The 141,026-nt window shown below is 35.7% G+C and overlaps 15 protein-coding genes and 2 pseudogenes across 20 annotated transcripts; 8 read left to right on the top strand and 9 right to left on the bottom strand.

The window, feature by feature from the left end:
- Positions 1–13,082: 13,082 nt before the first annotated feature.
- Positions 13,083–16,272, bottom strand: LOC100247478 (heavy metal-associated isoprenylated plant protein 39). 3 transcript variants are annotated; one of them, XR_009464425.1, is made up of 4 exons: positions 16,130–16,272; positions 15,792–15,867; positions 14,382–15,462; positions 13,430–13,610 (listed from the first exon to the last, which is right to left on the bottom strand). XR_009464425.1 is itself a non-coding variant. In XM_059733622.1 (3 exons), the coding sequence occupies exons 2-3, from the start codon at positions 13,892–13,894 to the stop codon at positions 13,303–13,305; spliced, it is 333 nt and encodes a 110-aa protein (XP_059589605.1). In that variant the 5' UTR covers positions 13,895–13,945; positions 15,792–15,810; the 3' UTR covers positions 13,083–13,302. The 3 variants fall into 3 exon arrangements, 2 of the variants coding, with proteins under 2 accessions (XP_059589605.1, XP_002273341.2); XM_059733622.1 differs by lacking the exons at positions 14,382–15,462; positions 16,130–16,272 and adding an exon at positions 13,870–13,945 and having other exon boundaries at positions 13,083–13,610; positions 15,792–15,810; XM_002273305.5 differs by lacking the exons at positions 15,792–15,867; positions 16,130–16,272 and adding an exon at positions 13,870–13,945 and having other exon boundaries at positions 13,083–13,610; positions 14,382–14,492.
- A 974-nt stretch (positions 16,273–17,246) lies between these two features.
- Positions 17,247–25,500, top strand: LOC100252586 (protein REVEILLE 6). The gene is made up of 9 exons (XM_002273283.5): positions 17,247–17,725; positions 18,855–18,912; positions 18,996–19,119; positions 19,196–19,375; positions 19,480–19,602; positions 22,834–22,943; positions 23,838–23,897; positions 24,734–24,840; positions 24,955–25,500. The coding sequence occupies exons 1-9, from the start codon at positions 17,496–17,498 to the stop codon at positions 24,974–24,976; spliced, it is 1,014 nt and encodes a 337-aa protein (XP_002273319.2). The 5' UTR covers positions 17,247–17,495; the 3' UTR covers positions 24,977–25,500.
- A 1,470-nt stretch (positions 25,501–26,970) lies between these two features.
- Positions 26,971–34,973, bottom strand: LOC104882190 (uncharacterized). The gene is made up of 9 exons (XM_010664376.3): positions 34,501–34,973; positions 34,134–34,232; positions 33,879–33,994; positions 30,841–31,034; positions 30,520–30,625; positions 30,099–30,418; positions 29,487–29,565; positions 28,207–29,385; positions 26,971–27,782 (listed from the first exon to the last, which is right to left on the bottom strand). Exons 1-9 carry the CDS (start codon positions 34,572–34,574, stop codon positions 27,451–27,453), a joined length of 2,499 nt encoding a protein of 832 aa, XP_010662678.1. The 5' UTR covers positions 34,575–34,973; the 3' UTR covers positions 26,971–27,450.
- A 2,367-nt stretch (positions 34,974–37,340) lies between these two features.
- On the top strand, positions 37,341–40,363 carry LOC100257720 (small ribosomal subunit protein eS10z). Its single transcript, XM_010664377.3, has 5 exons — positions 37,341–37,460; positions 37,547–37,595; positions 38,532–38,811; positions 38,910–39,045; positions 40,143–40,363. Exons 1-5 carry the CDS (start codon positions 37,458–37,460, stop codon positions 40,215–40,217), a joined length of 543 nt encoding a protein of 180 aa, XP_010662679.1. The 5' UTR covers positions 37,341–37,457; the 3' UTR covers positions 40,218–40,363.
- Positions 40,364–42,141: 1,778 nt separating this feature from the next.
- Positions 42,142–45,238, bottom strand: LOC100257736 (heat shock protein 83). Its single transcript, XM_002273986.4, has 4 exons — positions 44,905–45,238; positions 44,641–44,782; positions 43,908–44,188; positions 42,142–43,794 (listed from the first exon to the last, which is right to left on the bottom strand). The coding sequence occupies exons 1-4, from the start codon at positions 45,040–45,042 to the stop codon at positions 42,241–42,243; spliced, it is 2,115 nt and encodes a 704-aa protein (XP_002274022.1). The 5' UTR covers positions 45,043–45,238; the 3' UTR covers positions 42,142–42,240.
- A 1,285-nt stretch (positions 45,239–46,523) lies between these two features.
- LOC104877401 (glutaminyl-peptide cyclotransferase) lies at positions 46,524–54,116 on the top strand. The gene is made up of 11 exons (XM_010664378.3): positions 46,524–46,853; positions 47,612–47,668; positions 48,874–48,909; positions 50,014–50,078; positions 50,931–50,994; positions 51,393–51,510; positions 51,808–51,905; positions 52,516–52,586; positions 52,714–52,741; positions 53,045–53,099; positions 53,592–54,116. Exons 1-11 carry the CDS (start codon positions 46,611–46,613, stop codon positions 53,702–53,704), a joined length of 948 nt encoding a protein of 315 aa, XP_010662680.1. The 5' UTR covers positions 46,524–46,610; the 3' UTR covers positions 53,705–54,116.
- A 984-nt stretch (positions 54,117–55,100) lies between these two features.
- Positions 55,101–57,719, top strand: LOC100267993 (probable serine/threonine-protein kinase At1g01540). The gene is made up of 7 exons (XM_010664379.3): positions 55,101–55,727; positions 55,963–56,064; positions 56,160–56,282; positions 56,363–56,533; positions 56,615–56,744; positions 56,838–57,054; positions 57,155–57,719. Coding segments are annotated over exons 1-7 (1,284 nt in total). The 5' UTR covers positions 55,101–55,188; the 3' UTR covers positions 57,157–57,719.
- Positions 57,384–59,447, bottom strand: LOC100245673 (probable polygalacturonase; annotated as a pseudogene).
- Positions 59,448–59,821: 374 nt separating this feature from the next.
- On the bottom strand, positions 59,822–62,926 carry LOC100250814 (probable polygalacturonase). The gene is made up of 6 exons (XM_002273141.5): positions 62,758–62,926; positions 62,336–62,632; positions 62,104–62,221; positions 61,844–62,018; positions 61,662–61,732; positions 59,822–60,638 (listed from the first exon to the last, which is right to left on the bottom strand). Exons 1-6 carry the CDS (start codon positions 62,803–62,805, stop codon positions 59,950–59,952), a joined length of 1,398 nt encoding a protein of 465 aa, XP_002273177.2. The 5' UTR covers positions 62,806–62,926; the 3' UTR covers positions 59,822–59,949.
- Positions 62,927–64,073: 1,147 nt separating this feature from the next.
- LOC100255958 (probable polygalacturonase) lies at positions 64,074–69,040 on the bottom strand. The gene is made up of 6 exons (XM_002273107.4): positions 68,804–69,040; positions 68,210–68,533; positions 66,712–66,829; positions 66,123–66,297; positions 65,945–66,015; positions 64,074–64,943 (listed from the first exon to the last, which is right to left on the bottom strand). Exons 1-6 carry the CDS (start codon positions 68,831–68,833, stop codon positions 64,234–64,236), a joined length of 1,428 nt encoding a protein of 475 aa, XP_002273143.4. The 5' UTR covers positions 68,834–69,040; the 3' UTR covers positions 64,074–64,233.
- Positions 69,041–69,890: 850 nt separating this feature from the next.
- LOC100262858 (probable polygalacturonase) lies at positions 69,891–72,756 on the bottom strand. The gene is made up of 6 exons (XM_002273633.5): positions 72,513–72,756; positions 72,048–72,380; positions 71,234–71,351; positions 70,965–71,139; positions 70,800–70,870; positions 69,891–70,705 (listed from the first exon to the last, which is right to left on the bottom strand). Exons 1-6 carry the CDS (start codon positions 72,543–72,545, stop codon positions 69,999–70,001), a joined length of 1,437 nt encoding a protein of 478 aa, XP_002273669.1. The 5' UTR covers positions 72,546–72,756; the 3' UTR covers positions 69,891–69,998.
- Positions 72,757–77,281: 4,525 nt separating this feature from the next.
- LOC100261044 (transcription factor IIIA-like) lies at positions 77,282–78,957 on the top strand (annotated as a pseudogene).
- Positions 78,958–80,313: 1,356 nt separating this feature from the next.
- Positions 80,314–82,171, top strand: LOC100268009 (beta-carotene hydroxylase 2, chloroplastic). Its single transcript, XM_002273545.4, has 7 exons — positions 80,314–80,799; positions 80,900–80,959; positions 81,071–81,142; positions 81,272–81,406; positions 81,552–81,677; positions 81,802–81,858; positions 81,941–82,171. The coding sequence occupies exons 1-7, from the start codon at positions 80,410–80,412 to the stop codon at positions 82,019–82,021; spliced, it is 921 nt and encodes a 306-aa protein (XP_002273581.1). The 5' UTR covers positions 80,314–80,409; the 3' UTR covers positions 82,022–82,171.
- A 6,241-nt stretch (positions 82,172–88,412) lies between these two features.
- On the top strand, positions 88,413–98,270 carry LOC100855090 (uncharacterized). Of its 3 annotated transcripts, none has more exons than XM_010664380.3 (14): positions 88,413–88,755; positions 91,702–91,907; positions 92,153–92,223; positions 93,024–93,112; positions 93,336–93,386; positions 93,872–93,967; positions 94,083–94,159; positions 94,770–94,974; positions 95,573–95,647; positions 95,965–96,215; positions 96,319–96,388; positions 96,463–96,558; positions 97,496–97,574; positions 97,730–98,270. In XM_010664380.3, exons 1-14 carry the CDS (start codon positions 88,456–88,458, stop codon positions 97,789–97,791), a joined length of 1,728 nt encoding a protein of 575 aa, XP_010662682.1. In that variant the 5' UTR covers positions 88,413–88,455; the 3' UTR covers positions 97,792–98,270. The 3 variants fall into 3 exon arrangements, with proteins under 3 accessions (XP_010662682.1, XP_010662683.1, XP_010662684.1); XM_010664381.3 differs by having other exon boundaries at positions 88,414–88,755; positions 94,779–94,974; XM_010664382.2 differs by lacking the exon at positions 88,413–88,755 and having other exon boundaries at positions 91,846–91,936.
- A 2,418-nt stretch (positions 98,271–100,688) lies between these two features.
- On the bottom strand, positions 100,689–102,131 carry LOC100245692 (septum site-determining protein minD homolog, chloroplastic). Its single transcript, XM_002273491.5, has one exon. The coding sequence runs from the start codon at positions 101,988–101,990 to the stop codon at positions 100,989–100,991; it is 1,002 nt and encodes a 333-aa protein (XP_002273527.1). The 5' UTR covers positions 101,991–102,131; the 3' UTR covers positions 100,689–100,988.
- Positions 102,132–109,372: 7,241 nt separating this feature from the next.
- On the top strand, positions 109,373–113,673 carry LOC100250830 (uncharacterized). 2 transcript variants are annotated; one of them, XM_002273388.4, is made up of 2 exons: positions 109,373–109,668; positions 112,143–113,673. In XM_002273388.4, exon 2 carries the CDS (start codon positions 112,571–112,573, stop codon positions 113,207–113,209), a length of 639 nt encoding a protein of 212 aa, XP_002273424.1. In that variant the 5' UTR covers positions 109,373–109,668; positions 112,143–112,570; the 3' UTR covers positions 113,210–113,673. The 2 variants fall into 2 exon arrangements, with proteins under 2 accessions (XP_002273424.1, XP_019081634.1); XM_019226089.2 differs by having other exon boundaries at positions 109,461–109,618.
- Positions 113,674–114,135: 462 nt separating this feature from the next.
- Positions 114,136–119,577, bottom strand: LOC100255969 (deSI-like protein At4g17486). The gene is made up of 4 exons (XM_002273223.3): positions 119,162–119,577; positions 115,972–116,233; positions 115,565–115,632; positions 114,136–114,800 (listed from the first exon to the last, which is right to left on the bottom strand). The coding sequence occupies exons 1-4, from the start codon at positions 119,303–119,305 to the stop codon at positions 114,531–114,533; spliced, it is 744 nt and encodes a 247-aa protein (XP_002273259.1). The 5' UTR covers positions 119,306–119,577; the 3' UTR covers positions 114,136–114,530.
- Between the last annotated feature and the right edge of the window lie 21,449 nt (positions 119,578–141,026).

Below are 141,026 nucleotides of genomic sequence, written 5' to 3'. Positions count from 1 at the left end.
AACAGAAAGGTTAAGAGAAGAAAATGTGGTACTACGCATCTAGGCTTCAACATCGGGGCCTCCTCGTCGTCAGCATTCAAGAGGCCAGGTAGCAAACTCAAGGCCAGAACCAGAGTCAATATATCCTGGGACATCGGGAGCTATCCCAGGAACATACAACGTGAGGCCCCATGAGCCACACACGCCCATGCCTCAAGCTCCCCGTGAGGAAAGCTCGGACTCCACTCATTTTTCAGCAAAAAGGCAACGCGATAGAAAATCCTAGTTGTCAAATTCAATGCACGCGAGACTAGGCCCACGAGAGCCTGGGAGACCAAGGCCACCAGCAGCCACAGCTTGGGAAGCGCACCCTGACCCTATGGTCACCCCTATGGTACAAAATGTTCTCCCACATCGTGACCCCATGGTCACCCCTATGGTGCAGAACGTTCAACCATACCTAGCGGTACGACAATCTGGGAGAAACCTCCCAAATGGGCCACATATTGGCTCCATCAGCAAAAGGCTGAGCGACATGCTCTCCACGCCTTTCTGCTCTCATATCATTCATTACGAGCCCCCAAGGGGATTCCTTGTACCCAAATTCTCCACATACGATGGGTCCAATGACCCCTTCGATCATATCATGCATTATCGACAACTCATGACTCTTGATATAGGCAACGACGCGCTGCTATGCAAAGTATTTCCCGCCAGCCTACAATGACAGGCCCTCTCATGGTTTCATCGTCTATCTCCCAACTCTGTTGACAATTTCAGGGACTTATCGGAGGCTTTCGTGGGACAATACTTATGCTCTGCTCGACATAAACAAAACATCAGCACTCTGCAAAACATAAACATGCAAGATAACGAATCCCTAAGGGAGTTCGTGAAACGGTTTGGTCAAGCCGTACTTCAGGTAGAGGCTTACAGTATGGATGCTATCCTACAGATCTTCAAGCGAGGCATCTGTCCAGGCACTCCATTTTTCGAATCACTCGCTAAGAAGCCTCCAACAACGATGGACGACTTGTTCAAACGTGCAAACAAATACTTAATGCTCGAAGATGACGTACGAGCAGCCACCCAGCAAGTCTTGGTTGCTGGACAAGCATCTAGAAGTGGCGCGAATAGAAATGCCAAACTTTCGGACCAGCCAAGGCCGTCCGATCGAAGGCAGGAAGGGCCAGGTCTCCCGGAAAGACCGCCCCTCACACCTCTCTTCATATCATACGAGAAACTTCTCCCTATGATCCAAGGCATGTCCGACTTCAGGTGGCCTAGACCCCTTGAAGCAGACCCATCCAAAAGAGATCATAGCAAAAAATGTGTCTTCCACAAGGAGCATGGTCACATAACGGAAGAATGCAGGTGCCTCCATTATTTAGTCGAAAGGCTCATAAGGGCGGGACACTTAAAGCAATACCTCCACTCAGATGCCGAAGGTAAAAACGTTTCTCAAAACCACAACACTGGAGCCCCCAGGGTCCCAGCCGCCCCCAAAACCGTTATAAACCACATTAACGGAGACTCATCTGACGAGGAGTATGACTCCAAACGAAAGAGACAAAAGTTGTTGCGGCCGCATCGGTACGTGAGCGTATCAACTCCATCCGACCTGGGATAACTGGAGGGGGGCCCCGCCCCATAGATGGGACAATCATTTTCCCACCAGTAGACCCCACTCGGATATTGCAATCGCACCGCGACGCCCTCATCATGTCCCTAGAAATAGGAGACTTCGATGTGAGACGCATCCTGGTTGACCCGGGCAGCTCGACCGATCTTGTGCAAGCATCGGTCGTTAGCCACATGGGGCACAAGCTTACAGGCCTCTAAAACCCTGGACAAATCCTATCCGGATTCAACGGGTCGTCAACTACTTCTTTGGGAGACATTATACTGCCGGTCCAAGCTAGCCCAGTCACTATCACGTACAATTTTCGGTGGTACAAGATTTATCACCCTTCAATGTCATCTGCACATGGCTACATTACATGAAAGTCATCTCCTCTACATATCATCAAATGGTAAGTTTCCTTACCAAGGATGGGCAAACTGACCTATATGGCAGCCAGTTAGCCGCTCGCCAATGCTACCAGATAGCACGAGAAGCAGGGACCAGCCAGGAGAATGCATCCCTCCCTGAGTCCAGCCTTACAAGTGACCAATAGCAATTATTGGGTCCGGCGGACAAAGATCCCCCGGCAGCAGATCCCTTGCAAACAATCCAAATTTCAGAAGAAGGTACTCACCTTACGAACATCAGTTCCCTCCTGACACCAGAAGAGACTCAGAATATACAGAACGCCCTCAGACAAAACCACGACGTCTTCGCATGGGCACATTCTGATATGACAGGAATTCATCCCTCCATTACCTCTCATAGACTCAACGTCTTACCAACAGGCAGACCCATCCGGCAAAGGGTTAGGCGTTTTCACCCGAACAGACAAAAAATTATCCGGAATGAGATTAACAAGTTACTAGAAGCCTGATTCGTCAGAGAAGTGGATTACCCGGAGTGGTTAGCAAATGTAGTAATGGTACCCAAAAAAGAAGGCAAATGGCGGGTGTGCGTCGATTACACCAACCTCAATAATGCATGTCCAAAAGACAGTTTTCTTTTGCCACGGATAGATCAAATTGTCGATTCCACTGCTGGGCAAGGGATGCTCTCTTTCTTGGACGCCTTCTCCGGATACCACCAAATCCCCATGTTCCCGGATGATGAAGAAAAAACAGCCTTAATAACGCCACATGGTCTCTATTGCTATAAAGTCATGTCATTCGAACTCAAAAACGCTGGCGCCACTTATCAGAGACTGATGACAAAGATCTTCAAACCTTTTGTCGGCCGCACAGTAGAGGTATATATTGACGATATTGTGGTCAAAAGCAAAACTCGAGAGGAGCATGTCCTCCATTTACAAGAAGTCTTCCGACTCTTAAGGAAGTATGACATGAAACTAAATCTTTCCAAATGCGCCTTTGGCGTCAGTGCTGGCAAATTCCTGGGATTTATGGTCAATCAAAGGGGGATAGAGGTTAGCCCGGATCAAGTGAAAGCGGTCATAGACACCCCCCCCCCCCAAAAAAAAAAACAAAAATGAATTACAACGCCTCACAGGCAAGCTTGTCGCGCTTGGGGGTTTTATAGCCCGATTCACTGATGAGTTGCGACCATTCTTCTTAGCAATACGCAAAGCTGGAGCCAACGAGTGGACAGACAGCTGTCAAAACGCTTTTCAAAGAATTAAACATTGTCTCATGCAACCGCCCATCCTGAGCAGCCCCAACACTGGTGAAAAATTGTACATGTACCTAGCTGTATCAAAGTGGGCGATTAGCGCTGTTCTATTCCGCTGCCCTTCACCCAAGGAGCAGAAACCTATCTACTATGTCAGCAGAGCATTGGCAGACGTAGAAACCAGATGCTCAAATATGGAACTAACGGCCTTAGCTCTTCGAAGTGCTGCCCAAAAGCTCTGCCCCTATTTCCAAGCCCACCCGGTGGTCATTTTAACTGACCAACCCCTTCGCAACATTCTACACAAACCGGACTTAATCGAAAGAATGCTACAATGGGCCATAGAATTGAGCGAATTTGGAATCGAGTTCCAACCCAGATTGTCTATGAAAGGTCAAGTAATGGCTGACTTCGTGTTAGAATACTCCCGAAGGCCCATCCAACACAAGGAGCCAAGATAAGAAGAGTGGTGGACTTTGCGAGTCGATGGAGCCTCCCGATCGTCAGGGTCCGGGGTAGGGCTCCTCCTGCAATCCCCAACAGGAGAACATCTGGAGCAATCCATCCGGCTGAGGTTCCCTGCCTCTAACAATGAAGCGGAATATGAGGTCATCCTATCCGGATTGGCCCTCGCCCTGGCTCTATCCGTCTCCAAACTCCATGTTTATAGCGATTCTCAACTTGTGGTCAAACACGTCCAGAAGGAATATGAAGCTAAGGATGCGCGCATGGCGCGATGTCTAGCTAAAGTAAGGGACACCTTATAATGATTCACCAAGTGGACGATCGAAAAAATCAGACGAACTGAAAATGGGCGCGCCGACGCCTTGGCAGGCATAGCTGCCTCCCTCCCCATCAAAGAAGCCATATTGTTGCCTATACATGTGCAAACCAACCCCTCTGTCACGGAAGCTTCTACTTGCAACACCATTGAGGCAAAACAACCAGACGGCCAAGAGTGGAAGAACGACATTACAGGGTACCTCCGAACAGGCACTCTGCCCGAGGATCCCAAACAGGCACACAAGATCCGGGTGCAAGCCGCCCGTTTCACCCTGATTGGGGGGCACTTGTACAAGCGATCCTTCACAGGTCCCTACCTTCGATGTCTAAACCATTCAGAGGCCCTATACGTATTAGCTGAGTTGCACGAGGGAATATGTGGAAATCATTCTAGAGGACGATCTCTGGCGCATAAGGCCCATTAGCAAGGATATTATTGGCCTACAATGAAGAAGGATGCAGCAGCCTATGTAAAAAAATGTGACAAATGTCAAAGGTACGCCCCCATTCCACATATGCCGTCGGAGACTTTGAAACCAATTTCAGGCCCCTGGCCCTTCGCACAGTGGGGCATGGACATAGTAGGACCTCTCCCAGCTGCATCCGCCCAAAAGAAATTTCTACTAGTCGCCACGAATTACTTCAGTAAATGGGTGGAAGTTGAACCATATGCTAGCATCAAAGATAAGGACGTTACCAAGTTCGTATGGAAAAACATCATCTGTAGCTTCGGAATCCCCCAAACCATTATAGCCGACAATGGTCCACAGTTTGATAGCATTGCCTTCCGGAATTTCTGTTCGGAACTGAACATCCGGAATTCATACTCCACACCGCGTTATCCTCAAAGTAATGGGCAAGCAGAAGCCACGAACAAAACGTTAATCAATGCCTTAAAGAAAATGCTCGAGCAAGCAAAAGGAAAGTGGGTGGAGGAGCTACCCGGCGTCCTATGGGCTTATCGAACCACACCCGAACGCCCGACAGGAAACACTCTTTTGCCCTCGCATACGGTATGAACGCAATCATTCCTACTGAAATAGGGCTACCCACTATCCGGACTGAGGCAGGAATGCAGGATGATGCAAATGAGGAGTTAGGAAGAAATTTAGACTAGGCAGACGAAGTAAGAGAAACTGCATCCATCCGGATGGCAGACTATCAACAAAGGGCATCCGCTCATTACAATCGCAAAGTAAGGCCCAGAAGCTTCAAAAATGGTACGCTGGTCCTTAGAAAAGTTTTCGAAAATACTGCTGAAATAGGTGTAGGAAAATTTCAAACCAACTGGGAAGGACCCTATATAGTATCTAAGTCAAGTGAAAGTGGAGTTTATCATCTACAAAAGCTAGATGGAACTCCATTACTTAAACCATGGAATGTGTCTAATTTGAAACAGTATTACCAATGAAAGAACAAGACAAGAACAAATATGAAAAAGTATATTTTATTGATATTTGTGAAGTTATGTACAAAGAGTCCTCCGGACTACAAAATACAGCGAGAAATATAGCAGTACAAAAATTATTACAAAAATAAAAACTCTCATTGAGCAGGCTTGCCGCGCAGTTTCTCCTCCTCACCCGGGGGAATCGAAGGGACATCCCGTTTGATGCCATGTTTCTTCATACAGCAGCGATAGCCAAAGAAGTACATTTCATCTACTTGCTTCTGGTAGTCCGCTTCAAGTTCCTCCCTTTCCGCAGCAAACTCAACCTCCAGCTCTTCTTTTTGCGCTGATAAACGCAATTGCAAATCTTCTCTCTATTTTTTCTTGATAGATACCTCCGTCCGGAGTTGCCTCACCTCGCCCCTCGGAAGAGCCTTCTCATCCTCCACCTCAAGCAAACGGGCATCCAAAGTTTCCTCCCGGCTCTTTGCCTCAGCTAGTTCCATCCGGAAGCCTTCGTTCTCATTTCGAGCTGCAGATAAACTGGTCTTAGCCTGCTCTAGTCTCAAACGCAGCTCATCTTCACTGTTTCTGCGCTAAGAGACGAAGGCCTTCATATAATCAGTGGTTTGCAGCAGGTTAGAGAAGAGATCATGTTGTTGGACCATGCCGCGAAGACCGCTCACCAGCTGCAGAAAAACACACAAGAAAGAAGAACAAAGCTACAAACCATGTCACAAACACATCAGTATGGCAAGAAAAATCAAGAAGTAAAACTATACCATTTCCACAAAGCTACAAACCATGCCACAAACACATCAGTATGGCAAGAAAAATCAAGAAGTAAAACTATACCGTTTCCACCACTTCAAACATTTTTACTGATGGCATGGCAACGTCTGAGCCGGGTGGAATCCGTTTCAACTTCTCTTCCAACTCCGCGTAGCTGAAAGCGCTAGCAGGGATGCAAGCTGCATCATCAACTGGATTCCCCCCTGATGAAGCATTGGAGAGTGACTCCTCCTCCGGGTCTGGGGTCTCATCAGTTTCGGCCGGCTGGGTTGCTTCGGGTGAATCCCCATCCGGAACCACCACCGAGACAGGTGGGTTCTCTACTGCCATCTCTGCCTCGCTTTCCTCCGGATGATCATCATGGACGGACGAGCAGCTGACTTCGATGGTTTCCAAGAACTGATCCTGAAGCCGCCCGATGAGGCCGAACTTTAGGTCTCGCGCTGGACGCGACCTCCTTCTAGCTGACCCCTTCACCGGTACAAGGGCAGGAGGGTTTGGCCCGCAGGGAGGCAAACCCTGACTTTCTACCCCATTTTCTTCCATTGCGGGTGCCATAGGAGGCAACGCTGCAGCACAAGGGGCCCTGGCTGCGTCCGCATCCGGATGGGGAGAGCCGGGTTGATTTATTGAAGTAGCTTCTTCAGCCACCAGTGTCAGGCGTCCAGCCACTGACAAAGAAGGCCCCGAATGGTTCAGCCCCGCGAAGCGTCCGAAGTCGCTTGAGACAGAAGGCAAGGGGGGAACCTCTGACTCTCTTATTGTTACCTCTTTCATATAAGTTGAAGGGGGAATTACAAACTTCTTCGGGGGAGTTGGAAGTTTCACTGCCTTCCCCTTATTTGAAACCTTCTTCTTCTTCTTCGTTAGGGCGCCAGCGGGAAGAGAGGGTGCAGACCGTTTTTTGCCAGGGGCCTTTCGCAAGGTTCCCTCTTTTCTCCTCCCCTCCCGATCGTCAAGGAGCGCTTGGCGTTTTTTAGCGTCTGCCTTTTGCACCTCCTTGTAGAAAGGGAGGTCTTTCAGAATGTAATGCTCCACAGGCACTACCGTCTTTGGCAGCTTCCTGGGGAGAATATTGATGATATATGCTTGGGGCTCCCGAACAACGGCTAACAGGTTTCGCGCAGTGAGCAGCGTCTCATGGTGCCTCTCGGCGGCAGAAAGCTCAAATAACTTGTTCAGCCGGGCGAAAGACGCTTTTTCTACCCACTCGACTACGCGACCCCTCTTGTCCGGACCTGCATTATCAGCAAACAAAGATGTTAAGCCAAATGATAACCCCCACAAGCAGTACAACAAGATAAATACCGGACAAAACCCGCAAACTGCCTTACCCGGAAGCACCAACGAATGGTTTGGGGAAAATGGCCTCTCCGGATGCCCCAGAAGACCAGCCTAGGCACCCCAGACCAACACATGTCCCTTGGTTCCTCCCTTTGTTGAATCCGGTAACTCAATCACCAGTTGAAGGGAAGGTAGGTGGGCAACCATGCTAAAAATGTCATTATTTCCCTTCTTGAGGGAGTAGACAAACAGAACCTTCAACAGCGAGAGGTCCAAGTTGAAAAGCAGGCTGAGAACGCTGCATCCCATCAGCACCCGGACTATATTGGGGTGAATGAAGGTTGGTGGGTTCTGTGTGAAGTGAAGGAATTCCTTGAACAGTGACGGGAGGGGGAATCGGAGCCCAGCGTTGAATTGCTCCTTTGAAAAAATAATGGCATTGTCTTCAGCTTTCTCAGTAGACACCGCTTCTCCATCCATCAGTTCCACAAGCACGCCATTTGGGATACAGAAACGTTCGCAGAACTCCTTTACACTCAGCTTATCCACAGATTTCTCATGAGCATCGCTGGACGGGCCAGATGAGGTAGCTTCCATGTTTGCAGACATTTTTTAGCCTGAGACTGAAATGAAACCTGCATGAAAGAAGGACAACAGTCAAACACAGCAATCCAAACCCCACAACCTTGAACTCTACCCCAAAGAAGAATCGATGGCCCACAAAAGGCACAAGGGGGGCAACAGAAATCCTAAACCCACCCAAAACACAGTCAATACCCCCTGAAAAAACCCTAGAAACCAAAAATACCAACTTCCAGTCGCAAAGCAACGTGCCCAACAAACCACAAAAAATGAGAAAACAAGAAAAGCGAACGTACCAAGTGTAAACCGGAAAAGTAGGGTTAAAAACCGCAAATGCAGTCACCGTCAAGACGCGAAAATCACCAGCAGAAAACCCTAGGGCTTCACTCGGAAACAAAGGAATGCAGAAGGTAGAAGAAGAAGCACTAACGGAAAAACGCAGTAGGAAAAAATGCAAACAGAAGGCACAGTATGCTATTTATATGGCAACAGCCCCTCAGTATACCAAACGCTCAGCTACGCCATCATTAAAACGACACGCTGCCTGGGAATACACAGAGACGACGGCTCATCATAAATGTTCTTCTCTCTCTTTGCCCCCGCTCACCACGTGGCCTAATCAAGCAAAAAAGTCAACTTTGGTTTCCGAAAAACAATCATTTTTTAACCCGCCCATTTTGCCAAGGCAAAATGAGCAAGTTAAAAGGGGGGCATTGTAAGGACCCCCCCCCCCCCCCCCCCACGTGGCAAACATCTCCTGATGACACGTGGCACACATTCTCATCCGGATCAATCTCATCCGGATTTCCCCAAGAGTACACGTGGCGCGTTTCTCCTATCCGGACTCCCTTAAGGAGAGGCACACAACACTCACAAACATAACATCCGGACGACCGACATATCGCATCCGGACGACCGACATATCACATCCGGACGACCGACATATACTATCCGGATATGTTCGTCCTAATCATTGACTGAAGTAAGCAAGTCTTGCACGTCATCGCAACAGCCTGCCATGACCCACGTTCCGTCACTTGCAGAATGAGATGACAGGAATGAAGTGATGGCAAGTCACTTCCCACGATCTCTGACAGCTGCGGCACCTCCCACGATCGCTGGCAGCCGCCCTATGAGTGATGATGGCCCTGTCACTACCTAGAGGCATCATGACAAGCCAAAATATCTCCCTACCATTAAAGAGGGAAACAAAGCTTCTGGTACTATATATATGAACCTTCACACAAAGAGGAAGGTAAGCTTGCTATACCTAGTAAAAAAGCCAACTGATTTATCTCTCTAAACCATGGCTAACAAAACCATCGGAGGGTGCGTACGGACACCCCGTCCGAACGTTTTTTGCAGGAACGACTGAACCAGGAATCTATATTGGTTGAGATCGTGCGTCCATCCATCTTTGCAGCAACTACGTGGATCACCAAGGACGCGAGACCTCAACATATTCCACATCTCCCCCACTAGAAAAATAGCAAGTGGCAGTCATGTATTGCCTGGAGGAGAAGGCCCTCTCTCCAAATTCCGTGTTTTCTCCACCAGAAAAATCCTTTGGAATTTCCAAAAACCAATCCGTGTCTATCACCCAAAGAAAACCATCTTTTTTAAAAATTTCTTCATCCCTATTTTAACCCTCCAAAGGTGATCTTCAATAACGCCCCAAAAAAGTTTCTTTCTTTCTCCTAGTTTTACAAGAATCAACTATTCTTATCCGTTGGTAGATTTTTCTATAAAAACATCAAATTATTAAATCAAAAATGAATAAAAAATTTAGAGAATGATAAAAAAAATCTAAAAAAATAAATGAATAAATAGCAAGATAATAAATAAGTAAATGAAATCAATAAATAAATAACTAAATAAAAATAAGAGATTGATAATAATAAAAATAAAAATAAAATAAATAAATAAATATAATACATGAATAAATAAAAGTGATTTATAATAATAACAAAAATAAAAATAAGGAAATAAGAAAAATGAGTCATGCAAGCCATGCAACCATGCGAGTCATACAAGCCACACTAATAATGACTAATGGGTCAAGTATGCCTAAGTGACCTAAGTGGGCTTAAGTGACCTAGGTAGGCCTAAGGGGCCAAGTGTACCTAGGTGAGCCTGAGCAAATCTAGATGGGCCTAAGGTGGTGTCTAATGGGTCGGGTATATCTATATGGCCCTATGGTGAGTCTAAGTGGGCCTAACTAAATCTAACCTAAAGTACATCTAAGTGAAGCCTAATCTAAACTCGAAGGGCGGCCAAGGTCATAAGGAGGAGCCGAATCAACCTCTCAACCAAAGTTTCCAAGGTGGCTCGGAAAAAATAAGTTACATGAATAGTAATGGGTCGTCAAGGAATTGTTGTAAAGTACCGAACGAAAACCTAATAGGACATGTGCTAGGAGGGCAAAATGGAGGGTCTACACTCAACATTACCAGGAACAAGGGTGTGATGATTATCAATTGGCGAGAGACAGGTAGAGAAGAGTTATAAGACTGCCTCAGAAGTATGGTTATGAAGACATAGTAGCTTTTGCTCTTACAACTGCTAGTGAGTCTTTAAATCGAGAACCAAAAAGTTGTCAACAAGCAATGAGCTATGATGACAAAGAAAAATGGCAAGAGACCATGGAAGATGAAATTGAATCATTATATAAAAACAAGACTTGGGTTTTGTGGAGAGACCAAAAGATAAGAAGCTTGTCAAGTGTAAGTAGATTTATAATAAGAAAAAGACTATACTAGGAGTAGAGAAAACACGGTACAAAGCCAAGTTGGTTGCTAGAGGTTTTACACAGAAATAAGGAATGGATTACACATAAATATTCTCTTTGGTGGTGAAACATAGTTCAATCCAGATTTTGCTAATTATGGTGGCACATTTTGACATGGAGCTTGAGCAAATGGATGTCAAAACAACATTTTTTCATGGTGAGCTTGAGAAGACTATTTACATGAGGCAACCCGAAGGTTTTGAAATTAAAAGCAAGGGAGATCAGGTTTGTCTATTAAAGAAATCATTGTATAGTTTGAAATAGTCCCCTCGAGAATGGTATAAGTGCTTTGATGATCTCATAATATATAATGGTTTTGAAAGAAGCCAATTTGATAGTTGTGTTTACTTCAAGAAGAAATCAAGTGCTAGTAATGTCTATCTTCTATTGTATGTTGATGACATGTTGTTGGTAAGTTGTGACAAGGCAGCAATTGAAGATTTGAAGAAACAATTGAAAGGAAAATTTAAGATGAAGATTTGGGACCTACCCAAAGAATGTTTGGAATGGAGATATCATGTGATAGGAAAAGGAAGACATTAAAGCTTACTTAAAAAGGGCATGTAATTAGGTTTTGGAGAGGTTTAGCACGAGTCAAGAAAAACCTATTAACACTCCACTGGCACAACACTTTAAAATGACAGCAGAGAATTCACCTAAGATTGAGGAGGAAGTCAAGTACATGGAGGAAATGTCATATGCTAGTGTTGTTGGTAGCATCATGTATGCAATGGTATGTAGTAAGTCAGATTTGGCCTATGTCATCGGCATGATAAGTAGATTTATGTCAAATTTAGGAAGGGAACATTGGAATGCTATGAAATGTCCTAAGGTATTTGAAGGAATCTACTGATGTTGGAATTCTCTATGGAGATGAAGCTATTGGAGAGTTAGGTGTTGTAGAAGGGTATGTAGATTCTGATTATGCAGGAAGTGCGGACACAAGGAAATCCTTGACAGGATATGTTTTCACGTTGTTTGGTGGTACTATAAGCTGGAAGCTAGTCTTCAATCCATGGTGGCTCTATCCTCGACGGAAACTGAATATGTAGCTCTTACGGAAACTGTGAAAGAAGCTTTGTGGGTTAAAGGGATGATTGGTGAGCTAGGGTTGGCATAGAAGACGTTGGCGGTTCAATGTGATAATCAGAGTGCAATTTACTTGATAAGGAATACCATGTTTCATGAAAGAACAAAGCATATAGATGTCAAGTTATATTTCCTGAGAGATGTGGTGTCGAAAGGTGAAGTTGTGATTGAGAAGATTCATACGAATGACAACCCAACTAATATGTTGACGAAGGCATTGACAACTATCAAGTTCAAGCATTGCTTGAGCTTGATAAATATTCTAAGCAACTAAAAGAAGATTGAGTAGCAGCAATTGGATGATAAATGCAAAGCCAAGCAGAGATTTGTGTCAAAATTTGGCTTCTGGACATTTGTCATCATATTAGATTTTACAGTCAAGATGGATGATTTTTTCATTTTGAATTTTCTGTTTCTAAAAAATTAAATAGGGGATTTGGTTTTTTGGGAAACAATATGGAATAGGAAATGAGGTGTAAATCAAACCAGATTTGTGGCCTACTGTTAAGGGTGGCAGAATAGAAAGATAAAATATAAAAAATCAAGGCAAGTAAGCACGTTGTTGTGTGCTTGTAATTTGGGGGTTTATTTAGAGGGAAATTGTTCTGGTATGTTTTGCCTTGAATCATTGACTACAAATAGTAAAAATTATTGCTACAATTCGTGGATGTAGGTCAATTTTTTATCAAACCATGTAAACCTTTGTGTTTTGATTATCGTTTCTTTGGTGTCCATGTGTGTGAGTTCTTTATTGTGTGGGTAGTATTACAGCTCCAAGGAATTTGTGTATTGAATTCAATAAATTGGTTGATTATTTCTTCTTCATATTCGTACGGTCCTTGTATCCATCATCACAAAATATGTAAAATATCTTCTTTAGGAACTCCCACAAAAGTAGAATTGAGAGACATATAGTCACAATAATTTGAAACAAATAGAACAGCAAAATTTTCAGTCTCTAGATCATTATCATTGGATTGTAATTTGTATGGTAGTGAGCCACTCAATAATCAAGTATCCAAGTTCCCTTTTTCTTCTTCTTCCAAAAGCTTAAAAGGGTATGAAATAATTGAAACAAAAGGAGATATTCTTTTCTATGTTGTCATCTCAAATTTCCATCACCAAGGAGACACGATATTCAATTATCATAGCAACTCCAAGTTCTTACTCCATTCATGGAAAAAAACAACCCAAAATATGATACATTCCAAATCAAATCTGGCATACAATACTAATCATCCACTACTGTACATAAGGCTTCTGTTCTTGAATGCACCATCATTATGGAAGACCCATATCTATAATCACCCATTGACAGATACTATTGCTTTTGCCTTTTTGGGTTCTTCTATGATCTGGTGATTAACAAATGACACAAGCATTTGGGTCTTCTTCCACACTTCTAATATAACAGTAGTGTGGGGCATAGCAAGGGCAATAGGCTTGGCATGCTTTAACAAGATCAGGCCATTGATCTTTAGGGTCCTTCTCTTCTTTCTTGGGCTCCTCTTTCTTAGGCTCCTTCTTCTTCTCTGGCTCTTTTGCTGGTCCAACTGATAATATCTCTGTGCGGCAAAACTTCCTCAACTTGCTCACTATGCATACTGGATCCACATCTCCGATTACAGTCAATTTCTTGTCCTTCATATCCACGGAGATTGAAGTAACTCCTGCAAAATTGCAATTTAAAACCATTCAGATTGGAGCAGTTTTTAAGCTTTTAGGAACTGGACTTTCTTCTGTGAGTTCAATAAACCATTTGGTTGATGGGAAAGAGTAAGAAAAAGATGAGAAAGCCAAAGAAAACATTGCGTGACTTTTTTTAGTCTTTGGGATGAAAATAAACTCTTAATTTTGCTCTGTTTTCACATAAACCAAAGGTCTAAACAGGGATTAGAGTAAATTTTGCAATAACTTCAGATTCAATACCTAGAAGGCAAGAGACATTCCTCATGGCCTTCCGCTTGGCTTTGTCATCGAATACCTCCAACTTCAAGATTATTTTCTGTCACGACAAAATAAAGAACAGCTTGAGATACGCTGTGACTCAGAGAAAAAGAAAAAGGGGAACAACCATCAACAATATAAAAATAAAAAAAACATCAGAAGACCTAGAAAATTTTCATCTTTACAAAACCTACTAAAGTGGGAATAGGAGCTCAAGCAAAGCAAAACCCATAGAACTTATTCAAATTCCTTAATGCTCCGTTTGATTTCTGAGAAAAATTAGGAAAAGAAACAACAAGAAAACTCGATTCTTCTAATCGTAGAAGAGAAAGAGTTAGCTTTTCAACAAGGCCCCTATATCTTTTCTTTCCTTTCCATTTCCTCAGTTTCTCAGCAACCAAATAGCCAAAACCCATCACAGCCATGCAAGCTTATTCCTCAAGGAAAACAGAACAAACCCCAAAACAAAAAGCTATATCAGAGATACAACAGACCTTCGTCTCCATTGAGTTATGGAAATGATACCAGACCAGACCAGACACTGAAAAAGAAGAGTAGTGGAGAAAGGGAAGTTGATGTGGAAGAATTTATGAATTTGGAGTTCGTTCCCGGAACACCAAATTAATTTATAGATACAATAAAAACCGTGTCAACCCCAGGTCAAGTCTTGCCAGACGCATAGATGGACAAAATGGCCAAAAAACCCTACGTGGGAGATGACGTCGTTTAGAGAAACTAATAACCTAAGTGTAATCTCAATCCAAATTGAATTCACGCTAAAAAAAAAAAAAAAAATGATATGAACCAATTTAAGTATCGGGTTCGACCTAAGGTTAAATGGAGTGAATCAGAAAGTATTGCTTCCATAAACATGGAATGAATACTTGGATGGTAATACATGCATGTTTTCAAATCTTACTACTCAAGCCCGCATCGTACAACAACTATCCAAATTTTATTATAAATTATTCAATGATGGAGATGGCTACGCAACATAGGTTTTGTGTGGATATCATGGGGGGGGAGTAGCCAGTAGGCTTGTTGACAGAATTTCAAGACTCATGAACCACGCGCAGATTCGTGATCATCAAGGAACTTATTTTTCCACAGCGGTGTCGTCACAAAAGAATCGTAATCATTCATCGTAAGCATTCTGACATGACAGAATTGCAAATAAATATTTGCCCGGAATCAATCAGCCGCCATCCCCTCCACTGGACAAGGCCTTATCAGTAACATTTACAAGACCCAAAACTCAAAACACCATTCTTCAATCATGTGCCACTTAGCATATGACACAAGCATTGGGATATTCTTCTACATGACCTGGATCATAATGATCAAATGTGGCATAGCCAGGATTCCCATAGGAAGCATCTTTACTGTCTTTTTTCTCTTTTGGTTTCTTGGGCTCCTTGGGCCCCTCCTTATTTTCTGCTGCTTCTACTGGTGATCCAACCAAGACTAAATCTGTGTGACAAAGCTTTCTCAATTGTTTCACCATATTTATTATACCAACATGCCCAACTACTGTCAGTTTCTTTTCCTTCATGTCCATGGACACTGATTCAACTCCTGCAAATTCATTAATTACAGTTCAAAGCCACTCAAATTTGTCAGTTTTTGAGGTTTTAAGAAGTGGGTTTTCTTGTTTGAATTCGGTACTTAATGTTTGGTTGATGAGAAAATGTTGGAAATGAAATGAAAGATTTGCAATTCCTTAGTATATGATGTGATGTGATGTGACTGTTCATTTTCTAGGGGCTAATACAACTATTTGACTTGGTTGAACATAAAACGCATGGATTTGACTCAACATTTTGATTTTACTTCTAGAATTTGTCATTTCTTCAGTTTTCTCATCAACCAAACAGAGGGTGCAAACAATTCAAAAAATTCAATACCTAAATGGCTACAGACATTCTTCATGGCCTTCTGCTTGGTTTTGTCATCGTGTAATTCCAACTTCAAAACGATTTTCTGTCATCCAAAAAAGAAACAACCTAAGATCTGCATAATCAAAATAAAAAACAAATGAAGAAAAAACGAAAAGCTCCAAGATAACACCCAAACTTCCATTTTCTTTTCTATTCTATTCTTTTCTTTTCTCAACAACCAAACTAGTATATGTGCAAAACCCATCACACACATGCAATCTTATTCCTTAAAAAAGAAAAAAAAGCAGAACAAACCCAAACAAATAAGCAAAAAAAAAAAAAGCTACATTGGAGAGAGAACCGACCTTCTTTTCCATTGAAGTATGAGAAAATGTAAGAGACGAAAGCCTGAACAGAGGAAGAAGAAGAAGAAGACTGAAGAATGAGAAGTTGAAGGAGATGAAGTTTGATGAATTTGGCGAAGTTCGCAGGAGCCAAGGCGTCGTATTTGTAGTGATTTGAGAGCGAAGAAAACCGAGCGAACCCAGGCCCATGCTGAGCAAAAGTCAGACGCGGAGACTCGTGGCAAGGTGGCAGAAGCCACACTAAACGACGCCGTTCAGATGCTCGGGAGAACTGAAACGGTGTCGTTTCTGTGACATTTCTACAAAAAGTTGACATGTTTGTCCTCCTCTCAGGCGCGTGAAGACTCGAATACATTCACACTTTGGACATTCTTCCATGGGGGCAATACCAAAAATTGATACTTATTAATTCATAATCTTATCCAAATATTATTAAAAGTTGCATTTAAGTATAATTTAGTAAGTATTTAAGAGTTTATTAAATAAAAAAAATACATAATTAAATTAAATTAAAATTAATATGATTTGCATTCCATCTACATTATATAAGTTTAATGTCAAAAAACTATTACCTTTGTTCCCGAAAACTTTTCTATTTATAAGAGACTCTCATACCATGTGTCTTATTCCAAATGAAGGCTAATTTAATAGAAAGATTCCAAAAAAAAACCCATATTAGTAATAACACGGATTCTCATTTATTACACATATAAATTACATGAGTAGGTTGGTGCACCAAACACGTTACTCAAGGGATGAAGTTTGTACACGTCACTTGACATGAAAGTTCATATTCTCATCAATACGAGTGGTCCATGTTACCTCAAATTCAATTATTGTCTAATGGTGAAGTTCATATTCATTTCAATAAATTCACATAAAATTGGATAAGTTCATATTCCTTTACTATTATTTATTATTTTATTTATCATAATTTATTAACAACTGAAAAGTGAGAAAATTGTGGGGTTTGGTAGTTAGAAAGTTCTAGAAATGTTGAGCATGTAGTCTAGAAAGTTCCAAGTAAATTCTAAATGAAAGGAAAATTACAAAACGAGGGAGGGGTAAAAAGAGGGGCGTATTAAATGAGAGAACGTTTATATTATTTCCTTGTGGCAACTCGGTAATTCCGGGCTAAACAATCTCAAAACGCTGCGTTTTGACGTCCAAGAAACGGTAGAAACAAAAAGGAAAAACGATACTTTTGGAAGCTTGTAGGCTTGAACAGTTGGACTTGGCCGATGTTGGGCAAAACGCTGCGTTTCGGAGATTTATCGAGATGGACTTGAATCCAAACTGGAGATGAACGGAACCACAAAAAATTCAGTGAGTGAGCTTCAACCCTAAGCATCGTCTTTCAACCCGCATGGTCTCTGTCATTCCCAGCCCTTCCTCTGAAGCCTTCTACTTCGATCCCGCTTCAATGGCTCTGCCCGGACTCGGACCCTTCGCCACCACCGCCGCCGCTGCCGCTGCTGCAACCACCTCGTCTTTGGAGGATCCGGCTAAGAAGATCCGGAAGCCCTACACTATTACCAAGTGCAGAGAGAAGTGGACCGAGCCCGAGCACGACAAGTTCCTCGAAGCTCTTCAGCTGTAAGACGCTTCAACTCGAATAGGGTTTTGGTTGGGGCATTTTTTTTATGTGTTTGATTGCGTGTTTATTTTTTTGTTTATCTCTTTGTGTTGAGAATTTGAGGTTACGTATGTGTTTTGATGTGGGAATTTAGGGTTTCGAATTGGGTTTGTGATTGTTTTAATTTTCTCGCCCTCTGTTTGGTTATTGGGAAAAATAAGGAAATGAAAATGTTTAAATTGTTTAGCATGTTTGAGTTATATTTTTTCATTCCCGTCATTTTTGGGAGGACCAAAGAGGACCTAAGAATTGTTGTTTTGGGGGGGCTCTTTTGGATGTTCGATTGCAGTTGTGCTGCAGTCAGTGCGAATATGAAAGGGAAAGGGTAGAATTTGTTTGAAATGGAATGCATCTCTCACTGTTACTCCAAATTTTAGATTATTCACAGTATAATGAGACCTCCCGAGCTGTTTCCAGCACAACAATTCCAGTTGAAGTACTAGGATTGACAAGTGAAGAAGAAGGGACATAAAACTCAGCCTGAATCCAATGTGTCAAACCATTCCTCTGAAGCCTTAGGCCTTAGGCCCAATCCTTCCTATATGGTCTCTACCATTCCCAACACTTGCTCTGAAGCTTTCAACTAGGATTGGGTTTGTTACCACCATGACAACTCTGCCCCAACTTTGTTTATATGAATCCTAAGACTCTACTGATAAGGGTGGGTAACCCCATAAGCAGATAAGCTTGAGCCACTGTGATCCCTACGTGGATTTTTTGAAGACAGAGGGAGAGAGGTATACTTGATTAGCTTATCATGGCTTTAAAAAATAGAATCTTGTGCCACCTATTCAAAATTTAGTTTGTCCACAAGTGAGGTTTTGCGTAAAAGTCAAATCCATAAGATTGAGAGGACCAGAAAATTAATCCATATGCATAGGCTCTTTTTGTCTTTAGGAAGGCATTGAAGCTGTATAGGTCAGATTATCATTTGATGGAGCTAGTTAGAGATTGTTTTCGAGAGCATTTTTAATCTTCAAACTAAATTGAATCATCACCAGAATGGGTGTATCTTTTCAGTTTATCTCTTCTTATTCCTAATTAATGGATTAGTTTCCATAAATTGATTTTGTTATTGATTCTACTCAGTTTTGACCGTGATTGGAAAAAGATTGAGGCATTTGTTGGATCAAAGACAGTTATTCAGGTAATCAGGATTGTATAATTATCCTTTTATAGACTATGGCACATACCCCAAGAAGAAAAATAAACTTAATGATGCTTTTGCAGATACGTAGTCATGCACAGAAGTACTTTCTGAAGGTTCAGAAGAATGGAATAAATGAACATCTACCTCCCCCCCGGCCAAAAAGAAAAGCAGCACATCCATATCCTCACAAAGCCTCCAAAAATGGTGAGAATTGTTCATTTTAAGCATTCCTATACACAATTCTCATGTGAAGATATCTTATATATGTCATATCTGGCAGCTCCAGTACTCTCACAAGGGACAGGGTCTTTCCATTCTTCAGCTGCTCTACGTGAAACCGGATATGTTCTTAGGCCTGATTCATCATCAATTCTTAGGAACCCAATCACTAGTGCTGCTGCATCTTCCTGGACTAACAGCAAACCTGCACAAACAGTTGGTTTGTCACATGTGGCAAAAGGTTCATTTATTTATGTGTTCTGACTTCACTAACATTTGTAAATTTATAGTTTCTGGGCTAAAATGGATTTACACATAATTAACATTCTAGTCAATGTTTTTCAGGTGATATGAGATCTGCAGGGCCAACAGTGCCTAATAATTGTTGCAGTAGCGCTGAGAGCACTCCAAGAGGAAGGACAACCGTTGAAGCATCTGAGCAAGGGAATCATGTCCATACATTGAGAGGTGATGAAATTTCCATTTATGCAATATATTTAGTTTAAATAATATTTTAATTCAGTGTGAAGAAAAATAGAATGTGCTCTAGAGTTTCCCATTACATTGATTTGGAGGTTTTCCTGTACAGTAAATTGATTTGAAGGTTTAATTGAACAAAAAAAGTTTAAATTCCTCGAATTATAAAAACCAAATCAGTACACCTGTTAGTCTTGCAGCTTTCAAGTGCCAATTCAAGTCAATGCCCCTTGCTATACTTGTGTTGCTAATTGTCATTCTCATTAAGCATTTGTTACTAAAGAAGTGGAATTAACTTTTGAAGTAGTATGGAAGGAATTTCAAAAACGCCAATTATTGTTAGGACTTAGGAATATATCGTAATGGGAGTTTGAGATCATCGCATCCCACATTAGGATTTGATGGCATGGCCACTACCTCATGATTGAGAAAATAGAATGTAGCTTTTCAGGTCTGACACCCTCACCTTGTATTCAAGCTTGAAAGACCTGCAGTAATTGAACTGAATAGTTGTACTGGCAAGCATAATCTAAAAGCAACTGCTGAAATCTTCTCACTGTTCAGTTATGGGAGCTGCACTCACTTTATCTGATGATGGACTTATGACCGATGATTACATTTTCCTCTTAAAACTTATGGTGGATCCATTGTGAAAAGGTTGAAATGTTGCTTCTTTTTTTACTTTTCTCATTTAATTGTAGTGTTAAGGACTCTCTTACCGTTTGAATTCATGTAATTTATGAAAGTCCTGCAACGTTGGGGGAAGAGAGATGGTTTGCAATGGGGTCCAATTGTGGTCAGAAGTCCCACTTTGGATGGTGCAAATAGATCTGAGGCTTGGTTGTAGTAATGTGAAGGTTAGGGATGAAGTGGGTCGTCCATGTGCTATGGAGAAGGTGGGTAAGGAAGGCATGCATGTGGCAAGTACAGTAAATTATGTGTCGCACGAAGGTGAAGTCTGCTAGGGTTTACTATAGAAGGTAAACTATGCGTCATACTCTATGTATTAGTTGTAGGGGAGATGATAGAAAGGGAAGTTGAGGGGAGTTTTTGCCTTTTTGGAAAGGGGGAATCCTTGGTGATTGTCAGTGTATAGGAGAGAGGCTGGTGAAGATGATTTTACAAGATGGGACATCAATAGAGTTTTTGAAAAATGTTGAGAACGACTTGAATGGGCATGAGGAAAAGGTCCCCCACAGCAAAAATTACGTGAAGGCTCGTGGAGATTGGAACTCCCAATGATCTTTGAACAGGCACTAGAAGGTTCGGTGGGTTTCAAATGCTCTGTTTGTGTTGGGCTCCGGACAGCAACTGAAGGTATCCCAACACCTAAGCAGGCTCAACATGGCTCAGCTCAAGCTTGTTTCTACAAAAGGAAAGCTTGGAGTGAGCCACGATGAGATGGCTCTTTTTTATTCTAGTTGGTTTAACAACAAATTGGTAGCTTTCAATAGATTTGTGGGGATGCTGGCCCAACTCAAGCAGGCTATGTATCTGCAAAAGGAAAGCTCGGAGTGAGCCACGATGACACGGCCCTTTTTATTTTAATAAGTGACATGGCCCTTTTTTATTCTGGATGGTTTAACAACAAATTGGTAGCTTTCAACAGATTTGTGGGGATGTTGGTGACTAGGTTCAAAAGGGAGATCCTAGCCCTAATTAGGAAAAAAGAGGGGGTTTAAAAACAGAACTTATTTTGGGATGAGAAATGGAAGAAGAATGAAATTTTAGAAGGATACTTGGTGTCATGACACAACACTAAGTATCTCTTTCCTATCATTGTTCGTCCTAGCCAACTCAAAGGATGCCTAGGTTGTGGATATTTGGGAGAAAATAGGAGGGGGAGGGCAATGGAATCTATGCTTCTCAAGATGTTTTAATGATTAAGAGTTAGAAAGTATTAAAGCCTTTCAACAAAGCTACTAAAATATTCAATGAGGGACATGGAAGATAGGTTTGTATGGAAGGAATCAAAGGGTGGAAGCATTTCATTCAAAGCTTTCTACTCTTGCTTGGAGCCAAAAAGAGAAGTAATTTTTCTAGTAATAGTGTGGAATCTGGGGATGCTAACAAAAGTAGGGTTCTTTGCTTGGAAAGTAGCTTGGGGAGGATTTTGACTCTAGATCAACTACAAAGAAGAGGATGAACTTTGGAAAATAGATGCAATCTTTGTAAAGTAAATAATGAATCAATTGATCATATTCTTCTTCATTGTGCTAACATGATAATTGTACAACCCTTATTATTTTCATTGTTTAAAGTTGAGTGGGTGATGCCTGCAATGGTAAGAGAACTTTTATTAATTTAGCAAGGGACTCTTGGGGGAAAGAACCATGGAAAGTGGCTCATTTGTGCTTATTTTGGACCTTATGAAAGGAGAGAAGTCAGAGAGCTTTTTATAATTCTGATTTGGTGGACCAAGCTATTTTATCATTCTTTATGTGCATGTTCTTGGAAAGGGTCAGTGCATTTAGGTTTTAACTCGATGTCTTTATTTGATTTTATTGATTAACTGGGTTGTAAGTGAGGCAAGGGTTCTGTTTTTTGTGTATCCCTCTTCTTTTTTGGCCTTAGGTGCCTTTTATAATATACTTTTGTGCGCCTTACTTTAGTTGCTTTTAATACAATTGCTTTTGTCCATCAAACAAGAAGCATATGAAGTTGTGGAGGAGAACTCCTTTATGCTGTTTTGGATTATTTGCAAGGAGAGGAATGGTAGAGATTTTGTCCATGAAGAACAACCGAATCAAGCTCTCAATTTTTATTTTATTATTTTTTATTTTTTATTCTTTTTTAATTTGTTAAGATGATAAGCTCTCAAAATTTTTTACTAATGGTCTCTTTGACTTTGGGCTAGAAAGTCTTTAGACAGTGCCTCTTATGTCTATTTTAGATTTTGTTGATTGGTTGGACTCTTTTTAATGTGGGAGATATGCTTTTTGTTAATCTCTCCATCTATTTTGCCTTTTTGACACCTTTGCATACTACCTATGTACTTTGATACACCTTATTTTGATTAGGTGCTGTTTATAATATTGTGTATTTTAATCTGTTGCTTTTGCCTGGCTTAGTTTTGTTTTCCTTGTGTATCAGAAAGCTTATGCCTTTGATTAAAAATATTTGGACGGCTTATAAATTTCTTAGAAAGTTGCTTACAATTCTTATCTATCCTATTTTGTTCATACTCTTACTAACATATTAATATCCCTTTGCTTGATGCAGTTCTGCCTGACTTTGTTCAGGTATACAGATTCATTGGCAGTGTTTTTGACCCTAATTCTACTGGCCATTTACAGAAGCTAAAAAAGATGGATCCAATAGATGTTGAAACAGTATGTATTCTTTTGAAACCTACACCATTTTGATTCTTGTATGTAATGTAGTAGACTTGTCATGTTGGGTAACTCTTGGCACAGAATAATGCTTAATTTCGAGGCATCTTCAATTCTTTTATGGTATGAGACTATTTACCAGTAACAAATGTACTAAGCACTAAATATTTTTAATGTGTTTTGGAATCTCCTTGATTCATTGAAAGTAGCTTTTTTCTTTTTCATTGTTTTTCATTTATATACCTCGATCTATATTTTACCGTGACACTTGGGAAATAGGGTCCCATTAGTTTTGGGGAAAAAATATCTGTTAGATTGACCTGTTAAACTTCAGAATTGGCATGAGATGATAGTTATGTAATGTTCTTGTAAACCTTAAATTTTCTCAACTAATCTCTGGTTTGGGCAATTTGTTTGTTTAGATAATGAATTTACCCATAGTTTTGAACCTGTAAAATGTGTTGTCTATCATTTTTCTATTTTTCTGCATCATGTGTCATGTGATTTACTTGGATATGGAGTTGGAAATTAGAAGATCAATTTATTCTCACAAGAATAATTCTGTTTATATGCTTTCATATGGATAATGTTAGTGTACATGGAATAAGAATTTCTCATGATACTCATTTAGACCCACTGCTATTGTCATGATGTCACTGAATGTTAGAGATTGATCACTTTGATTATTATTGTTGATTGTTTTAGTCATCATGGACTGGATACTGTAGATTTAGCTGGTTCAACTGTATAATCAATCAGATGATTGTCATAATTGAAGTCACGACAGAATGGATGCTGTAGATATGGCTGGCTCACTGTACAGATCAACTTATGTTTCTCATACTATGAACATAATTATTTATTTATCTATGTATTTATTGGGCTTCTGTCCAGGTGTTGCTGTTGATGAGAAACCTCTCCATCAATTTGACCAGCCCTGATTTTGAGGATCATGTAAGTGCCATTTTCACATGGTTCTTGTATTCAAGTTTCTTGATGCTTAATTATTCATCATATTGTGAAAGATGCAGCACCTCACTGGTAAAATTGCATATTGTGATATTACTTGAATCAGAAGATAAGCCCTTTGCCTTGTGGAAGGTTCTTAGCATCTTATGAGGTCTCAGCATGGCTTGTCTCCCCTAAAACTGTTACATTATTGGCCTAATTGGTCACTTGAGGCCACCATATATTTGCTCTTGACAATTTGGAACAATTCAGGCCAATGTTGTGCTGTTTGATAGGGAGGATGTGATTTTTCTGTATTTATGTCAATGAATTGAAGACAGCTGACAATGCTTGGTACTGACCTCATATAGTGTTCACAACACCTAGCTCTGCCTGCTGGTGTGTCATTCTATTCAGTTTTTGGGGATCCAACATGACTTTATTTTGTTCTTTTAAAGTTCGTGCATGATATGCATGTTGGTACAGCGAAATGACATCAAATCCTCAAAGCACACAGAAAAGAAATACTACTTCCTTGAGCCATTACATTTGTCTGGCCTACAAAATTAGAACCAAGAAAAGACAATTATATTTGGCTCAAGTTGGTGTATTAAGGCCAGAATATAGGGAAACAGGTAGGGGTATGAATAGTGGCATAGTCAAATTACCCATCCAATTCCAGTGATATGATTACTTATTTGGATTTGGACTCAAAAGTTCTCTTCCTGGTTTATGTTATTAAAAAGGCTGCATTCTTCAAAAATCATGTTGAATTTAAGACAGTTTATTTAGTTTATCATTCCTACATGATCATAATACCTTTGTTATATGTGTTGATGCAGAGAAAATTGCTTTCAACCTATGAGATCGACTCAGAGACAACTAGCCATGGTGTTGAGAGTAATAAAATCCCTCAGGATGACCAAACCAAGGACAGAGCTCAACTTGGGTAAGGATAAGAAAAACACTTTGTTCTTTCTTTGTTAGCTGAGATTGGCATGCTTGCTTCCATCCTCCATTCCTGCACTGACGAATACTGATGCTATACACATAAAAATGTCAGGACCAAAGACAAAGATGAATGAGAGCTTCAATTGCAACCAAGCACCGGCAAAGCTTTTTACCTTCCCATTCTGGTGCTATTACTTCCTGTCATAATGCCATCAGCTGCAGAGTTTCTCAGTGCATTTTCACCGTGTTGGTGTCATGTATATATACTGAAAAAGGAAACAAAACAATGTAGCGCGGGAATGTAAAGCTGTTTCAAGTTTTTTAATGAAAGCTTATTCTGTAGAGTTGGCTGAAGCTAATCCTGTAGAGTTGGGCTCCTGTATATTCAAGTTTTGGGTGAAGTGTTTTGGTTCTGGGTTTCTGTAATATAGCTTCCATATATTGTGCTACTGTAGAATCTTGTCTGAAAGCTGATACATATGTATCTTAGGATATTAGCTGACCTTGAGATTGGTTAGGAGGAAGAGGTATACCGCCTATCTCCATGGAAAATGTATTTGTGCTTGGCTTTTGAGTGTTGAGAACGTATTATATTACAATGTTGAATCAATTTATCAGCTTGTGCAGAATAAAAAATTATGAAAATATTGCTTCTCAATTGTGCAGAGCCATTGTGCTTCATATTTTATTATTTTTTTTCAAAAATGAGGATCTCTTATTTCTGGTTTTTTTTTTTTTTTTCCTGAAGATAAAAAATAATAATTTCTTTTATATAAAATATAAGGGTTTGTTTGGTAAATGTTTTTAAAAACAATTTTAAAAGATAATTTTTTAGAATAGGTTTTGAAAATTATTTTCTAATTTTTATGGAATAAAAGTCTATTTGAAAATTTAAAATAGTTTTAATTTGTTTTTAATATTTTTAAATATATTTTAAAAATGATTTTTATATTTAATGTTTTATTTTTAATTATTCTATATGTTTGTATAATTATTTTTTTAAATGATTTTTTAAAAATAAGTGAACAAAATAAAAGTGATTAAAAGATATTTTTTGAAAATGTCATATATTATGTTTTTAAAAATAAAAAATATTTTTGAGTTGTCAAACCGTATTTTTTGTGTTTTTTATTTTAAAGAACAAAAACTATTCTAAAAAATAATTTCAAACACTAAGAATTTTAGAGATTTACATAAAAAAAATAATTATTTTTTAGAATTAGTTTTATAAAAAAACAAATGGGATATTTAACTAAAAAGGGTCAAATATGACCCATTTTATAAAAATGATTCTCATCTTTTTAAAACAAAATTAATAATATTTTTTTAAGAGGGGGGAATATTTTGACCATTTAGCATAGATATTTCTAAAAAAAATTATCTGTGATAGAATGGAAGACCAATTGGGGTCCTTGTTATAGTAGTAGCACATAGTGGGATAACGATTATTGAAATAAATTTCTAATAATAACAATAATGTTATTGTGATAATTTGGTTTGGGTTTTTTTTATTATTTTATTTTTTCAATCTACGTGTGTTTTAGTATATTCTTCAAGCAAATCAATGGGGACTTGTGTCTGAGCGCTAAGTTCCATGAACAAACCACCAACGATTTACCTGACAAATATATTAGCACACTACTACATTGGAAAAACTGATGAGACTTTTGAGATGTTCTGTTCTCCTCTGCCTTTTACAAAATCAAAACCTCCATGGATTCTAAGTGTTCTGTGTAGAGAAGCATTTAAATTACTATTAACCAATACCTAACAACCACCCGAAATTGAAACAGTAGCTGGTAAAAGAAAAAAAAAATGCATTCCTTCTCTGTCACCTGCTTAAAAAGGGCACTTCAATAGTGGCAGGATTGTAGCCATTTGTCATGGCAATAGGGAATAATTCAGTTTTTCCCTTATCATGAACCCTTGTGAGAACAGTTCTTTCATCCTAACAAAACTAAGAGTTCGTTTGACAATGCTTTAAGAAAACACTTCTAACATTAAAAAAAAAACGTTTCAAAGAAGAATGATACGTCTGGCAAAATTTAAAAAGTTAAAAAATCACTTATCATAATTCTTCTAAAAACACTTGAAGGAAAAAACAATTCAAACAAAAACACCTCAAACATACTCTTAAGAATTTAAGTGCTTAAAAGAAATCACCTGTTAATTCACAAAAACTTGGACCCAATTGACCATGTCAATAAGATTCATCATCCCAAGTAGCCTGTACAAGTCCTGAAATGCACACATGATGAAGAAACCCAAGCAAGTTGCCTAGAAGAATTCACGGGTTATGGAAAAGAGTTCCTCTTCTTATTTTTTTCGTTGTGTCTATACCCATAACTACACTAATGGTTATCTGCAAAGGAAACACTAAATGCTTAACTATGTTGCAAACAGTCTTGAAAATTAGGTAATTCAATATAAACACTAGGGCAAGGACTTGTGAGAAAGAGTTCCCTCATTGGTTTCGGTTTATCTATCCACATAACCAACCCAGTTCCAACTATTGTCTTGCAAAGAGTCTTGAAAATTAGCTAGATTAATATAAGCATTGCTGCAAGGAGTTGTGATCAATGCAACCCCATTACCTGCCAATTTCATCCTACTGTCCATTCCAAAATCCCATATCGAACTGCCTGTTATAGGTCCCTCGACCACGGACACGGGGAGTAAGAGGGCGCATCTGCCTCCCTCTCCTTTCCATCTCAATGGGCATGTTGAATGCCGCATCCACAGCGAAAGGGTGCATCTCCTTTGCACTCTTTTCTGTTTCCATGGGCTTATTGAGTGTTGCACCCATGGCAAAGGGGTGCATCTCAATGGGTATATTCAATGTCTCATCCACAGCATAAGGGTACCTCTGCCTTGCTCTTGATACCATCTCAATGGGCCTATGGAATGCACCTGAATTGCTTTTTCCACGAACAGCAGGAGCTACCAACACCACAAGAAATTGTTAGTAACCGTCAGAAGCCATATATTGAATACCCTATTCTGTCATGAATAATGATCCAGAGATAAAAACCACAATAAAAAAGTAAAAATAAAATTCAGCTACTAAGAAAATTAATGGCATTCTAGGTGTATTTTTGTATGGCAAAAAGACAACATCTTCAGTAAATTTCCACCAAATACTTGGCCATCCATATTGTTATCTCTGATTCCAGACTTTTAAGAGGTTGGAGTTGCATGAAGAAGGCAACATGGTACTATTTCCACAAATTCATTGATCCCTTGATTGGGAATGTGTAGTTTATAATTAGATAGAAGAGAGGGTCAATCAAGGCTTTTCACATCCAATCTACCAAGAGAATGAGGTGGTGGAAAAGGATATATCAATAGATTGTGAGTGCTTTACCTGTATTTGCCACTCCAAAGCCCCCATACCTAAGTTGCTGATGATGTTGGGGAAACCTTTGCAAATTCAACTTAGGTTGATTAACAGGAAAACCATCTGGCACGTGTTGTAATGAATTATGAACTGGATAATCAAACCTTGTTGGCGCTGCAGGAGTGTAGGCAAAAGATTGGGGATGAACATTCTCAGGGGTGTAATGGGGGGTTCGAGGACTATGGCGATAGTTTTTCCAACCCATGGACCTGGTTTGAGAACTCAGTTGAGGAGAATCTAACAGAAAATTAGATGGCCTCTGTGGATCCATTCGAGAGTGTTGAAATTGTGGGTAAGATTTCTGTGCATGCAGATCATGATAAGGAGTCTCTGAGCCCATTATGCCACACAAAGAACGAAGGAAAGGTGAACCTTCCAAACTTGGTATGGCAGATCTTTCATCACCGAGGACATGATTTAGATCTGCTAGTTGTACAGCAATATTATCAGCTGGTGTAGTAAAATTTGGTTCAAGTGAATTCCAAGTGGGCTTAAACACGGAGTGTTGAGGGATTATGGGATCATCCACTGTAATCAAACTGTCCTCTTCAGGCAGACATATTTCAATTGTTGAACCATCTTTTCCATCAAAGCCTTCAGAGCCTGTTCGAGTTCCCTCTATCAAATTAAACTCACCCAGCTTAGAAAACTCTGAGGCCACCATGTCTTCAGAACTAATCACAATGGATCTACCACATTTATCAACAGCTGGATGAGAAAACTTATTGGGAGCTGCCGCCAGATCTTTCAGGCTCACCTCGTTTTGTAATAAAGAAAGAAGATACTGAGATGAGCCATTATCATTGGCAGAATTTGGTTGGTCATCCTTTGCATAAAGACTCCAGTTTTGCACAGAATGATTCTGAGTTGAATTATTTTCCTTCATATCAGAGAGAATAGATTGTTCAAGGTCCTCACATGTAAGAACTGCTGGAGTAACAGAAGGTTTATTGCAACTAACTAACTGCCCAGAGATTCCCTCTGTACCAAAAGTCAAGGTAGGTATTATAGGTTTGCAGGTAAGTTGATTTATTTCAGAAAAAAAGTTTGGAAAGTTGCGATCATTGACTTCTGCTGTCTTCACTCCAGACACTTGGGTTCCACCTTTCTCTTTACTAGACAAGATAACTACAGCTGGTTTCTTCTCTGAAATGAGGTGTGAATCCAAGAGATTAAAGGAAGAAAAAACTCATTTAGTTAAAAAAATAAATAAATTCTGAAGTATTGAAGCACCCCTAAAAGCATACCTTCTTCACAGAGCAGATGAGCAAAATTGGAAGAATGAACCATGGAGCTCCCAGGGCATTCAGCTTTAGCATCATCATGCTGATGGAGCAACAAAACTGAAGGATGTCAATTTTTAATAGAAATCACGATTAAGAAATCATACAACTGTTAGTGACTAGAAACATACTTGCAGAAAGATAAGAAACTAATAAGCTGGAAATCTAGAAATGCATCCAGGAAAGCTGGAAATCTATGATACAAAATACTACAGTGATGGACTACCACTTTTTACTACATTCTGTTTGTTATTCATCTTAATGTTTCTACATCAGCCTTACAGCTTGTATCATAGAACAACGAGAACTCTTTCTGCCTTTTCCCTGTTAAAACCATGACCATAAACCTTGCAATATGGAATGTGAAAAACTGCTGGATAAAAATTTATGAGTAGATAAACCAACAAAAGGAGACATCAATACTTACAAGAGGCTATCACAGCATCAGAAGTATCATACCCCATTTAAAAATCAACTCTATATGCATGAGTTGAGAAGTAATTAAGAGGAATAGAAGAGCATCAATTCTATCTGCATGATATTTTCAACAAGCACGTCTAAGTATTAGCTCACTACCTCTGATAAAGGGGAATGGGCTAAGGGTTTTGTTCCAAGATTCTTCTCCAGGATCTTGTTGGAAAAACCTGGGGGTATAACAGGCCTGGATGCAGGAAGCCGTGCAGGAAGAGAAACCTCAGCAGGATCAGTAGTTGAAGCTGGCAGTATCAGACACTCCTCTGATCCATTGATTGTATTCACTATACTATTATCATTTGCAGAATCCTTGAGTAGTGCGCTATTATCTGGGTCAAAATTTTCTTTATGTCCATCATCATTTTGTTTCTTCTGCTCTTGAATTGGTTTTTCCTGTTCCTTCCTCATCAACTCAAATGAAACTGAGCAGAAGTTGTTAATGTTAGCATTAGGAGGCCCATTAATTGAAAGGAAAAATGCATCACTAAAACAAAAGGCAGAAGCAAACAAACAGGAAATTTACCTCTTCTCTTTTCTTCCTCTGCTGTCTCATGATCTAGATACTCAGCAGAGCCAAAGGTTTCATCATTGTACAAGTCTATATTCTGCTTCCCTAAGCCACATACAAACTGAAAGAATAGAAATTATTATAATTATTGACCAGATGTCTGTAACTTAAAGTTCAGTTAGTTTCTTTTTTCTTCTGAACTGAGAAAAGTTGGGGAGGAGGGGGGGTGGAAAGAACATATTTCCCATAACATGCAATCCAGAATTATAGACATTATATGCAGATGCTGATTATTCTAATGCTTTGGCATGGAAGAAAAATATAGTGCCAGCAGACCTCAAAAGGGCGTAAAGGACAGTATGGTTCTTTATGTCTATTGAGTTGATAAAGACCACTTCCTTGAGCTGTTGGAGCTGAAGCCCTAGATGCACCTGCATATACTCTTGGAAAAGCAACATTTCCTAAAACCCCATCATACTGAAATTTTTGCCAAGGACGTCCATACTGTTTAACGTTCTGCTGTCCAGAATCTGCATAATGATGTGAATGGTTCAACAAGCCACAAGAGCCAAATAACTCTGACTTCCATTAGGTAATTATCAACGAGGCAGTCAGGATAAAACCAAGGAAATTTCTATCTTTATTTGAATCATGTAGGATTGAACAATGACAAAAGAATATATAAGCCATTTAATAATGTAAGCACATATAACATATCATTCTATAAAATCTTAATTATCTTGAATGGTAAGTCAGATAATTGAGCACATTACATGGATGTACAGGGCAATTAAGGTGGTTGGGTCCATATCTCAACTGGGACAGACAGCATTTTTAAGCAAACCACAAGTAAAATCTTATTCTTCCAGTTCTTTGTAGAAGCACAAACTTATGTTATCATTGCAAGTCCTCAGAAATTCAAGCCTTTTACCAAGGCCTTCTACAACATAGAACAGATCCTGAGTATGGTACAATGCATAGAGTGGTAATGATCAATGTCATGAAGACAAAATCTAGTCCATTGCCTCAATCGTGTGATTTTATTGTGAACTGCCCCCAGCCTCAGAAGTTCCCGTCATGAACTACTCAAAAATGTTCAAAAGTGGAATGGATCTTTTCCATCATAAGTCCACGACACAGAAGAAGTACTGAAACAATTATGAAATTTCACAAAATGACACTAGGAAGTTCAAATAAGAACCATCCTCAAATCAACACCTAGATCAAGGAGAAATGAGAGAGAAAATAAACCTGGGATAGAACCTTGGAGATCCATCCAGGCGATTGCAGAATCACCTATGGTTGGGTCTGGATTAATATAATTCCTTACTCTGTTTATACTTATAATATCACTCTAAGTAGAGATTCTGCTTTATACACCTTTGATATAAAAGGCTACTAATTAACACTCTTTACAATTTTATAAAAATATAATCTAACACTACAACTAGAAAAAACCTAAAAAATTCACTTAACAACTTAATTAATTACTAAATTTGGAGTCAGTAACCAAAAGAAGCTATAATTCAAATCTTCTAACAATTAAAACAAACTATAAGAGGGCAGGCAGTAAATGCACATGAAAGATGGTATCAAAACCAAGAGTGGTTGGGGGTGGGATTCATGAGAAGGATGGATGTTCAGAGAATCATTTCCGATTATTTCTAATTTTCTTTGATGTTCAAAAACAAGTCAGGCAAAAATGGGTCCCAGATTAAAAGCATCAAATACACATATGTGCTCATAATTTGACAAGAAACCAGAAGGGCCACATTGACATTCAATGGAACTAGGGTCCAAAAATGCTATCTTTTACACCGTTAAGGTCATCGTAAACCATAGCATCAAATATTCTCAAGTACAATCCAACATGCTCAGACAAAAAACCACAAATACAGGACCAATTCCTGCCACTTAGACATTGACAAACATCAACCTAATGCCAATATGGCAACAGTACATGGTAGATGCAGAACAACAAAAGAAGACTAAGACGTCATATTTGGCGTGATTCAACATGCGACAAAGTGCAGATAGAAAAAACCCAAGATACCCAAAATTCCTTCTCCAGGAGCCTGCATAACTTTCAAACGTGGAAAATAAACTTTTGTTCTGTTTATGCAGAATAATGAACCAAATACAAACTAATAGCAACAAGACCATATGACGCTTGTTTACTTATCATCAAATGTAAATATTAACTCTTACGCATATGGTGAGATTTCTGCTATACCCACTGAATAAAAAGAGAGTTTAGAAAAGAAAATATCCTGAGCCAATGAAAGCACTTATCCATCGATCCATCTAAACAAAAGCACTATCCCCATCTTACCATGTAGAGGGCAAGTTGCATATGGAAGCTATATTAACGTAACTAGTAACTACAAAGACCATAATAAATCCAATGTCGGGCTGATCATGTGCATAGAGGTATTGATTGAGTATACTGATGTTGTTGAGTTAACTTTTAAACTTCATGTGCATAATCAGTGATGAACTTGAGAAATGTGAGACCTACAACATGGAACTAACTATTTTATGTTTCTGATCTTAAGAGTGAGAAATGGAGCCACATGTTAACAGTTATAGGCTTCAACACATATTTGTGACCAAGGTCTCACAAATCCAGCACAAGAAAGGTCTGATGAAGCCTAGATTCTTAAACTAAAAGCCATGAAGGTATGCTCATATACTATAAACTTAATTCATTAAAAACTAAACCACATGGAACAGTTTTTGGATATCCTGTTTCACCATCTCACCATACTTAGGATCTTTATTTTTGGTTTACATCATAGGCCAACAAGTTTCTATACCACTTCATCTCATGTTGTTCAGGCTTTGTCCTCATCATTGTAGCTCCTTCCTCCTTACCTGTGTAACTCCTGATACTTGTTGCAGATGACAAAACAAACTTAGCTTTCATTCTGTCACCAGCTCTAATACAAACTCAACTTTTTCCTTTCTTTAACAGATCTAACATCAGCTACAATATCTTAGTAGATTACAAAGCACCCCAGATTTATTTAAGAACCACAGATTAAAAGGAAAAACATTTCCATCTGCATATTCCTCACAACACTACATAGATAACCACATGTCATGATTGATAATTAAGTCTGAATCAACTTGGACCAATCATAATTTTTTTAATAAAGTAACGTACACAACAACAACATATTCCATACTCAAAACTCACCTATGAAAATTATTCTAGGTTAAAAAATAAGTCAAAATACTGTCTTAAACAGAATCATGCTGCAGGAGTATCTGAAAAATGCATAGACGTAAGTGATGAAGAGAAAATGAAAGAAAAAAAAAAACAAATGCATTAAAGAGTTAATGGTAAAATGAGAATAACTCAACCCACACACCTGAATTATGGTTGGACTGTGATGAAGCATATACACTGCTCTTGAAACTATGCAATGACTGATTAGAAGCTACTCTTTGACATTCTGACATGCCACTGTTAGGATCATTAAATTCACTGTTCCATAGCATTTGAATCAGAACTATACAGACCCCGAACCCGTAATAGTAAAATAGTAATCGAAATGCAAACAAATCAATGAATTCAACAGCAGCAGCAACAACAATTGAGCCAACGAAATAATGTGGCTTCTTACCTTAGGAGGGATGAATCAAATCCACTTGGTAAATTTTTGCATTCATCTAGCTCAGCTAAAGATAAAAGAAAATCCCTTGCATATGAAATCCTTGACTGTCTGCATCATTAAAACAAAACCAAACAATAATTTTCCATTTGGTTGCTAAGAAAATGCTGGGAAAAAAAATAAACTAAAATTTGGAGTCTTAAACTTTTTATTCTTTCGCGAACTCAAAAACCAAAATCCTCCACCCCACTGAACCTTAAAATTCTAAATTTCATTTTCTCAACAACCAAACAGCCGATATAGCAGAAGCTGCAAAACAAAACCATCAGCTTAATGCACAAATCACAACAACAAAAAAAATAAGAATAGCTAGAATTACTTTTGAGTTCCTTCAGAAGTCTCATCCGGTTCCGACCTTCCCGGGGAACACCGATCTTGATTTTCTGAGTCCATTTTTCTACGAAAAAAAACGCTACCAAAAGAAAAATCTAATCACAGTGTCTTTGCCTACAATTGCTTACTTCTCTACAAAGCTAAGTTCAATCACCTATCAATGCTATCATCTCTGTATTGAATACAAAGCCCTAGAGAGATTCACATGTACACACTAACATTGAGTTATGGTGTTATGAACACTGTGTATATCAACACTCCATAGAGAACAACAAACACGGATTTTCCAGAATTGAAGTGACAGTATATGTAAGTTTTCTAAAAGGATTCTCTCGGGAAAATTCATAGGGTTTTCTCATGCAATGTGTGTTTGGTAGAATAGAAAATATGAGAAAATCAAAGATGTAAGAGAAGAGGATGTGGAGCCAGGTCCAAGGCCCACATGGATTACATGCCCAGGGAGCGAGAAAGTTGTAGCATATTTATATCTACAGGGAGGAAAACCAAAAAAACAAAAATAAATAATAATAATATTAATAATTAATTAATTAAAATTTTATTTTTAATTTAATGTGCATTATTGAAATTTTGGATATTGCAAAGGCACGTTTGGTAACTATTTTCAAAAAAAATTTGAAAAAATAGTTTTTGAAAACTAATTTATGATATTTTGTATAAAAAAAAGTCTATTTGAAAACCTAAAATATTTTTAATACTTTTAAATATATTTTTAAAATATTTTTTATGTTTAATATTTATTTTCAATCATTCTACAAATTTGTATAATTATTTTATAAAAAAAAATCTTTAAAAAATAAGTATAAACAATTAAAAATTGTTTTTCGAAAATACTCTAAAAATAATTTTTGGTTGTCTATTTTGTTTATCAACTATTCTTAAAAATTGTTACCAAACATGTCCTAACTTGTGTTTATGATAAATTGTCTTATTAACATAAAAGACATAAATCTTATATTAAATTTTATCATAATAATTAAAATAGTATTTATTTTAATTTTCTTAAAATTATTTATTTTCATTTTTCATTCTTATATCCCAATCATCAAAATAGCCCAAATAAGTATAATAATCTTATAATTATCCTTTAAATAATTAATTAATTTATGTTTATTAATTTAAAATTTTAGAATAAAATATAAAATAATATTTTTACAATGAATTTAATTAAAATCTTATTTTTAATATCCCTATAAATTAATAATTATTTATTTTTTATGTTTTATATAAAAATATGAAAAAATAAAAAACATGTTTCTTTTTCTTTCTACCAATGAAAATAAAGAAAATGTATTATTCCTTTTAGTTGGTATTAAATTTTTTTATTTTTGATAAAAACATGAAATATAAAAGAATTGTTAATTTCTCTTACTCGCTAAAAAAAACCAATTAATATAAAAAGGAAAATATTTTTAATTTTCAAAAATTAATTTTTTGTATTAAAAAAACCAAAATGATTATTTATGTCCAAGACTATAAAAATCCATTGACTGTTACAAAATAAAATTTTTAATTAATTTTAATTGAGATTCACCTTATATGTCATTGTTTTGTAAAAATAAATATAAAAATAATTTATTTTATCAAAATATTTCAAAAATACATACCAAGGTATGTCAATAAAGTTTCATTGGAGATGTGTTGATGAAGAGAGATTACAATTTCTAATCGATTGACCAATTAGGTTAGTATTGAAATAATAAGACATTCAATCATCATTAGGAATTACAATTTCTAATAGTCTTTATTGACTCCTTTAGCTAATAAGGGTGTAATTGAAAATTAAACAATCGATAAAACTAATCCAAACTGATTAGAATGATCAAATTGATTTGATTTTCAATAATTATAAAAATTAGTTCAATTTTAAAATTTTGAAAACCAACTTTATTGGTTTAATTTTCATTTTTCTATCTCCTAATAGAAAAAAATCGAACTAAATCAGTATCTTAAGACTTAAATATGTTGTGATTTATAGTTATTAAACTATCATGACTTAAATCTCTCATAACTTATAACTATTAAACTATTGTGGCCTGAGTTTAAATTTTAAACTCAAGTCGCTTTAATTACTTAAAAAAAATGGTATTATATTAAGTAAGTGTTTGGTAAATTAACTTAATAATTAAAACAATTTAATAATTTAATTTAAATTATTTAATAAATTAAATATATTTGGTAAAATAACTTAATGATATGATTTAAAAGTTAAAAATAAATTTAAATAATAAGTAAAAATAATTGACTTATTTTTAAGTTTATATCTTTATTATACATTTGTATTCATATTTTTTCTAATTATCTCTATGATCTCTTTTGTTATTCTACAACCTTCATTATTATTTGACCTCGTTTACTTTAATTATAATTTAAGAAGATAAATATGTTAATTTGATGATTTAAAATAAATTTTAAATTAATTTTATTAAACAACCTTAATATTTAAAGTAAAAATTAAATAATAAGTTTTTAATTAACAACTTAAATATAATTTAACTTAAAATCAACTTTATTCATTAAGTAATAAGTGTTAAGTTTTTGGATTTGCTTCTATACTTTATATTGAAAAAGTGATTCAAGTATAAACCGATCATGTGAATTCCACTACTTTTTTCTAAAACAATCGATCTAACCACATCATGGCATTGATTTACCACTCAGTATCGTGTTTGTGACCCGATACGTTGGGCAATCAATGCATTGGGATGCTTTGGGCCTAAACCCAACAACCCAATCCAACCTTATTGATCCATATTGGGCTAGCCAAACTCAATCTCGAAAGCCCTAGGGCTAGGCCCATAAAGGCCTCCAAAACTCAGATATAAATATCTAATTTTCTAGGGTTTCGGCTTCTCCACTGCAACTGCGAGCGAAGCCCTAGCCCTTGCCCTTGCGTGCCTTCTCTCTCGCAACTTCACCGCAGCCATGGCGAGTCTTCCTCAGCATTTCGCACTTTTTCTCTTTGCAAATCTGTGTTTCTGTGAAGTAACTGTTTTGTTAATTCCATTGTGCAGATTATCCCCGAGAAGAATCGGAGAGAGATCTCCAAGTACCTCTTCCAAGGTTTGTCTCACTCCTCTACTTGCGTTTACTTGATTTGTTTTGTTGTTTTTTCTTGTTTGGGTACCGAGAATCTGTAGAAAAGAGGATTGGAAATTCTGGGATCTTATGTTTTTATATTGATTTGTTTGGAAAAGCTGAGAGATTTGGTTCAATTAGGTCAAACAGTACTTTTAGGCATGCATTAGTGAGGCGTTGTTCCCTGGGGACCCGAAATTTTGAAAAGTTGTGTGGCTGTTTGGATCTACGGACGAAGAGGGAAAGGGAAAGAATTAGAAGAAATATTACGGCTTGTTCGACCGTGGAGATGAGCTGAAAACGGAAACAGAAAATATGTTTATTAGCTCCTTGTCTGAAACTGTTTCGATAAGGATTTCTTGGAAAATGGAGCATTTTGGGAAAACAGTATAATCTTGCTCTTGATATTTGAGCACTTTGACAATTGAAAACATTTTGAACATGGTTTTCCTTTTTAAGTCCTTCAATTGCAGTCTTCATGAGATGTGAAATAGGATTGAAAAGAGAGTAGGACTGAAGTTAAGGGGAGATGGTAGAGAAAGAAACCTTATTTGGCTAAAACTTGTAGTTTTTTTTTTTCAATTCTCTTTTCTGCTCTTACTTTTCATCATTCCCATTTTTCTTGCCACATTTTCCCAAAACAAATTCATCCTAAACAATTTGCTTGTTTTGGATGGATCATTTCGAGGAAAAACAAGATTTCAGTTTTCTGTACTCCCAAGTATGGCAGAGATGTTATATTATTTCCCTAAGCATCAAGAAATGCTGGTTGAGAGATCAAAAGAGAATTTATATTTTCTGTTTCAATATTCTATTGAAACCACCGTTTTCATTAGTTTTCCTCATCTATATTTTATTAGCAACAAAACGTTGGATCATGTTTCATCTATTTCTTATATGTGATATTTTGCATGTGTGCAGAGGGAGTTTGCTATGCAAAGAAGGACTACAATCTTGCAAAACACCCCGAAATTGATGTTCCAAATCTGCAGGTGATTAAGTTGATGCAGAGCTTTAAGTCAAAGGAATATGTACGGGAGACATTTGCTTGGATGCACTACTACTGGTACCTCACTAATGATGGGATTGAGTTTCTTAGGACTTACCTGAATCTCCCATCAGAGATTGTGCCTGCCACCTTGAAGAAGTCTGTGAAACCCCCTGGTCGGCCAATGGGTGGCCCACCTGGTGACCGTCCACGGTAATTCTATATCTCTATCATTTTTTTTCTATGTTGGGTTCTTAGATTTTTTTCACTTGGCATATTGATTAATGTGTTAAATTGTCTTGAGCTTTTAGTGGCCCGCCTCGCTTTGATGGAGACCGTCCCAGGTTTGGTGATCGTGATGGGTATCGTGGAGGCCCTCGTGGCCCTCCAGGCGAGTTTGGTGGTGACAAGGGAGGAGCTCCTGCTGACTTCCAGCCTTCATTTAGGGTAATAATATCTCTCTCATAAGATTAGCATTAAATATCGGAAGGTGTCTATTTCTCTATGCAGTGCTTCATCCTAGTTTTTAGCATCAATTAATTGTTGTTACTGTAGATGCTTAAATGACATCCCTTAGATCATATGTCCATTTCAAGGTTTTATGTGCTTCATATGGTGGTTGTAATCTTATCAGTCTCTAATTTGCACAAGCTTCTAAGTTTGTAAGTTACATGGTTATTTGAGTATGGTTTTTTTGGAACAATGAGAAGATGCATGATACTACTAAGGCCTCCTTTGGGTATTATTGTATGTTTCAAGGGGATGTAACTAAATTTTCATATAGAGGGCCAGCAGCATTCTCGTTGATGGAACCCACCCATTCAACATGATATAGCTATGTGAAGGGGCTTCAAACGCACTTGGTGACTCCCAAGTCCATGCACAGAGTTATTCATCTGCTTGGGGCCAACTGTGCTTGTGTGTGCACTAGGTTATCATCCCTTGGAGTGTGCTGGACCATACCAATGACACATCATGTGCAGGATATTGCATAAAAAATAACCTCTTATGTGGTTTCAAGACTTTTGAAGGATTAGGTTATGGAAAACCACTATTAATCTGGAAGACATCAATATTTTGTTGCTTTAGAATTGTATGAGTTTCATGTGTGTGTGTTTTTATTGTTTTACCCCCAATTTATAGCTCAGTCTCCAATGCCTTTCAAATTGTTTGTGGAGAGGGATTAGCTTCCCCATAATCAGTAAGTGGGAGAATGGAAAAGGGGTCTCAGTTGTCAGGTCAGAAACTAAGTGATGGTAGCCTGTGAGCTTAAACCAATGAGTAGTAAGGTTTGGGGGGGAAGGGGGAAAAAAGAGGGTTGTTTCAGTCTTTAGCACTTGTCCTCTGTCTAGTCAGGATTAAAGAGGTACAGATCAGAATCTCAGGCTTTTATTATCCATTTTTATTTGTACATCTGAAAGGCATTCTGTTTGTTATAACCTCTCTTGTGGTTCTTGTATTGGTTATTCGTGCCTAAAAAATATACTTCTTTGAAGGATTCACACTTGTATCACCATTTTAATTTGCTCATTTTATCTCTGCAGGGGTCGGGTGGAAGGCCTGGCTTTGGACGAGGAGGTGGAGGTTTTGGTGCTGCACCATCAAGCTCAAACTTTTGAAAATTGTTGTTGCCTTAAGTTTCATAATTTTGGAAATTTTAGGAGTTCAAATTTAAGAACTTATTTGATGGACTTGTTGAATTTTTCATGGTGTTAGATCAAAAGTACATTATTGAGCTTACTATGAGATACATAAGTTTTGCTGAGTTTGATTGTTGATGGAAAGAATAACTCCCCTGCACTACACGTCATGATTATTCAAGGCGGATATAAATTTTTTAAGCTAGTCTGCAAGCCAGTAACTAGAGTAAAATATTAGATAACATTAAGTTTATCCTTCTCTGACTTGATCCCAAACCTGGATGTCCCATTTCCAATCACTTTTTTGGGCATGTTTTGTAAACGATTGAGGAATGAGACTGAATATATTGTTTGGCATATGAAGAATAAGAATGAATATTTTGTTTTTATTTCTTATCCTATGGGTTATTCCAATTATGAAAATGAATGGTTATTCTAATTATGAAAATGAATATTTTATTTTTATGTTTATTCTTTTTTAATAGGAATGTATTTGGATATTCCAATTCTTGTGTTTGGATACCAATGGTAATGTAAGGTTAAAATGATAATTTGTTCTCATTTCAATATTAAGTTAAAAATCGAATATAAATGAAAAAAATTAAAAAAAAAATTGTTTTATATCTTAAAAAATTAAAATTTATTTGTTTTTATGTTCATTCAAAATATACTAGTATTAATAATTATTTATTTTGAATATTTATTTTTTATTTTTAAAAAATTAATTAATTATACTCTTATAAGATGTTAATATCCGCAATTTTTATAAAATTTATAAAATTATATATATATGGTATTAGAAATTATTATTTATGAATTATTATTATTTAATATTTTTTTTAAAATCAATTAATATTAATATCTATATTTTTATTATATTATTAGTATTTATATTTTATTAAAAACTATTAATTTTTTAACTTATTTGTTTTTAAAATTTTAATTTAATTTTTAATAAAACGTGAATTAAATTAATTTACAATATGTAAATTGCATTTACCATTTATGCTTTTTAACAAAATCAAAATAAAAAGTTATTTTTCAAAATAAAAAGTAATTTATGGGAACTCGTCTTCAGACGAGTTCTCTTGAGGAATTGCCTTTTTCTTTTTGTTTTTTTAATAATTTGGGAATTTTTTTTTAAAATATATATATTTTTTTTCATGAAACTCGTTTCAAGGATGAGTTCCCTTGAGGAAATTCTTTTTTTTTTTTTTTCCTTAATTTACGAATTTTTTTTAAAAAAATATATATTAAAAAATACATTTTTTTTTTCCATTGGAACTTGTCTCTACTTGGAGGAGTTGTTTTTTTTTTTTCTTAATTTGTGAATTTTTTTTTTAAAAATATATTAAAATATATATATATATTTTTCTATTGGAACTCGTCTCTTTAAAAGACGAGTTCCCTTGAGGAATTGTATTTTTTTTAGGGATTTTTTTTTTTTAATTTAGGAATTTTTTTTTCCATGGGAACCGGTCTCTTCAAGAGATGAGTTCCCTTGAAGAATTTTTAAATATATATATATATATATATATATATTTTTTTTTCATGGAACTCGTCTCTTGAAGAGACGAGTTAAATTGTTATTTTATTTTCTTTTTAATTTGAGAATTTTTTTTATAAAAAAAATATATTTTTTTTTCCATGGAACTCGTCTCTTGAATAGACGAGTTCCCTTAGGAGTTTTTTTAATAAATGGAAATTTTTTTAAAAAAAATATATATATTTTTTTTCATGATAACTTCTTCTACTACAATAATTTAAGCATAATTTTTTTAAATTACCGTACTATTGAGAAAAGTCCCAAAATGAAAAGACCCACGCAACCCTGAAAAATCGAAACAAAACAAAGCAAAAACATTAACAGAAGGGAACCCTACAACACTCGAGACTATTTACCTTTGGACACCACCTCATTTTTGCTTTCTTTTTGTTTTTCGACACTACACGGTACACCAGATACTCACAAGAAAGAGCTAGACTTGCACCCTTTAATCACTCAGTCCACTTCCTCCATCTTGCTCTCCTCATTGCCATCCTCCTCCAAAGGAGGCATGTCAGCATCCTCCTCACCAACCTCTTCCCCCTCATCAATGCTCAGACCCAACTTCAACATCCTGTGGATTCTACCTGCAAATGTGTTTGGATCATCTAGACTGAACCCAGAAGTCAGGAGGGCGGTCTCATATAGGAGCATCACAAGGTCCTTCACTGATTTATCGTTCTTGTCAACCTCAGCCCTCTTCCTCAGCTCCTCCATGATCCCATTGTCTGGGTTGATCTCCATGGTCTTCTTGCTTGACATGTAAGCACCCATGCTACTGTCCCTCAATGCCTGAGCCTTCATGATCCTCTCCATGTTTGCAGTCCATCCATACTCCCCAGTCACTAAGCAACATGGGGAGTCCACAATTCTATCAGAGACCACCACCTTCTCAACCTTGTCTCCCAAAATGTCCTTGATGGTCTTGCAGAGGTTCTCGAAAGACTTCTTCTTCTCCTCTCTCTTCTTCTTCTCTTCCTCACTCTCTTCATCAAGCTTCAAGCCTTCCTTTGTTGCAGAAACCAACTTCTTCCCATCATATTCTTTCAATTGTCCGACGGCATACTCATCAATGGCATCAACCATGAAGAGCACTTCGTATCCTTTCTTCTTTAGCCTCTCCAAGAATGGAGAGTTCTCCACTGCCTTCTTGCTCTCACCAGTGATGTAGTAGATGTCCTTCTGGCCCTCCTTCATCCTGGTGACATAGTCCTTCAAACTTGTCATCTCTTCACCACTTTTGGTCGAGTAATATCGGAGCAGATCAGCCAGTTTAGCTCTGTTCTGGCTGTCTTCATGAATACCCAACTTCAAGTTCTTGGAGAAAGCATCATAGAACTTGCTGTAATCATCCTTGTTCTCCGCAATCTCATTGAACATCTCAATGCATTTCTTCACCAAATTCTTCCTGATCACCTTCAGAATCTTGTTTTGTTGAAGCATCTCACGAGATATGTTGAGTGGCAAGTCATCAGAATCAACAACGCCTTTCACAAATCCGAGGTACTCTGGAATGAGCTCCTCGCAATTGTCCATAATGAACACCCTCCTCACATAAAGCTTGATGTTGTTCATCTTCTTCCGGGTGTCGAACAGATCAAATGGGGCTCTCTTTGGGACAAAGAGGATAGCTTTGAACTCGAGCTGTCCCTCTACCGAGAAGTGCTTAACAGCAAGATAGTCCTCCCAGTCATTGGTCAGGCTCTTGTAGAATGAGGCATACTCCTCCTTGGTGATCTCCTCTGGCTTGCGCAGCCAGATGGGCTTCTGCTTGTTGATGAGCTGCCACTCATGGGAAACCTCCTTGATCTTCTTCTTCTTTGATTTGGTCTCTTTCTCCTCATCAACTTCCTCAACAGCTCCTTCCTCATCCTTCTTGGGCTCATCATCCTCATCATCACTGATCTCTTTCTCAGTTGTCTTCTCAGTCCAGAGATAGATTGGGTAGCTAATGAACTCAGAATGCTTCTTCACAAGGTCTTTGATTCGCCTTTCTTCCAAGTACTCCACCTGCTCATATTATCACAAATTAGAATCAACATCAAATAACCCAAAAACACTGTTTGTTTCCCCCCTTAACTTTTTACGCATCCAAACAGGGTTTAATAGAATCAAAGTCTTACCTGGTCGTCCTTGAGGAAGAGGGTGATCTTGGTTCCTCTCCCAAGCGGCTCTCCAGAAACGTCCCTGGTAACAGTGAATGACCCACCAGCTTGAGACTCCCAGATGTATTGCTCATCGTCATTGTGCTTTGTTGTCACAATGACCTTCTCTGCAACTAGGTAGGCTGAGTAAAACCCTACACCGAATTGGCCTATCATGCTCACATCTGCTCCAGCCTGCAACGCCTCCATGAACTCCTTGGTTCCAGACCTCGCAATTGTTCCCAAATTGTTCACCAGATCTGAATAATAAAAACAATTAATCAATCAAAGCGAGACCAAATGGCTTAAAACATGAGCATGATCCAATGATGCTATAGCCTATATCAGCCCATGATGCTCTGTGTGGTTATAGAGGAAAAAAATTGAGAACAAAACTAAATTATATTCATGAAACCAGATTTCTTTCTTCTGACTTCTTTTTCTTGTTCGTTTCCTCAACTTGCCCAGCAACCAAACATTCCGTTTAGTTGAATGGAAGGCATTGGAGAATATGAATAAAATAAAAATAAATTTGGATTTTAGGTTTCTTTCTCTAAGGTTCATTTTCTGTTAGAATAATCACTAACTCTTAATCTCAGAACCATTCCATGTGAGCAAACTATTATTCAAAAGTACTATCTTTTTAAGCTCAATTTTCTCCGGAGCCAAACAGGGGCGGGACAAACTCAATTTTTTTAGTCAAAATCTCTACCTGCTTTGGTCATTCCGATGCCACTGTCAATAATAGAGAGGGTCTTGTTAACTTTGTCGGGTACAATCCTGATGAACAGCTCGGGCTGCGCATCCAATTTGCTCTTGTCCGTCAGGCTCTCGAATCGAATCTTATCCAAGGCCTACACCCACATCCCACACCATCAGAGTCTAGACTCAACCAAGACCCAATTCAAATACATGCAATTCTATCAATTCAGAGAGTTTTAAAATTGAAAACACAGTTTTAGAGAAAGGAACTCACATCAGAGGCGTTGCTGATGAGCTCACGAAGGAAGATCTCCTTGTTGCTGTAGAAAGTGTTGATGATGAGACTCAGAAGCTGATTGATCTCAGCCTGGAAGGCGAAGGTTTCGGCCTCTCCCATCTGCACATCCGCCATTCAGAACCAACACAAAACACTAGTTTGTGGCGCGCGACAGTGAACGAAAGCTCCGGATATTTTTCTTGCCAAATTGCAAAGCTCTTGATCGGTGGAAAAATGTGAGCATTTCAATATATTTATATCGAAGATACGAGGGTTCTGGTGCCTTCCCTTTCCAGTAATTTCCCGAGAAAAAGGGAGCGAAAATCTTTCGTCTCTTCCCGTTTCTGGATTCTTCTACTTTATTCTGGACATCCTCAAAACGACGTCGTGTGGCTTGAGATAATGCCTTAGGGATTGGAAACGGCGTCGTATGGTCGGTTTCTTAGACAAATTTGCCGCGTTATTCAAGTTTTGAATTCTAGCCGTCTAGAAAATTCAGATTCTTTAAATATAAGAAAATGTTGAATATCTAATTATATTGATATCCCTTCGTGAATGTCAAAAATGTCCAATGAAATCTATTAGGGTACAATAATGTCATTCTTAATATTAGGGATGAGTCATTCAAATGATGGATCTTAAAAGAGGTCTGGTGTGACGTGAAACGTCATAAAAGATTTTGAACACTAATTGATTTTTAGATGAGATGTTGAAAACCCGATCCAATAATTGATATTAAAGTCAAAGATTATGAGTTCGAGTTATGAGAACCTTATGTTTAGGGTGCAATAATGTTACTTTTAAACCTAGGGTAACAATAGGTTAGGTATAATGTTGTGGTCACCATGCTTTGAAAAATATACCATTATTTTTAAAATTATTAATTTATGAATCTTATATTAGAAAGATAACTCTAATTCCTTGGAACTTTTTTGAAATAATTATTAAAAACATAAAATTTGTTACGATCAAATAATAATTGTTTTTTAATATGTTACTCTAATTATGTCATTTGTTGCAAAAAGGGCAAAAAAAATATTTTCCAAAATCCACTTTAAACAATTTTAAAAATGGATATGGTTATGATTTTTATTTTTATGTACCAACATTTTTAAAAAAATAATTAATAATAATAATATGATGCTTAGCTCCCCTCTTGATCTTGCCTTCTTTTTAATGGTTTTGAGAGTTGAACTTCAAGGTGTTACTTCTTTCATATTTTTTTTTTGTTGAACCTTCCAAAAAAATCTAATAGTAATATTAAGTTGTTTATTTATATAATATTTGATTTTTATTAAATATTAAAAAATAAACAAAAATCAACATATTATTTTTTTTTATTTAAAAAAAATTAAATATTTTGATTTTTTTATTATTATAAGAAAGTTAAAAAACAAATGACTTAAAATTTAAAAGCAAATTAATTTTAGTAAAACGTTAAAAAAAAAATAAAAACCCTAAACACTAGCATTCTAAGTGACCAAATTGAGAAATAACAAAAATAAAATACATGAAAAAAAATAATTTTCAGTAATATATTTTAACAAATATTATATAGTTTAATATTTATTTATTTATTTTTTATTTGTAAGAATAAGAACAAAAAACGGAGAGGCACTAAAATTGGTTTTTTTTTTCGGCTCCATCAAACATGTCCTTATAATATTTTCTTCAGTCCGCATGCCATTTGGAATTGGCAGTTGATGGCGGGTAGGTCACTGAAGAAGAAGAAGAAATCCGATCTCAAACCCTACCCTCCCATGGCTTCGAAGTCTTCTCCTCTCAACTGCACTAAAATCTCTATTTTTATTTCTCTTTTCTTGGCCTCAATTGTAATCATCTTTTTGAGCTTACCATCAAAGGCTCTTAACAGCTTCGATTCAACTCAAATCTACTCTGTTGAAGTCGTCAAAGAGTTTCATCACGACCCATATGCGTTTACTCAGGTAAACCCTTTTGTTGATTTCTGTGTCCACTTCTCGGGTTTTTGTGGGTTCTTTGCTGATTTGACTATCTGGGTCTTCTGTAACTGTTGCAATCAAGTACGGATATGATTTGTTCTTTCTCTATTTAATCAAAAAAATTTTGAATTCTGGGTTGTTGAAAACTAATCTTGAAATGATGATATTATGGATTAGAATTTGCAGTTTGTATGTAGCATGAGTAATTTAGGTTATTTTTTGTTTAATTATCTGGGTTTCGTAGGATGGTTATGGGATGTTGAAATTTAATCTTGAAACGTTGATGAGGTGGATTCTGCAATTTGTATATGGTATGAAGGATCTAGCTTATTCCTTGATTTTTTGGTCTGGGGATTGGAATTCAGTCCGGTTAATGGTACAATTCAGTCGAAGTAAGCATGTAGGAGACTGGAATTTATTTGGATTTTTGAATGTTGGAACATGGTTTAGAAGAGAGACGAGAAACTTCTTTATTTTGATTACGGAGAAGGGAAAAACCAATGCAAAATTCTATGTTAAGATGTTTGTGTTTGTGTTTATTTCATCTCAATGATAGTTCAGTAGTAACTGTGCAATGTAGCTTATGACCAAGACCCAGAAAAAAATAAAAAATGTCTGACTAGCATTCTAAATACTGGAAATCACTTAGAATAATTGATCTGGTTTTTTTCCCCTGAATGGAATTCAAATTGCATTACATGCTTTGTTTAGTTGGTGTTCATTCAATGCTTGTTTGCTTTCAGGGGCTTGTTTATGGAGGGAATGAAACCTTGTTCGAATCAACTGGTCTATATCAAAGGGTGAGTTTGTTTTCTGACATGTTTATCACCTTTTACTTTCTCCCTTTTAGTTATGATACACAGTGGGGTTTTGGTTCCCAAATATTGTTGTCTACATTCATTTAGTCTGAAAAACATTTAGAACTTTGCCGTTATTTCTTTGTGGAATATGAAGCCCAGTCATTTGTTTTGAATAACTTGTGATGTAACAATTGCAATATGTCAACTTGCACGACATTTTGACATTTTGTTATAGGCTTAAAGGCTTATGCTTTTTCCACAATGACTGGATATTCTATATGTTGTTAGCTCCATAATAAGTTGTGACACAAGGTTCTAGGTGGTTATTGCTGCATCTTTTTCATTTTCCCTTTTCATAGGCAAGTTATTGCTGCATTTCTTTACTCAGATCTCAAATTATCAGAATTGTTAAAACCACCTATATATACTCCACTAGTATTTTTTTCCCCCCGTTGGATTCCAAATATGTCTAGATCCTCTAAAGCGACAGGTGCTCAAAATTAGGATTATATTTTCATTATGCATATAGGTGTCCTGAATATAAAGAAGAGTTATTTTATTTAATTTGTTTGTCATGTCCTTTTGAACAATAATGTAGCTCTAAAGGCCTGTAGTTAGGAGCCATAAGGAATATCACAAATCATACAAGAACAACAAAATCTAGTCAGGATCTGAAATGGACAATTTTCATTTGTATGTAATGTAATTTACCCAAAAATTTGGGAAGTCAGTTTTCTTCTCTTCACTCTCTCATAAGGCGTCTTCCTTTTCTTAAAATTTTGTATTCTTAATAATCACAAGAAAATTTTACTTTACCTGGAATTTGGTTGTAGAAGCTCTATTCTATAATGAAGTAGACCAAGCCCTAGAAGCTGCAACATGAATTATGAGTGAAAGATGAAGCCTTTATCTTGGTTTAATAGCCTTACTTGAAACTAGAAGTTAATGCTTTTTGTCTTCTCATTTTGTTTATATGTAATTTATAGCATCTATATCTGTAATATCTTCATTTTTCTATGCTGTAGACTTCATGTTTGAAGTTCTGCAGCCTGATTTTGCTGTTGATTTCACAGTTCTGCAATTTTTCTATGCTGTAGACTTCGGGTTATGCGTAGCTGATTTTTCACAGTTCTGCAGCTTGATACCTAAGTATTTGACATTTGATTTGTTTCTTTCCTTACCCCTTCTTATACTTATCATTTCAGTCATCAGTTCGGAAAGTGGCTCTTCATACTGGGAAGGTAGAGATCAACCTCTTTCATGGTTCTTTGCATGTCATAAAAATTTCTTTTATATTGACCTACAGTCCATAAAAATATCTGTATTTGTGAACAAAATTGTTTGTTTGCTTAAATGTATTGATGATGTAATGTTGAAGGAATAAATTTTGTTTCGTTTAGGTTTGATTTGGTAATAAGAATGACAATGAATTTGTTATCATGAATCTTGATTATGTGTATAGTTTAACCCGATTGATTACTTATCAAATTTAGAACAAAAAACACAAAATTATAGAGCAAACTTGTTGTTTGTAGCCTAATAGGATGCTATATTGTACTTGATATGTAGGTTCTCAATGCTCAGTTTGCTGGTGCTTGCTGGAAATATCAATTCCCACAAATTTTGCCTCCACTTTATTTAATCCATATTGTGTATCCTAGGGGTGATTCTTATGCTCTATATTTCATGCCTATCTGTAGCCTTTCTTCCATAAATGCATGGGACAAAAAATTTTCTGAGCTAGTGTATCTGCATTCATCGTAGCATTGTTTTCTTTTGACTTTCCAATTTTATAATGGTGCCTGATTTGTATCTCGCTCAAGTAAACCTCCATTTCTATTTGTTATCTTAGCATGAAAAACTTCCACAAGGTATTTCTGTGGAAATTTGTATCTAAAAAAAATTCAATTTCAAAATGATGCCCATTTCCACTATTAGCACTGAATAACTTGGTATATATGCACTTATTTGATTTGATGCCTGCCATCAGGACCTAAGTTATCTCCTAAGCAATGATTTTTCCTGCATCTAATGCTTCAAGTGTTTAGTTTCAATGGGCAGTTATGCTTTTTAAGTAGACTTGTCAGCAATAGGATTAATAAAATATTTTTATCCTGGAAAGTAAGGTTGTGAGTTACCTTTGATAGCATACATACAAGTCTAAATTATTCAAACTTTTTAAAGGAAATTTCTATTGATTCTATGGTGAAAATATTTTTCCAGCCGAAAGCTTTTCATTGATAATTTTGTGATGTTTTTAGTCACTGTGAGAATTGCTTGAGATGTAATATATTCTGTTATCCAGCTGTTTTAATCTAAAAGTTTCTTTCATTCTGTATGTACAGGTTGAGGCTCTTCAGAAAATGGATGATTCTTATTTTGGAGAGGGTTTAACTCTTCTTGGTGAAAGGTTTGTGAAAAAAAAACTCGGACTAGTTACAGTTGGGTTCTCTTGCTGATTTAGCAAACTGAGAGATAAAACTGTAATTATGAGACAGTTAACTTTGCTTCTTTCGGGATTGGCACTTTGTTAGTTTTTGTTTTTATCTGTCATTTGGTGTGGGGGGTTGTGGTCCGAGCTGCAAAATCTGCAAGATTATCCTGAACAATTTCCATTCTCAAAGAATTAGTTGGTATATAAGTGTTCAGCAATATACTCTTTATTAACTTTTCTTGTATTGTCATGGCAATCATCTGGAGTAGCATCTCTTTAATGTGTTATATATCTAATTTAGTAAATTTTATTTAGGTTATATTGTTGGAACCGTTGGATAAGAAATTTGTGTTTATATTATAGTTTGCTTGTTCCCTATCTTTTGATGTGGTTGATTCGAATTGGTTTGGCACTTGGACAATTTGCTTTTGTAGCCATTCTTAGTTCATGTGATGACAGAAAGTATTATCATGGGAGATGTAAAAGGCAATAATAGCCCCTTGAGCCGTTGGGAATTTGGGACCCCATATTGTTTGAGGCACCTGGTTCAGTGAGACAAGGTGATAATTGCTAGAAATGTGCATATGTAAAACATTAAAAGGTGTTAAATGTGAATCTATTAAATATTTGAAACAGGATAAATTTTTGTATGTGTTAAACTACTAACACTTAATGTTTATGCTTTCCCTCCAGTAAGATTGAGCCAGTTCCTTATTCTTGTGCATGGCATTTTGTTTGTTTGGCTTCATAATGGTGCTAATATGTAGTGGAATGAAAATCCAAATTCACTGTTGATTCCAATGTACTAATCTTGTGTGTCTTTTGTAGGTTGTTCCAAGTAACTTGGTTGAAGAAAACTGGTTTCATTTACGACCGAAATGATTTAAGCAAAGTTTGTGCTTCATCTGATTTACTTGTAAAATCTACTTATTTATTTTTGTTATGGTTGTCACTTCTCAGTGTGTTTCTTTCATGATTTAAATTAAGAGGGACTATGGAACATAAAAAGAGCAACAACTGACTTCTACTTATTCCAATATTGTAGATTTTTTTGTCCAAAAAGAACTCCATTATCATATCTGATGTTTTATTGTCTCAGCATTGATGCTTATTACTCAAAATATCGTGGACATTATGATATGATTGATGTGTTCTTGCCACACTTTTGATAGCTTACATTTTGTTTCTTCTTGGTGTGCTCTTTTGGAATAAGATGCATTCTTTGTGAAGAGTCCAATTAGTTGCTTGCCAAGATCTGTTATGACATTCATGCTTTTATTCTCAGTGCAGTTTGAGACATTTACTAATCATATGCGGGATGGTTGGGGACTGGCAACTAATGGGGAAGTTTTGTTTGGAAGTGATGGAACTTCGACACTGTATCAGATTGATCCTCAATCAATGAAAGGTCTTTTTTATACAAATTCTTTCAGTTCCAGTACTTTTTTCTAACAATTTATTTTTGAGGTAGAGGCTACAATTTTTTCTCTTTCCTTTTGGGATGGAGGGGGCTTTGGTTAGATTTCTTAAATTACTTGTGATGTCTGTTATCACAGACATTGTACATTTGCTACTTCAGGTAAATGGTACAGGGCCTTCAGTGGGTCTTTTTCCCACCATGATATGTTGATTTAGCTTTATTTTTTTCATTTTACATTTTTATTGCATCTAAAATGATTTTTTTTTTTTTTATTTACAAATGCAGTCATAGGAGAACATGTTGTCAAATACAAAGGTCATGAAGTACACAACCTCAATGAACTAGAGTTTGTAGATGGCGAAATTTGGGCAAATGTTTGGCAGGTTTCTCCCAACTTTTGGCAGTATATTTATGGGTTTTGTATTTTTTGGTGTACTCTCAGTAGTGGATGGTGAAGTTGTGATGGACCATAACATATAAAAAATTTCTGCTTTTCTGAAATAGCAACTTCATAAGCTATTTCCCATATTATCAACCTTGGGAAAATATGTATATATTGTTTTGCATCTTGTAATTTTACTTCTGATGACATGAGATTGTGGACCTCGAAAAGTCATTGGCCTTGAAAGGTCATTGGCTCTTCTTTTCTCTTTTCTAAGAAAAGGGCTAAAAAATTACACCAACTTTACTCTGTGAAGACCTTGACATGGTTAACCTTTCTTTTAAAAAAATGGAACCCCTCTCTGTATGCAATATTGACATTTTTAATCCTGTTTGTTTATACTGAATGCGCCTCACTTAATTGATACAGGTGTCCTGTTTATAAAAAAGGGGATTACAAGAGATCTTGTGTTATCTTGTTACCGGTTTAAATATTTTTGTTACTAATGTTTTGACTATTTGAATTTTTGCATTAGATGATACAACTTACATTGACAAACGTTCTTTTGTAGCCTTAGTCACTTCTAAAGTCAATGCATTGTTAATTTGCAGACTGACTGCATTGCCAGAATATCACATGAAGATGGCACTGTGCGTGGATGGATTCTCCTAAACAATTTAAGGTTTTTCTTTATGTTTCAATTTTTCTTTGTAACAAGTTGCTTATAATTAAATTAATTATGAGACAGTTAAGCTATTTTCACTTTTCTTAAATCAGTTAATTCACTTTTCATTTTTCGTCCTCAATAGGGAAGGATTGTTAGCAGCTGGAAGAAGAGTAAGTATTGAAACCTATGAAAAATGCTTTTCCTTTTGTAAATGCAGTTTGTGAAGCAATTAAGACTGATTTTCCTTGCACAATTGTAGCATTGAGACCTAATAGAGAAATGCCTTGGCTTGTGAAGCAATTAAACAGATGATTGGTTCTGTTGGACGAATGAGAGAAAAGAAAGAAATGTAAAAGATGCTGCATTTCACATTTCTCTTTCTCTCTCTCCACAGAATCACTCTGATACTAAAGAATTCATTGTTTCTTTCTCCTTCACTTATTCACTCACACAGGAATTTCACTGTCTTCCAGGACATTGATGTTTTGAATGGCATAGCATGGGATAGTGAGAAAAACCGCCTTTTTGGTAAGCTCCATTCAACTCCTTCTAAACAATAATCACCATTATATCATATGCAGCCTGTTTTATTCTAATGGTGAACATGTGGGACACTTCTAAAAGATCATGCTCTGGAAGAAAAATGGCAATACTCTTTGGAAGGATAATTATTCATCAAACATTTTCTTCATTTTTTATTAGAGTACACTATCAATCTTGCATACTTTCAAACCCTTTTATGCTAGTGGTAACTCCACTCCAAAAGCTTCCTTCAGTATAATTCTAGTACAACCCCTTATGCCATTTCATAATTCCTCTCCCAAATTCCTTTTTCCCCTGTTGCTATTTCATCTTCAAACAACACTGGTTTTTCGTGTTTGAAGTTTCATCATTTAGCACTCTGCCCATAACTCATTTCCCATTTCCCATTTTCCACCTTGTATGTAATGGCATCATTATCCATGTTTCACGGTTTGGTTTTGGTGTTCTTGTTGCAAATTATATAACTGTTGTTTGCAGTGACAGGAAAATTGTGGCCCAAGCTCTATGAAATCAAGGTGCATCCAATGAAGAGACGGTTTCAAGATGGGGTCATTGAGCAGCTTTGCCTTCGGATGCCATTCTTTACATGAAATCCATTCATGTGGAGAAGATCTGGACATGACAAACAACCAGCTGAATTTTTCCTTGTGCAGAGTCCAGAGCCCAGGAAGCATGACACTCAGCCCATTTCTCTGGGCTCTTCACTGCATCGTGTCCTATTTGGCTGCCCATTAGACCCTGTTTGGATATCTGTAGTTCTGTACAATGAGAAGGAAATTGTTGTTGAAATTAATCACAGCCATGATATATTAGACCGGATCCTCTCTTTTTTTTAGCTAAAATCTTAACTAATGTACTCACTATCCTTTAAATAGGCTATTATATAGGGTAGTTTTAACATTATTCACATTTTTTATAATTTAAAAATTAGCTTTAGGACATGTTTGGAAACTTTCAGTTTGAGTTATTAAAAATGAGAATAAAAAGTTTATTCTTATGCAATGTAGCGCTTTTGACTTAAAAGTATATGAAATGCTAATTATTGTTAAATAGATGCTTGAATTTTGTATTTTACAAATTTGAGTTTCTATTATGCGGTTTTTTCATATGAATGTATAAAATCACACTTTTCCCGATTCAAGTTCTTCTTTATAACATGATATTATGATTTATCTCTATTTTTATTTCCTTACTAATTGTTTAAGAGGACTATATCATAGCCTTAGGAGGTCTAAATTTAGATTGCAACATTCAATAACCAAGTGTTCATTTTTGTTTTTTGTTTTTTGTTTTTTTAAATAAAAATTTCTATATAAAAAGTATAAATTCTAATAAAATGTATGGACTTATATTATACCATTAAAAATTATTTTAATTTTTTTAATTTAAAGTACTAGAAAAATTTAATACCTTAATTTTTAATTCATTTAAAAAATCATTGTATTCTCAATCCTCCAAGAGTTTTTGTATTTTAAATACTATTTTTTTTTCTTTTAAAAAAAAAAAATCCAAACAGACACTAAATTTGATATAACAATTTTGTTTGATTTTTAATTTAGTGGCGATATTTAATCATTAATTGGAAAAGAAAATGTCAAGGCATTTTTTTTTAACCTTTTAATAGTACCGGCAACAAAAAAAAAAAAAAAAAACTCACATATATTTATATTTATCCTTAAAATGCTTGTCATTTTAATTGATAATTAAATAAAATCACAAGTAAATCAAAAGATTTGGAACTATTCAAAAGGCTTCTAGAGTGGTGTTTGTTTTTTGGCTGAATAGTTAAAAGTAACTTATTGACATCGTCCAACATAAATAAAGTGAACTTGTTATCAATAAATTTACTTTAGTTATATTAGACAACGTAAATGGATTACTTTTAACAATGTCAACGGATTACTTTTAGTTTAATAGAAAAAATTAAATATTTTAACTTTTTCTATTCTACCAAAAAAACAAACACCACCAAATCTTGTTCTCAATCCCAATCCCAGTCCTGATCAAACTAGTTTTTCCATATTAAATCTGCTAATCATAATCCATCCTCTTTCTCATCAGTCTCCATATCTGCATGAACTTCCATCTTTTTTTTTTTCCTTCAAACATGTCCTTGGATCTCTCATTCCTCTTCCACAAACTCCCCAACCTCTTCAACCTCCAACTATGGATCTTGATTGCCATTTGCCTAGTACTCTCCTTCATTCTTTTCTCCATTCTCTTCTATTCTCTTTGCTTTATTTGCCATAAAAGGAAAAAGTCCCATGCAGCCCATTTCTGCATTGAAAAGCCTGTCCTTTCGAGGTGTAGTGCAACTACAGAAATGGATAGGAGGCTGTTGTCAGGGGTTGAGGTGAATGGTTCCGGCCAATGGTGCAGTCATGCTAGTGGGACGACTGATCTTGAGAGTTATGATTCCGATGTGGGATCCAGAGTGAGGAGTGTGGCGTTGGATCATGGGTGGGGGAAGTGGTATAGTCTCGAGGAAATTGAAGTGATCACCAATGGTTTTTCTGATGAGAATGTGATTGATAGCGGGTACTCCTGGGTGGTTTATAGCGGGATGTTGTTGGATAACAGGCGAGTCGCGGTGAAAGACTTGGTGATTGAGAGGTACCCAGTTGATGATTACATTTAGATTCAGTTTGGTTCTCGGGAAAAAGTAAGGAAAAAGAAAGGGAAGTGATGAAAATAGCCTCAGACCAAAGGATTAGTTCATGTTTCAGCAACTTTTAGCGTCATTTTTTTTTTTTATGGGTTTTGGAATAGAAATCTATAAGATTAAAATTTGATTATCTTCTTAACATTGATTCCAAGTTTATTTATGAAATTTATGGATGATCATCAGTGAAAATCATGAGGAGTTTATGGTGGAAATAGAGACAATTGGGCATGCTACTCACAAGAACCTGGTCAAGTTGATTGGATACTCCATTGAAGGAGATCACAGGTAACAATTCTTATTAACTATACCGAAAACCGGATTCCTTAGCATTAAAAAATCGAGATATTCAAACCCTTAACATTGTTATTTCTGTTTACTAGGATGCTTGTGTATGATTATACAGATAATGGGAATCTGCATCAATGGCTTCATGCTTATGCAGGGTCAGTTAGCCCACTAACATGGAGTATTAGGATGAAAATTATCATGGGAACGGCAAAAGGGTGTGTTACTAGATCCTTAAACCCAAGCCTATTTTTCTATTTTTCCATGGGTTTTATGCTAAGATGTTAAATTTCTGCAGATTGGCATACCTGCATGAAGATATAGAACCAAATGCTATTCATAGAGACTTAAAGTCCAGCAACATTTTGCTTGATCAACAATGGAATCCCAAAATATTCGATTTCGGTTTCCTGAAGCTAATTGGTGATGAGGGGAGTCAGGCTACAACTCATGTTGCAGACACACCAGGGTGATTTTTTGTTCATTTTTCTTGCAAGGATTCTCTCAAATTTTCTGCTGTTTTGGTAACAGAATTCACATTGATTTGTAGTTATTTAGCACCAGAGTATGCTTCAACTGGAATTTTGACGGATAAGAGTGATGTCTATAGCTTTGGAGTTCTTATCATGGAGATAATCTCTGGTAGAACCCCTCTAGATTACGGGCAACCCCAATCAGAGGTCGCTGATCTTAAATTTTTTATACTTAGTGTTGAGCTGCATTCTCATCTGTGTTCCCCTGTTTCATGAAGTAAAATGAATTCTTGGTTTCAGGTATGTTTGGTTGACTGGGTGAAGTCCATGGTTTCAGACCGAAAACTTGACTTTGTGGTGGATCCTAAGTTGCCTGAAATGCCTGATTCAATCGAACTCAAACGGGTTCTTTTGATCGCTCTTTGTTGTGTTGATCCAGATGCCAAAAGCAGGCCTAAAATGGGAGATGTTATCCACATGCTCGAGCCGCGAGACCCGCTGTTCATAGCTCATTGCTGTAAGAACAGTTTGTTTTTCTAAGTAGTATAGCTTCTAAATTTGATCAGGTATCACTACCTTTCAAATTTATCATACTCTTGTTTGTTCATATGACACAGAGACATCAGATAAGAACAGAGACTTCTTGGCTTGATCACCTCCAAGAGAATGAGGAAAACAGCAGCAATCAAAGCCAGATAATGTAGAAAGAGGGCCTTATAAAGGGAATTCATATAGAAGTCAAGTTGGTTTTGTCCATTGTCAATCTATAAGTCATTTTCATTACAAAGGGAATTCATTGTTATGTTTGTCTGTTGATTTTCCTGATTCTCATTCTTTGAGTTAAACTTAAACCAGAACTAGACAGTAGGGAGGTGAATCAGCTTCTGGAATATTAACTGAAGCAGAGATCTGGGTTCTTTGTCTACCTAGACATATGTTTTGAATCTGTTCAATGAAGAGGCAGAGAGACATGCAGGCCATTCAAAAACTTTCATTTTATTCACCTTTTTCTTTGTGAGCCAACATGGTTAATGTATGGTCCTAGCTACCATTCCAGATGTAGTTTCACAGTAGGAACAGATCCTCAACTTAACATCTTCAATGGGCAGCAGATCTTTGGGGAAAGGACAATTCAAGATCTCCTTCGAGGGAGACAGAAGATCACATGGCTGGGGAGTCACTCTGCTTGTTATACCCTGAACTTCATCACAGTCCCATTGCTGTTTCCTTGATTCTTCAGTCAAGCCAATAGTGACATTAGATATGCAAAATCCAGTAAAAGGGCCGCCTGAAATTCCATGAAGTTGTGCAGGGTAGGTGACATTATCAGCCACCATGTCTCTGTAATTGATCCCTTCAATAACAGGACCTTCATGACCAGGAGCTGGAGGTGGCCCGTAATCGCCTATAATCCAGAAGGCAAACCTCATTGTCTTCATAGTCATTCTCCTAACATAGATGTCTTTCACATAACCTCCCCTTTCTAGACCTGTTTTGATCCTGATGCCGAATTGGAATCAATGGCAGTGATGTCTTCAGCTCTGACATTCATGATCCTGCCATCTCTCTGCCTAGAGCTATTACTGCACTGTGAGGGGATATGCAGGTAAGCCTTCTGATGATTAGGCCCTCTGTTGGCATTCCACATTTTACTCCGTTCTCATTTAAAGCACTTTTTACTGCAATGCTGTCGTCTCCTGAGACTATGTAGCAGTCTTCAACTCTGATGTTGGTGCATGAATCTGAAGAACGTGAACATGGAATGATGGAAATAGACTACATTCCGCAATAATCACGATGAAAAAATTATCATTTTTTTCCCAACTCCTTTCCACATGAAAATTTTCTTTCCCACTTTCCCTCATGAATCCTCTAACCATCCATATACTTGTGATTGCAAACAAACCTGGGTTTATTCCATCTGTATTAGGGACAGTCACTGGTGCAATGATTGTCAGCCCCTGAATTATTACATTCCTGCAGTTTTTCCAAGTTCAATCATTGCCACAAAAAATATGAGAAACAGGGCAATGATAATATGCAAAGGTATATTTAGTATTTGGTCTGGGGATTGGAGTAAAGGTTGAACCTACTGTAAATGGGATGGACATTCCATGATGGAGAGTCGATTAACGTAGGGTTATCTGGACCTGATATGAGAACACGATCTCTATCAAGTTGGGTCGGGTAGCATTCAACCTTTTTTCATGGAATTTGTCCCACCAGGGTTTACCCTGACCATTTGTCGTGCCATTACCGCCTGATGAAGAAACCATTGACACTGAACTGGCCAACATGGTGTACAAACTTGTTCCCATGCACACATGTATAATAGCCTTACTGTTATTACCTGTTATTACTACATCAGTTAGGTTTGTTCCAAGAATGAGGCTGCTGAATCTTCCAGCAGTGCCCCCATATGAAGGCAGTGCTTTAACAATGGGGTAGTCTGATTCATCCTGTTGATTAATCCATTCAAATGTTACATTGCAGATAACGAGAAAGATCAATAAACATAGAAGGCGACCAATTTCAAGGGAAAAATTGGCTAAGATCAGCAATGATCTCAATGTGAACTAGGGTTAACGGGAAAATGACCAAATGAACATGGAGTTGCCAGAAGAAAGAGAGGAAAAAGAGAAGAAAAATCAAAACAGAGATCCCAGAATAATGGCATCCTTATGGATATAGAGAGTGAAATGGCTGGTGAGATTGAAGCTCCCAGTCAGCCATTTCCCAGGAGGCACAATAAGGTGAGCTCCACCAACATCTGCAAACTTGCTGAGATGATCAATTGCTGATTTTAAAGGCCTTGGTGTTTGATGTTTTTCCATCCCCAGCTGCTCCAAACTCCATCACCACTGCACTGTGGTTTCGGCAATTTATTGCTGGATACTCCACAGACGCCATAGTTCTTGCAGTTTGGCATTCTCCTACTCTTACACTCAATAAACCCTATTCCAAAATGCCTGAAACCATCTCCAAAACCTGCAGAAACTCACAGAAAACTTTTATGCACAAAACCCAGAAACATGAAAACAAAAATAGAAAAGTCCGAATTCAAGAAATATAGAGACATATGAGTAGGAAGAACAGGACATGAATACAAGAATTACATGAGATTTTCTGGGATTTAGGCAGAACCCCATTGCATCAGAAGTGATGGAGAGATTGAATTTTCTTGCACAAGAGATGTAGCAGTAATTAATATTCATTGATCATTTTATTTTGATGTTTAAACTATAATTTCATCTGGATGATATGCGAATGACAAGAATTTAAAATGACAGGAAATTCGATTCATTTAATAACTCAAAGCAAGGTGTAGGTGATTCACATAAAACTTGCAAAATCTTTCCTTTTATTTATCTTTTTTCTGTGATCCAACATGATTGAAATGTATGTTCCACCATTAGGTTGAACAAATCTTCATCTGAACATCTTCAATGGGAAGCTTATCTTCTGGGAACGGACAATTGAAAACCTTCTTAGAGGGGTGCAGCAGATCACATGAAGGAGGAGTCACTTGGCTTGAAACTCCCTCAACATTAGTGCAGTTCCATTGCAGTTTCTTTGGTTTTTCAGTCAGTCCAATTTTCACATTTGATATGCAAATTCCAGTGAAGGGATCGCCCGAAATTCCGTCAAGTCTTGCAGAATAGGTCACATTCTCAGCCACCATGTCTCTGTAATTGATATTTTCAATCTTAGGAAGTGCTTTAGGATCCCAACCATCGTCTGGATGTTGTCCATAATCGCCTGTCATCCAGAAGACATACTTCATGGTCTTCATGGTCATTCCTCTGGCATAGATATCTTTCACATATCCTCCCCTTCCCACACCTGATTTGATCCTCACACCAGACTCAGAATCTATGGCTGTAATGTTTTCAGCTCGGACATTCTTGATCCCACCTGACATCTCGCTGCCCAGAGCAATGACGGCACTGTCAGGGGATATGCAGGTGAGCCTTCTGATGATTAGATCCTCGGTTGGCATTCCAAACTTAATCCCATACTGGTCCCAGCCACTCTTTACTGCAATGCAGTCATCCCCGGAGACTATGAAGCAGTCTTCAATTAGAACGTTTTTGCTTGAATCTGAAGAACATGAGGCGGAAAATGGACTTACACAATGAGATGGTTTATGATTAAGCTGTGATAAGTATGAAGAAGTAATCAAGACTAATGGTGGACATTAGTGAAACAACACCTTCCCGTAGAAATATGAAAGTTCTTCATATTAGTGTGTATTGATGAGCATTTCCTACACTCAAAAACTTAAATGGATCAAGCAGAAGGTGATGCAAGGTAAAAGAGGTCATCTTGAATGCGAGTATGCATAGAGGACATGATGGTAGGGGTCACAATTCACGTTGGTGGCTTGTGTTTCGTATTGTTTCAAAATTTAGACACTTTAACTAAATAGGTTGTTGATTTAGGTGCAACGATTTATGGTGAAAATTAAAGAAAATGCAAAGAATAAAAACACACAGATTTAACGTGGTTCGGTAGACTACCTATGTCCACGAGAACAGAGAAGAAAACTTTCACTATGTATATAATTAGGGTTACATAAAAGGGTATTTATACTAATCCCAGTTAATGAAATTTCAAAAATACCCATGAACACCCTCCGACCTATCATTCGCCCACAACAATAAAGATACAAGCTTGAATGGTAAATGTTGTCGCTCCGCTCCATTTCACTCTGCTTTCCTCCGGCATTTGCCCCTTTTTTTTTTCTCCATATGTCTTTCACTTAATATGAGCCACATACTATGACATAGGTCAATCTAAATAATACATGGATAATAATCAGGTTAAAATATGGTGTAACCCAAAAACAAACGAACATGTCAGGTTCAAGTCATGTTAGCCAATTGGATCAAACTTTGTCCCCATATAGAAGAAAACTTTAGAAATTTTGTTCTCATGAAACTGGTCACAGCACATTTTGACTACTTTTCACATGACATTTTTGTTTCTCACCAACCAAACAGTAACTACCACAAGATTTTCATCAGAAAAACCCAACACCTAAAACCCCATTACCAATTTTGATAACCATCCAAAGATTTTAATCCAAAAACCAGAGTCCTGTGGGAGGAAGCAAAAGCAAACCTGGGTTTATTCCATCTGTATTAGGAGAACCCACTGGTGCAATGATTGTGAGCCATTGAATTATCACATTGCTGCAAATTGGAGTTCAACAAGTACCAGAAACATAAGAAAAGGGACTATGAATACGACTCTGACAAAATGTAAATTCCAAATGATGAATACAGAGAGAAAAAGGGGGAAACCTGCTGTAAGTGGGATGAACATTCCATGATGGAGAGTCGATCAAAATAAGGTTAGAAATCTGGACCTGATCAGAGTACATGATCTCTATCAAGTAGGGTCTGGTGTCTTTCAATTTATCGGCTCGAAACTTGTCCCACCAGTATTGACCCTGACCATGGATGGTGCCATTCCCACCTGATGGACAGCCCCATTAAAAATGGACCATGGACCATAGAAAATGTGTGTAAAAAAGTGATGGGCTTAAAAGTGTTATTAGTACCTGTGATTACGACATCAGTGAGATTTGTTCCAAAAATGAGACTGGCATGCCTTCCACCTCCATCTCTTCCTGCTCCATATGATGGCAATATTTCAATAAGGGGGTATGCTGCTTCATCCTGTTGGTTTTTTCATTCAACCATATTACATTACATATCATGATGAAAGAGATTATTTTTAGAAAATAAAAATATTTTTCAAAATAATAATAATAATAATAATGATATTCAAACCTGAGCGCCAAGAATAACAGCATCCTTGTGGACAAAAAGAGTGAAATGGCTTGTGAGATTAAAGCTCCCAGTCAGCCACTTCCCAGGAGGCACAATCAGCTGTGCGCCTCCATCACCTGCAACCTGACTGAGATTTGCAATGGCGGATTTGAAGGCCTTGGTGTTCATCGTTTTCCCATCCCCTTTTGCTCCGAAGTCCGTCAGCACCGCACTGTGTTTCCGGCAGTTTATTGCCCGATACTCCTCACTTCCTCCCCCTCTCACACTACTCATCAGTAGTCCCACCACCACCAAAACCTACACACAAAAAAATCACACCAAATCCTCATCAGCAAAACCCATCAACCACAATGCAAAAATAAAAAAACCCATGTCACAAAACCATTAAAAAAAAAAAAAAAAAGAAACAGAAAAGAATGTACATGAAAACGAAAAAGGTGAGATTTTCTGGGATAGAGGCTGAACTCCATTGTGATTTCAGAAGGGAGTTATGGAGTTGGGATTGGATTTTCTTGGCCAAGAGAGAGCTATACATACAGGGAGGGAGAGAGAGAACAACTTCATAAAAGCCAGTCAGTGGGAATCATACGTTATTAGAGGCATCTAATCAATGTGAATTCGAACTAGTAATATTTTCATGTGAAAATGTTATGTGTCCTTTTCCTTGCCCACCTTTTTACCATCAATAGCCTCACACTCCTCTATTAGGAATCTAATATTAATATGTTATTGACTTGGGTAAAGTAATATTAATTGAAATTTGTTGTAAAATAATAAAATGGAAGGAGAGGAAAAGGAAAAAGAGAAATTAGAATATAAGAAGAAAATCGAATGAATTTTTATCAGAGTTCACCCCCTTTTATAGGGGAGTAACAAATAGATATACATCATGGATAATCATCAACAAATTACAATAAATTCTCATATTTTATAATAAAATTTCAATTTTTATTTTGAAATATGTTATTTTTAATTAAAAAAATTTAAAATAAATATAAAGGTTCACTTTTAAGAACCCATAAGATTTTTTTTAAGTCATATCTATTGGTCAATTTTACAAAAAAAAAAAAAAAATTTTAAAATAATTTAATATAAAAATATTAATTTTGATAAGGCTTTTATTTTAATTTAGATAAAAAAAAATTAACTTCGTAATTAATACAAATAAAAGTTTTATTTCAAGTTCTAACTTTTTGTTAGTTAGGACATTGAATATATTTTTAAATTATTTAATATTTACATAAAATGATTAAATAAGTGAAAAATGTTGAGTATGTTAAAACTGTTTATTAATTTTGAATCTTTTTTTTTTCTTTCATTTTTTTTTTTACTATTTTTCCTTCTTTTCCTTCAAAATTTTCTAAAAATTAAATAACCTAAAGAAAATATGGAAAAAAATAAATATAATTAAGATTAATTAAAAATTTATATATTTTAAAATTATTTAATGGAACGATACATATAAAAATAATTTATTAATTTTGGAAGTAATTTCCTACCATTTTTTTTTCCTTTGACTTCTTTTTTTTCTTTTTATTTTCTTTTCTGTGCGTTATCCCTCCAGAAAATACACTGCAAGTGTCTTGGAAGGAATTTCCAAGATGATTTTAGCTTTCAAACCAAGAAAACATTTTGCCAAAAAGGCAAGCAATTTTAAATGATATCATTATTTCGTTGACAAACAGGACTCATGGCTTACACTCTCCCCATTCCTCATATTTTCCCATCAACCAAACAGTTGTACTTTCGTGTAAGCTATATGAAATCTTATTTGAGCAGAACAGGAAACAACAATACACACAGAAACTGAAAGCCACATGGCCTAGTTCATACAAAAATAGTATCGATCAGCTCACATATATCAGAGCTTATTTCATTCTCAAAAAACTCTCTATTTATTACATCATCTTCTTTGATGCAGTGTATGAACAGGTCTTCAATTTAACAGCTTCAATGGGAAGCTGATTTTCCGGGAAAGTACACTGCAAGGGCCCCTTTGAGGGCGGCAACAGATCACAAGATTGGGGAGTCACTTGGCTTGTGACTCCCTCAACATTAGTGCAGTTCCATTGCAGTTGCTTTGGCTTTTGAGTCAGCCGAATTGTCACATCAGATATGCAAATTCCGGTGAACTTATCGCCTGCAATTCCATCAAGTCTTGCAGAATAGGTCACATTCTCCGCGACCACTTCCCTGTAGTTGATATTTTCAATCTTGGGAATCGCTTTACGATCCCATTCATCGTCTGGGTGCGACCCGTAATCGCTTGTCATCCAGAAGACATACTTCATGGTCTTCATGGTCATTTTTCTAGCGTAGATGTCTTGCACATAGCCTCCCCTTCCCACGCCTGTTTTGATCCTCACGCCAGACTGGGAATTTATGGCTGTGATGTCTTCAGCTCGGACGTTCTTGATCCCGCCCGACATCTCGCTGCCCAGAGCGATGACGGCGCTGTCGGGGGATATGCAGGTGAGCCTCCTGATGACTATGTCCCTGGTTGGGACTCCATATTTGATCCCGTACTGGTCCCAGCCACTCTTTACTGCAATGCAGTCATCGCCTGAGACTATGTAACAGTCCTCGATTTTCACGTTTGCGCATGAATCTGAAGAACATAAGATGAAAAAGTAGATATGATTACTACAAAACATGGAATAAATGCAGGGATAATTGGTTGGATTCATCAACTCAAGAGTGTAAGGATGAAGATGAAGGAAATTCAAGGACAAGGGAAGGGCTCAGATGAAAATCCCATCATCTTGAAGTTTTTATTGCCTCCGTTTGCCAAGAAATTTTCCTTTCCTACTCGCCAAACGGGCGAGATCTTCAAAATCACTTGAAACTAACACCTAAAACCCTACTTTGCAATTTTGATATCAGTTCGTAGTTTCAACTTTCACCTACTAAACAAAGGGTATTGCCTACTATTGTTTAGGTCTAGGCAGAGCTGCAATTAGGGTGGATTAGTCAGGTTGATGACTAATCTAATCATAACCCAAATTAAGAAACAATCAACTTGAACCTAACTTATCCCGATATCTAATACAAAAGACTCAACTCAAGCCTAGTCCGAACTCATTTTTCTAAACTCAAGTTATTCATATTAGACTTGAGTTGTGTGATTTAAAATCCTTGTACGATATCTTTTGAAAAACTTTCTATATATTTATATCAAAATTTAAATAGTAAATAAGATAAAATTTTAAGACAGTAACAAAAAAATATATATATATCTTTCTAAGTATGAAAAAACATATGATATAATTATAGTTTGATATTTTTTTTCTTAAAAATCTAAAAAGAAACTAATTATATATTAGTATATAAAAGAATATACATTATAAATATTATAAAAATATTAAATCAATTGGAGTTATGCTCGGATTCCTTAAACAACCTTGACTCGAGTCTATCCCAAATTAAGGTTCAATTGAAAAAACTTAACTCAAACTCAATTCAAGTATTAAAAAAGATTATCTAAGCTGATCCAAACTTTAGATTGAGTTCGGATTGACCTACCCAATTCTGTCCCGATTGCATCCCTATTAGTATGCGTTAGATCATCTAACCATAACCATATATTAAGCCGAGTGATAGCACAAGTACCTGGGTTTATTCCATCTGTATTAGGAACATCTACTGGTGCAAGAATCGTCATCCCTTGAATTATTACATCACTGCAATTTCAATTTCAATCAGTACCATACAAATATGAGAAAAAGGGGCTGAAGTTTGGAAATCAAGGTATATTCAAAGTGAGAATTGGTCTAAAAGCCCATCAAACCTGCAGTAGACGGGGTGGACATTCCATGATGGGGAGTCGATCAATGTAAGGTTCGATATCTGGACCTGATCAGAGAACATTATCTCTATCAAGTAAGGCCGGGTATCTACCAATTTTTTCTGTTTAAATTTGTCCCACCACACTCTGCCCTGGCCATTTATCGTGCCATTACCACCTGTTGAAGGTCCCCATTAACAACTAACCAGCCAAATGGTGTATAAATAAGAGTGTCTGTTGATGGTATTTCTCATTGAAGTATTTTTATGGGAAGTATTCTCTATAAAAGCGTATTTAAGAGAATAACTTATCAGAGATTTCTATAAGAAGTTATATAAGCGATCCGTAAAAGTATTTTTTAAAATTTTGTCAAATACTTGACTTTTTTTTAAAAAAACATTTCTTAGGTTAAATATATTATATTTAAAAAAAAAAAGAATATATTTGATAATAATTTTAAAAAACGTTTTTAATATTCTTAATATTTGAAGGACAAAAATTTTCAAATATTACAAAAGATAAAACACTTGCTAAAATCACTGTTAAATGCACTCTAAATTGTCTTACAATGATAGGCCTAGAGTGTCGTTACCTATAATTACAACGTCGGTGAGATTTGTTCCAAAAATGAGACTAGAAAACCTTCCACCACCATCTCTTCCTTTTCCATATGATGGCAATGGTGGAATGTGGGGATAGTCCGATTCCTCCTGTTCGAATCATTCAAGCATATCACAAACAATCGTATGAGAATTTCATGCAGATCGTTTTTTGTTGTAGAAGGGTTCTACATATTTGGCTTGGTAATGTTTGAAGCTTTATTACAAACAATTGAAACACAATTTGAATAGTTGATGGGAAAAATTGTTCTACAATTGAGTAATGCTAATTCTTAAGAACTCTTGGTTTCTCTTAAACAAATACAAGTTGTCGATTGCAATAATACGACTCATAAATCGGGATAGATAACCCAAATGATGGTAATGTCGAATGTTATAAAAATTCTTAGTATCCGAGTCACTTTAAAATAAGATCTTCAATCATCTAGGGCGTCATGAGAATGAAATTCCTTTTTGCATTGTTTTCATTCTAACATTTCATAACTATAAAAATAATAATTTATTATAATTTTTAAATGGCTGATTTAACTTAAAAACTCAATCATTAAGTAACCAAAAATGTATATCCCCTTGGATAAATAAAGATAAACAAATATGTAGATTACATGTAAAACAAACTATTTAATGTTAAAATTATAAACCAACAAACTATATACTTAAACTTAATATTGTTAGGAAATATCTCAAATTCCTAATTAGTAAAAATTCTTTTTTACAAAGAATATTATGTAGAATATTTCCTTAATTGATATGTTATTGTAATATTAAATTTTCTTATAGAACAAAAAAAGTTGTTAAAAATATCTCTATAAATATTCTAGGTCATAAGATGGAGATGCGTGTGTAAAAACTATACGAGGTGGATAAAGATGTGAAGAAGAATGAGAGAGTCTACCTTTTGTAATATTCTTATGGTATAGTAAAAAAATTCTCTCTCATCAGTCGATGTAAATATGGTTGGTCGAACCACGTTAAAACTTTATACGTGTGTAATTGTTTTATCTTTGTATTATTGAATTAACAATGTTTGTATGAAAGTTTCGGTTGACACAACCAATATGCATGAAGTCATGAGTTAATAAAATTTTCTCAAAATGCTTCCCACGCTAGTCCTGATACCAAACACTACTTATCAAAAAGTAGGTTTAATGCCAATGATAAAACATATCATATATATGATTTGGTCTCATTACTTCATATATTATTTTGTCTCATTTGTTTGTTACCTAAATTTCACTTTTTCATACTTTGGTCTCATTTGTTTATACAGACATATTTTTGTGTTTATCCCATAATTTAACCTAAATTGCATTGTACACTTTAAACTACAACACCAACTACCTAAAGTTTTCCATTTTGGTTTTGGTTTTTGAAAGCAGAAAACAAATTTTATTGTATGTGCCAACTCAATCATCCTCCATATCATTCAGTTTGCCAAAGAAGAAAAGAAAAAAGGGTGGAAAATCAGACCTGAGAACCAAGAATAACAGCATCCTTATGGATATAAAGAGTGAAATGGCTGGTGAGATTGAAGCTCCCAGTGAGCCATTTTCCAGGAGGCACAATGAGCTCTGCTCCTCCATCTGTGGCAAACTGCTTGAGATGGTCGATTGCAGTTTTAAAGGCCTTGGTGTTGGAGGTTTTTCCATCACCAATTCCTCCAAACTCTGTCAGCAGCGCGCTGTGCTTCCTGCAGTTTATTGCAGGGTAATCAAAAGGCTTCAAAATTCTTTCTCCTCCGCATTCTGCCACTGAACTCAGCAATACTAAAACGCCTGAAACTACCCCCAAAACCTGCAGAAAGTCATACCAAATTCTCCATCAACAAAAATTCAAAAGACAAAAGAGAACAAACCCAGATAGCCAAACACAAACATCAAAAAACCCATTTCAGAAAACCATGGAAATGCTTTTGAAAATCAGAAAGAATTCAGTGGGAAAAAGAGCAGAAAATCAGCAAACCAAGACTATATCAATTTTCGCAAATAATTTTCAGTTTATTTCATTTTTACAAAGCAAATAAAGAACTAAGGCTGGTTTTGATTTTTGTGTTCTGTTTCTTACTTGGGATTTTGTGGAAAGATGGAACCCCATTGTGGGAATGAGAACGGGACTGGATTTCTTGCAAGAAAAAGAAAATATATATTAGAATGGTTTGGAACAAGTCCGAAGCTTCAAGGAACCAAATTGATCCATTCTAAACTTGTGGTTCAACTGAATAAGGCAGAGGAGAGGTTCCGAGAAAATATAGATTAACTTAACACTCTTTTTATTGCTTTCTAAATATGGAGAAATGTTTAGAGTTGATTATGATAAATCATAATAATAATAATAATAATAATAAGCATAAAATAGAAGAGATAAATATTAATAGGTTTAATGTTAATATTAGGTCACAAAATTTTTTAATTTAAGCAAAAAAAACTATATCAATAGGTTAAATATTGTGCAGTTAGAATCAAAGTTTTATGCATTTCTCGTAGTATTCTTATCTTAGTCATTTTTTTTGTTGTATGGTCATACTATTTTTACTTGGTGATATGTTGTTTACTATCTAATCATCCTTTTGGTACCTTGTTATATTCTTTGTAGTTGAAGTCATATTTTTCATGCTTCCATTCATATTTTTTATATTTTAATGATTTTTAGAGTGCATTTGACATTGGTTTTAAAAAACGTTTTTATTTTTTTTGTTATATTTGAATTATAAAAATTTTCAAGTATCATAAAAGTTAAAAACATTTTTTTTTAAATCATTATCAAACGGACTCTTACATAATAGTAAAATTATATCTAAAAGTAAATAAAAATAAAATAAAAAATCATTACCAAACGGACTCTTATATAATAATAAAATTACATCTAAAAGTAAATAAAAATAAAATAAAATTGTTCATAACCCTAAAAGAACCCAGATCTTTACAAGCATATTAATTTTAAGCTTTATGGTTTTTCTATCATTTAAAACAATAAATGTATTTTAATATAAATGAAATAAATATTAAGAAAATAATATATGTCTATGTATGATTGGTTTAGGTTGATTCAAGTTGCCCAAGCCCCTAAATAAAGTTAATGAAATGGTTTTTCCTTTTTCAAATATTGCTTGATTGAAAAGAAAAAAATGTTTCCAAAACTAACAAACAATGGCTTAAAGAAGATTGATGTAATGATTTCCAATCGATGTGAAGTACTCTCCAATTGTAGATTAGAAGAGCAACACTATTCAAGCGTAAATAAAGCTTGTGAAAACAAGTCTTTACAACTCTATTTTCTTAGAACCGATGTGGGAACAAGTCTTCAACTTAACATCCCAATGAGGATGATCAGGGAAAGGACAATTGAAGACCTTATCTGAAGGAGGCAACAGGTCACATGACCTAGGAGTCACTTGGCTGGTAACTCCTGCAACATTAGTGCAGTTCCATTGCAGTTCTTTTGGTTTCTCAGTCAACCCAATAGTCACATTAGATATGCAGATTCCTGTGAAAGGATCGCCGGAAATTCCATCAAGTCTGGCAGAATATGTCACATTCTCAGCCACCATATCTCTGTAATTGATATTTTTAATGACAGGCAGAGCTTTAGGATCCCAACCATCATCTGGATGTGATCCATAATCGCCTGTAATCCAGAAGACATACTTCATGGTCTTCACTGTCATTCTTCTAACATATATGTCTTTCACATAGCCTCCCCTTCCTATCCCAGTTTTGATCCTGATTCCCGACTGGGTGTCTATGGCTGTTATGTCTTCAGCCCAGACATTCTTGATCCCACCCGACATTTCGCTGCCTAAAGCTATGGTGGCACTGTCAGGGGATATGCAGGTCAGCCGTCTGATGAGTAGGTCCTTTGTAGGCATCCCAAATTTATATCCATACTGATCCCATCCACTCTTAACTGCAATGCAGTCATCTCCTGAGACTATAAAGCAGTCTTCAATCCTGACTTTTTTGCATGAATCTGAAGAAGATGAGACAAACATTATGAGATTAGTATGATTCAAGATCAAGAACTGCCACATAGCCAAAGTTAACACAGAAGAATCCTGTGATACCTGGGTTGATTCCATCTGTATTAGGAGAATCGATGGGTGCTAAGATCGTCAGATCTTTAACAAGTACATTTCTGCAGTTTCACATAGAAGTATGAGAAAACAAGCTATTGATAATTGAATGTTTCAAGATAAAGCCAAAGTAAAAAAATTGAAGAGAAGATCAACCTGCTATAAACAGGATGAACATTCCATGATGGAGAATCGATCAATGTAAGGTTTGATATCTGAACATGATTTGAATACATGATTTCAATCAAGTAGGGCCGTGTGTCATTGTACTTTTTGGCACGGAACTTGTCCCACCAGTATTTACCCTGACCATTGAGGGTTCCATTGCCACCTGGTGAAGGGTCCCATTAACAAAATGTTCTTAGCCAATGGTGCATATATAACTTATCCTCAAGCATACAACAGTCCCAAAGTGTTATTATTACCTGTAATTACAACATCAGTGAGGTTCGTTCCAAAAATAAGGCTACTATGCCTTCCACCTCCATCTCTTCCCACTCCATATGATGGCAAAACTTCAATAAGGGGGTATGCCGATTCATCCTGTTATTGGATCAAGTAAGCACAGTACACAAGCAATAGCGACAAAAATATATAAACAATAAGACGACAGTACGATTATGACTGGTGAATAAACAAAATTGGTCATAAGGTCAGCAGGAATATTTTGAATTATGTGGTCAGACCCCCATATGGTGCCACACTTGCCGGCTTCTGAATCAGTCAAAAACTTTTGGAGTAGTTCAAAGAGGAGTTGGTGGTGTGTTTCATTGTTTTTAAATGAAAACCCTGCTGGGATTTTAGACTTCAATGCAGATTTTTAGTTGACCAATAGAGTAGATGGTTTTATTACAAACACATGACTCCATGTGAAGAAGACAGTATGGTTCAAAATACCTCTTTAGTTCACCTAACTTAACAGATTAACAAGAGGAAATTGATCATAGAATAAATAGACAGAGATATATATGGTTTTGCTTCAAAGCAATATTTGCTTGTCAAGAACAGCAAGAAAAAGAAAGAAGAGTGTGGGAAAATCAAGTTTGACCACAAAAGTTTCTCTTCCTCCTGCCAATTTTTAAAACCAATTGGGATCTGGAAAATACTGCCCAATTGACCAATTTTTAATTTAGAAGAAAAAACTTGCGGAATTGGCAAGATTGTGAAGGCAAAATCATTGAAAAAAATGTTCACAAATTCTATCCAAAGAAACCCAATAATCAGAAGAAAGAACCAGACCTGGGCTCCAAGAATAACAGCATCCTTATCGATATAAAGAGTGAAATGGCTGGTGAGATTGAAGCTCCCAGTCAGCCACTTTCCAGGAGGCACAATGAGTTCTGCTCCACCATCATCTGCAAACTGACTGAGATGGTCAATGGCGGATTTGAAGGCCTTGGTGTTTATCGTTTTCCCATCCCCTGTTGCTCCGAAGTCCGTCAGCACCGCACTGTGTTTCCGGCACCTCAATGCCTTATACTTAATCGGCTCCATAAAACTGGATGTTTGGCATTCTGCCACTCGGAAACTCAAAAGCCCCAATATTAGAACCGCTAAAACAATCCCCAGAGCCTGTGCAAAAAAAAAAAAAAAAACCAAAAAAGATTCAAATAAAACCCAGAAACCAGAATGGAAAAATAAGAAAACCCAATTCAGAAAACAACCAAAAACAGTAAAATCGAAGAAAATCAATGGAAGATTTACATGGGGTTTTCTCGAATTCAGGCAGAACTCCATCCTCTTGAGAAGAAGTGGGAGATTGAATTTTCGTGTGTGGAACAAAGTTCCGTATCAGTATATATATTCTTGGAATACGACCTCCTTACAAGGAAAGAAAATCTCCGAGAAAGGCTCAAGATAATTTAGGAATGAATCAACGTGGGTTTCGAAAGTCTTAAATTGTTAGGTTTCATGTAACGGCTAATCAAAGGAAAAAAGTTTACGTGTATGCAAAGGATACGTTACAGGTTTGGGTTTGAGTCCCTATTCCTTTCCGGATTCAACGACTCACGTTCCTTTCGAAAATCAAATTGTCGGTGATTTCGCCCAACTCTTTTAGAAATTTTGAGTTTCTATTAGATGATGTCGTAGTCTTGTAATTTTATACTAAAATGTTATTTTTATACCTTAATGTCGTATATTTCTATCTTTGTTTAACGACTTAAATTTCATTTCATCACACATATTCAAGATCCGAGATTGAGAGTTAGGTAGATACGGATGATATCTCTTACTAGTTTTTATAAATCATTTATATTTATATTTTATTTTTATTGAATGGTTTAGATTTAATCATAAATATTAAACATCGGTCCAATAATTAAGTTTATTAAAATTAACTTTCATTTAGCATGTTATCTAAGGAGAAATTTAATGGGTATTTGGTAAACATCTCAATAACTTAAAGTAACTTAATATTTTATTAAGTCATTAAGTAAATTAAATATGTTTGATAAAATAACTCAATGATATGATTTAAAGTCGAAAATAACTTTAAGTAATAAATAAAAATAATTTATTTATTCTTAAATGTACATTTTCATTTAACTTTTTTTACTTCTATCTCTCCTAGTTACCTTCATAATCTTCTTTCCTACTCTATGACCTTCACTATTACTCAACCTCTTTTATCTTAATTATAATTTATAAGGATGAATATGTCAATTTGATGATTTATAATAAGTTTTAAGTTAATTTTATTAAATAATTTTAATACTTAAAAGAAGAATTAAGTAATAAGTTTAAAATTAACAACTTAGGAATGTTTAATAAAACTTAATACTTATTACTCAATAACTTAAATTGACTTTAAATTAAACTATATTTAAATTATTAATTTAAAACTTATTACTTAATTCTTTGATAAAATTAACTTAAAATTTATTTTAAATCATCAAATTGACATATTTATTCTTATAAATTGTAATTAAGGTAAGAGAGATCAAGTAATAATGGAAGTCGTAAGATAATTAGGGCAAATGAGGATAAAAAGGTAAAATAAAGATGTAAATTTAAGAATAAACAGATTATTTTCACTTATTACTTAAAGTTGTTTTTGGTTTTAAGTTATACTATTAAGTTATTTTATCAAACATACTTAATTTACTTAATTATTTAAATTAAATTATTAAATCACGTTAAATTACAATGTTGGTTTACCAAACACCCACTTAATTAAATTTTTCTATATTTTTCAAAACTTTTAAATTTCTTTTTCACCACTCTAACATCATTTGTGAAATTTTATAAGACTTGGTCTATTTTATTTTTTTTTAATTTCTTTCACTTTATAGTGTCATAATGTGTGCTAATTTTATGATTAATGGTCAAATGATATGAAATATATTGAAATAATCGTGTTTTTAATTTTCCATGAGTAATAATTTTATTATGTCTTATAGTGAGAAATATTGGATGTTGTGTGATCATTAAAATAGCCTCTTTTTTTTTCTTTTTTTTTGTTCTTATTCGAGTTAGAGAGCACATGGAATAATTGTGTTTTTAATTTTCCATGAGTAATTATTTTATTATGTCTTATAGTGAGAAATATTGGATGTTGTGTGATCATTAAAATAGCTTCTTCTTTTTTTCTTTTGTTCTTATTTGAGTTAGAGGACACATGGATTGTTAATTTAGTATAAATATTATGAAAAAAAGTATATTTTCACGCAATCATATAAAAATAATTATAAAATATAAATATTTTAAAAATAATTCCAATTTCACACACTAACCAATCAAATATAGTACCTCAAATGGTTAAAGGTAATATTCATATCATTAAAAAATAGTACCTCAATGATCAAAGGTAATACTTTTGACAAAAAAGTGCATTTTACCTTAATGGTAAAAAAAAAAAAAAATGTAAATACTAATTATTTTTAAATAACGGAAATTTGTATCTTACAAACTTGGATTTCTATTTATGGTTTTTTCATATGAATAAATGCAACGCATTTTATTATATCTACTCATCTTGGCTTTTTGATAGTAGAACTAAGCTTATATTATCCATGGATAATAAATGATGAAAAAAGATTAATATGGTAATTAGACAAATAATTTATATAATTAATTTGCCATCTTTTTTATATGTGGATTGGATTAAGGGTATAGTTAAAATGAGGGTGAGGGCACAATCTTTGATTACTAATTACAAAACCAAAATTGGAAAAAAAAAAAGGAAAATTATAATGAAGAAATATTTTTGTTGATATATTTTTTATACACCTTCTATCTTGTTAAACATACTCTAAAGTTTGAGAAAAAAAAAAATTATGGGCAGGATTGCTTAGGTAGTTGAAATTTCGTATCCTAAAATAAACCTACGTTATAAAAATGAAAACTATAAGTTCATATAGTAATGTGAAAAATTATAATTTATTTAAAAAAAATGATGGAAATTGAGGTTAACTATCAATATATAAATATGCCCTTATTATAAAGATAATGATATACTCAACTTATAGATCCTAATTCTAAGGGTCTCCAACGGGCGGGCCGGGCCTTAAATAGGAGGCCCGCGGCCCAGCTCGGGCCGGGCCGAGCTAAAATGCTAGGCCCGCGGCCCGGCCTATGAGCTCGCGGGCTAGCGGGCCGGGCCGCGGGCTTTTTTAAATAAGCCAAAATGGCTTTTAAATAAAGGAAGGAAGAGGGGGGGATTCGAACCCCTCCCCTCAAGCTTAAATTTCAAGGCTCTAACCAACTGAGCTACATTTCTTTTGTGCTTATTAAATGAGTTAGTTATATATATATATAAAAATATAGTATATTATTTTTTTAAAAAAAATTAAAGGCGGGCCTACGGGTCGGGCCTAAATTTAGGACCGCGGCTCGGCCCGCCCATAAACGGGCTCGGGCCGGGCCGCGGGCCGCAGGCTTTTTGGAGACCCCTACCTAATTCCCTCTCTGCATCCCAATTTATTAGTATGGGTGGCTTTAACAGGGACCACTAAGAAATGCCTTGTACTGGGCTGGGCTTCAAAATGTTGATGGGCCTGAATGACATACAGGCCCAATAAAATCTTGCAAAACCCTGGCTCATTACATTCCTACCATTTTTTTTTTTGGAGAATTACCCTTAAGAGTAGGCTGGGAAAAAAAATTACCGAGAAGGGTGGGTAGATTTGATAATTCTTATGAAAACCTAACATTTTTATTAGACCAATTTACCTGAATTTCCCATGTCCATTTACCAATTGAGAAATACGTCTTCTTTCACCCACAATCAAATCAATCTATTTCATAGTATTACGTATTATTATAGACATAAAAAAAATTAATGGATTAAATTATTACTAATTTAGTCTTCAAAATCAATAAATTGAAAAAAAAAAAAACCATGAATCTCTAGCTATAAAAGGGATAATAATAATAATAAGAAAATTATTATTATTATCTTGTTGGTAAAACTTTTTGGATAATAAAATTTGCTAAATTTAATAAACTAAATCCCTTAAATTAAGCAACTAAAATTCGGGAATTTGAATCAAATTCCTATCTTCACCTATAAATAAGGTGTCTGCCATCAAGAAGTGGGAGGAGATTTAGAAATCAGAAAAATTCAAAAAAGAAAATCCTAAGGAGAAAATCTAAAGGTAAAATCCAAAAAGGAAAATCCTAAGGAGAAAATCCTAAAGTAACTTCAAAATCAATAAAACTTTATCTTCGTCTTCCAAAGTGTGATCAAGGCAAAATAATCATAAGGAAAATATTCTGTTGGAAGGAATATTATTTTTTTTAGATTGTACCCACTATTTTTAATTTCAATAAATATTTTTTTTCTCATTATTTTCCTATTTTGTTTTGCTAATTTTACAACAAATACAAAATAAATAAATAAAAATTATAATTAATTGAGACATATTTATATAATAAAGAACAATATTTGTTGTATATTAGACATGTTAGGGATATGTCAAAAAACCCACAACTGCCTAATTTCATAAGAAATTTGAAAATTTTTCAAAATTTTACTGTAATGTATCCTAACATTATTGTATTTATATTGTAATTATAGTGTATTTTTATTATATCCCTATATTTTTATATAAAAAAATTAATTTTATAGATTTTTTTTATTTATCATTAGATTACAATTAACAACTTCATATATTGAAATTACAATAGTGTATTTTTGTTGTCTTTTTATAATTTTGGCTTGCAAGGATGCTTTATAATAGAAATACAATATGATAGTCTAGAAATGCAAATCAATTTACATTTTTCATGACGAAACCGAACATAAAAAAATCATTTTCCTCAATATTTTTTTTGCTTTGCTTAGTACTTTCCAGAAACTAAACATAGCCCTACTGATTTCCTATATTGTAAAATCAGTAATGAATAAAATTTTGGTCTGTGGCTAAAATCTGCCCCCAGAAGTTGATCTGCAAGAACCCTGGCCTCATCAATGATTTCTTAATATTATTTAGGAAGGGATGAAAAGGCAAAGAGTTCATAAGAATGAGTAAATGGAGGGAGAAAAGTCCAATACCTGTGAAGAATGTGGTGCAAGTTTCAAAAAGCCAGCTTACTTGAAGCAGCACATGCAAAATCATTCGCTTGAGGCATTTGCTCACTATTATCAATGCAATTTTTACATTCAATAATTGTGGCACTTTACTTGTTTCCTTTCAGTAGTTGGATCAAACTGAAATAAAATAATCTTGCAGGCTCTAAAAATTTTTGGGTGATGAGATACCCATGGATGATATAGTGTGAAGCATTGGATCCCACAAAATGAACTCCAAAATGCTTGAGGCTGCATTAATTCTATGTTGAATGGACTAGTATCAGGTGGGGAACTTCCTGAGAAGCTCCATCAAGTGGCCTCATCACACACCACTTGTTTTGAGGTTTGCAAACCCTGTTCAGTTAAGTATCAAATTTAAGATTAGGTTTCTTTTAAATTCGAACTTCAAAAAGATTTGCTATTTTGTTGCAGAGGCCATTTACTTGTCCAGTAGGTGACTGCCATTCCAGCTATAGAAGAAAAGTTCACTTGACCCGCCTCCTTCTTAAGCACCAAGGGAAACTCTTCACATGCCCTGTTCAGAATTGCAACAGTAGATTTGCTTTTCAAAGCAGCATCAAAAGGCATGTTAAGGAATTTCATGATGAGTCTCCCCCTAACAATGTTGGTTCCAAACAACAAACAATACGTATGCTCAGAAATTGGGTGTGGAAAGGTGTTCAAATTTGCTTCAAAGTTGCAGACGCATGAGGATTCTCATGGCAAGTTTCTTTTAACTATCGATTTCTTTTTATTTATGCATTGAAAAACCTCATTCACTTATCTTTATAGTGGATAATGTAAATTAACATAATCTAGTTGCACATGTTTCCCTCTTGGAATTTTACCGTTTTCTCTTTGCAAACTCTTATAAATGCTTTAACCATTGCAATTAAACTGGACTTCGAGGCAGTCTGTTCCGAACCAGGATGTTTTAAACATTTCACTAATGAACAGTGCCTCAAGGCTCATCTCGAGTCCTGCCACCAACACATATTATCTGTGAGACATGTGGCACCAATCAGCTGAGGAAGAACATCAAGAGGCACCTCAAGACACATAAATCAGGATGTTCCTCAGAGAGAATCAGATGCCACTTCAAGGGTTTTCTCCACACATTTTCAACCGTAAGAGCAATAGTTTTGTTTGTGACTTCATTTTCTTAAACTTTTAATGACATCAATTTTTCATTTGAATTTATATCCTCAGAAATCAAATCCTTCATCAGCATGTGAAGGCTGTGCATCTTCAACTCAGACCATTTGTCTGTGGCATTCCGGGTTGTTGCATGAGATAGAGATAACCATGAGAAAACCAGATGCCATGTTTATACCCATGTGAGTTTTGTTTCACCATATTTCATTGATGAATTTGTGCTGCTATGTGGTAATGCTCTTTAACCACTTTGTGGGAAAAACAAGTAACACTGTAACTACAATGTTTCAGGGGGATTTTGAGGAGTTGGATGAACAATTCAGGCAGAGGCCAAGGGGTGGCCGGAAGAGGACGTCCCCACCTGTAGAAGCAGTGCTGCGGAAGAGGGTGACTCCACCAAGTCAGTCAGATTCCATCTCGAGTCAAGGATCCGAGTTCCTTTCTTGGCTGCTCTCAGCAGGTGCTGAGGATCAGCAGTGAGATACTCAGCACTATTACCTTTCCCAGTTTAATTAGCATGTTAGGTTATAGAAACGAAGCCAAAGAGTGGTATATAATCCTTTCTGCATTGAAGCTCATGGTACTCTAATAAACACCGATGTTAACATTCTTTAGGTTATATTTAGTTCTAGAAAGTATTAAGAAAAGAAAAAAAAATATTAAAAAAATAATTTTATTATAAAAAAATAAAATAAAAATTAAATATAATTAAAATTAATTAAGAAATTTATATATTTTAAAATTAGTTGATCCCAAGGCCTAGTTAAATATTAAATAATCACTACTTAACAACTCAATTATTTAATTTAAGAAGGATTATAAAAGTGTCTGATGGAGGTTTTAATTTGATTCCAAAGGTCTTTTTATAACTAACTGTAACGTTCTCCCTTATCGGGGGATATTACACTTTTGACCTCCAACAAATATTAAAACATTAGACGACATGAAACCCGTGACATAAGAAGCCTATAAAAGTCCACTTCCCTCTGTATTGAAATAGCTGGTGCTAGCCAGCGAAGAGGATCTTAGCATCTTCACCCATGGTTTAAGAAATTTCTCAAATTCTTGGGATCCGAATATTGCATAGAAGCGTTTACAACTGTGGATGGTAAAGACTAAAGAGTAACTGAGCAGCATTAGAGAAGAAACATGCGTCTATTGGTCCAAGTGGAAGTGGGTGCGTGAAAGAATGGGGTCGTGGAGTGAGTGGTGGTGGGGGGACCGTGGCAAAATACGAAATGTGGAGAGACGAGGTGGACACAAAAACAGAAGACACAAGATTCCAAAAGAAACAGCAAGTTCGATAGGTGATTGGGTGGCTTCTCCTCCGCAATCTGGCGGTGGACCATGGTCCACTCATTCTCTATGCGATCCTGACATCTCTCATTTCTACACCCCCACTCCCCCACCTCACGTCACACCTCCTCTTATCTTTCTCTTTCCCCTTCCTTTTCTCTTTTTATTACCGTCTTACCACCTGCTCCCGTCCCCCGTCCAACGTTCGAAGTTTTGAACGTATCTTTTATACCCCAATGCATATATATAATTTTATTTTGATATTTTTAGTATTTTTTAAGAACATATTTTCATTTTTAAATTTTTTTATTTTTTATTTAAAAAATAATTATACAAATATAAAAAATGTTGAAAATAAAGCAATATAAATAAAAATATTTATTACAGTTAATTATATAATTTCCAATTCAGAAAATTCAGAAATGAGAAAGCAGAGAGCAAAATGGCAAATTTGTAAAATGATAGAAAAAGGAATGGCATTTGTGGAAAAACGCAGTTCCAGTACATTCAAGGGAGCGATATATAAAATACGGAAGAGGCCAGAAACGAAAGTTGTGGTCTTCGTGCGTTGAGCTGCCGTCTCCACGTCCAAGTCTCAGGACTCCACCCCAACACCACTCACGCGCCACCATTTCCATGGCGGTCGAAATCTCGGTTGCCACCTCCTCCCGCTCTCCCCGCTTGGGCCGGAACCCCTTTCTCGGCCCCAAACCCACCTCCCCCTTCACCCCCACTTCTCTCTTCATCCCTTCCATTCGGCGGCACGAAAACATTTTCCGGTGTCGGAAGAAGACAAGACTGACGGTTTGTTTCGTGGTGGAGGAGGAGAAGCTGAGCACAGAGGTGGTGGAGAATCGGAGCGAGGAGACTCTGGCGAGTCAGATCTCCGCCGCCCGGGTGGCGGAGAAGCTCGCCAGGAAGAGATCAGAGCGGCTAACGTACCTTGTTGCGGCTGTGATGTCGAGCTTTGGGATCACTTCCATGGCTGTTATGGCAGTTTACTACCGGTTTTCATGGCAAATGGAGGTGAAGCAGAGCTCCGGTCTTCTCTGTTTTCTCCGGTTTTATATTTTTTTCTCCTTTTTTTCTTTGCTTGAAATTTGAAATTGGGTTCCCTGTGTGATAGGGCGGGGAGGTTCCCTTGTCCGAGATGTTCGGGACATTTGCTCTGTCGGTTGGAGCCGCTGTAAGTGCCTTTTTCCCTTCATTTTCCTTCGGTTTCTAGTTCCAAATCATGTTTGCGAAGCTGGGTTTGAGGCGATTGCGTTGAATCGAAATAGGTATTTTTTATTCTCAGGTAGGCATGGAGTTCTGGGCGAGATGGGCTCACAAAGCTCTCTGGCACGCCTCCTTATGGCACATGCACGAGGTTTTCCTCCTACTCCTTTCCTCATTCTTCTTAAACACCTCTGGTCGCTGAGAAATCTTCCTGGACATTTTCTCGGTAACCAAACAGTGGATTTTCTGTTTGATCATTCTAAAACCTTTTGGATTGCAGTCCCACCATAAACCAAGAGAAGGTCCATTCGAGCTCAACGATGTTTTCGCGATCACAAATGCAGTTCCAGCCATAGCCCTCCTCTCCTATGGCTTCTTCCACAAAGGCCTCGTCCCTGGTCTATGTTTTGGTGCAGTAAGTTCCATAGTCTCACTGTACCTATTGATTGATGACTCTGTGATTAGTGATTACTGATTACAGTTCCCAATAATTATTTTCTATTTTTGAAAAACAAAAACAGTTTACCTTCAGCTTACAAAATCAGTGTTTGGTTACACAGGGCCTTGGAATTACCGTGTTTGGAATGGCCTACATGTTTGTCCACGATGGTCTCGTCCACAGGAGATTTCCAGTGGGGCCCATTGCGAACGTGCCCTATTTCAGACGCGTAGCTGCAGCACACCAAGTAAGCATGCACCACCACACACACGATCCTTCATTTTTCTTTTTCTTTTCCTTTTCCTTTTTTTGTTTTTTTTTTTAATTTTCAACTGAATCCAACGGCCTGATCTTCTGATGCATGGTCTCAGCTCCACCACTCAGACAAATTCAATGGGGTCCCATATGGGCTGTTCTTGGGCCCTAAGGTAAGCCCATCACCATTTTATTTTTTCCCCAATTAATTTTCAAAATTTGAAGGGGGATTGAATACTATGTGGTGTGGTGCAGGAAGTGGAAGAGGTGGGAGGCAAGGATGAGTTGGAGAAAGAGATCAATCGCAGAGCCAGATTATCCAACGGTCCAAGATGAATAGGATGTTTTAGATACGTTGGGTGAGCGTGTAGGTGAATGAAATGAGTACTGACTATGGTCTATTAGTCACTTTTTCTCAAAAATGGAGGAATAGGAAAAGGTGTATGGATGATGAATGAATGCAAATTTTCTCATCTTTGTGTACCATATCACACTCAATACATATACATAATAAAGGAAATAACACAATAGTTTCAAAATCTTGTTTGTGCAACTTTTTCTTCAAACTTGTGTGTTTTCAAATTTTTTCTATTCGATCGAAAGTTTGATGTGTGATGGTTGTTGCGGATACGATCATTGCTTCGAGATCGGGTTCTATAAGAAGTTCTAACGGCTTGACCATGGAAAGTTCTTGAGTATAAAAAAAAATATATCAAAAGTTTGATGTGTTCGCTCTAAGGGCTTGGCCATGGAAGATTCTTGATTATAAAAAAATATCAAAAGTTTGATGTATTCGTCCTAAAAACTTGGCAGTGGAAAGTTCTCGATTATAAAAAAAATCAAAAGTTTGATGTGTTTTATATTGTCTTTGAGTGGAATGATAGAGAAAGATACAATATTAGGATGGATGCATTTCTTCCTTGGACTAGGAAGAAGAATGAAAGCGAAATAACAAAATAGGATGTAAGATTTAATTTTATCCACACAAATACTTGATATTTGGTATAAATACAGTAAGTGGTTGAGTGCTTGGAAAATCAACTTAATAATTCAATTTAAATTATTTAATAAATTAAATATGATTAATAAAATAACTTAATATCATAATTTAAAATTAAATATTATTTTAAGTATTAAGTTGAAATGATTAATTTATTTTCTTAATTTCAATTTTTTTGTACTTTATTTATTCTTATTTAGTGAAAATATATTAAATAATTACCATTTTATATTTACAATTTATCTTTTGTAATAAATATTTTTATAGTGATGCATTTTGAATATGAAGGCTTAAGAAATAACTTTATTACTTTGAAATATAAAAATTAGTTAAAATTAATAAGAATAAATATATCAATATTTGATGATTTAGAATAAAATTTAAGTTAACTTTATCATATAATCTTAACACTTAAAGTATAAAATAAATAATAAGTTTTAAATCAATAATTTAACTTAAAGTCAAATTAAGTTATTAAGTTATTAAATTATAAATATTAAGTTTTATTAAACACCTACTTAGTCTGATTTTGGTTTTAAGCATTGCTAATTAACATCCTTATTAAATTTTTTAGAGATATTTTAAGGAGCTATGCTTAATAATTCTTTAAAATTTTGATTTTATAGTCAAAATATATTTATATGGACCTTATACCTGAGGGAAGTAAGTGAAATTAACCTATCTAACCACCGAGAAAAGTCAAATTTTTGACCAAAAATTTTGGTTGATTATTCCACTCATGTTACTAGTGAATAATTCAAATGCAATAATGAATTAAAAATAATTCTATTTTTTTCTATGATTTAATTTGAGTATTGGAAGGTCTTCTCCATTGCTAAGTTCTGTGATTTAACGTGGGACCCATAAAGCCCCTTTTCATGAACTAATTCTCACTTAAATTATTAGAAATCTTCCATGTCATACTTTATCTTGGAAAATAAAATATTCAGTCATCGAAAAAGTCCGGCAGCTTTTATATATATATATATTTTAATTCTAATTTAAAGTTTGAATAGATTTAAATTTATTTAATATCAAAATAGGAAGTTGTTACACGTACCATTATTTTTATTATTTGATTATGTGATCGTGATAATGGGATAAAATAAATATAGTGGCTATCTATTAAGATTTTGAACTTCTGAAAAATTAAAAACTTTTTTTTAAACTTAATAAGAGTTTCTATCTTTATTTAAATAATTTTATTTATTAAAAAAATAATTTAATATAAAAATGAAATAAAAACATTGCTTTTAGTTAAGATGAGTGAAATTATAAAATATTATATTTAACCAAACCCCGAGTGAAATTATCTCATATTTAATTAATACTAAATATTACTCAAAAACGGATAAATGTGTTTAGTAGAAGGGAGTTGCATGATGACTCTCAATAAATGAACTTAAAATTTTTATAATTTTTTATTTTTTATTTTTTATCATGTAAAATAAAGAGTTTTATTATTACATAATTTATACTCGAAGTGTCTTCTTTTAAATCAATTTTTTTCATGTCTTACAAATTATATTAAATCATACTCTATTTGTAATTGATTTATGTCAAAATTTAATTTCTTTAAAAATAAATATTTTGTTTTTAGTTACTTAATGTAATAAAATTATAATTTAATTGAAAAAAAAAAGTTTTATTTTTTTACTTAAAATTTTGTAAAATAAACTATTGAAAGAAGGTTTAGATATCAATATTTTCCCTAACCATCACAGTTTTTTTTAAAAAAAAATATTTATTTTTACTTTTGAAATAAATAAAGGTTAAAAAATGGTCATTACATTTATGTAAATATAAAAAATGACAATATTTTTTGTTGTTTTAACTCTAACATAATGTTAAATGAAAATTTTATGGCTTTATTCCAACAATATATTTTTATTTTCATGAGAAATTGTGTATTACTTAATTTTTCAAATAGATTATATAATAAATATAAAATTAAATTTATAAAAATTAATCATTTTCAACCTTCGTCTATGAAAATTGTAAAACAATTAAATTATATTCAAGACTAATCCTAAGATATTATTGTTAACTCAACTTTACAAATTTTACGTCAAAATAATTATTTTGGAAAATCAATTTTGAATACATAAAACCTAATAAATATAAATACTAAAATAATGATTGTATTTATACGTTGATCCATGATATCGATAACAATTATGAGCTTAAGTCACCTCGTGAATTGTTTTGATCAAGATTTTCAACTCACTACTTACATATAGTGGATGAGTTACTTGTATGATATATACTGTTATAAGTAAAACAATAAAAGACATAAGAAATGAGAGTGTGCTCAGACTTTTAACTTTATATATGAGAGTTATACTCATTATTTACTATTATTATGTACAAATTAATGGGTTATGGTGGGTTATCAACTTGAATGCATTTATTTAATTGTGGAGGTTATACTTTTCCATTTTCCTCCATTACTCATAAATATTATGTACAAATAAAATTTCATAATGATATGGTTGCAAAAGTCGTAACATCATATTCATATCAATAAAATTTGTTAAATCCTCATTTATAATTTTAGTCTTCTACTACTTTGTCCAATCAATTGATATTGTTAAATAATATTTACACAAATATAATTAAATATAATCACACATTATAGGAAAAACCTAACAATTATGAGACATTTTTCGTTTCTAATAATTCAATACTTAGGCCATGTTTGATAGCAAAAAATTTGAGAAAAAAATACAAGAGAATGAAAATAGAGAGGAAAAATATAAGGAAAGAAAAAGTGATGGAAAATAGAAAATAGATTTAAAGTCGATAAATTACTTTTATATGTTAATTCAAAATCATTTCACTTATTTTTCCACCTGTACATGAATATAATTTTTTTTTATTTCATATTTTTCATAGTGAAACTAAATATAAGAAAATTATTTTTCTATCATTTTTTCTTTTTATTTTTCAAGAATCAAACATAACTTTATAATCCAGTATTAAAGTTCTTTCATATATAATTTTTAGTTTTATCAAACACCTTCTAAGTCCTAACTAGGAAAAAAATGAAATAAATCAATAATTAACAAAAATAAGATTCAAAATGCAAAAGACAAAAATCATTGAAAATAATTGATGTTAAGAGTCCATTTGACAATATTTTTTTAAGAAAAATAAAGTGTTTGATAAAATTTTAAAAAATCACCTATAATATTTTTTTTGGAGAAGATAAAATATTTCTTCTGAAAACATTTTCACTATGCTTAGTTATCAGAAAATTTGAGAAAAAGAAAATAATAAGAAAAAGAAGGAAAGAAAAAATGAAGAAAAATAAAAAATAGATTCAAAGTTGATAAATTATTTTTACATGTTTTTTCAAATTCATTTCACTTATTTTGTTTTGTTACATTAAAAGATTAAATAAATTTAAAATATATGATTTTTTAACTAAGACCCCTCTTTTGGGCCATTATTTTCTCATGTACCAAACACTTTGTTTTCTCATGGGAAATGTGTGAATTGCATGGCACCCCCATGTGGGTGACTCATCTTTCCTCTCATATTTGAAACCTGACCCTAGTGGGCATGATCTCTGTCTTCAATAAATTGGATGGACTAAAAAACTTCTACATCATAAGAAATAAGATATTAGGGTGATAATTGTTTTCGAAATCAGTATTAAAAAATAATTTTTGAGAATAATTTTAAAAAATTATTCTTAAATGTTTTATAAAATAAAGGTTTGTTTGAAAGTTTAAAATATTTTTAAATATGTTTTAAAAGTATTTTTTATATTGAGTGTTTTATTTTTAATAATTTTATATGTTTGTATAATTATTATTTTAAACAATTCTAAAAAACAAATGAAAACAATAGAAAATAACTAAAATATATTCTATAAAAATATCATGTTTTTTATTTTTAAAAACAAAAAATAGAAAAGGTTTCTAATTACCAAACATATATATTTTTTTTTTCGAAAACAGTTTTCTGTTCTAAAAAATAGTCACCAAACAGGTCTAAGGCTATATTATTCTAAAAAAATTGAGAAAAATTAACCAAAAAGAAAGAAAAATTAAAGCCAATACACAAACAAATTAAATAATTTTAAAATAAATAAAATTTTAATTAATTTTAATTATATTTGATTTTTTTTTTTATATTTTCTATTCCTGATTAGTTTTTTTAATTATAAATAAATATTAATTTGTTTTATTAGGTTTCTATCCCACATAGAGATTTCACATCCATTAATCTCTTATTTTAAAGATTATAATTAATTAATCTTTGTATTAAAAGATGATGATGTGAAAGTGGGTTGTGACAGTTAAATTATTGCTCACATTGATGTTGACCAAAACCAGAAAAGAAAGTGTATTAAAATAGTGGTGACACTGTGAGACCTAATTGATTGGTGAAATGTGACATTGTATAAGGAGGATAATGTTCAACACTATCCTGGTACTTGCTTTAGGTGGCATCATGGGATTGGGCCTAGCCCAATATGAGGTTTCTATTTTTATGCCCTTTTTGCATGTAGGCCCACTGGTTGCTAGCCGTGTGACGGATGCCCACCCACAGCAGGCGCTTGGGCCCACAATGGTCTATTGGTCTCCCGTTTTTTAATTTTGTTTCAAAAAGGTTGCTTCGCTGCCAGCATTCCCTCCCTCCATTACTCTTTATGTTTCAATAAAATAAAATAGAAAATGGATAAGAAGAAGATGGGGAAGATGGGGTCACGGAATGGGAAGGAGAAGGTAGGTTTTGGGGTATTCTTGGGTGGGTGGGGATGGGTGGAAGTAGGAGTGGTAAAGTTGGATATATCATATAAATATAATACCTTTTTTTTATTAAGACTTGGATAAAGTATAAACAAGTTTTGCTCCCATTTGTGTTGACGTATTAAAAGGATAACGTATTGACCTTACTATCTTTCAATCTATTTTTCATTTTCTTTCACTTAATCCCGATTATAATTATAGACATATAACTCACCTATATCTTTTGTATACAACTCATACATATTTCTTATAACCTGTATATAATAGAGTGAATGACAGAAGATAGCAGACTCGTTTTTCGTCTTTTTTGCAAACCTAATACATATCACTCATTTAATAAATAACTAATTTAGTAATTTTTGGATCAACTTACATAATACAAATTTAACTCAAATTAACTTATCTAATAATCGCGTTATTTACTTAGTTATATCTTTAAACTAGGCATATTTTTGTTTAATCTTAAAAAAGAAAATATAATATTTTTTAAAAATATTTTTGTTGTTTTTTGAAGACAGTTTTAAGAAACAGTTATGAAACATGTAAAATGATTAAAAATAAAATAATAAAATATAAAAAATATTTTTAAAACATATTAAAAAATATGTTAAAAATATTATAGGTTTTCAAATCTATTTTTATTTTGTAAAACATTATAAAACAGTTTTCAAAAACGGTTTTCAATAATTATTTTTCAGAACTATTTTAAAAATAATTACGAAATATGCTGTTAATCATTCTGCGTTTATAATGAAAGTGATAGTAATGAAAATGTTATAGACTAAAAGTGATTTGACCAAACGGACGTATGGAGATCAACTCAGTGATTAGATAAAAAGTCTCAGACATTTTGAAGCAGGTTGAAACTGGGCCTACCTCAGTTTTAAAAGCCCATAAACCTACCTGCACTATTGGGCCCAATAAATATTCATACCCAGCCCAGGGACCATCATGACCCAACTTTGAACTTGCTAATTTCCCGGGAAAGTTCCACATTTCCATCTTTCAGAATGGAGTTCTCTGCAATTTCCCCGTCCAATTCACTTCATTTTCCCACGAATTTTCTCGGGAAAATTATGACCCATTTTATGGTACGTCCCAGAAATGCTACTTTCTCCTGCAGGACCCTCCAAATTCAAACACTCGCCTCGAACTTGGAAGAGAGCAGTAGAGTATCATTTTCAACGAGATCGCGTGCGGACATAAAAAATGAAGAATCTTTCGTGTTGGGCAATCGAAAAGGTTGGATTCACTTTGTGGGTATTGGAGGTAGTGGGTTGTCAGCTCTCGCTATGCTCGCTCTTAAACAAGTAAGCTTTTGCTAAACCCTAACACTTGGTTGGTTGCTGAGAAAAGGAAAGAAAAGAGTTTTTGGGTCTGATATTCGACGTTGTTTTTTTTTTTTAAATATGAGGGCTCAACGGGAACAGACCAGAATTGTTGTATTAAGTTAAGTTAAATTGAGTTTTGGGTTTACTTAGGGTCCTAATTAACATGAAATTGACCCTATGTTTGGTTTCCGAGAAAATGGAGGAAAATTAAGGAGTCCAAATTTTTTTGTAGAAATATGAGGAATTCAAGGAGGAGCTAAATAGTAGTATCAAGCTCACTGTGTACTTTTTAACATGCTTGATCCCTGAAAATGGGGGAAAATCAACACCCCACTTAGATCATGAGAATATGGAGGAAAATCAAGGAAAGCTCTGTTCCCCAAGTCTCGGACGTGATGGTCATTTCACACCTCAATCCTGAAGCTTGACTTGACCCAAACAATCACCTTATAACTCATCAAATTCTTGTTGAGTAGTAATGCAAAATTCTATAATCCTCGAATCTCAATTTTAAAACTAAAACATTAACCAAATTGTTGTTGTCAAAACAACTTTAAACTTAACAATTCAAATAGTAATAATATTCTAACTTTTAAACAACGTCCAAAAATAAAGTTTAAACCAAAATCCTAATGACGACAAAATCTCATCCTAACTGTCACTCCTATTGTCAACAAAGGTGAATGAACTCAAAGCATAATAAGAAATATTAATACAGTTTCATGAATCAAACATTTTTAGTTATGATTATAGATATGGGATATAATATATAATCATTTTTATAAATCCTTTTGAGTTCAAACATGCTAAAGCATCTAAAACTTTTCAACAAAACATTTTTATATCTATGTCAAAACAATTTCATATCAAATCCAAATCAAATGCATCCAAAATATTATTACTTTGGTTATTGAATAACAAATGGTGCCCAATAAGGTGAGACTTTACAAATGGGTGACTAACCTCAAATTTGTTCCTTCTAAGGTGGACGGAACCAAACACTACTAGTACTATTAACCTTTAACCAAACCTCTATAGGTTAGGGTTCAAAACAATTATGTTTCCTACCAAGAAATGTAAAGGTCAACAATTATAACCTGTTAACTAGGGCCGAAAATGTCAACAATTATAACCTAGTGACTCAGGCCAAATATGTCAACAATTATAACTCATTAACTAGAGTACACTTTGTTTCATTAATTCAAACTTACAAAATAAAAACATAATATCTCCACAATTTTTCTATTATAAACAAAGGAAAAGGCTCTAACATATTTTTCATGCAAAATATATATTTGATCCATATATAAAACTAAAAATAACATTTTATTTATCTATTAAAAAAATATAAAAATAAGATTTTTTATAATTCAAAATAACATATAAAAAGAAATGTTTTCTTTTATAAAATCTATATTAATTTCTCTTACATCAAAGAAGCATTGAAAAACCTTGGAAAAATTAATCCTAAAGAATCTACTTCTCATCTAACATAACAAAAAAATAAAATAAAATAAAATATATTACTATTGACTATTTATCTAAAATTTATAAATTAGACAATCATAATAATTTCCTATATCCATATTATTACCACTAATATTATTTTCAACTTCCTAACCAATAATAATTTAATTAAAGAGTTTCCAAATTTTTATAAAAATAGTATCCAAGAATTTATCAATATATTATTATTATTTTTAACTAAATCTCTCAAAAATATGTTCTTTCTATTTATTGCATTAAACTTTTATTGCTATTATTTCATTTGTTAACTTAAAACTAAATATTATTATTTTTATTAATTTTCAAGTCCAATACCGAACCAACCCATTACCCTCTTATTTTCAATTCACACAAAAACCTAAAAATGAAAACAATCAACCTCATGTGAGGTTTCGTCCCATTATGATTATTATATTAATGCGCATTATTTTCTTCCTTGTCTACACGTATCCTTTTTTTTTTCCTTAACCCCACAACACTGCTACACAACCACCTACATGCCTTTCATGTCATTTAACTATTTGATGGTTCCATTCGAAGCACATACTCTAGCCCTTTTCTTTTCTTTTCTTTTCTTTTTCCACATAGTACACGCACATCTACATGTGTTTTTTTCCATGAAACTATAATTTTTTTCTTCTATTTATTTATTTATTTGTCTAGATCTATTCATTTGAATAATAAAAGATTTTCAATATCCATTAATAAATCAAATTATATTCATAAATTTTCAATATTTTTTTATCTAAAAATTAAATTAACAAACCCTAATCTAGATTGAGATTTCCAAAGAATATCTAAAGTGTTCAAAACTAATTAACGAATATAAAATACTAATCTAAGTGTTAAAATCTTACCTAAAAAAATTGATTTTCAAACCCTACGCTCTCAAATCTTCAACCTTACATTGCCCTACATTCTGTGATCTCTTTGATCTCCGTGTAAAAGGGTTTTATATAAGAAAGTCAAAAAAATCTAATTTATTTCTAGGGCTTTTTAAATGTGAAAAGACCTCTTTACCCTTATTAAATTAATTTAATTTATTTATTTACTTCTAATTACATTTTTTTCCGTAACAATAAATTTGGGGTGTTACAAGCACAATTTCGAGTCTCATTTTTCTCCCAAGAACAAATTAAACTCAACTTAACTGAGCCAAGTAGTTGTACTGGGATCAGTTTAAGTCCAGGCTTTCTTGCTTTTCTTGGGTGATTTTGATTTCTTTATTTTCCAACATTTTCTAACTTAATTGATTTTTCTCCTCATGAACAATGTTGGATTTGCAAAACGCAGATTACATTATCATAAACCTTGAGATTTGTTGAGCATCATGTTTGGGTCTAATTGTATTGCTTGTAAGCTAATCTTGATTTTTATTTTATTTTATAATTTGGACGCTTATATTTTAATTGGTTATAGGGGTTTGAGGTTAGTGGCTCGGATATTGTGTGGAGCAGCTTCTTGGATGGACTGAAAGAGACTGGGGCACAATTGCATTTAGGTCATTCAGAGTCAAACATACAGAGGAACAACGGGTCCAGCTTACCTGATGCAATTGTTGTTTCAAGTGCTATTCCCCAAGATAATCTAGAGATTTTACATGCCAAGTCTGTTGGAATACCAGTGTGCGTATATTGATGCTACAAATTTCAAAGTACTTTTCTTGTTTCTTAAAAGAAAAATTTGCTTCAGATTTTGCTTTTAGAAACTGGATAAGGTTCACAAAATGTTAACCAAACTATATCTACATCAAACTTTTCTTGTACTGAATTGTGGAACAATTTATTTCCATATCCAAGTGACAAGTATTACTATGTTAAATATAATTGGTAATCACATTTCATCTGTTCTTAATGTCTTGTTATTATAGATATAAGAGAGGTAATTGGTTGGGAAAGCTCACAGAGCACTACAATCTCATTGCTGTTAGCGGTACTCATGGTAAGAAAATTCTATTCAGGCTTAAGTATGACTGTTACATTCTTTATTTCTATATTTGCTTCATAGAAGTCTGTGAAAAAGACAAGAAAGGAAAAGGAACTCTCCGAATCCTATGTTTTATGTTGCTTTTGTTGCTAAAAAATATGAAAAGTTTATCTTAACTAGACCCAGTTGAGTGGATAATTTTTCTTTTATTAGGTTTTAAGTTATAATGCTTGTGTGGTTATATCTTTTCTCCATAACCTAATGAGACTTTATAGAAGTGCTTTGATAAGAAAAAAGAAAAAAAGAAAAAAGTGTTATCAGTTCTAGTCTTAGAATGCATTGGTTCTAGGTATGTTGTTCTGAATTTATCCACTGCCTGATTTTATGAGTCCTTACCCAATCTCATGTGAATGGACCTGTTACAGTGGATCTCAGGTTTTTGAGCTTCAAGTTCAAAATCAACTTCTGTCCTAGTTGAAAGAGAAAACAAAACCAAAATTATGAGGTTTCGTCCAAACATTATTTTAGTGTTGGATACATTTGTGAGAATTATAGTTTTAACCAACCAAGTTGTTTGTATCATCTTCACTGTAGTTAATTTTTAGTGCTATCTTGCTTAAATGTTTGATAAACCATATTTGTCACTGTGAATAAGTTGAGATTCATTTGCCCTCTTGCTTGAAGAGAGTGAAAGTACGATGGTTTGATATTAGTCACTGTATTTCATATTTTATTCTTTTCTGCTAAAATAATTGCAATGCTATTCATTTTAAACCATCATGCTTACCTTCAATTAATTATAATGATTAATGCAGGGAAGAGTACAACAGCAAGTATGCTTGCTTATGTTTTAAAATCAATGGGAGATGATCTTACAGCCGTAGTTGGGGCACAAGTGCCACAGGTATCATTTTATCTCCTGCATTTTGGGAGAAAAATCTGAATCTTTTCGGACTGTAAAATGCATTTCTTAGTTACTACTTTTAGTGTCCAAACATTTTATGTTTCTATTGTAAAGGACCTCTTTATTTGTACATACATACATTCATTGTTCAATTAGCAATAGTTGAAGTATCATTTTGAATTTATCAACAGAAATTGGAAATTATCAAAATGCATTTTTGCAGTTTGGAGGAGGAAATATTATGTCAGGAAGTGGTCGCAATTTTGTTTTGGAGGTACTTCTCTCAGTCGTTTTTTCATGATAGAATTGATTTTGTAATTTGTATGATAAGCTGCGTGAAAATTTATAGTATATATGAGGATATTCATTTATACTTAAACAAATTATTAGTATGTCTTTGCTTCTTATAAACTATTGAATGACTATTTCCTCTAGAAGTTTGTTTTGCACCTAAAAATATTAATGCAGTTTTGCCAGTCAGCACAGATGAAACAAAGGTATCAAAAGTTGTATTTTTCTTTGGTTGAAGGGTTGACTGTCCCTTTTAAGGTTCGATGGTTATTGAAGTATATACTCCTCCTCAGTGGAATGATGAAATATAAGCAGCAACATTTTTTAAATGGCTATGAACTTCTTTTCATACCCTTTTTTCTGCTTGGAGACTGATTAGTGACTAGGATTGTACTTTTTCCCATTTTTGCATGTTCTGTTTCTGGGGAATTTCACCTTTGCCCTCATGTGAATTTACATTCGAGACAGGCTGATGAATATGACTGTTGCTTCCTGGGATTACTGCCTTACATAGCTGTGGTTACAAATGTTGATTGGGAGCATGTTGATATCTTTCCAGATGAGGTTTGAAAATTGATTAGCTCTTCATGAATGGAAACCAGTGATAATTGATTAAGCCTTTGCGCTGATTATCTGACCGCATGGTGTATACTTACTAAATATTTTCCCTGTGAATTAGGAAGCAGTCAAAGCTATTTTTAGGAGGTTCCTGAAACAAATCAGGGTTGGTGGACATCTCATTTTATGTGGGGATAGGTATACTTTGGTCAACTATTTCCCACTTTTGCTTATGTATCTTGTGATGCATTGAACAGGTTTGAGTACAGTACTTATTATCTACACAAACTAACTGATACTGTCTTTCTGGTTTACTCATAATGAATCTCTCCCATAGGATAAGAAAGATTGTGTGTGGACTTGTGTATCTCACCTTGGTAAATAACATAAGTTTGCATAATTGCATCTAGTTTTACTAAGTCTATAGATGAGTTAGATTTCTGAATGCAATAGAATTAGTACATTTGCCCCCCTTAATTAACATAATTTGTGTTAGATATAGCATCTGCTAGGGTTCAAATAATAAAAGAGAAGAATTTCTGAAAGGAAACTTAACTTTGTTCTCAAAGTGAATGATCAGGAACTAGTAGATCAAGGGATTTAAGCCATGTAGCAGATTATGAACCATGTGGTCAACCCCACTGTTTTCTTCTTCAAGGCAAAGGATTTTAGGCTAGAATTTTTTAACTCTGGTTGCTCATTCATAAATCCTATGTGTTTGTATGTTGCAATTGATTCAGTCTAAGAAAATTATTGCATTCAGGTTTATCTTTAGCAGATTCTAATTCAATAATTTGCTTTTCAAGAGGCAATGCAGTGCAGGTGCATGCTCATTGCTGGATGACACAGAAGAATCAACTGTAGCAGACCATTCAAGTGGGAAGTTGTCAACTCTGAATTCAGATAAATGCAGTGATGGCTACAGAATAACAACTTTTGGAATTTCAAGAACTAATGAATGGCATGCATTATCGATTCGTCCTAACTCACAAGGTGGTAGTGATTTTGTACTGGTAAGTGTATTGTTGTTTGTATTACCTTTCTTCTTCCTTGTAGACCAATCCAATTATTGAAGACTAGAAGAATATCAAATGATTTTATGCCCTATATTGGAAATAGAGTTGGAAGGTTGTAAACTAATTCTGAAATCCATTTCCAATATTTTTATACATAAAAAATTGATTGAAATTCTGAAAAGGCTCACATGGCTTAGCTTGGCATGAAAAGGAATTTGGTTTTATACGATTCTATTTATTTATTTATTTATTTTTTATTTTGTCAAAGTAAGCATTACAGGGATTGGAAAAAAATTGCATAATCTCAAACATCATCCTCCTATCTACTTATGAATGGAAGATATCTGAGGAATTGTCTTTCTTAAAAAGTTAATTATATATTTATGTGTAAACAATATAATTTTCGTATTTTCATATATATATATATATATATGTATAAATTGATATATTTATATGCAATGCCCTATGTGGGATTTCATAATGAAATCATGTATGGTTTGATCCAGTTCTTTTGCATTCCTTATGCACTTGTAAACATCCATGCAACATTGATAACTTCACAAAAAGTTAAAAATAAACTGTTACTTTCCTGCAGTGTCACAGGGGTTATCCAGTGGCAAACATCACCCTACAGATACCCGGAGTTCATAATGTTCTCAATTCATTAGCAGTGAGTTAAAAAAACCTTGTCAAATTTTACTTTTCTTCATGACAGGTTTTGCAGGTTCTCTGGTTTATGGGTCATTCCATGTAGGCTTGATTCATTATGAGTTTCTCCAATTTTTCAGCCACTCCATCATATGGACTTTTGGCCACAGATTGATTTACATTTCTTTTTTATTTTTACTTATATTAAAATCAGAAATATTTAAAGCTTTGCATATTTTTATGTGGTTCATTCCTTGTATGTACTTCTCACTGGTAGAATCGTTATGCACTTCTTGTTGTTGCTCTCTTAATTTTATTCTTTTATATCTCAACATGCAGGTTATTGCCACAGTGATGGCACTGGTTAGTGATGGAAGACAAAGTTATGAATCAATCAATTGTGTGAAGATACACTTGAACAATTTTGTTGGTGTTTCTAGACGTTTTGAGCTGATAGGTACTGTATGTGGATGCCTCATATATGACGACTATGCTCACCATCCAACGGAGGTTCGGGCAGTTCTCCAAGCAGCTCGCCAAAGGTTCCCATTGAAGGCTCTTTTGGTGGTATTTCAGCCTCATACTTACAGGTCATAGCTCAAGTAAAATGGGAATAATGTCCTGTGAGCACAGTTTATTCCACAATATTAGTATTACCTTGTGCCAGTTTATGATATTTGGTCATTTTTGCAGTCGTCTGGCAGCACTGAAGAGTGACTTTGCCACTGCATTCAGTGATGCAGACCAAGTTTTGGTTACAGAGGTATGAATGTCTTGGTCCACCATTTTCTCAGTTTCCAGTGGCAAAGGGCTACTAATGATTTGATTTGATTTCAGATTTATGCCGCCAGAGAAACTAATGTTTGGAATGTCAGCGGAAAGGATCTGGCTACTTCTATCATTGGGCCACCATCTGAGTACATCCCTTCCCTGGTACACCCAAATTCAGTTTTCGAATTTCTGGAAATTGATTGATATTTGAAGATGTTAACTTTAATATGCATGAGGAACCCTTGAAATGTTTGTTTAGGGAATTCCTGATCTGTTAAGATTTTATCAATTTGGAAAACAAAAACGGAATACAATGTCTGAATAAATGTAGGATACATGATGCTGGAACACAAGTTGGGATCAAATAATAAAACCTCTGTTGTGTTTGATTTCCTAGAAAATGGAGAAAAAAAAAGGAAAACTAATTAAATTGTGTATATAGATGTATACAAATCATTCTGGATGGATGTTATGCAAAATAAATAAATAAAAATGAGTATTTGGAATTCTGAAGAATTGAGAATTGTTTTTAAGAATTATTCTCAAAAATTGTTTTTGAAACCGTTACTAAACATGCTCTTACTATCTTTTTTACTAACCAAAAGTGGAAAGTATTAAGCTTTCAGTAAAGATACAAATCCCTTGTGTTATTTTTCTCTCCAACGTATTGTTCTTCCTTTTATTTTAGGGAATGTAAAAATAAAAAGAAACTTTGGAATTCCACTATAGCCACACCATCCCAACATTACAAGATTAGAAATTTTCCCCCTTTTGTCAATTTTACTATAGCCACGCTATATCATAAGAATTTATCAGAAACCTGGATGTTAAAAGCTACACAATTGGAAGATTGTTTTTAAGACAAAATCAGAAATGCTTCCTAGTGGGAAATGAAACTGTCGTTCTTGAGCTATTGGAGACATTCTGGAATGGTTTTCCTACAGGATGCTGAAGATGATCTTTATCCATTTCTTGTGCTTTAGTACCAATTTGGAAAGCAGATTTATCAACAACTCACTTCCAAGATAATGTGTTTTACTCAAGTTGCCCCCTGATTATAGTTTATGCTCCATTTATTGTTACTATCTTGGCTTTCTAGGGGGATGTGGTAGACAAGTTAGCGCATCAGATTTCCTTGGAACCTGATCGAGAAACAGTTGTGTTTACACTTGGAGCAGGTACTCAATTCACTCGATAAGCTGTGCAAAGTTGGATTTCTTTCATCCAATTTGGTCTAGATATTGAAAACAGATAGCTTTATATAGCATTCTTCTATTTTGTTAAAGGAAATTGTAATGCTGATAGCTTCCCCATCTGGGTTTTCATTGACCAGGTGATATTACTACCGTGGGGCCAAAGTTGCTCCATGAATTGCAGGGAAGGCTACAAAAGTGAAAGCCAGAGTTGGTCATTGAAGCTCTGCTGCTATTTGTGCTTCACTGACGAATGGCATGGTGGTGATTGACACGAACAGGGCATGTGAGTAGCTTTATGAAGGCTCTTTCAAGGAGAAGGCACATGCCAGAGGCCAGCTTTGTTCAGTTTTTTGGCTTTGCCTGAATTCATTTGTTGCCGTTAAATTAAAGTTCTGAAAATTGCCATCTCAAACTTGTTATTACAAAGTTCCCAGGAAACATGCAAACTGCCCAGGCGATGGATCGTATTAGGGATCTCATTTGTTCTGGATCTGTAATGGCATTCTTGCATGACAATGCCGTTGCGGTTCTCATTCATTGGAAATGTAATGTCATCCGATAGTGATTCGTATTTAAAATATGTAAAAGATTGAAAGACATGGATTGGCATATATTGTTGCATTCTGTAAATCATGTCCTGCAGATATAGTAAAGTTTCTGATCATATTTCCCACCTAACATTTTTATCCAATATAAGATTGCTCAACCGGGCATAGATACCAATGCAAGATATTCTTTTTCTTTGCCATTTCACAAAAAGGGACAATCCTGGTGCAAAACATGTACAAAATGCATGCAGAGAACCACCCTAAAAGGGTGACAAGGGAAAAGAAAATGAGACCGGAAATGGAAGGCAAATCCAGGAAACAGCATCCCCACAGAACATTTAACCTAAGAAATCATTAATAACAAGATCTAAGGAACATATCTTTGCCTGAAAGGATTGAAAAGAATGTGATTCATCAATAATTCTCTTGACGTACAGAGGCACCAACTCATAAGAGAGACACCCCTATATCTCAGTTAAGGCAATATGAGAATCTTTTCCCACATCACTTCTCACACCATAAATAAACACACAAAGAGCTGAACCTTGAGGAAGGTCTAGGCCAGAGTGCCAAACAGAATGAGAATACCATAATGCCCTTCTGTTCAACATGGAAAGGATGCATGATATTTTGACTTTTTAAGTATCTTTAAACAATATAGCAAAGAAAAATAGGAAGACTAAGACATCTATAGACCAGCTAACCTGAGTTCCCAATATGGTAACTTTTGGAATTGTAAAAGAGATGCTTCAAGTCCTAGTTATTATAACAACATATGTTATGTAACTAAGCCAATAAAGCAATATCGAAACCTAATACAGAATCTTGTTTCTTTTATTTCACTTCACTTTCATTTTTGCTCCTCTGAAGGCAATTTAGCTGGTTACTAGTTTGTCTTTAATTAGCTTTGTCTTTCAAGCAAATGATGGTTTTAGGTATCTAGTGATAACATACCGATATTATGCGCATCCTTCTAGATGAAATGAAATCTCATAACAAAACTTGTTGAACTACCAATTTTCCTAAAAGGTTAAGTTTATAAGATTTTGACCCACAATGTATATCATGCCCTCCAAAACCCTCCTGCATGTGCGAGCCCGTACCTATACATGGAGAGACACAAAAGCACACACAAGCCCACATATAAACAAACTACAAGCAACCCATTTTGGATTTAATAAAGTGGAGAAATAAACATGTGATAAAGTTTGAACACATGACCTCCAGCCAAACGAAGTTCTAGTACTTTTTTTTTATATATATATAGGCAAATAAGAATTGTATTAAAAGAAAGAAAGTGTACACATCGTATACGAAGAAAGAAGGACAAAAAAGGCGCAAAGACACAAAAACCCACTACCGTGCCCTACCGAGGGCCTTCCCAATCCACAAAGTCTAACAACAATAAAGAACCACTCTCAATATACAATCTAATCCAATCTCAAAATAGATACATGAAAGAATTTTTAATTGTTTGATCCGTGCTTTCATAGTTGTCAAAAACCCTCCTATTCCTCTCCCGCCATAAAGCCTAAAACAGACACAATGGAGCAACCTTCCAAGCCTTCTTCTTCCTCTAGTACTATGTTAAATAATCAATTTTACTAAAAACTTAAACCTGTAGGATTTGAGTTCATAATATATATCATACTCTTTCACATGCTCCTTCGTGTGCATGTCTATACCATATGAAGAGGTACATATGCTTGTAAGCAAACAATCACAATTAGCCTCCTTTAGGCTTAATGAATTGGGGAAATAAATATACAATGAGGCTCGAACACATGACCTCCCGCTAAACGAAAATCCGATCTACTAATTTTCCTAAAAGCTTAAGCTTATAGGATTTGAACCCACAACGTATATATCATGCACTCCAACAAAGCCTACATCAATCATTGTGTCAAACAAGATTCATCCTAATTGTCTTTGTATAACAAAGTTTTTCGTATGATAATAACTCTAGAGACTCCACTTAAGAACCATTTCTGGGTCTTCTTTCCATCAAATAATTTAAACATGGATGTTCTATTTGTGAATTAGTAGTATATGGAAGGTAGTTATGGCCAATGGAATCCAAGGTCCATCAGAGAATTTAATGATAAGAAAGAATGTGATTCCCCATGTTGACAAGGATGATTTATTTTGAAAACATGTTGAAGATGAAAAAGATTTTCTCTGAAATCTCTCTATAAGATTTAGACTTTTGAGTATTAGATTGTAGTATCTCTATCTCACATAAGGTGTTTGGAGTTCACCTGCCCCCCAAGAAAGTTTCTATTTTTAAAGATAGCACAAAGGTCATGGTCTTGGGTGGTGCTTAAGACAATTAAGGATGCATTAAGTGGTTAACTCCGCGGCAGATGAGGAGGCATTCATCACATAAGATTTCACTTATTATAAAAAAACATTTGCAACCTCTATTACAAAAATGTAATCTGATTTCATAAAGTTGCTAAACTATCGCAAAGTACATATATAGCAATCATTCAAATTCTAAGCAGCCATTTGAATTCAAAATTCACTCCTCAAGGTTTCATATATCACATATCAAACAAGTTCTGAGTTCAATTAATTTTGATCTTCAAGAATTCAGAGCCTTCCATATCATTGGATTCAATACATTTGATTGCTACAAACAAGAATTTTTCAGTACAGAAACTTGGTCTGCAAACAATTGATCAATTAAAGCACCAAACAAAACTGCTAGCAAAGCACAAAGACACATTAAAAAAAAAAAAAATCCAAATGTGGAGAGACAAACTCTACTTACAACTGTACACAGCTTCGAAATTTAGTCCTTGTCTCCTACTTCAAACTCCAAAAACCATCATTAACCAGCTTGATTTTATCCTCCAAAAAATGAGAAAAACCCTCTCTTCTTTGGCTCCTCCTCTACCACAACAGCCTGCATACTATCCTGCTCAACAAGCCTCCATGCTGCTTGCTCAAATGCCAATCCTGCCAATGTGGGAGGCTTATTCAACACAAGTGGGTACCCCCTATTTGTGCTCCGAATCACCTCGGAATCCTCTGGAATCACTCCCAACAATGCCAATCCTAGCATTTCTTGAACATCAAGAACGGACATCATGTCTTCGCCTTTTATCATATCCGTCCGAACCCGGTTCACAATCATTTTTATATCCTTGATTCCATCGCACTCGAGCAGTCCAGTAACTCTATCAGCATCTCTCAAGCTTGTAATATCCGGAGTGGTCACCAAAACCGCCTCATTCGCCGGAGCGATCGCCGTAATGAATCCGGCGTCAATGCCGGCTGGGCAATCAATCAGAATGAAGTCCGGCGATCCTTCTTCACGAGCTTTAAGGGCATCCACAAGCCAAGTTAGGGCTTTTCCTCCGAATCCAATCGGGAGTTTCGATCTGGGTTTTGAAATACACAGCAACTCGAAATTCGACCACCGCTTGTCGCGAACCAAAGCTTGGTCGAGTCTGCAATCGCCGTTGAGGACTTCAACGACGGTGTAGTTCACACGGTTTTCGAGGCCGAGGAGGAGGTCGAGGTTGCGAAGGCCGACGTCGGCGTCAATGGCGACGACAGAGAAGCCTAGGCGGGCTAAGGAGAGGCCGACATTGGCGGTGGTGGTAGTCTTGCCGACGCCGCCTTTGCCGGAAGTGATGACGACGACGCGGGGGGTGTCCCCGGCGAGCTGGGGTTTGCGGTTCCACTGAAGAACCGATTGAATGGTAGTGGGGTTGTGAGGTTTGGGCTTGAAGTTTGGCTTGGAGGGTTTGAGGGTTTTGGGGTTTAAGGATTTAAAAGGGTTTGGCGTGTAGATAGAAGATAATGGATTAGGGGTTTTGGGGAGGAGTTGGGGAGACAACATTTTCTGGAGAGGGAGAAAAGGGGGATCTAGAGAGAGATTCCAGGGTTTATGGGAGGGGCTTCATTTCTTTTTGGATGAGCATGTAAGAGAGGAGGCGCTGAAAACTCGACTTTGCTCTCCGCCTACACTTCTGTGACTCATGTCTTAAGTAATTTTACTCAAATTTTGGGATAATTTTATTTCATAATTTTACCCATATCACTTATTTTTATTTTCGGTTATTCTTTTTAATTAGTTACGAATTTTACCCAAATCATTTATTTTGATTTTCGATTATTCTTTTTATACTCATATTTGATATTTTTATAGTGTTAGTGTTCAACTTTTCTCGATGTGTTGATCCACTGATGATTCGAGTGACTTGCCAACTTCTAAATGTCATTTCCTCTATTGGTGGGTACTTTGGCTATTAAGAAATATGATCTACCTTCTCTCTTGTTCTTCATCCTCTTTTATAGGCTTTCCAAGCTATATGAGTCAGCTTTCTTATAGGAAAGTGGCATGTTACGAGTCAAATGTTAGAAGTCGCATTGTGCTTATGATCGGTTGGGCAGATTTGCATCAGGTGGCGCATGGTTAACCCTCTTCACTAACGCCTTCTATTGATGTGATAGGACAAGGTTGTCTTTTGGGGTTTGTTCCTCGTTCACGTCTTGTCGCAACCCTTAATATCTACACCATATGAGCATTTTGAGGGCAACCTGATAATTTCTTCCTAGTGCACCATTTTATGTTCTTTTAAGCTTGGTCAGGGCAAACTATCGGGCAACTTAAGGCTTAAACAAGTCGAGGAACATTTCTCAACCAAGAAACACTATTCGATCGATGTAATTCTGGGTACTCATTCCCGGCAAACTCTTGAACCCCATTAGGAGGTATCAATCGTAGCAAAATTCACCACTCGACCAAAAAAGTGGGTAGACCCGCAAGTTGGTTGTCTTCTATGTTTGGTACCTCGAAATAGTACAATATCATCATATATATAACATATATAATTACAAAGCCCTTTACTTTAATTTAATTTTAATGCTTTTTTATTTTTAACATTTTGGGTGATTTGGGTCCTTGAAGATTTGCTTCCAAATACTATTAATTGGAATTATAGGTTGGACATACAATGTAGTCCAACTTATAGTAACTTTTGGAGTGATTTTGATAAATATCAAGTGGGGTTCTAGGAATCATTAATATTTTGTCTTTTTGAAGTAATTTTAAAAAATTATTAAGTGGTATTTGTCTTTTGGACTTAATTTTAAATAAAACTTAAAATTAAATACTGTTTAATAATGTTAAAAATTAAATGGTTTTTTTTTAAATATTTTATTTTTATTAAGTATTAAGAAGTAAAAAAAAAAACTAACATGTTCAACATTAAAAAAAATCAAATATTTTGATTTTTTACATTTCTTAAAAAAAATTAATAAATAAATAATAAATTAACAAAAAAAAAACAATTTAAAATCTAAAAACAAGTTATTTTCAATAAAAAGTTAAAAGAAAAAAAAACAAATACCACCTTAATTTTTACAAAGAAATGTTCCCGTAAATACTTCTAACTCTCTTGGAACAACTCTCAAATGAACTCTTAATTTTATAAGGATTGAATAGTTTAAATTGCTATTTATATTGAGTTTTAAAAATAAATGTCAAATCAAAATTTTATTTGTGTCAAGCCTTCACAAAAGAAAAGTATTAATCAGAAACCTTGGGTTGGGGGTTTAGGTTGCTTGGGTTGGGGGTTCAACATTGGATTTAACATTGGAATGGGCTGGGCTTTTGGCCCAATGAGTTTCATTTCGAGTTGAGATTTAGTTTATTGTCAAGGCCTGCTAAAGTTGCGCTCGAAGTTATATTGATTAAGCCCACGAATGTTTAAAATTTATATATTAATTTGTAAAATACTTTAAATAGATGGATATTTATATTAAATTGTCTAATATTTAATATATTAACCATTTTTTTTAGTTAAAAATTCAACCCAATTGGGTATGTCCCTTAATTATATTTTAAATTGTCTAATATTCTTAAATAATGGTACAAGTTTAACAGGTCATCATAATGAAATTTTACTTGGAACTCTTGGATGAGTAATATTTTTTCTAGATATATATTTTTTATTATTCTTAAAATAAAATAAATATTGCTATTATAAAAATTTTACTTTAATTAATTTAATAAAAAAATGAAAATGCGTCTTCACACAAAATGAAAAATTAAAATGGTAAGGATTAGTTTTAAGTAATATAATGACTTATTTAACTACAAGTTAATTTGAACTCAAAATAAAACAAAAACTAATAGGTAGCAAGTCTACCTTAATTGTCATAGATGATTTAGTACAACTCATTCCAATTGTATACAACTCAAGTCTAAGTGTTACAAATGGTATCAGAGACGAGAGTGAGGGCTTCTCAAGCCTAAAACGAATAATATCTATGCGGTTGGGAGCATATCATTACAAGTGGTATTCGAGCACTAGGTTATGATCTTATTAGGACTTGATTTAGTTTAAATTGGGAATAGATAGTTTAATTTTTAATTTCATCTAATATAAATGTCAAATTCTTCATTTTACTCTAAATTGTCAATTGGTTTTTCATTGACTAATTTGACTCAATGCATTCTTTTGTTTCAACATCTTTTTGTTGGGTATGTTTATTGCTAGCATGAACTATGATTTGATTGTTGCTACTTCTATGGGAGATTTTATTATAACCAATAGAATGCTTAAAGGTTGTCTTGTGATGATTGAATATAAAGGGATATTAGTTGACTCGGTACTTCTTAACCTTTAGGATTTTGATGTGATTTTAGGATGTATTGATTAGCTTCCTACAATGTCTACATTGATTTGCTTTGGAAAAGGGGTGACTTTCTACATTCTTAGTCAACTTTGGTTTAGGTTTAAGGGAAAGTAAGTGGATAGACCAATGCACATGATCTTAGTCTTGCAAGCTAGTTCCTTACTTTAAAAGGGTTGTGAAGGCCTTATAGCCTATATGGTGAATAGTGAAAATAAACTAAAGTTGGAGGATATAACCATTGTATAGGATTCTCTTGATGTCTTTCAAGAAGATTTGCTTGGCTTACCACCAGAAATTGAAGTAAAGTTTACCATTGATTTGGTACTAGAGATAACTCCAATCTCTAAGGTCCCATACAGGATGACACCTATGGCGTTTAAGAAATTGAAGGTTTAGCATTAGGAATTGTTAGATAAAGGTTTTATCAAGCCTAGTGTTTCACCTTAGGGAGCTTCTGTTCTATTTGTAAAAAAGAATGATGAATCAATGTGACTTTGCATTGATTATCAATAATTGAATAAGGTCATAGTAAGGAACAAATATCGTCTTCCTTAAATTAATGATTTATTTGATTAGCTTCAAGGTGCATATGTATTCTCTAATATTAATCTTCGTTATTGATATCATCAGTTAAGGGTTAGAGGTGAGGATGTACCTAAGACTACTGTTCAAACTAGATATGAATATTATGAGTTTTTGGTATTGCCTTTTAGATTGAAAAATTCACTTAATGCCTTTGTGGACTTAATGAATAGGGTATTCAAACCTTATCTAGATTAGTTTGTAGTGGTTTTTATAGATGTTATTTTATTTTATTCAAAGAGTGGAGAGGAACATAAGTAGCATACAACAAGTCTTTAAAGGATAAATAGTTGTATGCTAAATTTAAAAAGCGAGTTTTGGGTAGACAAAGCCTTTTCCCCTGGATATGTGCCAACCAAGGGTGACATTTTAGTTGACCCTAGAAAGGTAGATGTAGTAGCAAATTGGAGGAGACCTTGTACTATGACTTCGATTCAAAGTTTTTTTTAGACTTGTTGGTTATTATAGGCGGTTTATTGAGGGGTTTTTTAAGATTGCCCTACCTTTGACCAAATTGACACAAAAGAGGATTAAGTTTGAGTGGTCTAATGATTGTGAGCATAACTTTTTGGAGTTGAAGAGCATATTCATAACAACCCCAATTTGACTATTTATTCAGGTTCAGGAGGATATGTATTGTATAGTGATGCTGCCTATCATTGTTTGGGTTGTATTTTCATGTAGCATGGGAAAGTCGTGAGTTATGTTTCTAGGTAGTTGAAACCTTATGAGTGAAACTACCCTACCCATGATCTAAAGTTAGCTACATTGATTTTTGCTCTTAAGGTTTAGAGACATTTCATTTTTAATGGAACTTTTGAGATATTTATAGATCATAAGAGTTTGAAGTATTATTAAATATGAGACAAAGAATATGAATATGATTACTTAAGGATTATGACTGCATTATTTGATATCAATTATTAAATATGAGACATTTCATTCATGAAAAGTGAATGTTGTGGCTAATGCCTTGAGAAGGAAATCAATTAGTTCCTTAGCAACTATTAATATTGGTCAAAGGTGGTTATTGGAGGATTTGAGGTGTTTACAAGTCCTTATTGGAGTTTTAAACTCAGGAGCTTACTTGGAAAATTTCATAATACATCCAGACTAAGTTGAAAAAATTAAAACCTTACAAAAGAATGATCCTTAATCATGTAACTTATGGAGTAAGTTAAAAAGGGTAGTGAGTCTTATAGTCCAAATATGCTAATACATCTAAAAATTTTCAACTAAACTTTTTCATATTTATGTTAATAATAATTTCATATCAAATCAAATAAAATGATTTTAATTTTCTTTTGATCTAATAATTCGAAACCTTAGAATTTCCTATCTTCAAGAATAAATCAATCTATTTTCATATATTTACATAATGATTTAATTTATTTTTTTGAATGAAGGCCTAACATTAATTTTTGAAAGAACATTTGTTGTTCAAAACTATATGACAAATCACAAATTCTAATTAAAAGTTAGAATTTTACTTGCAAAAATGATCTTCAACCTCCAATATCTTAAATCTTCAATCATACTTATCTAATCTCTATGCAAAAGTGAAGAAAACTTATTATTTATTCCCAGGGTTTTATTGTGAAAAGACCTTTCTACCCATTTTTTTTTAAATTAACATTTTATTCATAAAATCAAGTTTGGGGCATTATAGTAATAATGTACAAAAAAGTTTTAGAGGATTACATTAAAAGATAATGATTTTAATAACTATTTAAAAATTTGAGATATCAAGTAAAAAAAAACATCAATTCCATGTTTGCAATTCAAAATTGTTTTCTAAAAAGTTAAAAGCCCAATAAAGTATAAAATAGTATAAAAGACGTCATGGACCTACAATATCAAAAGAATATTAATATTAGATATGGGAAAGAAATATTAATATTAATGTAAATAAAATATTACCTTATATATATTTGACATCAATTATTATATTTATGGTATAAGTATTTTGTTCATTTATTAAATTATGGATTATTAAAAGTAGATATATTTTTATCTTTAAATAATTTAATAGATTAATTATAAATATATTAAAAATTTTACTAAACCATTTTAAAATAAAATTTTAATAAACAAAATAAAAAAAATAATAAAAAATGTAATATACAACATATATAATAGTAATAATATTTTTTTCACTATAATAATATATCTCATGACATCATATATGTATTATATAAAATTTTAATAACATTTTTTATTATTTTTTTAATTAGTGAATACTTAAAAACAAACAAGATTTTTAAAATTAATTTTCTAAAAATAGTTTTCATTTTTTTAACCATACATATTTTCAATAAAAGAAAAAAAATAACACTATTTTTAGAAAATAAAAGTAAAAATGAAAATTAAAAAAATATTTTCCAAACAATACAAGGGAAGTTTATCTTTCTTGTATGAGAGATTTTATTTTATTTTATATAGAAGTTATTATTAGTATTACTTCCTACTTTTTCAAAAGATAAATAAGAGATTTTGGTAATATAATTTATTTAACATGTGGAAGTGTTTCTAATCAAAATGTTTTTAGTCAAAATGTTTTTTTCGAAAGTGTTTTTAGGATAATTGTTCATCAAACATTTCTCCACAAAATACTATAAATGATTTTTCAACACTACAAATGAGTTTTCACATTTTTAAAAGTGTTTTATAAATTTTATCAAACACCTAATTTTTTTAAGAGCACTTTTTAGGCTAAAATCATTTCTTAAAATCATTGTCGTGTGGACAAAATGGAAGTAAAATCCAATGCCCTGAAAACCTAAGGATTTCTCTGCAAGGTTTCTCCACGGAGATGAGTCAGGGTCTAAGATCAGGCCGAAAAATGTAGTTCATAGGCAATAGGTGAATATTCCTTATTCAAAATTTCCTTGTCAAGCTACATGAAACCAAATTTCCAAAAGTCTATAGAAAAGTGATTGCTAATTGCCCCAAATGAGAAGCAAAAATATTCTATAAAGGAAGTTCCTTGATAATATCATCATAACTTTCGAAGTCACGCGTGGTACCACACAATGCCAAATCAAATACGACAAGTAAACGAACTCTAAATCTTACTTTTAAATTACATATTTTTAAAGAGATTTCACTTTTTTCCATAACATAGACCCTTTTTTTATATATAAATATTAGAATTTTGAAAAATAAGAAACTATATTTCAAAAAGTCCAAAACAAGAAAAAGTGTACTCTTACCCAAAGATTTTAAAATAAAATAAAATAAGAACCTTTTAATAATTCAAATTAGAAAAATAAATTAAATTTGATTTTTTTTTAAATATGCTTAACAAAACACATTTTTCCCAAAATGTTTCTTAGGAGGAAACAAGAATTACTTAAGTTAGGTCATCAAAATCAAGAAATACCATAATCAACAAAATCATTGAATTGTGACCAAATACCCCACGTTCCTTCTTGGTCATTTCCACATTTTTTGACTTGTTTGGTAGTCTCAAATCTTGGGTTTCATTTTTTCTAACATACGACCAAAATAATAATATTCATTATTCTTACCAAACAAAATTAGGTAGAAAATAGAACCCATTATTCCTCTATATGTTTTTTTTTTTTTCCTTTAATAATATAAAGTTGTTCGTACTTATTTTATTAATAATCCCAAAAAGAAACCTTTGTTAGGAAGCTCCCTCAATAGTCATTGCCCAAACAATCTAAAATTCCATTATTTAATATTTAACGTTAACTACTTACCTCAAGGTTTTTGCCTTTACTATTAGTGTTGACCACTTGATTGAACGTTTCAAGCTCTGCCCTCTAGATCTGAAATCTCAGCCGTGCGATTCGTTCTTCCTTTCAAAAGTAAGCAGATCGGAGGGTGCATGTCCTGCCGAAGATCATGATCTTAATTTTATCTTTCAAAAGGGGCCCACTTTAAGGTCTATCAGTCACAAAAAGTTGCCAAGTGTCCTCTTGCCACTAGAGTCAATCATACACATTGTCCCAATCCACACCAAGAAAATTCAGAGATTCTAGATTTACTTTACGCGTACGACCAACCGAATGAAGCCGCGTGTCCACCAGGACTGTTAAATGACCAAAGTGCCACCCCTTCCCTATCCCCCTTCCTTCCCTCAGCGTTCTCATGTGATCAGTTATATTCTCTCCTTCTCTCTAGAAAATTAGGTTTTCTTCGGATCCAAGCAATAGATAGCTAAACCCTAATTTTCTTATTACCTTTCTTTCTACTTTCCAAGGCCACTGAGAAAGTGTAAGACCATTCTTCATATTTCCCCCCTCTGCCATTTCAGTTTCAGTCAGGTTTGGTTCTCTTTTTTGGTTATTTCTGTGTGAATTATTTTTGGGGTTGCGAACTCCATTTGGTTAATGGATTTGGTCGTATTTTTGTCTGTTTAGTGAATTGGGCGTTCGGATCTGATTTTTATTTTTGCAGAAATGTGAATTGTTTTATTGGATTTTGATTATTCTGTACCTGGGTATAGTAGATCACATCGTTGAATTTATGGGTTTGAAGGGGTTTGTGTTGAATTTGGGTTTGTGGTGTAGTTTTTTTGGATGGATCTAGTGGTGGGACTTCTGATTTTATGGAATTTAGCCTTTTCTTTGGTTGCTGAGAAAACTAGACGAAAGGAAAGAAAATAGTAGCTTGAATATGGCCTTGTGCTATTTTGGGGTCGGGAGAATGAGACACTTGCCTGTTCTAAGCCAATTAGTGACTTTACACTCAGTTTAGGGGACGACTGCGGACTGCCCCAAACCTTAAGCTTTGAATTTCTAAGTCTATTTGTTTACCTGCAATTGTTCAACCAAACAGAGCATTAGGGATTTGGTTTTAGCTTGGTTTTTATCATTCGATGCTGTGTTCAGGGATCATAAATCAGGGGGTCAGTAACGAAATGGATTTCCTGGTTCGAGGATTAGATTTGTTTTGCATTTGTGATTTCTGGATTATGGGCTTTTTCAATTTCTGGAATTTTCTGTTTTGAGCCATTAAATCTCAGTTCATACTGTTCTGTTTCTACATTGGGGAAATGCCCTTATTGATTTGCAATAATCTCTTTGAGATTTTGGATCAAGCATGTAATTAGGTTGTGTGGGATTGTGTTGAGCTCAGGGATAAAGCAAGGAGTTTCCCTTGGTGTGGCAGCTCTTCACTCCTTTAAAAGTTAAAATGTGAAGATAAAGCGCAAGATGAAGAATCATATTCTCAACATTATGCCATGAAAAGGATCATATTTTCAATATTACGCCTTGCAAACCACTGATTAGGAAGAAAGTGTCTTAGAAACAACTGACACAAATTGGTCATGGTTACTTATGTCTCTAGAAGCAAAAATAGTGAATGGTTGGATATTTTATAAAAAGAGAATAATTCTGTGATAAGTTTTCTTCAACAGGTGGGTAGGGGTTTTTCCCCCCTTTTTCCATTTTTCAAACAAGTTTTGATAACTGGCAAAAACCACCAACATCCATGTCAAGTCTGTTGGTTTCATTAATTCAAAAACAAGCTTGAAAATCAAAATGGAACATTTTTGCCTCTTAATTCCTCTTTTTTTTCAGTTTTACTTTTCATCAAGATTTGATTCCATTATAATATTCCTATTTTAAAGGGATATTTGAAGAAAAGTCTCTTGAAGCTGATAGCTCCATTAGCAAAAAGGATTAGGGATGGCCCCGCCAATTGAAAGACACCTAAACATCAGAAAAACAAGAAGCTTGTAGAAATGGATATTTCTAAGAAATTTTGTATTGGGCATAAAAATGGAATAGTTTTTTGAAATTTCTGGCATTTATAAAAACATATTTAGCAACAAGGGTTGCCAAAACAAATTGTATCTCACTTTCCTGCATGGGATGTATCGGCATTCTCAATCTCCCTCCATCTCTGGTTGATTCCTGAGTGCTACCTTCTTTTGTGAAATTTCTGTTTGATTTCTACTTTCCAGGGATCGAGGATTCCACTTTTAGAGAATAAATCTGTGATACATTAGCATTTCGGACGTTGATGCTTTCTGAATTTTGGACTGTCTGCTTGAAACATCAGCTGTCACTCCTCAATGTTCTAATTCCACTTTGGGAAAATCAAATTAATGAATTTCAATTCGCTTTCTGATATTTAGATCAAATACGTGAGTGGATTTAGAATGATTTATTTATATTAGGGCTAGAGCCAGGAATTTTTTTTTTCTTCAAGGTGCGTGAATTCAAGCTGTTCATTATATTTGTTTATTGCTGGAACTGGGGATAGAGTAGAATTTTTTTTTTTTTTTTTGGATGAATAAACAGCAATATATTAATAATAAAAGGCACTTCAAAGAAGCACCTCAAAGTATACAGGAGGTATACAAAAGAGGCTAAAGTATACAGGGGATAGAGTAGAAATTACATCCGTGTTTCTGTTTTTCCTATGTAAAGCCTGCTTATATCCATTTTTGTATAGGTTCTTCTGTTAATTTTGGGCTTGCATGTGTTTATATATTTCTGTGGACAATACTGTGTTTCAAATTTCCATTAGACAAATGTTGAATTTTCATTTTTGACTTCAGCTGCATTGTGCAAGGCCATGTGAATTGTTTGAACAGGACTTTGATCTTTGGTGCATGCATTTATGCATGGGCTTCTATCGGTTTCTATGTTTTCTGATTTAAATCACCAAACTATGTTGTATTTCCATGTGAGCCTATGGGCATATGCTTTTTCATGTGTTCAGGTGAAAATTTTCCGTGTCATAAAAATGTTCATGACTTGAACACTGTTTCTTTAATTCATTGCAGTAGGGAGGGCCATGTGAGCTGTTTGAACTGAACTGAAAGCTTGGCTGCAGCAAATCAGCTTTTTGGTTTTACTGGTCTTCATAAGATGGGTAAATGCAAGGGCTGTGGGAAATTAGGAAGAATGGTGTCAAAGGATGGATTTGTGAGTGCTTATCATTCTGCTCTTCTGCTATGCCCTATAGTTTCTGTTTGGGATTGTGCCGTCCGTAAGATGAGGTATTCTTTCAGACCTGAGTGGGTGTAGGTGTCAGGATTTTACTATATATTACCAGTTCCTGAGTTGGAAAAATTAATTAGAGTTTAAGTTAGTGTGAAAAGAAAAAAGAGAAAAAAAACAGTTATAGAGAAAATGTACATGTTTTAGAGTTCTCCCGAGTAAAAGAAATTAAGCAAACAAGACTGGGTAGTTAGAGAAGTTGGTAGTGGTCATGGATAACACAGCATGTACTAAAGTTCCTTCTGCTGTTAGAAAAGTGAAGAAGAAGCAAGTGAAAGATGAGTTGGATCGTCAAAAACAGGCTGAGAAAAAAAAGAGACGCTTGGAGAAAGCCCTAGCTACTTCTGCTGCAATTATATCTGAACTGGAAAAGAAGAAACAGAAAAAGAAAGAGGAACAGCAGAGGCTTGATGAAGAGGGAGCTGCAATTGCTGAGGCAGTTGCTCTGCATGTCCTACTTGGTGAAGACTCGGATGATTCGCGTAAGATGGCGCTGAAGAAAGATGAGGGGTTCAACCCATGGGATTGTGCTACCAGTATTGACCTCTTGATGGGTGGAAGATCTGGCATTCCTTGTCAGGGCCCAACAAAATGCTCACTCAACGAAATTGAGTGGGTCTCTAATGTTTACGAATCAGGGTGCGAATGGAATTATTTGGGCAATGGTGACTGGTCAGTCTCATCTGGGCCTTTTAGAAGAGATCTCCATCCTCCATATTTTGAGGAGGGAAGTTGGGAGACAACAGAAATCTCAGCCGGGCTTTTGGCAGCACAGGCTGTTTCATCACTCCAAATTGCAGAAGATGCACCAGTGGACACCATTGTTTTCAATGGAATGTTAAGAGGGTAAGATGATGAACAGGCGTCAGTTAATATATATATATATATATATGGTCCAGTAACTCTGAATGAATCATCTTAGTTTCATGGTCATGTCATAGTTTTGAATAATGGTTTGTATATATTTCTGGAGATTGTGACCTTCCTGCTCATCAGATACACGCATCGCTCTAGTGCTTCCGTTCAGCATTAAACATTGTTGCAGTTTAATGTTCTCACACTTTACTCTCTTCTCCTCTTCCTTGAAACTGCTTGATTCCCCTGGTGGAGTGGTTTCCATACCCTGAGACATCTACAGAGTCAGTCTTTTTCCTTTTTCTTGTTTTTTTGTTTTTTGCCCTTTTTCTTTTGTTCCTTCCTTTTTGTGGGTTGTTTTTCGAACTCTCAATATATTAATAGATCCATTAATGCTGTATTAAGCTACCACAAGGGCATCATGAATGGAATGAAAGAGCCTTTTAGTGATTTTGTAAATTCATAATCAGTGAGTTCATCTCTTTGTCAGATTTTGCATGCTTCTTTAATGAAGAATTGGGTGCCTATTAGTTATCAATGGTTGTATCCATCTAAACTTAGAATGGAGACCTGTTTTGAGGCAAGGAAGGAAAAACAAATTTCTGAGCTGTTTAATATACCAACTGTTCTAGCTGCAGTAAGAGTGCGGTGGGCAAGTGTAGCTTTCACGTTGGAGTTGCCTGAGCAAGGTTAAGCATATATGCTCACACCATTACCATGTTTAATTGCACACTGAGTTCATCAGCGGCTACAGCTTTTGACAATGTTCTCCAGTAGAATCCATGAATGGTCAGTCATCATGCCTGGCTATCATTTTTCATTGTTTCATTCCGGCCTGTTCTGCCCACGGCACAAAAACGTGGCAGCTCCATGTTTACAAAACCCCATATAAACCAATAAGTCAAATAGAAAAAGAAACCATGATCCTACAAAAGCTGTCAGTAAGGCATTAAACCACTTCTTGTTGCGGTTCTTTACAAAGAGACTGCATAGAAAAGAATACAGAACAGGAACCCCAAAATTAACATGGCTCACAGTAACACGCTAAGAAAATATGCTTGGGTTTGCTGCCCATATAAAAGCTTCCAGAGAGAACTTGAATTTCAATCACGTCTTGTGGGGAGTAGGTAAGGAAAAACACAGTAGGATGTGTTCTAGCCCTGTTTTGGCAAATCTAGACAAATTTCAAATGAACAGGAGGAACATTTTACAATGATACACAATGAATAATTTGTCAATCGCTTTCAACAATTTAAACTCGAGCGCATAGTAATGAGAAAAAAAGGAAAAAAAAATCTTCCTCAAACATTGTACTGTTAAGTCTGTCGCAGCGGTGCCTCTGCCTCATGTAGGGGTTGTTGCCGTACAACATCCTCCTGATTTTCAATTTCTGAACTACTGGATGGTCTGGCACCGGTGGCACCGGAAGGAACAAGGCTTTTAAACCAAGCACCTTGGAATCTTGGAGTAGCCCTGTTCGAATTGCTTGGGGATTCTGGAGTGACTGCTGAGTTGGAAGTAACACCCAAAAGGAATCGGTATGCCACTTTGCTGGCTGTTACGATCTCTGTCTTGGCTTGTCTAAACTGTGAGAACCCATAATAAGGACAATCAGGGCAATGTTTAATGCACCAACAAGCACCAAATAAAGATCACTGATTCAAACAAGGCGAAGATCAGAATGGAATACATCTGACATATTTTCAATCTAGTCAGTTCGAAAAAAAATAAAATCCATATTGAAAGTTGGAGAAATAAAGTGAGGGCTGAAGGAATTGCCATTCGATCTTCAGCACTTGCTTCCTTCTTACTAATGCTTACATATGTTAAGTGCCTGTGTTCTTCCAACAACAACAACACATAAATAACTCAGGTTTTATTGGTGCCTTGCTAGCACATTTCCAGGTCAATCCCAGAACACTCAATGCATGCTAGATACAAGTTCAATACAACAGAAACTTGACTGCACTAATAGTGAGTGAAATCAATGAGTGGGTAGTCTACTTCAGTTATGTTAGGAGGAGAGAATCTACCACATTCTACAAAGAATTCCCAGGTGGGGGTGAGTTTTGGTGGAAGAAGAGAGAGGCCTAGGGGCACAAAATGTGGAAATCAACAGTCGAAAGGTTAATCAAATACTTCAACTGCAGCTAGTAAAATATTAATTACATGCAATGATAGGTTCACAGAAAACCAGAGTTAACTTGTGGTAAAAAATTATATGTTGTGTCTAATAGAAGTGGAAGTCATACTCAGTGTTTCTACAAGACCTATAGCAATTAGAAATGAACTAGTTTGTAAATATAATTCCAGTTGAATATGACAAATGAAAATGCAGGAGATATCTCACCCGCAATGCTGTATTTCCTGCTACTTCCATGGCAGCATCACCAGCATTGGCGAACCGGTTTACCCAACCTGTAACAGAAGGAAGAATTTTAAAATTAACAATTATTTTCCCTTTAAAAGTCAACTATTTAATTCTAAAGGTATAACAGATAAGGCCTACCACTTTTGTTTGTTCTTGTTATGATTTGGATCTAAAAACTGATGGTAGTGCATGCATGGATAAATTAAGCAAGGAACAAATTCGTTTTTTTAGCTTGTAGAATGAACTCTGTTATATCAAGTGATGTAGTGACAGGTGATGGACTTCAAATGGATCTAAAGGCAATCATTCTTAACAAGAACGTTTTACAGAATCATGCATCCAAGCTTGCACAAACACAATAGTACAGAAATGAAAATGAATAATACCAGGAAGCTTCGGCACACCAAGTTTTTCACATAACTCATCACAGAAGTGATTGCAATTTTTTGCTAACAAGTCGTATGAGCTTCCAGGCCACTCTCTACTAAGTTCTCTCAGGATTTGATTGACCTTGAAGATTGAAAAGTTTGTTCTTCCAAGTACAATGCATTCACGATATGTGTACATTGGATTCTTGCTAGCAGGGCAACTAAAAACTCCAGTTCCTTGTTCACAGAATCCAAATGACCATTCATCATCTCCATAAACCTGTCCAATATGGCATAAACCATCTAATTACAGAATGAGAGAACCTCTCCAAGCACTACCATGCAACAAAGTTAATAAAACAAGTTCTGTACTAAGGAGATAGAACACAAACACAAGAAAAAATTGCCATAAACTTGAAAAATGAATTAAAAAATACAACACAAACAAATGATTAGAGGATATGAAATGAAGAGGAATAATTTGTTATAAAAATGAATCAATGGTAGAGGCCCGTTATTTGACACACAATAATTTGCAATACAAAGGAAGAAATGGTACATGAAATCAAAGATCGCTTTTCAACAAATAATATGTTTCTTACATGTAACACAGCAGCAATATCCATGAAGAAAATTATTGTGATTCACATCTTCAACCATATATAATTGTGTGGATATAAATGCATCACACAGATGCCTTTATGTGCTTCAGGACTCATAGCACATAACTGTCAGTCTTGGGTAGTTAAAAATTAATGCATTTAATCTTGTGTAAGTATAATATAAGTAAGAATATGCAGCATCACATGAACATCTGTTCCACTCCAAACAATTTCATAATCCAGGAAGTCCTTGCCTTTTAAACTGATAAGCAACCTACAAAATGCTTTAGCTACTGGGCAAGAAAAGAACAGATGATCAATGGTTTCCATAAGGTAATTATAATTATACATAAAGCTGATAAAAAAAGGACTAAGCATTCCATGAACATCCGTTCCTTCTATCATACTCAATCTGGACAACCCCTGCATTTAACATATATTATGTAGTTGGGTGGTCAACAGATATTTCATATTCTTTCATGGCCCCTCCTTTCCTGATGTTGGAGGTAAAGTGAGGAAAGCACACATGATTCAGCAAATTTTTTTTAGTAGGAAAGAAATTCTGAAAGTTTGGGCATCCTTCCCTAAATTTGCCGTGGGATAAGAGGATTCCTGTTCTATTCACATCATACTTGATAAATCCAGGGTCTTGGCTCCTGTTTTAGTCTCAATTATAGGTTATTTCCAATGCATTTCCATTCCAAAATTACTAGGTAGCAGGGGGCAGTTGCATCTTCTCCATTCACATAATTCTTTATAAAATCAAGGTTTTGACTCCCACATATGTCTCCATTACATATTGTTCCAAGGTACTTCCATTTCAGAAACCTAGGGAGTGTAGGGCAGTTGCATCTTCTCATTGGGGAGTGCATGGAAACATTAAAAGGCTGTAGGAAATAGCAATGAGCTCTCTTTCCTCCATTGTGCACTCTAGTGATTTAAGCATTCAGCTAAACTAGAACTTCTCCAGCCAAACGATGCAATACTTCTTTAGAGCCTTGCGTGGGTGATTTCAAATTCCTCTTAACATTTCCTTTGTGAATTTGAATAGCTCTCTGGTTTTGCATCATCTACTTCTTTTACCATTCACTGTCTTCCCATTTTCTTTTTCTTTGGAGGCTCTCTCCCTTTCCCTCAACAAGGCAACTTCTTCAAAACAAAGGGAAAACAGCATTTTAATGGAAACCATAGGTCTATAACAGAAGCTGTTTCAAACACAAACTACAGAGTTCACCTCATTTTACAGATTCCTAAATATACAGCCCCACTTTAAGTAAATAAGAAGCATACAGTTTCATCATCACCAATTTCAGTAGTCCATCACTTGTAACCACCACCTGTCTTGAATAAACAAAAAATAAATAAATCTAAAAGGAGAGTGAGGAGTAGGGCGGGCTGGGTTTCAAGGCAAATGTTTTTGGAGATCAATCCTAATCAGAAAGGTAAACTTAGACAAACAGGGAGTTTGACCATCATGTCCAGTATGGAGGCTTGAGAGTTGAACATGATTAAATATTCAACATTCAACAAAGGAGAATATATCACAAATATGTGCAAGATGGATAAATTTCTTTGCACAGGACCAGATATGAATATCATCATTGCATATTTGGGCAGTTAAAGCCCAAGAAGGTCTATCATGGGAAAAGAAAGAAAATATTACTCTATGTATGTGTGTTATTTTAACATAAGTAAGAAAACTCCCCAAGTAATTTGTTCGGCATGCAATCTAAGTGAAGAAGTGGATTTTAAAGCCAAGGAAAATAATGAAAACTAAAAGATTTAGTTGAAACCTACATATAAACAGGAAAGTATGGGAGGCCTTATGATTATCTTCAGATCTTGATATGTAATAGAACTAATCCCTACCTAGAAATTCATTAATATTAGAATCACATCGACTCTAACAGGACCATGTGAAGAGAAATTAAAATTTGGGGAAATTACAAGATACAGCATCATGGCCATTAGAGTAGATATCCACAAAAGGAAATAAAATAAATGAAAGGAGAAAACACTATGGGTCTGTTCAACTGCACTCTCTTAAAGAGTAACACGCTTTGCTACGCATACAGAAGCACTTCTCCATCAGATCCCTCTGCCCATCCATACAAAAACAGCTTTACTAATATCAAAACCCAAAATACAAAGTATACCCGATTCAGTGAAAACATCTTCTTGCAACATCAAACATTATAAACTTACACTTCCAAAAACAACCCCCAAAACAACCCGTATTAAAATAGTCAACTATAGCCACACACTCACATTACTCCATAAACACCAAAACCCTAAGGCGGTGTAAAATGGGATCAATTTCGAGCACCAATTAATTTGAAACTCTTTCTCTCACTGTGCAAGCACTTTTCCGCATTTGTAGTCCACGGAGTGTAACTCAACCAAATAAAGAACTCCGTTTCGAATCACAAAGACGGCTGAAGTGTTCAATCAAAGTCAAAATGTACATTTCCAGATCTCATTCGCAACGACAGAACAAACAAAAAACCAAAAAAAAATGAAAATAAAAATAAAAACCCTAACAATTCAAAACAATTGACAACCACGCATATAGATAAAAACAGACGGATTTATAAAGAGAGAAAGACCTGCACAGCGCTGTGGAAAATGCCACCGAGGCCAATACCGTCCTTGAAGATCTTGTTGATCTGAACAATGGTGTTGTTCGTCTTCTCTGAGCCACTATTAGTGACGTCATAGATGTGGAGTACCACCTCCATCGTCGTCGTCATCCTCCTCCTCCCCCTCTTCTTCTTCTTCTTCTTCTACAAACCCTAACCCTAGCTCTGTGACTCCTACTCTCCCTGAATCTCTCTCCAAAATGAAAGGATTTCAGTCGAAGATCACGCAACGGTTGCTTTCCTTCTCAGTTTATCGGCGTCTCTGCGATTTGATTTGATTTGATTTTGGTCATCACTGCTGTGGAGATGTGCTCCCATTTGGATTCTTCTTTCATGTTCCTTTGCTCTCTGAATTGGGAGGCTAAAATGATTTCACTTCTTGTTTTGTGCCACTCCTTTTCCCTAAAATTACCAAAATGCCTTCCTGTTACAATATCAACTCAAATTTTCCAAAATATAGCCTAGAAAATAATTGTTAATTTACTATCTTTTCCAAAAACAATTCTAAAAAATAATTTTTAAAATTTATTCTATAATTTTTATAGAATAAAAATCTACTTTGAACTTAAAATATTTTTAACATGTTTTTAGTATTTTTAAATATATTTTAAAGTTTTTTTTTATATCTAATATTATATTTTTAATCATTTTATTTGTTTATATAATTATTTCTTAAAATAGTTTTAAAAAATAAATAAAAAATAATTAAAACATGTTGTTTGAAAATATTTTATTTTCTAATAGAAAATAAAAAATAAGTTTTTATTATCAAATATGTTTTTTGTATTTTTGTTTTGGAGAACAGAAAATTATTTTAAAAAAAATAGTTCCTAACCCTTAGTAGCTTTAGGCTTTATCACAAAATCTATTTTTTTTTTTTTTCATAAAATTTTTTTACATGGTATATTATCATTTTTTTTATATATTTTTATGAATTTTAATTAATTTTTATTTGAATTTCAATCTAATATTCTTTATATTTTCATAAAATTTAAATATTAATATTTTCATATTTTGATTTAATCTATTTCTTTTTATTTTTTAAAATGGAATAATTCTTTATAATACAAGCAATAATTATTATTCATACTATTTTCCTAAAAATTTATTTTATATTACATAAATTTTCGTCATATTTAATAAATTTTTATAATATCCATATTTTTCTTTAAAAATTATTTGAATTTTTTTCTTTTAACTAAAATTAAAAATTAAAAAAAAAACTCAAATCGATCTAAATGTGATTCGGAATTTATGTATGTGATTTGAAATAACAAAATCAATCAAATGATGATATTTTGGATATATTCTTATTTTATTTATTTACTATATTATATAATATTTAAAATAAATTATTATATATATTAAAAAAAAAAAAGTTGGCATAATTAGTTGGGAGAAGGAAAACGTGAATAATTACAGGCGAATGCCACTGAAGGCATGAATGATTTGTACAAGCTGGAGGCGTGGCCCACCCAGTCACACACCCATCATTATTAAAGTCAGGACGCTCACAATTAACTACATCAACATTTGCTAAATTCCAATCATGCCCCTCTCCCTCTCTAGAACGTTCAAATTACAAACTTAAATCTAAATCTAATGAAAGTCAACATTTCCCTTTCCCCCTAACGGTAACATTTTCATCGCATTCGTATCATGATGACCACGTACACCTCCCTCGGCAATGAAAATTACACTGTGCGCTCTTGATTTTGATAGACATACCATCAATGTTGTGGTTAATGAGATGGTAAGAATGGATGATGGATATATTAGTAATTTTATATTGAATAATTTTGTTTAAAGAATTTAAGAAAGTTTAGTAAAAGAGATGATGAGATGTAGAGATATGACATGTGACTCATTTTTAAGGGACTTTTCTCTTTCATTTTGGGGGAAAACTTTGTCTAATTGTTGGGAAAAAGGAAAGAAAAGAGAAGTTTTCGATGTTTTGAAGAAAATTACTCAGAGAGCAAATCTTAGTGTGTTAGAAGCCAAGTGTTTTACTCGAGAGAAGATTGTTAAGTAAGTTCATTTTCGTTTTGTTTTCTTGTGATTATTTTTATGTTTTTCATCTATTTATCGATTCTTGATATGAAAGGTCACATGTTTGTTTTTTTGGTACTTGTTCTTCGTCTTTTAAATACTCATCTTTGGATTTTTTTTTTTTTTTTCATTTTGATTTACTTTGGATGCTTGATGAAACGTTTATTCTCTTATTTGATTTATTGTTTAGTTGTTTTTCAAGACTTGTTTGATTTAATTTTATTCATTTATTAGATTACTTCCCTTTTCCTGAAGACCAATAATCAGATCATGATATAGGGCTTATTTAGATTTGAGATCCTTGATTTTTCTTTTCGTTATTCTTTTGGAGATTTCATTTTCTTCTTTTTGATTTGATGTTTTTTTTAAGCATTTATGACTTATTTTAAATAAAAATTGAGGGTCACATGTTTGATATTTTGCCATAATGATTTTCCTCTTAAAAAAATTGCTCTTTTTGTCTTTTTTTTTTTTTTACGTGCTCTTGAAAATTGGTTGTAAAACCTTATTTTTGAACCCTTTTCTTTTTTACTAAAATTCAACTCCCTTTTTATGGCTAATTTGGTAGTCAAAGGCCAAGTCCCTTACCATAGACTTTGGTTTTACCATTATACTTGAAAATATGGATAGTTACTCTCACATTTTTTTTTTTTCGTAATTTTTAAAAGCTTTTTCAAATTAATTTTTGAGAACCGTTTTCATTCCTTGTGAACCTTTTCATGGTCGTAAGAGGCTTGAGATTATGGTCATTTTATGGTTAATAATAATTATCACCGGTTCTTGACATACACGACTTAGTTTTACACGAGAACATACCTCTTCATGTGTATTCTAAGATTTTTTTTTCAAATTTGAGTGTAATCTTGGTTTTGCTTGCCTCTTATGAATTTAAATTCATGTTCATTCGAGGGTTGTGAATGAATGAAAGCCCTATAGTTAAACCATGATTCATTTCTTTAACCTACATCATTCATTTTTCTCTACTAGTAATTTGCAATTTTTCTTGATTTTTGGAACATGGATCATCCTTGCAAATCTTAAATTAAAGGAATCATTTTCAGCTCATATGAACCTTTTCTCATATTCATTAGAGGTTGAGATGGGAATTTACCCATGAAAAATAATATGGACTTATGGTAAAACCCACGTATCTTGTTTATCAAGTTTTGCATATTTGTTACCTTGTTTTTAACCTTCAAGTTGTTTTTGCAAATTCTGACTTTTTTATTTATTCAAAAATATTTTCAAGACTTGGGTTGTACTTCATACATCTTCAATATATTAAAGAATTAAATATTTTTTTGTTTTTAATTAATTTTGAGATTTTTTTATATATTCCGAACTCCTTAAATAAGCTTGGGAGCTTTAGCCCCGCTAAAAAAATCATTTGTTAAGCTTATGAATTAATTTAATCTTTGTATGTTGATTGTGTAGTTGTATATTTGAGCTATGAAATGTTTAGTAGACAATTTAGGCTTTTGAAACGTGATCGAGACATCTTACTTATATTGTATAATTGTTTATTTGATTTTTATTTCACCTATATGCTTGTGAAATAATTTAATCTTTGCATGCTTGTTGTGTAGTCCTGTTTTTTATTTATGAAATGTTGTTTGAGATCTATATTTGGGTGCTTTGAGTTTTTGAAATATGTTCTACACATCTTATATATCGTAGATTTTTTTGCTTTGAATTTTATCACATCTCTAACCATTTTAAAGAAATTGATTTTTTTAAATGTATGTTTGTAGTCTTGTTTTTTTACTATTTGTATAACTTGTTGAATAACTCCTTTTAGTATGTTTTTAGCTTTCTTTGGCTCTTGGTTTGTATCCGAAACACCTTGTATATATTGGACAAACCCTACCTTGTAGTGTAGATCCCCTTTTAACTATTTTGTTTAAATTTATTTTTTAATATATAAATAAGTTAAGTTTTTTTTATTACATGCACATATTTAGTATTTAGGTATAGAGAATATTTTTGAAATAATTTTGATTTATTGTGCAGTTAATTTTAAATTTTATTAAAAAATATAAAACATTAAATTTTGTTTGATTTGGTCTTACTTGATAATAATCTATTTGCCTAGTAAGAAAATTCAAAAAATAATACAATTGTGTATAGAGATGAAAGAGCTCGATATGACCAATTTTGATCTATTATTTTTTGGTATAAATTGTGTTTATTTCTTTAAATCTAGAATATTTTTAAAAATTGTTAAACTTGTCAATAAAATTCCAATTAATGTCTTGCTTGATTTATAGTCTTTTTGACTAGTGAGAAAATTTATAAAAATGTAGTCATATATATTAAATCGATTTTAGTATGTGAATTTTAAGTTATATTTTAGTTTCAAGTTATTTTTAAAAATTAATATACTTGTGAACGAATCTAATAATTTTAAGTCTTATTTGATTTATAGTATTGTTTAGTGATAAAATTTGAAAAATTATATATATTAAATTGATTTTTAGTATGTGAATTTTAAGTTATATTTTAGTTTCAAGTTATTTTTAAAAATTAATATATTTGTGAACGAATCTAATAATTTTAAGTCTTATTTGATTTACAATATTGTTTAGTGATAAAATTTGAAAAATTATAGTTATGCTAAAAAAGAAACAACATCGTCATTCTAAATTAAATTTATTCTAATGTTAATTGAATCACTATTTGAGTTTTAAATTATTTTTAAAAATTACTAAACTTGTTAAAAACAATAGCAAAGTCATTGAAGATAAGTTTCAGTTCACAATTTTTAAATGTTAGTGTAGACCCCCATTTTGGGGCTCGGTTTCTCACTTTTATGCAGCTTGTGTTGCCAAGTGTCGCAACCCTAAGAGACCACATGGCATCTCTTAGTTGGCTACTATGGAATCAGACAATGCTTTTTGGAGGAACAATCAAGGGTGGACACCTGTAAAGGTTGTCTGGCCGTTAGGAGAGTGCTTTTGGCTGCCAGCTGCATGGTAGTGGGGACGATACCTGGAGCTGCAGGAGGGTGGTCTGAGAGCAAGCCGTTGGAGATATTTTTAGGGGGAGAAAGGGAGGTTGCAGAGTTTTTTTTGGTGAGGCAGGAGTTTTTTGTTTGGTTACTTTTGGGTAGAGAGAGGGACCACAGAGAGAGGGACCACAGAGAGAGGGGGGACCACAGAGAGACGGGAGTAAGCTAAAGTGGAATTTTAGGAGGGTGGTCTGGAGGGCTGCAGGGGGAGAGATTTTCAGGGAAAAGGTGCTTTGCTGCTGGAGTGGGAGAAAGGAGAGTGAAAGAGAGTTTTTGCTGAGGGAGAAAGAGGGAGTTTCCATTAAAGAGAGAGAGGTTTCTAACTTGGGCATCAAGCCAGAGGGGGGTCTCCAGAAGGTGGTTTTTCGGGAGAAGGAGGAGATAACAGAAGACGAAGAGGGGTTGCAGGTGAGATTGGGGTAAGCTTCACATTCACTTTGTTCCATGTTGTTTTTTTTGGGTTGTTCTACGTTGTTCTTCTTGTTGATTTTCTGGTTTGTTTTGAAAGGGTCTTAATGTGTTCATTCTCTTTTGTTTGGTTTCCATTGAGGTTTGCTCGGTCTTGACCTTTTGACATTTGCAGTTATGTTTCTTGTTTGCATTTGCAACTTCTTTCATTCACCCCACCTGTTTCTTCCAACTCATTGGTTGTCATGAGATGAAGACTGAATCATTTTTTTTATTATTATTAAATTGGTTTTTTTTTTTAGTCTTTTTTTATCTCAGTCTATCCCTCCCTTTTATCTTCCCCTGTTCCTGGCTTATAGCGGGAGATGAACTTTCTCTTCTTCTGGAAAGGATTTTTGTGTTGTTCCAGGGTGTTGTTGATTATGACATCGGATGGTCAAATTTGTTCCTATTTATATCATGTCTCTGGGCTCTTTAAGGTGTGAGAATTGATGAAGGAAAGTCACAGTTCCTGCTTGTTTGAAGACGATTTTCCCATTGTTATCCTTGGGCCATCAGATCATCCCCTCATATTCAAAATCGGACTTTGGAACAAGTCAAGTCATAGAGGCTCCGTCAGCAGATTTCAGCCAATATTGGAAGGAGGAGTCCTGATTCACGCTATTTTCCTCAATATTTCTCCTCTGTTCCTAGTACTCAGCCATGAGAAGGATGCACCTTATGCATGGGGAGATAATATTGACTCGATGGATCTGGGTTCTCAATTTCCTCAGCGCAGTAGAGGGCGTGCTCTGGGAGTCATGTTTCAAGGCTCTGATGTGTTCTTGTTGTTGGTGGAGTAATGATCCTCTAAGGGCAGTGGATTTGTGCTGAAGGTATCAGGATCCGAAGAAGAAATCTGGTCATTGCAGCTTGATTCATTATAAGATGATAAATGGATGCTTAATCTGGACGTTGTGAAGCTGGAACAGATCGAATAATCTGATAGAATGGGTGTAGATTCGAAAAATGAAGCTCGCAAAGAATTTCAATCAGTACATGTGAATCCATTGATCTCAGTCTCTTGAATAAAAAAAAATAATCAGAATTGTCATCTCCTTCAAAAGAGAAAGGAACATGAACCGGGGTAGAGCTCGAAGAAATTGAAAGACATGAATCAGGGATGGGGAGTTAGAGATGTTAAACCTATTGGCTGCCATACCTCACGTCCATCCAACCCGTATACCATGTATCCAAAACCCACCATTTCTTGCCCATTATTCCCTCACCACTTTTTCTCTCTCTATTCTGCCTTTCATACCCATGTCCCGTACTAACCACATGCATGCTTTCCTATTCATCCTATCACCACTTCGTTTGTTCATACCCATTTGACCACACCACTAAAACACCTTCTCTCCATTATCTGCCATACCCACGTCACATATCTCCCCTGCATATACTCATTGGACTACAACTTCAAAACCTATTTCTCTCTCTAGATTTCCACATTGTTCTCACCACCATCACTCAAGGGATCATTCTTTCAATACTTGAAAATCACAAAAACCGGTTCATGGAAAGAGCAAGCAAAGCTGTCCAAGCCGCCGGCGGCGAAGCGCCTCCACCTCACCACAAACCTATTTCTCTCACTGCCCTGATTACCATTCCTTAGCTATTCCCTGGCCATCTCGTCCACACTCACGTGGCATTTGCATGCATGGGAGAGTGAGAAGGAGAGGTGGTGTTTGGGCGCTGCTGGATTTTACAGAGGTATCTTTAGAGAGGATCCCTTGGCTTAAAAGGGGTTTTCCTTGCAGGAGACAAAGGATGAATGCGATTTTGAGCAAATTTCGGCATTGGCGACATGAATGGGCCTATATAGCTGTCAATATTCAAGAGTTCTTGACGTTGGTGGGGTTTTTGAGGTCAAGCTACAGATCTGATTTGAATGATAAACGCAAATGAGAGTTTGTTCCATTGAGACTTGGTATTCATGCTGTCTAAACATTGAATCAGAAATGGGCAGAGAGATTATTTTGAAAGAAATAGATTAAGGAGAAGGATTCTAGTGAGGGTCCCCATACCATGTCTTGATACCGGTTCATGCATATCATTATTTATCATACCAGTGGCAAATGTCAATATCCCAGAGGAAGAAGAGAGTACACTGATTGAAGAAATGTTGGTTCTTAAGGGAATGAAAGACCCACTCTCGCTCTTGTAATCTTTTGGCTAGACGAATCCACTAGTAAACTGGTGGATGTTGAAGACAGATTGATGGTTGAGAACCATACCTCCAGTGTGGGCGCATGCGAATCTTGCCCGCTGCTCTTAGTGCGTTCCAGATCCGGAAAGTCTTCATAAAGGCCCCGCATGGATTTTATGAGTTTATAGATGTACCCTTGCAGCTACAGCATGTGCTTGCCCTACATCTAAAGGAGCATCCAGGGTCGATTTCAGATGGATCCTTAGAGCACAATCTAGAAGTAACTATCGCAAAGGATACATGCACACATCCTGGCGTTTTTAGAGAATTGTATATACGTTGTGGGCAGCCAAATGGTGCAAGGGCCCCATCCTCTCAAGTGGTCAAAAACTGAAGATGCCACGTGTTCCCGGATCATCAGAAGCTCCTAAGGCGAACTGAATGATCTAGAGGAGGCTATTCAACCTGATTTAACTGGAAATAAATCATCAAAGGAGTCAACTCGAGATAGTCATGCGTAGAATGCAAAGAATAGACAGATCAGATCCTCAAGGCGACCGTGGTCATTCGTGGTGGCGTTCTAGCACAGAATAGGAATACCAGATTGCATTATTTTGGGAGATAGTAAATGGTACAAAGGCTGTTCATCCCATCTGGAGGCGAAAGTATTAAAAAAAGGCATGCAAATTATTCAAAGGTTGAGAAAGCGGCAGGTTCAATAGCAGAGGATATGATCGTCACCTACATAAGGAAGTCAAATGGGCCAAAGGGAAATTTGAGGCAACTGGTCATTCAAACAGCGCATTCATAAAAATCACACCTGTGAGGGACCTCAGTTGCGAGCATGTTTAGAATCCTTTCCAGAAACTGTGTGATCATTTAATGTGATTTATACCCAAGATTTGCCTCTGGACTTTCATGACGGAGATATCATAGCGCCACGGGTTTTAGATTAGCTGCCAATTGCTAGTTGGAGGAGTATAGGATTACTTTTAAAGTCCTTAGGGGACTTGAAGAATTTCCGAGATTCGCATGCAACCGTGGCTGTTGACTCACCTGAAATCACAGCTGTTCAGTCTTCTCAATGGATCTCCAAGCTACGAGTTCAAGGTTAGGAGACAAATAAAGTCATCGTTTTCACTGAAGTTGGTGTTCATTTGGCATCCGAGGACATAGCTTAAACAATTGGGAAATCCATCGTCAGCAACTGTTTTGGGAATGGAGACTGAGACCTCACCCAGATCCCTAGGGGATGTGACTATACTGACTCATTTGCACTCCAGACCCGTTCCCTCTCTCTAGCATGGCATGCATGGCCACCTTTGGGCCACGTGTTCTCTCTTCTTATTTCCTTATTCTTTGATTTTTGAAATTAACTACCCCAAATCTCATGTGATAAATTCTTTTACGTTTTGGTTTTCAAATAGTCTCAATTATCCCATCCTTCTTCCTTAGCATTTTTCTTTAAGTTTCAAAACCCCATTTTCAATAAAACGTTGCTGCCATTTTTCTTCGGCATGCAATTTTGACAACTTCCATGATTTTAAAACGTTTTGAAATAAACATGAATTCAATTTTGTAATTCCAATTAATGGAACTTATGAAATTAATTCATGCAAAATAAACGGGCTTTGGTGGGGGGCCCGACATATGTGACTTCATGATTGATTGACTGATTGATTGATTTGACTGCCATGCATAATTGATTTATTTTGATCCGTGACATGCATGAGATTATTTCTTAACTGTGCTCTAACCCTATTTCTTGATAGCGCATGGCGGCTCGTCACCTAGGTACGTGTCCACTCCCATTCTTGTAATTCTCTATGCATGTACTGATTCTCATATGTGCGATCATGCTGAGTATTCATTGATTTCCTCATCATTGCCACGTCAGCTTCATCTTATTAGTAGAGACCCGACTTTAGGGACTTAGAGGGGTGCTACGGTCTTTACCGTACCTTCCCGATAAGTAACCTGACCCCCGAACCCGATCCGGTTTTTCACAGACCACCTTTTCCAAAATAAGGAGTCACACTTAGGGTTTTTCTTTCTTATTTTGTTTACCCTTTAAAAATAAAACAAAAATAAGTGGCGACTCCAAGTCATTTTCTTAATCAGTAAATAAAATCATTTTTGAAATAAAAAAAAATCGAGTTCGCCATCGAGTGGGAAACGCATGAGCCGAAATGCGGGGTCCACAAAATGGCGACTCCGCTGGGGATTTTAGAGGGTCAAACTTGAACTTAGGATGAAGCAAATGTGGCTTTTGATGAGTCGATTAGTGGATACTCACTTCTTGATTGCACATTGAGGGTTCCCGAGTTTTCACTTGGGACATTGACATGATTGATTGTATTGGTCGATTATCTTGATTGGAGATTCTGACACAGTGATTTTCTTTGTGCTTCATTGATATATTTGTTTGAGATATTTGACATGATGATTATGATGATTGATTCGTATTGATAGAGGATTCCGAGATAGCTATTTTCTCTGTGCTTCATTGATATCTTCATTTGAGATTTTGACATGCTGCTTATATTGATTGATCATTTCGTATTGCTTAGCGCATTGATCTTGATTTTGCCATGATTATTCTGATCACTTCACATGCATACACTCACCACTGTATATCCCTCAGTTTGACATGTTGTTTCTCTGGCTTGCATATTATCTTGATCGTCTTTTGAGCATGATGTTCATATCGCTATTCATCTTGATAGTTGTAGCTTTTTGTGTGGACATGAGTGATATATTCTGCTCTGCCTGATTGTATGATGCATGACTGCCCTCCCTCTGCATGATTGCATGTCGCTTGTCTATGTGGGTCTCACTTCTATCCCCTTACTTCCAAATCTCTTGGTCTCGGTCATTCTTTTCATCTCGGTTCTCACTATTGCAAGTGTGAGACCTTCTGTGTGCTTGCTCTCTGACCGAGCCAGAGATTAGGAGTAGGGTCTAGCGACGGGCTATATCGATGCACGGGAGCATTCTGGAGGAGAGCGACACTTTGATGTCGATTGGAGTCCGATCATTGAAGACCTGTATAGCCCGGAGCTAGGTTTCATGGATATTTGTGCGGCCAGTGTGTTTCCTTTCCCGTTTTAGCTTCCTAGGATTTTCGGATGCATCCACACCGTTCACTGTGCACTTTAGTCGACTATTGAGTGTTGAGAGATGTGAGAGCTTTCACTATAGGAGCCCCCTGGGATGCGAGGTAGTGCATGTGTGGAGGTGATGACCACCTTGCATGGAAGCGCCCCGTCTCTTCGGAGGCGTGCAGAGGGTTGTATACCGCCGGAGGGTATGATCGCTTCTGCTAGGGATCTTTAAAATCCACCCATATCCATTTAGAGCCACCATGACCTTGTAGGTTGAGCCGTAGATCCTTCGATTAGGACTCCTTTCTTACACGTGGGTGCGTCTGAGGGCTTCCAGAGCCTCTGTGGTTACAGTTCGGATCCAGTATTCCCTCTTTTTAGTCTCCAGTTGAGAGTGCTCGGAGATCGGTATGAGTTTGAGTATCGGTTGGATCACTTTTTGTCTTGTCGCCTTAGTTTATGCTTTTCACTCGACGAGTTTAGCATGTTTTCTCCCTAGGGATTTCGTTCTCATTTCTTGGCTCGACACACCTCTTCACTTTGTTGTCACTCACTAGATATTTTGGGATATGTTCATTGATCATCTTTTTACACTGTACACCTATCACGGGCTTAGTACCTTATCATTTGTTTGATCCTTGGTTCGATTTTCAACTTGATGCTCATATTTTCATTACAGAAAGGTGAAAGATACATTTTCATATTCACACATTTTTCGAGAGATTCGCCTTGATCACCTTATCATTTTTTTTTTCTTATGGAGCTCGAGTTGAGGGTTGAATCAAGGATATTTTGGTCTATATTGAGTATCGATCTCGTGATAGTGTTCTTCACACCCCATTTACTTTCTTCACACCTCGATCATTTTTTTGGATCATCGATAGAAATTCTTTAGTCATATTTGTAGTTGTCTCACACTGGACACTCATGTGACTCTAGAGATTCTATCGTATATCCAAATTTTGATTGTCACCATATGATTGTGTATCGCACCCTATCATGTGTTGAGTTGTGTTGTATCATGCATTGGTCATTGTTCGTTACATCTCGTGTCGTTGCATGGGTCGTGTTTGAGTCGTTTTGTTCGATTCTTTTGTAGGAGTCTATTTGTAGTCCCAGTCTTGGTTCAGTGCCTTGGGTTGAGTGGGAGGTTGATTCGTATTGCTGAGACGCTATAGATGGATTCACAGTCAGTTTCGATTGGTTAGCTTATTGCTTCTGTGGTTTCAATTCGGGGGGCATTGGCCAGTTTGAGTTAGAGGATGGATACTCAGCAGAGTAGGCATGTAGTGCTCGAGGACACACCATCTGATTTAGTGACACCACCTGTTCTACCTGTTCAGATGCCAGCTACACAGACGTTGCCTACTGTTTCACATGATCATGCTGCTGTCATTCCACCTATGGTCACACCAGTTACCGTTATTGAGGATCCTCATTCTCGTATGGACAGACTCGAGCGGAGGATTGGACAGATGAGAGATCCTGATGAGATGATTCCGTGGGATGACCTTGGCGATGTGCCAGTAGCCACTTTGCCAGTCGGTTTCAGGATGCCGGATATAGAGAGATATACAGGTGTTGGATGTCCTCGTATTCATCTCAGACTTTATAGCACAGTTATGAGAGCTTTTGGTCTAGATGAGGCACAGTTGCTCACTTTGTTCCCATTGTCATTGAGCGGCGCGACACAGAGATGGTACGCTTCATTAGAGTCATCTTGTAGGAGAACTTGGGAGGACTTAGCACAGGAGTTTCTGAGACAGTATTCCTTCAGTGGTGATACGAGCGTTACACGTAGAGAGCTTGAGTTTCTTCGACAGGGATCGGATGAGCCTATTTCTTCTTTTATTTCCCGCTGGAGGGAGAAGGCTGCGGAGATGATTGAGCGACCTACCGAGAGAGATCAGATGAGCATGTTTTTGAGGAGTTTGCATCCTAGGTTTGCTCGACATCTGACAGGAGTCCCATTCCAGGATTTCAGATCATTGATTCAGGCTTTGTTCGATGTAGATGATGGCCTCTCTAGAGGATTATGGTCAGATATTACTCATTCCCTAGATACTGAGGGGAAGGGAGTTGGTGGATCATCTGAGAGCTATGGAGGCGTATGTTCTGTAGACTTTCAGCATCGACGACCTGGTTATCATTCTTATGCGAGATCATTGCAGATACCCAGGAGTGATTTCCCACATTTACAGCATCGTCATCCTCATTCAGTTCAGCAGTACCCTTCTGTGCATCCTCATACTGTCACGGTGCGACCTCCATTTCAGTTTCAGCGTCCACAGACTAGTATCCCACGGCATGAGCAGTCTCGTCCCCATCGGCGACATCAGAGGACTTATTCTGATTTGGGGATGCCTTTGGATAGAGCTTTTGAGCGACTCAGATCTACTGGTTTTTTAGTACCATTGGCCCCTAGGCTACTCCCGAGTACCCTACCTCCGCGTTTTCGTGCTCATGAGTTCTGTGCATATCACCAGATGGCAGGCCATCGTACTGATTATTGTGTTTCTCTACGTCACACCATACAGGATCTTATTGACAGTGGTGCAGTTAGCTTTCCCATATCGACCACAGACACTGATCTTGGTCCAGATATGACTGCGGATTCCTTTCCAGCTTAGTCCACACATGCAGTTCCTCCTCCTTCGGGTTTATACCACCATGTTTGAGACACCCAGGGCACTGATATTCACCAGACACCTTGATATTGCATACTTTGTTGGTGTATTTTGGGATTACATTGTTAGTTGGTCGTTTGAGTTTTTGTTCTCTTTTATTTTGTATTTGAGTCTTGTTTTATAGTTAGTGTTTTGAGTTCGCACCTTGTGCTTCGAGAGTAGACCTTTGTTGTCCTATTATTTTGCATGATGTACTCTCATTTCACTTAGTGATATTGTTGTTTTCTTGGGTATATGTTTTTGTCTTTTTTTTTTTTTTTTTATTATTATTATCATTGTTTCGTATCATGCATTTTATGTGTTGTTATCTTGTGTTAGCATCTTGTGTTGCTTTGTTTTGTCTTTTGCATGTGTTTGTTTTAGAGTCTTGGACAGTTTTAGTGTCGTGACTGGTCCCCGAGCAGATATTGATGGTATGATGGTTATGATACAAAGCACATTGAGATTAGACTTCTTCAGTTGAGGTTCACCATGTCGGACGAGATCACACCCATTACTCTTACTGCTCTTTATGAGATGATGGTGGATTTGACGCGGAGGGTTGAGAGGATTGAGCTCATTTTGTCAGGGCATCCATCGTCATCGAGAGGAGCTCCAGGAGTAGCGATGCCTTCATTGCCACACTTGACTTCATCGACACCTACTACTTTGGGTGCCTCACATCCACGGTCTCGCCCACATTCAGTGTTCCAGCAGCATTCCTCATCCATTTCACTGGCTACGCCGACACGACCTCCGCCCCAGTTTCGGGGCCCTCCGGTCGTTACAGTTCCTCAGGATCGATTTCCTCCCCATCGACGATATCGGAGACACTTTTCAGATTTGAGCGCACCCCTGAGCAGAGTTTTTGAGATGTTCCAGGCCATGGGATTTTTGGCTCCTCTGGCTCCTAGGGCACTTCCAGATCCTGTGCCCCCACAGTTTCGTCTTGATTTATATTGTGCGTACCACCAATCAGTAGGACATCACACTGATCGTTGCATTGCTCTACGACATGCCATACAGGACATTGTTGATTCTGGGACGTTTGAGCATCCTCAGTCTGATATGTCTCTTATTTCTACCTCAGCTCAGGTCATGCATGCAGACGCCCATTCACCAGCAGTCCCTGATCTTATTGATTTGGGCGATTGACTCATGATTGGCTTACCTTGGTGTGGTGGCACTCAGATTTTGTTCCTTCTGTGGCCAGGGACGTGATGACAGGACCAGTCACTGTTTTTGTTTTTGTTTGTTTAGTCTTGTTTTGCTTTTGACTTTTAGAGACTATAACTCGATTCTTGAGTATTGTCTTTGTTGTCCTTCTTTTACATGATGTACTCATCGGATTATCCCATTGGATGCATTTTCCTTTATGGACATGTGTTTGTGTTTTGTGATATGATGTGTTGTACTTTTGACTTGGGGCATCTCTTCGCTTGCATATTGTGGTCTTGAGGCTTGACCTATCATGGATGATATTGAGCCTATTAGCCTAGGATCAGAGATTTGACCTAGAGAGTTCGAGATTGTGATCCATCTTCTTATGATCAGAGCAGTACCTTGCTCACTTCCCGCACTTTGACTTTGTTTTGACCTACATCCATCCATTGTGAGCTTTGCACAGCATCACCCTTTGAGACCATTATATGACCTTTCCATCCTCGGCTTTTCTACTTTTGCACATCCCCTCTCTGATCCGACCAGGTAGAGTGTGAGGAGTTGGAGCCCAGGGTTGATCTTGCATGGCGAGGGATATCTTATGATCTTTGGATGGTTTACGATATGTGGATTGGTCGATTGCTTGATGGGACTGTTACTTATTTTGCCATGAGTATAGAGATTGATATTGTATGATGAGAGTTGGCTTGTGATGGGCACTCGTGCCTGATGAGATCACCGTTCACTTTGCTTTGAGAGGATCATCTTTGAGATTATCATAGAGCATTTGGAGTACGGTTGGTGCATGATTCTAGAGGGTTGACGTGGTTATATCAGATGGACATTGATCTTTAGTATTGATCATTTGAGGGCTTGATAGCACGATGTTTGAGACCGTGGTCGCAGGATGGGTGGCTTTCATTTCGGTTAGCTCACACCCTATTACCTCTATTGACATCTAGACCATTGCTAGCCCTTTGAGCCTCGCATGAGCATCATAGCCTTTTATTTCTTATAGCCTTGCTCACCTTCTACACCGGGATAGGGGCCCTTCAGTGTATACATGCATTGTTTAGGAGTTTCATGAGCCTTGGACCGAGGGGCACATCTTTCTCATTATCTTTTCCTATCATTGCGTCATTGCATTTCGTCACATCTCGTTGGTTCTTCATCCTCTTCTTTATTATATCTATCGTTTGTTCCGCTTCATCTTCTCCCACCCCGAGTGGTGATCATCCTCAGTTCATTACATGGAGGATAGTCATGTCATTTTCCACTATCTATCCTACGGACGTTGATCCAGGGATCCTTGGCTTGAGAGGGTCACATCATTAGAGAGAGTTTGTGATATATTGATATTTGAGGGCATGTTTATTCATTTTTTATCCCATCTTTGGGTCTTTCTTGGTTTGCTTTAGAGCATGTACATTTGTATATATGTAAAAAAAAAAAAATAAAAAATAAAAAAAAAAAATTGAAAAAATAAAAATAAAAATGAAAAGAACAAAAAAAAAAAAAAAAAAAAAAAAAGAAAAGAAAAGAGGCACATGTGTGTATTATTCTCTATCATTGAGTATGTGTATATTAGTGTTCGAGGGGTCGCTTTGTTGGATATGTCTATCCATGGGAGTTCGTATGTGAGCTCCTCGGGACCTTTCATTCTTCGTATTCATTTTGTTGTATGTTTTGAGAGCGAGATGAGTGGTCTTCTCTTAGGAGCTCTGGGTCATTGTCCTTTCCATCATTGTGTTCGTTATTGACGTGACTTCCTTTCATATTTGATTTGAGCAGATCATCACTTGTTCTCGTATTCTATGCTTCATCATCATCCTCGTTTTCACTTCTGTTTCATCATTTTCATTCCACCCCTTATTCCATTCTTACAGTGACCTCATTTTCGGGTTTGGTGCTCTCTTCGCATCATCATTATACATCTCATCATCAGTTCGGTTTTTCTTCATTACATCGTCATTTTTACCATGTTCACAGTAGGCATCTTCGGGTCCATGGCTCACGATATTTTCTATACATGTTGCATTTTATACATGAGGGCATGGGTTTTGATCATTGGGTATTTGGGCCTAGTTTCCCTTCATTTCTATCACCCTATCACCCTAGCTTTCATTACGTCCTGAGTCTTAAGACCACCCTGAGGCCATGACATCACACATTGTGTTTGATAGCTCTTATGTGAGCGATACTTGGGGTTGATTCGGGAGCATTCTGTTTGTGATAGACCGGGAGTTATGGTATGACCTTACACTGGGGCATAGCCATCTCAGAGAGTTTTATTATCGGATGACCATTATGTCGAGGCATACTCTTCTCAGTCGATGACGGATTTTTGAGCCATGTCCTTTTTCACATTGGAGCATGAGACATGATTGGCGCATTTCATCTGGTGTACTTTACACAGGGGCATACCCCTTTCGATTGATGATGGTTTTTTTGGCATAGTTGTTCCTTGGAGGCGATTAGATTCATTTTACATTGGAGTACGAGATATGATTGGGTGATTTCTTTGATGTGATCACAGAAGCATAGCCTTCTCATCATTGTTGACATATTTTTGAGATGATTGGATCAGGACACGGACACTTATGAGAGCATACAGCCGAGTTTAGTCATTTCAGGGTTTGCCCTATACTGGGGCATAACCCTTTCATCGGAGGTTGATCTCAGAGACACCAGTTCACATCGAGACATGCTATTTCTTTAGAGGAGATCAGATACTGTCTTCACATTACCACGATGACTTTGTGGAGCAGAGGTTCATTTTGATCAGATGATGTATATTGGTTGCACTCCTCTCATCGACGTTTGATTTGGAGATGCTTACACTGGGGCATAGCCCACTCATCGATGATGATTTTGTGAGATGACAGTTTATGCCGGATGCTTACTTTCCAGAGATTATCTTGTACTGAGGGTTTGCCCATTCTGAGATGATGCATTCACACTGGGGCATAGCCACCTTGCCGATTTTGACATTGAGACTCCATTTCGTGTTTATGATCGCTGCTTTTGATGGATCATAGAGTCATTGACACCCTAGGCTCAGTCTCCTCAGCATACCTAGTTTGATTTGGGTACCCACTTTCCTTTGTTACACACTTATACATCCTACATTGGACACTGTTATACCTGCACCCATCTTATCAGAGCCTTACATCTTTTGAGCCCACATATTTCATCGTCTTACATGACCTTATCCTTTTCTCTTGATCAGGGGAAGATATGGGCTAGTCTTGAGCTTTCTGGTTGAGTTTTCACATGCCTTTGGACATTAGGTTCAACATCTCCCATGATGGTAGGACCTATTAGATTGTTGATGCACTTGTGATGATGTACTCATATTGATAGTTGACATGCCATGTCTTGACTTGCTTACATTTCAGACCTAGAGTTTTGGTCAGCGTTTGTGTGATCCATTATTTTAGTTTTGCTTTGTCAGCATAGTTTCAGTGATGTTTGGACTTGTTTTAGCGTTTGTTCATTGAGGCTATGTATATCTTTTGCATTGCATCATCATTGAGCATATCCCAGAGTGTCTTGTATGGTGAGATTCCGTGTCTTATGTGAGTTACTATCCTACATTGGGGCATACCCCCATCCTTGAGTCCACTAGATCTTTTGCGGTTTTTCTCACCACTCGATCTATTTCTTGATCTTTATGGGTCGTCACACTGGGGCATACCCCCATCCTTGAGTTCATCAGACCTTTTGAGGACTTTCTCACTACTCAGTCTATTTCTTGATCTTTGCAAGTCGTCATACTGGGGCATACCCCTTTAGCGCTTTTCTACTAGGGCATACCCCTTCTCTTTGGGTTTACCGCGTCTCGTGTTGATTTCATGATTGTCAGACGCATATGTCGATCTTTGCGAGTTATCACCTAGGGCATCCCCCTACTGTCATCTTGTCTAGGGCATCCCCCTATTGTCATCTTGTTTAGGGCATCCCCCTTCATTCAGTTATCACCACCATGGATTTTCATCCTTGGGCTTTTGAGATTATATCACCACCATGGATTTTCATCCTTGGGCATTTCGGGGTTTTCACCACCATAGATTTTTCATCTATGGGCATTTCAGATTCACCACCAGGGATTTTCATCCTTGGGCTTTGATCAGTTTTCACCACCATGGATTTTCATCTATGGGCTTTTCAGTTATTGTCACCACCATGGATTTTCATCTATGGGCATTTCAGATTCACCACCAGGGATTTTCATCCTTGGGCTTTGATCAGTTTTCACCACCATAGATCAGACATCTATGGGCATTTCAGATTCACCATCATGGATTTTCATCCATGAGCCTTTGTTTCAGTTATCACCACCATAGATTTTCATCTATGGGCATTTCAGATTCACCACCATGGGTTTTCATCCTTGGGCTTTCGAGATTTTCACCACCATAGATTGACATCTATGGGCATTTTTATTGTGTCACCACCGTAGGTCTTCACCTATGGGCCTTCTAGTTTAGTGTTTAGGGTTAGTTTTTTTTTTTTTTTTTTTTTGGTTTGGCTTGCAGAGCTTTATTTTCTTATTCTCTAGTTTAGTGTTTAGAGTTAGCTTTTTGGTTTGGCTTGCAGAGCTTTATTTTCTTATTTTCTAGTTTAGCGTTTAGAGTCAGTCTTGTCATGCAGAGTCACAGCTCCTAGCGTTCATATTCTCTGGCATTGCATGTCTCACCTTCATGGATTTGCACTTATTCTCACTCTCCTCACCTTGTTAGCCTGTGCTTATCGCCTATTCATCTTGTAGTCCACATAGGGCAGTCTCCTTTAGACGCATTCTTGTCCGTACCCCAGGGTGGTTCGACCGTTACTCACCTCTGGCATTTGGTTTTTCGAGTCACTTTCGGGAGACATCTTAGAGGGAGCTTGGATCCTTAGTGTGACTTCGGAGGCGTTTTGATACATCATTTTGTTTTAGGATTAGAGCCTTTGTGTTAGTCTGTCAGCCTAAGCGAATTCGTGTTTTGCTGGTGTCCCTATGGGGGTCTCCTTGGTTCTTCGGTAGAGTTCACTTCATTCCACTCACTATTCACACTTACCTTTCACTTCAGTGTTCATATTCCTTACACTCGTGAACTCTACCGAAGAGGGGCATATTTGTAGACCCCCATTTTGGGGCTCGGTTTCTCACTTTTATGCAGCTTGTGTTGCCAAGTGTCGCAACCCTAAGAGACCACATGGCATCTCTTAGTTGGCTACTATGGAATCAGACAATGCTTTTTGGAGGAACAATCAAGGGTGGACACCTGTAAAGGTTGTCTGGCCGTTAGGAGGCTTTTGGCTGCCAGCTGCATGGTAGTGGGGACGGTACCTGGAGCTGCAGGAGGGTGGTCTGAGAGCAAGCCTTTGGAGATATTTTAGGGGGAGAAAGGGAGGTTGCAGAGTTTTTTTTGGTGAGGCAAGAGTTTTTTGTTTGGTTACTTTTGGGTAGAGAGAGGGACCACAGAGAGAGGGACCACAGAGAGAGGGGGGACCACAGAGAGACGGGAGTAAGCTAAAGTGGAATTTTAGGAGGGTGGTCTGGAGGGCTGCAGGGGGAGAGATTTTCAGGGAAAAGGTGCTTTGCTGCTGGAGTGGGAGAAAGGAGAGTGAAAGAGAGTTTTTGCTGAGGGAGAAAGAGAGAGTTTCCATTAAAGAGAGAGAGGTTTCTAACTTGGGCATCAAGCCAGAGGGGGGTCTCCAGAAGGTGGTTTTTCGGGAGAAGGAGGAGATAACAGAAGACGAAGAGGGGTTGCAGGTGAGATTGGGGTAAGCTTCACATTCACTTTGTTCCATGTTGTTTTTTTTGGGTTGTTCTACGTTGTTCTTCTTGTTGATTTTCTGGTTTGTTTTGAAAGGGTCTTAATGTGTTCATTCTCTTTTGTTTGGTTTCCATTGAGGTTTGCTCGGTCTTGACCTTTTGACATTTGCAGTTATGTTTCTTGTTTGCATTTGCAACTTCTTTCATTCACCCCACCTGTTTCTTCCAACTCATTGGTTGTCATGAGATGAAGACTGAATCATTTTTTTTATTATTATTAAATTGGTTTTTTTTTTTAGTCTTTTTTTATCTCAGTCTATCCCTCCCTTTTATCTTCCCCTGTTCCTGGCTTATAGCGGGAGATGAACTTTCTCTTCTTCTGGAAAGGATTTTTGTGTTGTTCCAGGGTGTTGTTGATTATGACATCGGATGGTCAAATTTGTTCCTATTTATATCATGTCTCTGGGCTCTTTAAGGTGTGAGAATTGATGAAGGAAAGTCACAGTTCCTGCTTGTTTGAAGACGATTTTCCCATTGTTATCCTTGGGCCATCAGATCATCCCCTCATATTCAAAATCGGACTTTGGAACAAGTCAAGTCATAGAGGCTCCGTCAGCAGATTTCAGCCAATATTGGAAGGAGGAGTCCTGATTCACGCTATTTTCCTCAATATTTCTCCTCTGTTCCTAGTACTCAGCCATGAGAAGGATGCACCTTATGCATGGGGAGATAATATTGACTCGATGGATCTGGGTTCTCAATTTCCTCAGCGCAGTAGAGGGCGTGCTCTGGGAGTCATGTTTCAAGGCTCTGATGTGTTCTTGTTGTTGGTGGAGTAATGATCCTCTAAGGGCAGTGGATTTGTGCTGAAGGTATCAGGATCCGAAGAAGAAATCTGGTCATTGCAGCTTGATTCATTATAAGATGATAAATGGATGCTTAATCTGGACGTTGTGAAGCTGGAACAGATCGAATAATCTGATAGAATGGGTGTAGATTCGAAAAATGAAGCTCGCAAAGAATTTCAATCAGTACATGTGAATCCATTGATCTCAGTCTCTTGAATAAAAAAAAATAATCAGAATTGTCATCTCCTTCAAAAGAGAAAGGAACATGAACCGGGGTAGAGCTCGAAGAAATTGAAAGACATGAATCAGGGATGGGGAGTTAGAGATGTTAAACCTATTGGCTGCCATACCTCACGTCCATCCAACCCGTATACCATGTATCCAAAACCCACCATTTCTTGCCCATTATTCCCTCACCACTTTTTCTCTCTCTATTCTGCCTTTCATACCCATGTCCCGTACTAACCACATGCATGCTTTCCTATTCATCCTATCACCACTTCGTTTGTTCATACCCATTTGACCACACCACTAAAACACCTTCTCTCCATTATCTGCCATACCCACGTCACATATCTCCCCTGCATATACTCATTGGACTACAACTTCAAAACCTATTTCTCTCTCTAGATTTCCA

This window comes from Vitis vinifera, chromosome 16 (genome assembly GCF_030704535.1).
Source record: "Vitis vinifera cultivar Pinot Noir 40024 chromosome 16, ASM3070453v1".
In the NCBI taxonomy this organism is placed as follows: Eukaryota; Viridiplantae; Streptophyta; class Magnoliopsida; order Vitales; family Vitaceae; genus Vitis; species Vitis vinifera.
The sequence above is the reverse complement of the archived record's forward strand: the minus strand, read 5'-3'. Positions and strand labels throughout refer to the sequence as shown.

Coding starts and splice junctions, on each gene's coding strand:
- LOC100268009 (XM_002273545.4), top strand. CDS start 80,410: ATGGCGGTCGAAATCTCGGTTGCCACCTCCTCCCGCTCTCCCCGCTTG. Junction 81,143..81,271: donor CCTTATGGCACATGCACGAG/GTTTTCCTCCTA, acceptor TTTGGATTGCAG/TCCCACCATAAACCAAGAGA. Junction 81,678..81,801: donor GCGTAGCTGCAGCACACCAA/GTAAGCATGCAC, acceptor GCATGGTCTCAG/CTCCACCACTCAGACAAATT.
- LOC100262858 (XM_002273633.5), bottom strand. CDS start 72,545: ATGGAGTTCTGCCTGAATTCGAGAAAACCCCAT. Junction 71,352..72,047: donor CTGTTATTCTTGGAGCCCAG/GTCTGGTTCTTT, acceptor ATCCAATAACAG/GATGAATCGGCATACCCCCT. Junction 71,140..71,233: donor CACTGATGTTGTAATTACAG/GTAATAATAACA, acceptor ACCCTTCACCAG/GTGGCAATGGAACCCTCAAT.
- LOC100255969 (XM_002273223.3), bottom strand. CDS start 119,305: ATGACGACGACGATGGAGGTGGTACTCCACATCTATGACGTCACTAAT. Junction 116,234..119,161: donor TTTTCCACAGCGCTGTGCAG/GTCTTTCTCTCT, acceptor CATATTGGACAG/GTTTATGGAGATGATGAATG. Junction 115,633..115,971: donor TGGTGTGCCGAAGCTTCCTG/GTATTATTCATT, acceptor CTTCTGTTACAG/GTTGGGTAAACCGGTTCGCC.
- LOC100245692 (XM_002273491.5), bottom strand. CDS start 101,990: ATGTTGTCTCCCCAACTCCTCCCCAAAACCCCTAATCCATTATCTTCT.
- LOC100247478 (XM_002273305.5), bottom strand. Junction 13,611..13,869: donor GAATGTCTCTTGCCTTCTAG/GTATTGAATCTG, acceptor GCAATTTTGCAG/GAGTTACTTCAATCTCCGTG.
- LOC100257720 (XM_010664377.3), top strand. Junction 37,596..38,531: donor CTCCAAGTACCTCTTCCAAG/GTTTGTCTCACT, acceptor GCATGTGTGCAG/AGGGAGTTTGCTATGCAAAG. Junction 38,812..38,909: donor CCACCTGGTGACCGTCCACG/GTAATTCTATAT, acceptor TTGAGCTTTTAG/TGGCCCGCCTCGCTTTGATG.
- LOC100252586 (XM_002273283.5), top strand. CDS start 17,496: ATGGTCTCTGTCATTCCCAGCCCTTCCTCTGAAGCCTTCTACTTCGAT. Junction 17,726..18,854: donor TTCCTCGAAGCTCTTCAGCT/GTAAGACGCTTC, acceptor GATTCTACTCAG/TTTTGACCGTGATTGGAAAA. Junction 19,603..22,833: donor TCATGTCCATACATTGAGAG/GTGATGAAATTT, acceptor TGCTTGATGCAG/TTCTGCCTGACTTTGTTCAG.
- LOC100250814 (XM_002273141.5), bottom strand. CDS start 62,805: ATGGAGTTCAGCCTCTATCCCAGAAAATCTCACCTTTTTCGTTTTCAT. Junction 62,019..62,103: donor CACTGATGTCGTAATCACAG/GTACTAATAACA, acceptor GCTGTCCATCAG/GTGGGAATGGCACCATCCAT. Junction 61,733..61,843: donor GTTCATCCCACTTACAGCAG/GTTTCCCCCTTT, acceptor TCCAATTTGCAG/CAATGTGATAATTCAATGGC.
- LOC100250830 (XM_002273388.4), top strand. CDS start 112,571: ATGGATAACACAGCATGTACTAAAGTTCCTTCTGCTGTTAGAAAAGTG.
- LOC104882190 (XM_010664376.3), bottom strand. CDS start 34,574: ATGGACTCAGAAAATCAAGATCGGTGTTCCCCGGGAAGGTCGGAACCG. Junction 30,626..30,840: donor GTCCTTTACGCCCTTTTGAG/GTCTGCTGGCAC, acceptor CTATTCTTTCAG/TTTGTATGTGGCTTAGGGAA. Junction 30,419..30,519: donor AGAGGAAGAAAAGAGAAGAG/GTAAATTTCCTG, acceptor ACTTCTGCTCAG/TTTCATTTGAGTTGATGAGG.
- LOC100855090 (XM_010664380.3), top strand. CDS start 88,456: ATGGAGTTCTCTGCAATTTCCCCGTCCAATTCACTTCATTTTCCCACG. Junction 93,968..94,082: donor TTGATATCTTTCCAGATGAG/GTTTGAAAATTG, acceptor CCTGTGAATTAG/GAAGCAGTCAAAGCTATTTT. Junction 94,975..95,572: donor GTGGTAGTGATTTTGTACTG/GTAAGTGTATTG, acceptor ACTTTCCTGCAG/TGTCACAGGGGTTATCCAGT.
- LOC100255958 (XM_002273107.4), bottom strand. CDS start 68,833: ATGGGGTTCCATCTTTCCACAAAATCCCAA. Junction 68,534..68,803: donor ATCTTTCCACAAAATCCCAA/GTAAGAAACAGA, acceptor GACTTTCTGCAG/GTTTTGGGGGTAGTTTCAGG. Junction 66,016..66,122: donor GTCCACCCCGTCTACTGCAG/GTTTGATGGGCT, acceptor TTGAAATTGCAG/TGATGTAATAATTCAAGGGA.
- LOC100257736 (XM_002273986.4), bottom strand. CDS start 45,042: ATGGCGGATGTGCAGATGGGAGAGGCCGAAACCTTCGCCTTCCAGGCT. Junction 44,189..44,640: donor CATCGGAATGACCAAAGCAG/GTAGAGATTTTG, acceptor TTTATTATTCAG/ATCTGGTGAACAATTTGGGA. Junction 43,795..43,907: donor TCTTCCTCAAGGACGACCAG/GTAAGACTTTGA, acceptor TAATATGAGCAG/GTGGAGTACTTGGAAGAAAG.
- LOC104877401 (XM_010664378.3), top strand. CDS start 46,611: ATGGCGGGTAGGTCACTGAAGAAGAAGAAGAAATCCGATCTCAAACCC. Junction 46,854..47,611: donor ACCCATATGCGTTTACTCAG/GTAAACCCTTTT, acceptor GTTTGCTTTCAG/GGGCTTGTTTATGGAGGGAA. Junction 47,669..48,873: donor CAACTGGTCTATATCAAAGG/GTGAGTTTGTTT, acceptor TTATCATTTCAG/TCATCAGTTCGGAAAGTGGC.
- LOC100267993 (XM_010664379.3), top strand. CDS start 55,189: ATGAACTTCCATCTTTTTTTTTTTCCTTCAAACATGTCCTTGGATCTC. Junction 56,065..56,159: donor TCCATTGAAGGAGATCACAG/GTAACAATTCTT, acceptor TCTGTTTACTAG/GATGCTTGTGTATGATTATA. Junction 56,534..56,614: donor CATGTTGCAGACACACCAGG/GTGATTTTTTGT, acceptor ATTGATTTGTAG/TTATTTAGCACCAGAGTATG.